Source organism: Triticum urartu, chromosome 4A, assembly GCF_056163025.1.
Source record: "Triticum urartu cultivar PI428250 chromosome 4A, HENAU_Tu73, whole genome shotgun sequence".
Taxonomy (NCBI): Eukaryota; Viridiplantae; Streptophyta; class Magnoliopsida; order Poales; family Poaceae; genus Triticum; species Triticum urartu.
This window is the reverse complement of record NC_141876.1, coordinates 22,894,557-23,038,735: the sequence shown is the minus strand read 5'-3', so window position 1 is coordinate 23,038,735 and position 144,179 is coordinate 22,894,557. Positions and strand designations below refer to the sequence as shown.

At 45.2% G+C, this 144,179-nt stretch overlaps 6 protein-coding genes, 1 long non-coding RNA gene and 5 pseudogenes across 9 annotated transcripts; 5 read left to right on the top strand and 7 right to left on the bottom strand.

Annotated features, from left to right (window-relative positions):
- Positions 1-21,037: 21,037 nt before the first annotated feature.
- Positions 21,038-26,215, bottom strand: LOC125550361 (uncharacterized). Its single transcript, XR_007301585.2, has 2 exons — positions 25,859-26,215; positions 21,038-21,440 (listed from the first exon to the last, which is right to left on the bottom strand). It is a non-coding gene; the product is annotated as an uncharacterized LOC125550361 (long non-coding RNA).
- On the top strand, positions 22,804-25,008 carry LOC125550360 (receptor-like protein 2). The gene has a single exon (XM_048713338.2). The coding sequence runs from the start codon at positions 22,816-22,818 to the stop codon at positions 24,931-24,933; it is 2,118 nt and encodes a 705-aa protein (XP_048569295.1). The 5' UTR covers positions 22,804-22,815; the 3' UTR covers positions 24,934-25,008.
- Positions 26,216-27,629: 1,414 nt separating the features above from the next.
- On the top strand, positions 27,630-28,613 carry LOC147974561 (uncharacterized). The gene has a single exon (XM_087519506.1). The coding sequence runs from the start codon at positions 27,744-27,746 to the stop codon at positions 28,350-28,352; it is 609 nt and encodes a 202-aa protein (XP_087375632.1). The 5' UTR covers positions 27,630-27,743; the 3' UTR covers positions 28,353-28,613.
- Positions 28,614-40,830: 12,217 nt separating this feature from the next.
- LOC125554551 (UDP-glycosyltransferase 91C1-like) lies at positions 40,831-41,770 on the bottom strand (annotated as a pseudogene).
- A 225-nt stretch (positions 41,771-41,995) lies between these two features.
- Positions 41,996-44,092, top strand: LOC125553436 (putative UDP-rhamnose:rhamnosyltransferase 1). Its single transcript, XM_048717220.2, has 2 exons — positions 41,996-42,697; positions 43,040-44,092. The coding sequence occupies exons 1-2, from the start codon at positions 42,209-42,211 to the stop codon at positions 43,997-43,999; spliced, it is 1,449 nt and encodes a 482-aa protein (XP_048573177.2). The 5' UTR covers positions 41,996-42,208; the 3' UTR covers positions 44,000-44,092.
- Positions 44,093-50,012: 5,920 nt separating this feature from the next.
- Positions 50,013-55,441, top strand: LOC125529314 (protein-protein interaction regulator family protein). The gene is made up of 10 exons (XM_087517579.1): positions 50,013-50,174; positions 50,279-50,386; positions 50,472-50,531; positions 50,635-50,775; positions 50,886-51,002; positions 52,530-52,601; positions 53,250-53,333; positions 53,444-53,544; positions 53,862-53,946; positions 54,890-55,441. The coding sequence occupies exons 1-10, from the start codon at positions 50,100-50,102 to the stop codon at positions 55,268-55,270; spliced, it is 1,224 nt and encodes a 407-aa protein (XP_087373705.1). The 5' UTR covers positions 50,013-50,099; the 3' UTR covers positions 55,271-55,441.
- A 3,486-nt stretch (positions 55,442-58,927) lies between these two features.
- On the bottom strand, positions 58,928-60,032 carry LOC125529313 (senescence-specific cysteine protease SAG39-like; annotated as a pseudogene).
- Positions 60,033-65,593: 5,561 nt separating this feature from the next.
- LOC147974560 (uncharacterized) lies at positions 65,594-66,455 on the top strand. The gene has a single exon (XM_087519505.1). It carries the CDS (start codon positions 65,610-65,612, stop codon positions 66,453-66,455), a length of 846 nt encoding a protein of 281 aa, XP_087375631.1. The 5' UTR covers positions 65,594-65,609.
- A 1,336-nt stretch (positions 66,456-67,791) lies between these two features.
- On the bottom strand, positions 67,792-68,911 carry LOC147974559 (senescence-specific cysteine protease SAG39-like; annotated as a pseudogene).
- Positions 68,912-71,127: 2,216 nt separating this feature from the next.
- Positions 71,128-96,927, bottom strand: LOC147974558 (senescence-specific cysteine protease SAG39-like; annotated as a pseudogene).
- A 1,986-nt stretch (positions 96,928-98,913) lies between these two features.
- On the bottom strand, positions 98,914-100,697 carry LOC125550364 (senescence-specific cysteine protease SAG39-like; annotated as a pseudogene).
- Positions 100,698-100,832: 135 nt separating this feature from the next.
- LOC125550362 (phosphatidylinositol 4-phosphate 5-kinase 1) lies at positions 100,833-107,501 on the bottom strand. Of its 3 annotated transcripts, none has more exons than XM_048713340.2 (10): positions 107,132-107,501; positions 106,353-106,443; positions 105,017-106,063; positions 104,161-104,328; positions 103,331-103,496; positions 103,029-103,139; positions 102,756-102,943; positions 101,900-101,976; positions 101,513-101,678; positions 100,833-101,260 (listed from the first exon to the last, which is right to left on the bottom strand). In XM_048713340.2, exons 2-10 carry the CDS (start codon positions 106,388-106,390, stop codon positions 101,002-101,004), a joined length of 2,220 nt encoding a protein of 739 aa, XP_048569297.1. In that variant the 5' UTR covers positions 106,391-106,443; positions 107,132-107,501; the 3' UTR covers positions 100,833-101,001. The 3 variants fall into 3 exon arrangements, with proteins under 3 accessions (XP_048569297.1, XP_048569296.1, XP_048569298.1); XM_048713339.2 differs by having other exon boundaries at positions 101,900-102,054; positions 107,132-107,498; XM_048713341.2 differs by having other exon boundaries at positions 101,900-102,054; positions 107,193-107,357.
- Between the last annotated feature and the right edge of the window lie 36,678 nt (positions 107,502-144,179).

Below are 144,179 nucleotides of genomic sequence, written 5' to 3'. Positions count from 1 at the left end.
GAGATGCCGTGATTCCACTATTGGTTCCCTTGAAGGCGGCGACCGAACCTTTACAAACAAGGTTGGGGCAATCTCCACAACTTAATCGGAGGCTCCCAACAAGACCACGAAGCTTCACCACAATGGAATATGGCTCCGAGGTGACCTCAACCGTCTAGGGTGCTCAAACACCCAAGAGTAACAAGATCCGCCAGGGATGGGTGGGGGAATCGAAAATCCCTTGGTGGAAGTGTAGATCGGGGCCTTCTCAACCACTCCCGAGCAAATCAAAAAATTTGATTGGCTAGAGAGATAGATCAGGCGGAAATGAAGCTTGGAGTATTTAATGGAGCTTGAGCAATAAATGGAGCTTGGGGGAGGAAGAGGTGGGTAAGAAGGAGGAAGGGGACTCCCTTTTATAGTGGGGGCAACAATCCCGTTGCCCCCCACCAACCAGCCCCGCACAGGGTGGTACTACCGCTGAGAGGGGGCGGTACTACCGCCAGGCGACGGTACTGCCGCGCCAACCAGCGGTACTGCCGCGGTGAGGAGACTTAGTCGGGAACGGACCCAAATGCGGTACTACCGCGGTGGTAGGGCGGTACTACCGCTCCTGGAACGGTACTACTGTTGGGTAACGTAGCAGAAAACAAAAATTTTCTGACCTACGCACCAGCCCAGGACCACTATGGAGACTGCATACAAGGTTTGATCTGTTTCGTTACCGACTCGTAGCGCAGCGGGAAGTAGAGTCGATGACGATCGGCGGTGCAGATCCCCGCAGCTAGGATTTACAACCTCCCAACCGCGAGGATGTATACCCTCATCTGCTCCTCAGACAGCCCTCCGGGAGGCGGTCGAACAGTCCCCCGGACGGTGTTGCGGACAGTCCTTCGGGAGGACCTTCAAAACTCGGACGGTCACTCGGACAGCCCTTCGGGAGGACTCACAGAACTCGGACCGTCACTTGGACAGCCCTTCGGGAGGCATTCTCGAACAGCCCCTCGGGCACTAAGATCGAAACTACGACCTCTCTACAGAGTTGCACACATACGGTGTCATCTATCCGGCAGGGCTTCGCCGTCCAGAACTAGTTCCTGCCGGAACCCAGACAGCCTTTCGGCTCTACGAAACTGTTTCGCTGGGAGGGAGAGAGAAGCCAGATCATGCATGGCACTTGTATGTGAGAAAGAGTGAGTGTAGAGGGCTGCCCCTCCACCTCTATTTATAGGAAATCCCAAGGGGTAGGGTAGTTTCACACAAAAACCCAAAATGCACATGAATGAAGTCCTTCCACAAGGACCTAGGAGTGAAACCAAGGAACAAGAGGGTCCCCAATGGGGGATACCCCATGTGGCCGGCCACACCCCCATGAGGGGCCCAAAAAATGGCTCCTATCCATCCATGTCATCCCCAAGATCTTTTGGAGCAAAGCCCCAAAAGGTGGCTTTCCATAAAGTAACCATAAAGCTGATTTTCACTATTCACGATGACATTTTTCAGCGTCCATTCGAACTGAAAATATTTATGTGGGCTTAGAACATTTCCAGTACCCACCAAAATGATTTTCAATGCGTTCCGAAACAATTCCGGTTTAGTGATTTTCATCTACGAAAAGCATCTGAAGTGGTTCCGGCAGCTCCGGAGCATATTCGGTTTTTATCCCGGAAAATTCCAGAAAGCTTCCAGAATGATTCTGGCACCCTCCAAGAATTATCAGGCATGTGCCGAAACCAATTTGACTTAATGGTATCCCCTAAAACAACTTTTCAGTTTCATCGAAACTGATCCGATGACCTCTCTCTGCGGAACCTTTTCCGCTGTCCGAAACTTTTCCGGTGTCCGAAACTTTTTTGGTGATTTTCTCTCAGACTCCTCGTCTAGTATTCAACAGATAGATGACCCTTAAGCGTGTGACCCTATAGGTTCGGTGAAGTATAGACATGACCCGGAACCCCTTCCGATCAATGATCAACATCGGAGCCGTGGACACTCATATTGACCCCTATACCCACACGAATAAATATTCGAGTGAACCTCCAATTGCAGTGAGCTATTCCTGTTGCTTCGCGATATGTCACAAACACCCAAGGTGAGATTTGTTGCATCCCCGTGGACGAACCATTTTTCCACCATGCAAGTTACCTCGTTACCGGTTTTGTTCTCTTTTCTCGTTTCCGTGTTCCGGCATCCCAGTGATCAAATCACACTGTGTCTGGCCAGACGATGATGGATACCGTAACACCGAGAGGGCCAGAGATATCTCTCCATCGTCGGAGGAGCAAATCCCAATCTTGAGCTATCAAGTTACTTGACACACTTTTCCATGAACCCGTAAGCCGCCGTAATAGCCACCCATTTACGGATGACGTTTAACAAACCCCAAAGTTCATGAAGCAAGCATGAAGAAACTCGATACTCTCATGGTCTAAGGAATCATGCAAACGTTAACCATCTCTGTGATATGCACCATTAACTTGTGACGAATGAATCTCTTAGCATAACATCAATCTGGGTCGATTCAACACAAATGTTCTCTTAACATTGTGCCCTCAAAATTGCTGGCATAGACATGCCCATGATCAGGAAAACAGAACCATCATGCAACACTTGAGCTAGTCTTAGAGGCAGACTAGGAATACTTCTTACCATTTATTATTCCACACATGCATATGAGTCTTCCTCCGAGCCTCGTGGATATTGCAGACTCAAGAATCATTGCAGTTATAGCATGGAACATAAACATAATTATGAACTCGGAGATAAATAATATCATTTATTATTGCCTCTAGGGCATATCTCCTACAGACTCCCACTTGCACTAGAGTCAATAATCTAGTTAATGCTAATGCACTTTACACCTGTGGCACACTGGTGTAAATATGCTTCGCTTGTGGTATAGCCTGATGTCCAACGGATCTGACGACTTCAGCTCCGTGTGTATCTTTGCATATCCTAGCGTTTTCACGCTTTCACAAAATTCATATTTTGTGTGGACTTGGCTTTGTATGTATCTGAATCACAGGTCGAACCTGGATTCCTCAGACTGAGTTATGGAGCAACTACCTGCAGTAGTGTCCCATTGACAAAAGCCATCTTGGAACCATACTAAGTTCATGAATGAACTATATGATTCAACATCTTGTTTGTCGCTTCTAAAGCGTCAACATACTTAGCCCTTGTTATAGAAATCGCCACAGTATATTGTTTGGAACAATTTCAAACTACCGTGCCACCATATTGTGTATCACACAAAAAACCCTTAATTTAAATCAAAAATCGCATGGAGCATTGATGAAGACTATATCGATGTAATTACTTACAACAAGCACTTTCATAATCTCTACTTGCGAGAAAACATGTCATCAGTACTACTCTAGTACTAAATGACATCTTTCACTGTTGTCCTATGATCAGTACTTTTGACCACTTTGGTATCTATACTCACAACACCTTTGGAGTATCGGACATATCTGGTTGTTTTACATACCATGGAATACATGATTAACCCAAAACACGAAGGTGTGTGAAATCTCCATCATGTATTTTACTCATCAGTGTTTTGGGACACCGAGTCTTGTAAAAACTCTATCCATGTGACTTCGGCAAGAATCACTCCTTGGTGTTTTAAATGCTAAAAGGTTTTAGCATCTTGTCAATATGTATTCATTGCCTAGCCCCATTAGGTAAATCTATCTCCATAGATCATCATGCCTAATATTGAGGCTATTTAGCCTAAGAACTTCATCAAAAAACTATTTTCAAATGAAGTCCTAATTTGTGTCAAGGAATTTATTTCCAATTAGCAATGTGTCAAGCACACAAGGTTTTTAGAAATATTATTGTGCTCCCACTTACTTTCTTGAATTACAAGCATCTTCATTACCCATTGATGAAGTCAAAACCCCCTTTTGACCATTTCATCAAAACACAAAGATTCCAACTCCATTTTGCTCTCTTCTGTCCATCGCTGGAACTCTGAAGTTTGCATACCTACTAGCATCCTTTGGATCGACAAATTACTTTGGACTGTATCACATACAAGTCCTAGGTTTCATTTCCATCAGATGGAAATCCTTTTGTTATCCATGTATCATATCTCAAGATTGAAATATGTATTAATTGCTAGTTCAACCCGAACCTACTTTAAGCATCTCTACGGTAAGACAATCTCATTGTAGTCAACTCCTTGAACTTGTTATTTCAACAAGTCGAGCTTTATGGATAAAACATTTTTATCCGTATCAGTTTTAAGTTCCATAAATATTCGTTAGACTCTAAGTCTTCCGAAAGGTGTATCAAGGTTTTAATCTTGAATCACTTATATGGAAACTAACTCGGGTTGTATTGGCATTTAGCCAATTCCGGAGTCAGGGCCCATCAACGCTTCCTTGTGTATCGTAGGTATAATGTTGTCTAACAACAATATCTCGTTTGCGCACCTGAGAGGTTTGCACGAGCCTTGCCTACGTGGTTCAGCTGCAAGTTCGACCGAAGTTCATACATTTTATTGTAGAGACTTCCGTATCAGTCGCAGTAGAAAACTCTGGAATTACTTCCAAGGTCTCTTTCCTTTGATCTGATGACGAAGATACTGTTTATCTCGTCGAGATGCACTATTCTCCCACTCACCTTTTTGAAAGAACCATTCTCTTTAAAAGCACACCGTTTCGCGGCAAAACTATTTGCCTCGGTATAGTGAGGGAGGAATATCCAACATTTTGGTATAACCTACAAAGTAGCACTTGTCTGATTTGGAATAGGTTTGTGACCTTTTACACAAGTCCCATATTCCAAATGTTAAGAAAAGATATAACATGGTTGGGCGTACCATACCATGGCTTCATTTCAACAGACCCGATGTAGCTCTTCTCAGTGTAAAAGCCGCAGTCTCTAAAGCATCACTTTAAAAGGGATAATGGCAAATTTATTTATGTCATCTTTGACCTTACCATGTCATAAATGGTTTGATTACATCTTCACAGACATTCCACTCATAGTGGTGTTCCGGAAGGTGTAAGTTATGAAACTCTTTTCACAACTCATCAGACATTCGCTAAACTTGTAACTCAAATATTCCTTTCCGCAATTGAATTGTAGAAATATAATTTTCTTGTTACAATAACTTCTACTTCATTTTTGAAAACCTTTCAAATGATTTCAAAAGATCCAGAATAACGTCTCATCAAGTAAATATCCATATATCTACTTGAGTCATTTCTGAAGATAGATAAATCCACTACTAACAACCTATATCGGACTACACACATCAAATGTATGATCACCAATAAGTTTGTTACTCGTTCCTTATGGCCTGTGAAGGTATTTCAGTCACTTCACTTTTCGGAGGAAAGTTGCAAGTGTCAGGTGATTCAAAATCAAATGACTTCAAAATCCATCATAATGGAATTTTCCATGCGGGTTTCTCCAATGTGACCAAATGCAGTGCCACACTTGTGTGGTATTCTTTTAGTCTTGCGACATTTAGCGTCAGTGTTATGGATGTATCATATTACCATCAATATTCATAACATACATCCCATCTTGGATGGAAGCATGGCCCTTCATGTTATTCATAATACTTAACAACAATTGTTGTTTTTATGAACAACTCTTTTGCAACAAACAATGTGCAATGGGCTAGAGTGTATGAAACTCGAAAATGAATTATGAAAGTAAACCTAGAGGTATTGTATTATTATCAATATTCATAACATACATCTCATTCATAATGAAAGTATGGCCCTTGTGTTATTCATAACATCGGACATAAAAAGTTCTCTTATGAACAACCTTCTTGCAAGAGGCTAGAGTTTGTAAAACTCTAAATGAATTATGAAAATAAATACAGACGGCAATACACCGATGGAAGGTATAGTAACATTTACTATGTTCCCTGTGTATACCTAAACCTCATTTCTGGCTAGTCTTTTAGGCCATAGTATTTCTTACATCGAGTTGCAACAGAATGCAATCGAGCGGGTATCTTTGTGATTTAACTCACAATACCCAAGAATCAGTGATCAACAATTTAATCATAATTCCCAAGGACTATATCTTTGACCAGCCTTCTATACATCAAAAACTTGTATGACATTCATACATGAGCTGGATATTTCAGTCTTCTTTCTATTTACCTTTATACTTCTAACAGTTTAACTTTTAGTATTTCTCCTACTCGCAAAAGAAGCACCCAACTTAAGAGTGGCGTTAGCCCCGGACTTCCTAGGCGTGTAAGTCATACTAACACCCTTTGGACACTTCCTTTCTCTTTAAGTTGTTGTTTTATTCACCTTTCATTATATGACAGGCGTTCTTCTGGATCCCTTTCCCAACAGTCAAATGCATAGTAAACACTTTTACTAATACTTGCAAACAAACATTACTTTGTTTGTATTTGAAAATAATTTTCAGTTCCATGAATATCATATAACTATCCCAACTTTCGAAGTTTGGGTTTCATGGAAGCAAACATATTTCACTTGACCGTAACAGAATTCTAGCTTTTGGATCGAAGGACGAGAGTCACATGATCCATAGCATTAGCGGGAGGATACGGAAAGCATGCGATAGGACAAAGTCCTTCTCGGCACTCTTGAGGACAATCCTCACATTACATTACCAACCGTAAAGTTTTAACCAGATATTTAACAGCTATTCAACTTTAATAGGGAGGGTGGAAACGCGAGCCATTATTCTATAACTATTAGGCAAAAACACTTTAGACAATGTTCACAATTAATTGCACTAAGAATTAAACAAGTTAATTCAACAGTGCGCTCCCACTCAAATTAATATCTCTCATAATTGATCGTGAGCGATTGAAGATCCGCATTTTAATTCAACGCCATTGGTGTAACACCACTGATGACGAAACTCTCAACCGGTAGGCCAACTTGCCAATCACATCTCTATGTGACTCTTGTTCATCTTTCGATGTGTGTGTTCCGAGCTCATGACGGTCATGCCTGAACGTCAAGACAACCAAGTGATCTCGCTGCGAGGTCTCAACTCACCCGCCTCACACTTCTCTAATCGTTCGTACCTGTGTGACACGGCGCACCCCGAAAAGATAGGTGCCGTGACGGTGCTACACTTGAGAGAACACTAACTACTTGATATTTTTGTGAGAGATCACCCTAATAAAAAGCGACTACGGCGCAATCAAGAAGGGTGCATCAAAGGGATAAACATCTCAGGCAATTCATAATTAGCATGATATGGTATAGCCCTTTCTGACGAAGAAGTCTTTCATTTCTTCGTCTTCGGCACTCGCGTCGGTGTTCACCTTCGCGAATATTGCCACCACCTTGTCGATGCACCACATGATATTGCTATCTCTATAGCTAATAAAATAATGCATTACAACAAGGTTGACACGCAGGTCATTTAAAGTGCAATCATATGGCTCCAGCCATCATGCCGAATCATGACACGCAGGTCATGTTAATCAATTTACATTATATAGCCATCTCATACATAATCAAATTATTATGAGCACTGCTATACCACATCATATGCACATGCAAACCCTCCTGCAAAACCAAGTTAGACGTCTCTAATCGGTTCATGCAAAAGATTATCTTACGTGGCTTCTAAGGTTTTGACTTAAACCGCAGCTACCAACGTTTTATCATCAAGTATGATTATTCAAGTTGCTAGATTAACATCTTGGGGTGTATGAAACACGAGATAATTAAATCTCGAGCCCCATACTAAAACTCCGTCATAGGCATGACCCCCCTGCAGATCATATCTGCAATGCCCTTTCATCAGCGAATTTCATCTTTCTTTTGACTATGGCGGAACCCGAAGAACTGATAGCACTTCCATGATCAATCAGAATCACGGATTGCCAGAACTTTGTCAAATTCCACCATGCTGTCTCGAGATTGAGCAAACGCAAATTCTAGGGAAGTGACAAGAATGTCGGGTAACAGATTTCATCTGTCACCCGCATAAATAATTTTCAGCAATAGATCTCATCTACAACCTAATTATATTATGCAATACCCATACATCTCCATGTATTCTAGATCGAAACTTGCATCTACGCATAGTACGGCTCTTGATGCCACTGTTGGGTAACGCAGCAGAAAACAAAAATTTTCCGACCTACGCACCAGCCCAGGACCACTATGGAGACTGCATACAAGGTTTGATCTGTTTTGTTACCGACTCGTAGCGCAGCGGGAAGTAGAGTCGATGACGATCGGCGGTGCAGATCCCCGCAGCTAGGATTTACAACCTCCCAACCGCGAGGATGTATACCCTTATCTGCTCCTCAGACAGCCCTCTGGGAGGCGGTCGAACAGTCCCCTGGACGGTGTTGCGGACAGCCCTTCGGGAGGACCTTCGAAACTCGGACGGTCACTCGGACAGCCCTTCGGGAGGACTCACAGAACTCGGACCGTCACTTGGACAGCCCTTCGGGAGGCATTCTCGAACAGCCCCTCGGGCACTAAGATCGAAACTACGACCTCTCTACAGAGTTGCACACATACGGTGTCATCTATCCGGCAGGGCTTCGCCGTCCAGAACTAGTTCCTGCCGGAACCCAGACAGCCTTTCGGCTCTACGAAACTGTTTCGCTGGGAGGGAGAGAGAAGCCAGATCATGCATGGCACTTGTATGTGAGAAAGAGTGAGTGTGGAGGGCTGCCCCTCCACCTCTATTTATAGGAAATCCCAAGGGGTAGGATAGTTTCACACAAAAACCCAAAATGCACATGAATGAAGTCCTTCCACAAGGACCTAGGAGTGAAACCAAGGAACAAGAGGGTCCCCAATGGGGGATACCCCATGTGGCCGGCCACACCCCCATGAGGGGCCCAAAAAATGGCTCCTATCCATCCATGTCATCCCCAAGATCTTTTGGAGCAAAGCCCCAAAAGGTGGCTTTCCATGAAGTAACCATAAAGCTGATTTCACTATTCACGACGACATTTTTCAGCGTCCATTCGAACTGAAAATATTTATGTGGGCTTAGAACATTTCCAGTACCCACCAAAATGATTTTCAACGCATTCCGAAACAATTCTGGTTTAGTGATTTTCATCTGCGAAAAGCATCTGAAGTGGTTCCGGCAGCTCCGGAGCATATTCGGTTTTTATCCCGGAAAATTCCAGAAAGCTTCCAGAATGATTCTGGCACCCTCCAAGAATTATCAGGCATGTGCCGAAACCAATTTGACTTAATGGTATCCCCTAAAACAACTTTTCAGTTTCATCGAAACTGATCCGATGACCTCTCTCTGCGGAACCTTTTCCGCTGTCCGAAACTTTTCCGGTGTCCGAAACTTTTTTGGTGATTTTCTCTCAGACTCCTCGTCTAGTATTCAACAGATAGATGACCCTTAAGCGTGTGACCCTATAGGTTCGGTGAAGTATAGACATGACCCGGAACCCCTTCCGATCAATGATCAACATCGGAGCCGTGGACACTCATATTGACCCCTATACCCACACGAATAAATATTCGAGTGAACCTCCAATTGCAGTGAGCTATTCCTGTTGCTTCGCGATACGTCACAAACACCCAAGGTGAGATTTGTTGCATCCCCGTGGACGAACCATTTGTCCACCGTGCAAGTTACCTCGTTACCGGTTTTGTTCTCTTTTCTCGTTTCCGTGTTCCGGCATCCCAGTGATCAAATCACACTGTGTCTGGCCAGACGATGATGGATACCATAACACCGAGAGGGCCCAGAGATATCTCTCCATCGTCGGAGGAGCAAATCCCAATCTTGAGCTATCAAGTTACTTGACACACTTTTCCATGAACCCGTAAGCCGCCGTAATAGCCACCCATTTACGGATGACGTTTAACAAACCCCAAAGTTCATGAAGCAAGCATGAAGAAACTCGATACTCTCATGGTCTAAGGAATCATGCAAACGTTAACCATCTCTGTGATATGCACCATTAACTTGTGACGAATGAATCTCTTAGCATAACATCAATCTGGGTCGATTCAACACAAATGTTCTCTTAACATTGTGCCCTCAAAATTGCTGGCATAGACACGCCCATGATCAGGAAAACAGAACCATCATGCAACACTTGAGCTAGTCTTAGAGGCAGACTAGGAATACTTCTTACCATTTATTATTCCACACATGCATATGAGTCTTCCTCCGAGCCTCGTGGATATTGCAAACTCGAGAATCATTGCAGTTATAGCATGGAACATAAACATAATTATGAACTCGGAGATAAATAATATCATTTATTATTGCCTCTAGGGCATATCTCCTACAACTACCGCCACTATAACCGTGACTAGTGCCGCAAAACCCGACACGAGAAAAAGTCCTCTCGAATCGAGGCGGTAGGAACCAAACTACCCAGCGGTACTACGGTAGTGGGGTCAAGGGCGGTAGTACCACTGTGGAGCGGTACTGCCGCTTGTGACCCTTTGGCCGTAGTACCGCAGGCAGTGCGGTACTACCGCTGGGGCGCGCGCGGGAGAGAAGGGATCTCTCAAATAAGCTGAGGACCAGCGGAGGTGCCAGGCCCCCAGCGGTACTACTGCTGTGGAGCCACGGCGGTACTACCGCTGCGAAGCGGTACTGCCGCTTGTGGCTTCTCAGCGGTACTACCGCTGGGTGCGCGGTACTGCCGCTTAGACCTAGACAGAACAAGGAAGAGAGGAGAGATCTCTTCAATGGACAGGAAAAGCTCGGAGGGTGAGAAGCTGATGTGTACGTGATGATTCCACCCAAGCAAAACCCCAGCGGACCCCCTCTTGATAGTACGGTGCCCTCTACGCAACTAGTCCACCTAGAAAGAAATGAAAGAGCTACACCATCTTTAAATACACTCCGAGGGGAAGAAAGCGTCTCGTGCCAGGGGAGAATCTGAGAATAATTCAACGCACAAGATTAGTCCGCAAACATGTTGTCATCAATCACCAAAACTACCTTGAGAGAGATATGCCGTAACAATGCCGGAACACAGAAACAAGAAAAGAGAACAAAACCGGTAACGAGGTAACTTGCATGGTAGACAAAGTGTTGGCCCCACAGGAATGCAATAGATCTCACCTCGGGTATTTGTGACATATCCGAAGCAACAGGAATAGCTCACAGCAACTAGAGGGTCACTCGAATATTTCATTCGTGTGGGTATAGGGGTCAATATGAGTGTCCACGGCTCCGATGTTGATCATTGATAGGAAGGGGTTCCAGGTCATGTCTATACTTCACCGAACCTATAGGGTCACACGCTTAAGGGTCATCTATCTGCTGAATACTAAACAGGGAGTCTAAGAGAAAGTCACCGGAAAAGTTTCGGAGACAACGGAAGAGTTCCGGAGAGAGAACACTGAAAGAGTTCCGGTAAAACCGAAAAGTTGTTTCGCAATATATTATTAGGTCAAAATGGTTTCGGCACTCGTCTGGAAATTCTTAGAGGGCCCCAGAATTGGTCTGGGAACTTTTGGGAATTTTTGGAGAGAAAAAACGAAAATGTTCCGGAGCTATCGTAACCGCCGTTGTTGTTTTTCGCTGATAAAAATCACCACACCGGAAATGTTTCGGATCATGCCCGGAATAATTTTAGAGGGTGCCGGAAATGTTCTAGGACCTTCCGGAATTTTTCAGAAAAAATGTTTCGCGAAAATCATCTTTTCTCAGCACGAGGGGATAAGATCCCACGAATCGGGGGTTACATGTTTGTTGGCTTTTTGTCTAGGGAGCACCCATGTTTCTAGGAGACATGTTGGTGGCTTGTTGCCCTCCCCCATGGGAGGGTGCAAGGTTGTGGCTGGCCAAGGGGGTGCCTCCATGGTGTCCCCTTGGTGCCCCACTTGAGTTACCATTTCACCCTTTATGTGGGACATGTAGCATGGGTGTTTTGATATTTGCTCCACCACCCCACCCCTTGCCTTGGCCTATAAAAGGAGGAGAAGGGGATGACATTCTCCTCATCCCCTGCTCTCATACACATGCCATGCATTATCTGGCTTCTGCTCTCCCTCCCACGAAAAGAGTTTCGTAGAGCCGTAAGGCTGTCTGGGTTCCGGCAGGAACTAGTTCTGGACGGCGAAGTCCTGCCGGATAGCTGACACAGTATGTGTGCAACCCCATAGAGAGGTCGTAGTTTCGGTCTTTTTGCCCGAGGGGCTGTTCGAGTGTCCTCCCGAAGGGCTGTCTGAGTCTCCGTTCGAGTTTCGAGGGTCCTCCCAAAGGGCTGTCCGTGACATCATCCGGGGGACTGTCCGACCGCCTCCCGAAGGGCTGTCCGGCGAGGGAGTACATCCTCGCGGTTGGGAGGTTGTAACTCCTAGCTGGGGGGATCTACACCAACGATCTCCACCGACTCTTCTTCCGTTGCGCTTCGAGTCGGTACGGAACATATCAAACCTTGCATACAGTCTCCATAGTGGTCCTGGGCGTGCTCGCTATACCGATTTTTTTTGTTTTCTGTCGCATTCCCCTACACCATGCTGCCCCGGCGGCCTTGGCCTCTGCCCGCGCGCTGCGATCGTCTGTTGCTACAGTCGGCACTGCTACTGGCCCCGGCCTGGCCGCGCTCGCTGGCGAGCACGAGGAGATGGGCGTGGAGGCAGGACGCGCACACGCCGAGAGGACGAAAGTCGAGATGGGAAGAGCGTGAGGAAGAAGATGGTATATTTAGAGAATGTTTTTTTATGGGTTGATTATACGGGTTCTGTTCGGCCGCAGCTAAAATCGACCCTTATAATTCGTTTTCCTCAGCCCGTAAAACACTTATGCGGGTCGTGTTTTTGCAGGGTCTGAGTTGCTCTAACAAGCTTACTCATGTAGTATCGGGTTGTCATATGAGCAACAACATACATGACCACAGAACACGGAAATAAAACATATGATCCGACTTTACTTATAAGATGATTTATCAAAAAATAGGTGAGCAAGGCCTAAATTTATGACTAAAATGTGTTAGTAGATCTCATGAGATAATAAAATCTTTTCAAGATAGCAATGGGTACCCGTAACACGATCCCCGATGGGTAAATACTCTATTATTAGGGCATCTCCAACGGCAACTCACAAAAAACCTCTCGCATTCGTCCGTAACACGATCCCCGATGGGTAATTACTCTATTATTAGGGCATCTCCAACGACAACTCGCAAATAACCTCTCGCATTCGTCCGCGAACCGGGGGGGTGGGGGCAAGTCTGCATACATGGATACGGGAGGTCGACATCCAACTGTAGCCGCATACATTTTAAACTATTTTTTAACAAAACAGATGAAATTCATGCAAACATGACTGGATTTCATACAAACATGACAGATTTCATACAAACACGACAGATTTAACTACATTTCAAACATTTAGGACAAAAAAAGACCCGCCCCTAAACCTATCCTACGGCGGCGACGTCCGGCGTCAAGCCCATATCGTCCTCCTTCCGCCGTATCCATGAGCACCGGTGATAAGACCGATGAAGTGAAGGTGCAGTCTTCGGCGAGGAAGAGTAGAACACGGGAGACGGACCGGCCCACATGGGACACAAGGCGCCGCCGCCTCCCGTAGCCTACTCATCCCCTCGAAGGAGTCCGCGACCTGTCCGTCGCTGGTGGACGTGAGGTGCACGATGGAAATGGTGGTGTCGGCGCTGTCTTCGTCCCACTGGGCCGGGTGATGGTTCGTCAGCAACACGTAGGAGGTGTAGTTGGCGTTGTTCTCCTCCGCGATCGCCTGAAGCTGCGCCTCCGCGGCAGCTGCTTCCTGGCGAGTGGCGAGTTGAGCGCAGACGACATCGTAGATGGCACGTTGCTCTGCCATGAAGCTGGGGTTTGCAGCGGCCATGGCCGCCACGACCTCCTCGCTCGCCGTAGATCTGGCCCCTCACCAACTGGTGCTGCACCAGGAGGAACAGGTTGTACCACTGTTCCTCATGCGCCTGCTGGAACACCGACAAAAGCGCATGTGCAGGCTGCACCTCCGCCATGGCGGCGTTGAACTACGCCTGCGCCTGCTCCATGGTGAAGCCGACGTGCACAGGAGACGCGAAAGCCGGCCGGCGGTGTCGGAGCCCGTCTCCATCGTGGCTGGCCGGCAAGCCGGCCTCGATCCACCTAGCATGGCGACTATGCCAGGCGGCGGCAATAAAGGCGGATTCTGCTATATAAAGGCGGATTCCGGTGAGGCCGGGCGTCCAGGCGCGTCAATGCGCGGCGCCAGAGTGGGTTTTTCGAGGGGCGAGCCTGCTTAATGGCAGCAGACGGACGGACAACAACATTGAACGGGCACGGTAATGTTCGTCCCGTCCCGTCCAGTCACGCGTCTCCGGCATTGAACAGGTGCAGGCACCAAAGATGCGTCGTGGGTGGCGCCCTCGACCGGCGCGCCGCTTCAATGGCAGAGGCAGTGAGAGGTCGCGTCCGCCCCGAGCCGCCTTCAATGTTGACCGGCATGCTCTACAGTGGCATGAATGCGGGCAGCTGGCACCGAGCGGGAGCGCGCGGGGAAGGGGGGTTTTGATGGACCGGGGCAGTCAGAATACGGGCTTGGGATCGGTCCGGACTCCCACAACCCCCCCCCCCCCCACGTTTTCTCCGGTTTGCGAAAGAAATCACGTCTGGACCGCTCCGCAGACCGATACAGGTTGGCGTTGGATGACTTTCATGGTCCGAACAACACGATCCGGACGGTTGCGGGAGGTTTACGGGTCTGCCTTGGAGATGCCCTTATGAGGGTACAAGTTTTGGTCACATTTGGTGTCCACGCGCAAGTAAATGGAAAAAAACCTTCCCAGAGGCAATACAAGTACAAGTATGTTCCTCCATTACCCATAGCCCTTACCCATGGGTACCCAACAGTGGAGGCCTGACATATTTACCCATCTATCATTGGCTCAAATTTGAGCTTTATCTTTGTCAGTTGTCTTGTGTGAACTATGCCATCTAGAACTACTCTTGAGAGTTATGACCTGTGAGATGTGAAAAAGTTCTGATACTTGATCGTTTGACCTTGCAACTTGTTATGATATTATGTGATGCATAAATTATGCTATTAAATTGTAGGTGTTAGTGCTATGATGTGATGGCATGCATTTGTTGTGCAATTATTTTATTGAATTGATGGGTAATAGTGTTATGATGTGACGGTATGCACTTGCATTGTGCAATTACTCTATCGAATTGATGGTGGTTAGTGTTATGATGTGACACTATGCAATTGTGTTGTGCAAACTATGCTATTGAACTGTGGGATGATATGATTTCAATTATAAGTTGTCGATTTCATATGTGCGAACTGTGAATTGCTCCTGGAGTTGGCATCAGAAGGGGGCGGGATAAGAAAACTGTGTGGAGCCATGGCACAATCGCACCTATGCTCAACACCACGCATCGGCTGGCTGGCGCCTTTAAAAGAGATATGTGTATGGCTGGAACCGTAAAGCATGATGCCAACCATCAAGTGACGATTTTTAGGGGACTGTTTGGTTGACGACTGAGATGACCATGCCAAATAAGGGCGTACCAAAATTTTGGCGAGCAAATTCGTCGTCGTTGTTTCACTCATGAATGGTGCAGTGTCTCAACTGGCATATCAAAAAATTCGCATGGCGTGAAAGCTAGGCCTCAAACGAAACACAACACCATAATATTGGTAAGGTAAGTGGGCTACCATCCAAACAGCCCGGCTTAACTTAGCGTCAGATTTATATCTTCAAACGGTGCAGGTGGCGACTGATTATCTCACGACGATGAAACATCTAAAGGAGTATCGGGAAGTGCGAAGTTTGTGTGCTCGGGCACCATGGTGCCTTTTTAAAAAAAAAAGAGTTGAAAACCATATTTAAGTTTTAAAAATCAGAAATAATTCTATGGCAACTTGTATGTATTCACTACAGATCTCTGAAATTTTGTTTTGAAAAAAAATATGCAATTTGTAAGTTGTACAACAAAAACAAATTCCGGCCTATCTGAAAATACGCCACGTGTGAAAGTAAAATGTTATGATTTTTTGCACATATGTAGTTTATACACGTGTGTGTGTTTACAAAAAGTTTTAATTTTTTTGTGCTATAAAAAATGATTTTCAAAAACGGGCACCAAGGTGCCTGTGCACCATTTACAATTAGCGGAGTGCTGGGGCACTAGAAGCATGATATGCATGATATTAAAGCAAGGAGGGCTGGTTTTCACAAATGTGTTTTGTACTCCCTCCTTCCATCTATATAGGGCCTACTTCCCTATATAGATGGAAGGAGCACATGAAATGGGAGAGGCAAACTTTGAGGCACACGGCTTGTAGACACTCCTGAGATTGCTTGTATCCCAAACATTGTCTTAGTTTGAATAAAGTTTTTCACCCTCTAGAAAAACAACCAGCTATCTTAGACACTCACGAGATTGCTTGTATCCCAAACACTATCTTAGATCTACATGCCGTAATAAAACCTACCACATGTTAACACCATAGGCTATAAAATTGTAGTCTTGCTTCGAGCCTATGCATGCTGTCACCGCACTATGCGCATTTGTTTATATTTTATTAGTTCAAAACATGATCAACCAAAGTATGATCCAAAATATGATAGAGACTAGTAAACCTAGACGAAGGGACTGCCTCCGTCCTGATTTATTAGTTATCATTGTAGTCTGGGTCAAAATTTAATCATTTTGATTAGCAAAATACTCCCTCCGTTCCTAAATATAAGTCTTTTTAGAGATTTCACTACAAACTACATACGAATGTATATAGACATATTTTAAAGTGTAGATTCACTCATTTTGCTCCGTATGTAGTCTATAATGGAATCTCTAAAAAGACTTACATTTAGAAACAGAGGAAGTATTAATGCATGTCATAAAAGAATTTTGTTGAATTCGTACTTGAATAAAGTTTGCAATGATGTTATTTTTACTACTCCCTCCATCCATATATATAGGGCCTAATGCATTTTTTGTGATTGCCATTGACATTGATAAGATTAATAGTATATGAGATACATAATATAAAAATTATATCATTAGAAGCTCCTTTCACATATGAATTTAACGGTATGTTTTGTGTAATTTACATGTCATATATTATTGCTCTAACATGTGGTCAGTGAGTTAGAAAAAACATATGATCAATGTTAGCCTCGAAAAATAAATTAGGCCTATATAGATGGATAGAGGGAGTATGTATAACTTATTTTTTATTAGTTAAAATCATGGTAAAAATATGATCCAAAATACGAAGGGGACCAGGAAATAAAAAAAGCTTGAAGAAAATAAAAAACTACTCTCTTGTCCCATAATAAAATACAGTATTACATCCAATATACTCATAATTTAAGACATTATTACATTTACTATGTGTTGCCCTGCTGACTCATATTTGATTCTCTATTTTTGTACCAGTTCAGGTTCATTTTCTGCAATTAGGAAATGTCGATAGACCTCTATCATGAGCACTACTCCTACTGTTTTGGGCAGCGCGGGCATGCATGCTTCCCAGAAAGGTCAACGAGTTGTGAACATCAAGAGCCCTGGTCAACGCATCGGTAGGCATGCCGGCCCATCTCGAGCCCGGACAGGACTGCAGTCTACAGGCATGCTCTCGTTCTTTTACTGCTTATAACATTGTTTACGAGTATAGGAGCTCGAATTTCGAGGTTCACAATCTCGCTAGGCATGCATTTTTTTTAGGGTTTAGTCGTTATGTTTGGTTAGGCCAACCCAGAGACTTGAATTTTATTCCTGTAAATGTTGGAACAGTTTGAATAAAGCCTGGCGAGAATGTTTCAAAAGAAAAGGCATGCTAGCCGGGAGAGTCGGCCCGTGCGCAGGGACCAAGGCGTGTAATTAATCCGTGATTAATTCCCGTGATTATTGCCCTGGTTGTTCAACATCCTCCATGCTGCCAACCAAAACGAGAGATTTTCTCTTTTATATTTTATTTTTCAACAAAAACGAGAGATTTCGCTCTTTTATTTTTTTTGGCAATTGAGAGAGTTCTATTTCAAACAAAGGCATTTTATTTATTTAGAATGGTAAAGCTGAGCCTAGCCCGAGTCCTCTCCCGCATCGACCCTCCTTAACATCAGATTTCGTGGCTTGATTGTTGCTGGCCGTCTGATATGCCTCCTCTCGTGCATGGGATCTGCATCACCATAGCTTGTCCGGACGCGGGCGCCGGGCATGAAGCAGCTCGGTGCCCGCTCTCTGTTCGCCGGTATGTCTCAACCGGGCAAACTGGCGACGAACATGCAGATGTTTGAGATGATTCACGACGGAGGCGAAGGCTGCTATGAGGATAGGCATGTGGATGGCTCGGGGTCCATGCAGTCGGGCACATACACCCAGCAGCCGAATTTGTACACCGTCCAGCAGGAGCAGGAGGAGGACGGCGATGGGGACCTTGCTGGTGATCCAAAGAAGGGTAGAAAAGAAAGGTTCAACATGAAGGAGGACAAGTTGTTGTGCAATTGGTGGTTGACCACTAGAATCGATCCGATCCATGGCACATAGCAAAGGGCGTTACATTTTAGGCCAACATTGTACTTGGTTCATGAGCACAAGCATTTCGAGCCCTACATTGATGAACTAATACGCAACCACGGGGTAAAGTCGCTCAACCATTGATGGTACATCATCCAATAGGCTGTGTCCTAGTATTGCAGTAATTTGAAATAACTAATCAATTGGTGGCCAAGTGGCCTGCAAATCACCGAGCAAGTAAGTTGTTATGTGTTGGTTATTTGACCGGATATGCAACTTGATGACAATGTTTTTCTTTGTAGCCTTTACGTGCGTGCAACTTGTTCTTGAAGGTGGAGAAGAACTTCATCCTGATGCATTGTTGGTTAATCTTGAGTGGGCAATCCAACAAGTGGAATTTATTCATTGCCAACATCGTCAAGACCGCCAGCATCGTCACCGAAGAAGCGGGTGATCCAACTGTCCTAACAAAAGAGTTGTCCAAGAAAGTTTTTTTAAAGGAGGATGCAAAATGAGATGTTTTCTTTTTTACCCTTTTTCTATGTTTTCAGGCAATTGAGAGATCTTTATTCAAACAAAGGTTTTTATTTTAGGACCGCAAAGCTGAGCCTGATCCATGTCCTCTCAGCATCCACGCTTCTTGACATCAGATTTTGTGACTTGATTGTTGTTGGCCGTTGATACGCCTCCTCTTGCATGTGGGATCTACAACACCACAACTTGTCCGAACGCGGGCACCGTGCATGGAGCAGCTTGGTGCCCGCTCTCTGTTCAACGGTAATGTCTCAACCGTGTGGGGCGGCGTATAACGACACAGACAAGCAAATGTTTGAGATGATCCACGACGAAGATGGAGGGTGCTACGAGGTCAGGCAGGTGGGTGACTCGGAGTCCACGTAGCCAGGCATGGAGTCAGACACGTACACCCAGCAACCAAATTCGTACACCGGCCAGTAGGAGCCGGGGGAGGATTGCGATGACGACCTTGATCCAAATGAATTTGTTGTCTATCCAAAGAAGAAGGGTAGAGGAGAAAGCTTCAATATTAGGGAGTGCGAGTTGTGTGATTCGTGGTTGGCCACTAGCATCGATCCGAGGCAAAAAGGGGTAAAGTCGTTTAACCATCGATGATACATTATCCAAAAGGCCGTGTCCAAGTATTGCGGCAATTTGAAGCAACTAATCAGTCGGTGGCCAAGTCGTGTGCAAATCACCGAGCAAGTACGTTGTTATGTGTGTTGGTCATTTGACCGGATATGCAATTTGGTCACAATGTTTGTCTTTGTAGCCTTTCCGTGCGTGCAACTTGTTTTTGAAGGTGGAGAAGAATAACTTCGTCCTCGTGCATTGTTGCTTGAAGTTGACTGGGCAACCCAAGTGGAATTTATTCATTGCCAACACCGTCAAGACCGTCGGCATCGACACCGAGGAAGAAGCGGGTGATTCAACCGACCCAACAAAAGAGCCGCTCAAGAAGATTAGAAGAGGGTTCGTGGAAAGAAGTGGGAGGAGGAGAAGGAGAAGAGAGAAGGGGTAGCGGATAAGATGACAGAGAGGTTCGAGGACATCTTGGCGAAGAAGGAGGCATGCACTGGGGGCATGTGTCAAGCACTTCGACGTCAAGGAGAAAAAAAGACGGAGAGGTTTACTTGTTGAGGGCGGTGACTGAGAAGAAACTCAAGCTCGAAAAGAAGAAAACCATGCTCGAACAGAAGAATGTTAAGATCACGGCCGCTTTAGAGGACACAGAGATGTTGGCCTTGAAGATGAAGGAATTGGATGACGATGCAAGCAGTGCCGTAGCCAGAATATGCGTACTCGTAACTACAATATTTACTGTAGCTACAGTCAACGAAGGTTTCGTTTCCACGCCCCGGGCCACGGTCAGGGTAGCCCGGGGCCTGGCTACGCCCCTGGATGCAAGGATGACCGTGCAAGCCATCTGTGTTTGGATGTCGAAGTGCAAGGCGGACGAACTGGAGCCGAGAAAGAGGCGGATGGTGAGGAGGAGCCAGCGGCAGAGTGAAGGTGGGGGCTCGGTTAGCCGATACCATAGGGCAAAAAATCCCTTTTTTCATGGACTGTCAGTCTGAGATTCTTTTGTGACCAGACATGTAAAAACCATGCATACTTGTCTCCTTTTTATTGTGATCGGACGCCATGCATTTGAATTTCAAATTGGCCGGGTCTTGTCTGACATTTAGGAGATGCGGTTGGATGGCCGACTCCCGTATCACTGTCCACGGACCGTGAATGAATACGGTGTTTGATTTGAAGTCAGCATTGGAGATGCCCTAACTGCCTATGTTTCAAAATATAAAACGTTTTGGTCAGATTTTATACTATCATAAAAAATCTCACACTTTCCATTTGCATGTAACACAAAGAATTTCTACGAATACATGGACTTCTGTTTTACTAGAGAAGATTCCTACAAGAAAGATCATGACCATGAGGTCTTTGAGTACGTCGTATCAGCATTGTCCCGAAGTCGGGCACGTTTAAGGGAGGCTCTAGTCGAAGTCAGGCATGTTTCCATCAAACGTACGCTGATACTACTATATAATGATGCTCTGCAGCAGTACGGTACTCTTTTATGGCTGCCCCAAGCAAGTAGATGCACCAGTTCAAGAACCAAAGTGATTTACATGGATTAGAGCTCCCGTATCTTGAAGAAACAACTACATAAATGGCAGCAACGAACTTAATCAACCCAGCATTTGCTACCATAGCTATCTTCTTCTTCTTCGACCACATTACATATTTTAATCTGATGGCAAAAGATTATGTGCACTTTAAGAGCATCCGGGTACCAATTCAGTACAGTTATACAGTATATTGGAGGCTAACTGAACCTAACTTAACTCCATCTTTTAAGGCGAGGCCAAGCTTAGCTTATATTGGAGGCTCATTATAGAGGAGGACTGTTGCTCTGGATAAATTAGATTGAACCCCATTCTCATCTCGAAATAGTCCTTGTCTATGCATGGCGCCTCTCCCACCACCAGCTTTGGCTCCCTGGCAAGGCATCACCTGGAATGAAAATATGATGGTCAATGAGGTTTATCCGTGGTATGGGTTGTGTAACAAGCTTACCCATGTAGTATGAAGTTGTGGACGCATGAGAACCAACATAAACAAACATAGAAAACCAACACAAAACATATGATTTGGAGCTTTACTTCTAAGATTATTTATCAAAGTAAGAGGTGAGCAAGCCCTAAATGTATGACTAAAATGTGTTAGTGGACCCCATGAACCAATAAAGCCTAACAAGATGGCAACGGGTACCTGTTACCCGATCCCCGACGGGTAATTGCTCAATTAAGGAACGAGTTTGGGCCACATTTGGTGCCCACGGGTAAGTAAATGGCAAAAAAATCCTTACCCACTGGGTAACGCAGGTACATGTACGTTCGTCCATAAGTGATTACCCATACTTGTTACCCACTGGTACCCAGTAGTGAAGGCCTGACATGTGGACCCCGTCTTTTGTTACTCAGTTTTGAGCTATATCATTGTCATTTGTCTTGCGATGAACTATGCCATCTAGGATCACTCTTGAGAGTTATGACTTGTGACTTTGTGAGATGTGAGAAAGTTTTGATACTTGATCGTTTGAACCTTGATACTTGTTATGATAATGATGTGATGCATAAATTATGCTAGTATCAAATTGATGGGTGTTTAGTGTTATGATGTGATGGCATACACTTGTTGTGCAATTATTCTATTGAATTGATGGATAATAGTGTTACGATGTGATGGTATGCACTTGTGCTGTGCAATTATTCTATCGAATTAATGGTCATTAGTGTTATGATGTGATGGTATGCAATTGTGCTATGCAACTATGCTATTGAACTGCAGGATGTTATGATTTTGGATAATAAGTTGCTGGTTTGATATGTGTGAATTGCTCCTGGAGGTTGGCATCAGAAAGGGCGGGTATACCTGCGGGGAAGAATTGTCTGTCGGGCGACGAGTATGGGTGAAATTCTTCCCCGCGGTGGGTATGGGGTAATGGGCAAGCATGTGCTTTCACGGGCATGAAAAAAAAGGCTTTACCTGGTCGGGTAATTACCCAGTGCCATCTTGAGCCTTAATGGGCATGCTCAGAAAGAACTAGATGACCATGTGTAAATGTAGGACTAAAAGGTGTTAGTGGACCTCAAGAGCCAACACAGCCTAAGAGTCGGGGACTAGTAGGTTGGTACCCAGCCTCTTGATGGCACCATCGTACCTCAGTGACAGAAGACATACTCTGATGCAACTACAGTAGCACTATCTTCTTGTTATAACGATACCACTGCAACATTGGAAACCACCACCTATCGGCTACCAGATAACCAACAATTGCACAAACAGGTTAACATGAGAAGGCTTTAAGCTTACCAGGCTACCAGCCATGCATTCTACAGCTCTGGTCGGGCTGCGGCTGTTTCTGCTGCTGCTCTCCTTGGCCTCTCCTGCCGACTCATGCACCGAGCAAGAGGAGCACTCCCTCCTCCAGTTCCTCACTGGGTTATCTCAAGATGCCGGCCTTGCCATGTCGTGGAGAAACGTCACGGACTGCTGCGAATGGGAAGGCATAACCTGCAACAGGAGCGGGGGCGTCACTGAGGTCTCGCTGGCATCTAAAGGGCTTGAAGGGCGCATCTCGCCGCACCTTGCCGGCCTCACCGGCCTGCTGCGTGTCAACCTTTCACACAACTCATTCTCCGGAGGCCTTCCGCCGGAGCTCATGTATTCCAGAAGCATCGTCGTCCTCGACGTCAGCTTTAGCAGGCTTAGTGGGGTGCTGCATGAGCCGCCGTCTTCGGTTACCACCACCCTGACTCTGCAGGTACTGAACATCTCGAGCAACCAATTCGGTGCAGAATTTCCATCCTACACATGGAAGTTGATGCGGAATTTGGTCGTCCTCAACGCAAGCAACAACAGCTTCACTGGGCACATACCACCTTCTCTCTGCCTTTCGTCATCATTGGCCATGCTTGACCTTTGTTACAACCAATTGAGTGGCGGTATTCCTGCTGCACTTGGCGATTGCTCCACACTCAAAGTGTTCAAGGTTGGGCACAACAACCTAAGTGGGACTCTCCCTGCTGAACTCTTCCATGCCACTTCCCTGGAGCACCTCTCCTTCCCCAACAATGGATTACAAGGAGAACTTGATGGCGCAAACATAGTAAAACTCAGTAATCTGGTTACTCTCGACCTCCGAGAAAACAAATTCAGTGGGAAGATCCCAGGCTCCATAGGTCAGTTGAAGAGGCTAGAGGAGCTCTATTTGGGTAACAATAACATGTCTGGGGAGCTGCCATCAACTCTGAGTAACTGCACGCGTCTCATGGTCATTGATCTGAAGATCAACAACTTCAGTGGAGATCTAGGCAGGGTCAACTTCTCCACCCTACAGAACCTAACACATTTAGATATTCTGAGAAATAACTTCAGTGGCATAGTTCCAGAAAGCATATACTCATGCAGCAATTTGATTGCACTGCGGGTGTCGTTGAACCATTTCCATGGTGAGATCTCACCAAGAATAGGGAATCTGCACCTATCTTTCCTGTCACTTGCTAGAAACCCTTTTACAAATATCACAAAAGCTTTTCATGTCTTCAATAGCTTCAGGAACATCACCACTCTGATTATTGCCGAGAACTTCGTGAATGAGATGATGCCACAAGATGAGACCCTAGATGGTTTTCGGAATCTTCAATATATCCACATGGCCGACAGCGCATTAACTGGGCACTTGCCAGTTTGGTTATCAAAGCTCAGAAACTTGAAGGTACTAAAGTTGTCCAACAATCGACTTACTGGACCAATGCCAGGCTGGATCAACTCCCTACATAGCCTGTTCTATCTGGATGTATCAAACAACAGTTTTACCGGGCAAATCCCAATCACCTTGATGGAGATCCCAATGCTCAAAGATAATACAGCAGCTTATTTGGATCCTGGCCAAGTTGAACTACCTCTCTTTTGGAGGAATATATCGCGCCAATACCATTTTCTTACAGCTTTCCCTACTCTCTTGAATCTGAGCATCAACAATTTCACAGGTGTGATTCCACCGGAGATTGGTCAACTGAAAGTGCTTTCTGAACTCGATTTCAGCTCTAACAAATTATATGGAGTGATTCCGCTGTCGGTCTGCAATCTCACGAAGTTGGAGGTGCTAGACTTGTCTAATAACCATCTGAGGGGTGTAATCCCCGCGGCACTGGAGAGACTTCACTTCCTTTCTGCATTCAACATTTCTAACAATGACCTAGAAGGGCCTGTACCAGCAGGAGGCCAGTTGAGCACATTTCCAGATTCCAGTTTTGATGGGAACCCAAAGCTGTGTGGCACTATGCTTGTTCACCGTTGTAGTTCAACCGGAGCAGATGTTGTCTACGTTATCTCTGCAAAACAGCTCAGCGTCAAGGTCATATTTTTTGTTGGCTTTGGTTTGTTTTTTGGAGTAGGCGTGCTATATGATCAGCTAGTGTTATATAGGTATTTCGGCTAAGCCGATTTCAATTGTAATTTGTTCTAATATATTCAATGGATAGAGGTAAATCAAGCAATAAATAGCCATGAGTTTTTTTTTTTTGTGTGTGTGTCTGTGCTTGAATCCACCTGTAGTTAGATCTTGTTATATATTACTTGAGTCAGCTAAACGTTATGTTGTTCGCTTCCTGAATGAGAGAAGTACACTGCATTCTTTTTCTAGCTAGCAGCCTTGATGAGAGGTAGTAGTAATTCTGTACTTTTCAGATTGGACATCACGGTTGTGCAGAATTCAAGTGGGAAGTGTCCAGGGTAATGTAATTTTCTTTTAAACAGGGTTGGACCTAGCGTAAATATAAAACTACTCCAAAGAACAAACCAAAGCCAACAAGTGAATACCTATAGGGGTTATTATCAGCTAATAATTAAATGTAGGGGTTATTATCAGTTCTACATCTGAGTAGTCATTACTTAGTTGACCATAGAGCTAAAACTTCATAGAACATTACACATATTTGGTCCAGATATGAACAACTCCATGTAAGTATTTTTTTTTTCTGTTTTGCAGCCCTACTTCATGTAACAACCTATTGTGAAAACATCTTCAGAGAAACTATACTGAAAATTCCAAAAATATATCATGGTATTTTCAAATATATCATGCCAGTCAAGCTCATGCTAGACAACAATTAAATGGATAAAACTGATAATAACCCCTACTTTAATTCAGAGCTCAATCTACACAGGGCAAACAAGTCGCAGAGCAAGCCAGTAAGCTACTTTTTCAGGGTCAGTAACCTACCCTTGACAATAGCAAGTAATTACTATATACAAATCTGCAAAAACAGCACATCAATTTGCGCTTAGCTACAATATACTGGCAGAATACAGGGGCGACTGGTACATCCACCGAAAATCTGTAAGCAAGAGCACTGACAAAATACCTCCAGAGGACATACCACCAGATCATTCACGCTCCGCCTGACCGCCGGCGATCCAGAATCCCGAGCTTGATTTCGATTCCACCGAGGGCCTGAAGATTCGCTAGGGCTCGCGCAACCGCCGTGTCGCGCGGGGCGACGGGGCCGGGGGTGCGGGAGATGAACGCGAGAAATGATATCGCGCGCGCGGGGGCGCGCTCTCTTTTGTGTGCTCTGGATGCGCGCTCGATAGCTTGAACGGCGAGAGGGCGGGGTGGCCACCGGACTGGAGGGAGGCGGCGAGGGGCGCCGGCCGGCAGCGGAGCAGCTCGACCAACCGGAATCTGTCGCATGGGCCGAAGCTGAAAGGGAGCGCCTACAATTTGGGCTTTGCTTGATCTAAATTGGAGTCTTCTTGGCCCATACAGATTGAGGTAGAAAATATCGGGACGACGCGCTGGCTGGGCCGGCCCACTGCGCACAGTAGCCAACCAGGCATTTTCTGTTCTGTTCCCTTCTTAAAAAAAAGAGGCGTTTTTTATGTTCCCCTCAGGCTGGTTGTAATGCGGAGTATCATATACTAGTATCATGCGTAGTATCATATACTATATACTAGTGTATGATATTACCTCCATAATGCATCGTATCATATATTAGTATAATGTAGTATTTTATTTATTACCATGCATGACACATACTACCTCTGTCCTGGTTTATAGGTTCTCTTCGTAGTTTGTGTCAAATTTTGACCAAAGATTTAACTAACAAAATGTTAATCAAAAACACTGCACCCATAAGTGTTTTTTTGACAAAAAACATTCTTATATTATGGGACGGAGGGAGTAACCAATATGACTATTCATTTCAGAAGATTTTTTTTTTACATTTAGTACATGTATATATGTATGTTTCAGTTCCGGCTCTTAAAATTAGTAGTACATTTTACCCATTAGAGCACACTCTTAATTTTGTAGCAAGATTTTGGAAGAGAAATAACTGTGGACTAAATGAAAAACAAGAATAGGAAACGGAATTAGCAAACAAGTTATTAAAAAAAATGGTTATGATGTTGGAGATGCGTTGCAGAAGTAGTACTCTCTCGGTTCTCTCGTGGCCGTGCGGGCTCCTGCGGTGTGGGTTCACAACCATAGTGCACAGTCCAGTCATGGCGATTACACAAATCATGGCTTGGCGTGGCGGTCGGTCCGGGAGGAGGACCGTCAACCACACGTCCACATTTCCAAGTCTGCATTGCTGTCAACCTGACAACATCCCCACGGCTTGGATTTGGTCAGTCGCCGGACAGTAACCACTAGGAGCACATCACTGATAGATATTCTACACGTCTGTACTTAAAAGTCGTATATCATCCTAGACTCCTCTCTCTATAGCTAGCTTAAAGTATCTGGACTAAGCGAATCAATCTGGACCGGCCGCCTCTAGTCAATGCTTTGCCAAAACCTATATGAAAATGAAGCACTACAGTCAAACTGTGCAATTTTTATGCAACGTCCCTTTGTGGTTCGTACGACAAAGAGAATTGGGGCCACATATGCTACAGTGCATGACTTTTTTTTTCCTCTTTTAATTTTCAGTCACTTTTGTCTGACCGCTTGGCTAGCTACTTTACTTGTCCTTTGGTGGAACAGATGGGCATGCTACAATGGTTCCTAGAGCCAACAACGACTTGACTAATTGACTCGGCAATTCGTGTCATCATCACAATACTCACGAGTACTAACGTTTTGTGGACCGTGTCTCACACGCCCGCCCCGTTGCATATAAACCAGCTTTCAACCCGTTAACCCCTCGCACACTTCAGACGCGAGTTCCACTTGCGCGCGCACCGGCGACCGGAGAGCACGAGAGCGAGCTGCAGGCGCCGATTGTTCTAGCTAGCTCTAGCTCCATGGCGGCACGGCACCGGCGCCACCACGTCGAGGCACCGAAGCCAGCATGGCTCGTGACGATCAAGGTTGCTCCGCCTGCGCTGGCGAGGGGCGACGCTGCCAAGAAGCTCGCCGCGCCCGCTCGCTCGCCGATCCTGCTGTCCCCGTCGGCATGGCAGAAGGCGCAGCTCGACAAGAAGGACGTGGCCGTCGGTGACCGTGGCGACACCGGGGTCGCGCCGGCGCCGGCGTCGCCGAGGATCGGCTGCATGGGGCAGGTCAAGGGCACACAGAGATGCTCGAGCGCACGCTGCCCGGCCTCCTCGAGGGGACCGGCGGCGTCGGGCCTCCCGTGCGGCAGCCTGGCGGGGCTGCTGCTGGGGCTATTCGGGCGGCGGTCGACGGGGAGGAAGACGCGTGCATACTCCAAGGTCCGGGACGTGGCGAGTGACACGTCGTCTTCAGGGAGCGCAAGGGGTGCCCGTGCGCCGAGCCCGCTTGAGCTCGACCCACCGCTGCCGGTGCCGGCGCCGGTGGTGAGACGGCCGGCCTTGGAAGAGAACACCCCCAGCCTTTGGGAGCGGCGGCGCGGCGGCGCAAAGGTCCTGGAGGGTCTCCAGCTAGCGTAGGATCCTTCCTGGTAGATCAGAGTTGAGTTGCCGTCGCGTCGGCTAGTGATGCCAGGGCAAATTCCTGACACTACGCTAAGTACAAGATCAGTAGATCACTATCTCCCCCGCAAAAAAAAAAGTAGATCACTATCTATTTGTATGTGTATATATACGTATAGGGATGACTTGTGACATGATTTACACAAGATCGATGTTTGTGAGCTTCACCATGCATGTGGTCTCCAGCTACGAAATCAATCAAATCGTCTTGTGCTTTTATTCTTCTTCTTTTTTGAAAAGGAGGTTGAAATGTCCTGCCTCTGCATCATTATACTATGGGACTGGCTACACCATTTTGGGTCAGTAGATTATTATTTATGGATCAGTCGAGTCGATGGACAGGCTGTGAATTGTCCAGCCGGCCTCCACAGTCAGTGTACTCAAGGTGTTTTGGGGGTTTTTTAGCACACAAATCTAGGTTTTATTGATCTATCACAATGTTTACAGGAATGATAGTTGGGTCATGAGGAGTATCCAACCATAAATACCTCCCTCCAAACCTACCTATGTTGTGAGCCTTATTACTTTTTTTCCTTAGTGCATTTCTTAGATTTCTGCCTATCTGGACTCAAGAAAAGCATACCCCTCTTCTTTGTAGTAGGTGCTGATAGAGGCTCACTAACATTCCAATCATCACCGTTCATTGATATATTCACTTTGCACTTCGGCAACCCTTTTAAAATTGTTCACGAAATTTAAATGGTATTCACAAAATTTAAAACATATTCATTTTTTAAATATTTATGTTTTCTAATTTTCAAAAAAATAAACATATCCATATTTTTAAATGTTCTCAATTTTTTTAAATAGTCATCTTAATTTCAAACAATGTTCATAAAGTTTTCAAAATGTTCATAGATTTTAAAAAATATTCATATATTTGACAGAAAAACTAGTTTTGTATTTTTCTACCATGTATTATCTACGATAGTCGTTAAGCGGCTTAAGCCGATTGCGCTATATAAGTTACTATACTAAAGCGGGAAGGCTTTGCTTTTCCTGGTTTTTTTGAATTTTTGTCGGCATCTAGTGTGCATTTTGCAGCAACGTCAACATTAGCAACAGTGATGATGAACAGTAACAAGATGTAATCCATATCAGTAAACAGTAACTAAACATTAACACGCACAGTGGCTGGACATGAGCAGTGTAAAGCGGGAAGAGTGTGGCTTTTTTTCTTTATTTTGGAAAGGTGATGTTCAATTATGTGCCTATGATGAACGGTTTAAACGAAATACATATGATCCGCTCTTACGCACTGAATATCATCATAGATTTTTTTGTTTAAGAAAATTCTCATTTTATTTTTCTTTAGGTCCGCTCTTACGCACTGGTACCCCAAGATTTTATTTTCCTCAAACAGTTTAAATGAAATAATACATATGATTTTGGAGCACAATTATAACGCCCTCGATGTGGCTATATCTCCCACGTGTCGAGGCACGATTTAGAGGCATAACCGCATTGAAAGCAATGTCGCAAGTCAGGAAATCATCACACATCCCATGTACATAAATAAGATAAAGGGGAGGTACATATTTGGCTTACACTCGTCACGTCACATCAAAATACATAAATAACATCCATCATACAAATCACTCATGGCCCGACTACGGTGCCAAAATAGAAAAGACCTCCAACATGCGACAAGGCCCTGAATCGATAACCCCAACTAGGCACCACTACTGATCATCCGGAAAAGACACGTAGTATCGCTGAGAGTCCTCGTCGAACTCCCACTTGAGCTCGTAATCGTCAACTGGAGCAGAAACACCTGGACCTGCATCTGGAGTTGTAGTATCCGTGAGCCACAGGGACTCAGCAATCTCACACCCACGCGATCAAGACTATTTAAGCTTATAGGACAGGATAAGGCAATATAAGTGGAGCTGCAGCAAGCGACTAGCATATATGGTGGCTAACTTATACGCAAATGAGAGCGAGAAGAGAGGGCGAAGCACGAGCGAGAAGCTAGAGGAACATCCTGCGCAAGCATAACTCCAACACCGTGTCCACTTCCCGGACTCCGTCGAGAAGGGGCCATCACGGTAACACACACGGTTGATTCATTTTAATTAAGTTTAGTTAAAGTTATCTACAACCGGACATTAACAAATTCCCATCTGCCCATAACCGCGGGCACGGCTTTCGAAAGATCAATCCATGCAGGGGAGTCCCAACTTAGCCCATAACAAGCTCTCACGGTCAACGAAGGAATAGACCTCCACCCAAGACACACCGATCAGACTCGGTATCTCGGTACAACAAGATGATTCGACAGGTTAAAACAAGTCCAGCAACACCGCCCGAATGTGCCGACAAATCCCGATAGGAGCTGCACATATCTCTTTCTCAGGCACACTCAGATGAGACTAGCTACGAGTAAAACCAACCCTCAAGTTTCCCCGAGGTGGCCCCGCAGGCAGCTCAGTTCAGACCAACACTCAGAGGAGCACTGGCCCGTGGGGGGCTAAAATAAAGATGACCCTCGGGTTCCGGAAACCCAAGGGAAAAGAGGCTAGGCGGCAAATGGTAAAACCAATGTTGGGCATTGCTGGAAAAGCTTTAATCAAGACGAACTATCAAGGGGTTCCCATTATAGCCCAACCGCGTAAGGGACGCAACAATCCGGGAACATAATACCGATATGACGGAAACTAGGGCGGCAAGAGTGGAACAAAACACTAGGCGAGAGGCCGAGCCTTCCACCCTTTACCAAGTATATAGATGCATTAAGATAACATAGCAATATAATGATATCCCAACAAGTAAATAAATGTTCCAACAAGGAACGGCTCCAATCTTCACCTGCAACTAGCAACGCTATAAGAAGGGGCTGAGCGAAGCGGTAACATAGCCAATCAACGGTTTGCTGGGACAATGGGAGGTTAGAGGTTCAATCATGCAATTGGGAGGCTGACAAGCAAGTGGTAGGCATCGTAGCAGTGGCAAAGCAAAAGAGCGAGCAAACTAGCATAGCAAAGATAGTAGTGATTTCGAGGGTATGATCATCTTGCCTGCACAGTTGTCAGAGTTGACTGGATCCTCAAAAGCACACTCAACGGGCTCCTCGTTAGCGAACTCGTCTCCCGGCTCTACCCAACAACACAAACAAGCAACAAGGATACAATCAACCACGTGCAAGGGCAACAATAATATGCAAAGACGGTATGATATGCGGGATGCGATGCGGGATGCAAAATGCAAGACGTTACAGAAAATGCAGGAACTTGGCCTCAACTTGGAAAACCAAGTGTGCCACTGGATAGAGGGAACGAAATCGCTTGAAAACGATATAAAGATCATAGGAATCGAAGCTACGGTTTGGAAATGGCGAGCGTTTTACGAAACGAACCGATCTGCGATTTACAGCAAATAGGCTCCTAAATGCAACGAAAAGAACATGCTACAGCCACCAAACATGAAAACAAAAGACATGGCAGTGATGTACACAAGATGGTTAACAAAACACTAGCACTGAGCCATAGGCAAATTCATCCATTAAGGGGTTCAAACAAGCATGGCAAAAACGAATATGCAAAACAGATTCCAGACTTAGTGAAATTAACACTAGCCTGAAATTTCAGATCACGAAGCCCTCTTCGGAGCAGCAAAACAACATGATAGATAACCTGAACATGACAAGTAAGAACATGACATGGAGCTACTCAACAAGCTTAACAAAACATCCAAAGTGACCTGGGGCCAAAAGGGTTCACAAAATACTCTACCGAGCTCACGAACATAGCTCGAACACAATCAGTTTTCAGACTTACTGAAAACTGAGACATGCAGAAATTATAACTCACGAAGGCATGTAAACGAGCTCGATGCACTCACTACGGTGCAAGTCATGGCAAGGCAAGCATATATCCAGAAAGAAGACACAATATGCTAGCTACACATGGCAAGAACAAAGGCATAGCATGCATGGAACACTAACGGTAGCATCGGCAAAATCGCAAACAAGTTGACGATCTGTCCAGATTAACAACGAAGCAAAAGTTGAGCTCGATTGAGTCAACCTAGAGCACTCCACATATGCAAACAAAGACATGGATGGATAGAGCATAACATAAATATCAAAACTCCCTTATTGATCATCCTCAAAAGAGGCACGGATCACTAGAAAACAAGCTGGACGTATAGCATCATGAACTAAAATATCCCAGACTTAGTGAAAATCACTAAGTCCCTGAAATCAGCAATCTCAGGTACCTCTCTTCGCAAGCTTGCACAAGACAACACACACATCCTAAAAATGCATGGGTGGCACTTCTGGAAAGAAGACAAAATGCTTAACAATTCATCCCAAAGGGGCACAGGCATATCATGCACGAATTAAACATGGCAAAAATGACAAAAGTGCATGATGAACTAACGGATCTGCAATTTAACTCACGAAGCCTCCTTCTAACAGCATTTTGGGCAACAAGATGACCTCAAATGCAAATGATGCAGTGGAATGAAATGATGTACATGTCGAGACGAAGATTTTGATATATCATATGTCCAAAACGGAGCTATGGATGCGGAGATATGAGCAGTCAAAGTAAGCATCATGAGCTAGGGTTTGGGGAAAAAGTCAACCGATGCCCAGATCCAGATCTGGATCGGCACGCTTCCCGAGGCGGCGCCGGAGTTACTGTAGCTCGCCGGAGACGCGGGGGTCGCCGGTCGGGGAGGAGGAAGAAGAAGCCGGGGCGAGGCCGGGCGGCGCCGGAGGAGGAGGCGGCGACCGCGGGCGGTGGGCGTCCGGGGCGGCGGCGGCGGCCGGCGTGCGGCGGCCCGACGAGGCGACGAGCGACGGCGGGGCGGCGGCCGGAGGAGGAGAAGAAGGGCGGCGGCGGCGGGGCTCCTCGGGCCCGGCGAGGTGGAGAGGAGGGCCCGCCTCGGGCCTGCGGGCCGGCGGCGAGGTGGTCCGCCCGCCAAGTGGCGGCGCGCGATACGCGGGGAGGCGGGGCGGACACGTCCGGCGCCGGGCGGACGCGTCCGGCGGCGGATCTGGAATCTTTTTTTTTAGGGTTTTGAACGGGGGAAGAGGAGATCCGAATGGAGGGGGTATATATAGGCATAAGTGGAGTTAGGAGAGTCCAAATGAGGTGCGGTTTTCGCCCACGCGATCGTGATCGAACGCTCTAGGACATGGAGCAGAGTTAGGTGGGTTTTGGGCCAAATTGGAGGGGTGTTAGGCTGCAACACACACGAGGCCTTTTCGGTCCCTCGGTTAACCGTTGGAGTATCAAACGAAGTCCAAATGATACGAAACTTGACAGACGGTCTACCGGTAGTAAACCAAGGCCGCATGACAAGTCTCGGTCCAATCCGGAAATGTTTAATCCCCACACATGAAAGAAAGGTAGAAATGACCACCAGAGGAGAACGAAGCGCCGGAATGCAAAACGGACAACGGGGAAAAAGCTCGAATGCATGAGATGAACATGTATGCAAATGCAATGCACGAGATGACATGATAAGAGATGCACGAAAAGAAAAACAACACACGGAGACAAAGACCCGAACCCGAGAAATAAATATAACTTAGCGCCGGAGACGGCAAGAGTTGGATACAAATATGGAAAGTAAATCTGGGGCATTACAACAGTAACCTAAATAAACTAGAAAAACAAATCTGAATAAGTCAAAACGCTATTCCCGAAACAATAATTTCGTACGCAACAGTGTTTGCGTGACTGGTGTTTACATACTCGCTGAATAAACCGAAATATATACCTATACCCACTCCGAAAAAAGAGAATATAACTTTGAATGAACAATACCCTGTGCATCTGCGTGAACAGAAAACTGAGGAAAATATATTTAAAAACCCTGAGATGTTTTTAAACAAAAGTGGTAAAGGATTGTTTCCTTTTTTTATTTTTTATATTACCCACTGTTGAAAATTTATGTGGGGTGATTACACTTGTAGGTCAGTTTACCTCAGAAATTTCTCGATCCGAGTCCTACCACTCACCGCTTATCTCACTCACTGGCCACACTTTGCGAGACATCATCGGTCGTTTTCTTCTACTAACACTATTCTTTTCGACGTCCCTTCTCTCTGCTGCCTTGTCTCCATCTCTCCCGATTCCTATTGTGTTTCGTTTCTCTGGTGGGTAAATCTGCAATATATCCCCTTCAAAAAAAATCTGCAATATATCCCATAATGTTTCTATCCTTTTCCCCAAAAAAATTCTTTTAACGTTCATGGTACGTCATCTTGCTTTGTTAGCACTCTTTGCGAGACATCATCGACCACTTTCTTCTACTAAAACAGTTCTTTCCGACGCTCCTTCTCTCTCCTGCTCCATCTCTCTCTCGATTCCTAATGTGTTCCGTTTTTCTGGTGGATAAATCTGCAATAAATCCCACAATGTTTCTATATTTTTCCCCCAAAAGGTTATTTTAACGTTCATGGTACGTCACCTTCTTGGATAAAAAAATTCCTATTGATTTGTCCTTTATCTATTTTGTAATTGCAGCACCAGAACATAGAGATTGGACTTTGTTGCCATTTAATGGGATGCCCTATTAAAAATTCTAAAGTGTCAATAAAAGATTATTTTGTATTATGTTTTTCTTTCCTTTTTTTTAGAAAAGGAGGATGACCCCCGGCCTCTGCATCTGGAAGATGCATACGGCCACTTTATTGATTATTCTCAAGGACCTTACAAAGTATTACAACAATGTGCCTGAATCCATCATCTTGGCAGCATATGCCACTACTCCTATTCAAAATGATGAAGGGGTGCTAGTTGGGCCACTACCCAAACCACTCACCTAAGCCTAACATCCAAAGCCGGAAGCCGAAACTCATTCGGAAGCCAAAACTCATTCGGAAGCCCCAGCCGAGCCACATACCGGGTCTGGGACACAATCCGGGCAGACGCACTCGTGTGTCGTCGCCGCCATCTTCCACAGGTCCGTCTTCAGATCATATTGAGGTTTCTACCTTGTCTGGCCACTCTGCCATCGACGTCACCATGACGCCGGACAGCAACCTCTTCCTGCGTGAGTCCATCTACGTGCATCGGACGTCGAGCCTCCACAGCGCCATGCCGCCGATATCCGCCGCCATCAATGTGTGAGATGAAGCACCGCTCCACCATCCCCCTAGCCAGCACTTACTCCAAAACGATGCCCCCAGGAGGGAAAGCGATAAAACGCCATCATCGTCTGATCCGGAAGACCCAGATCTAGGGTTTCCCCCGGAGCATCCCGAACCTGATGATGTTGGAAATATGCCCTAGAGGCAATAATAAATTGGTTATTATTATATTTCCTTGTTCATGATAATCGTTTATTATCCATGCTATAATTGTATTGATAGGAAACTCAGATACATGTGTGGATACATAGACAACACCATGTCCCTAGTAAGCCTCTAGTTGACTAGCTCGTTGATCAATAGATGGTTACGGTTTCCTAACCATGGACATTGGATGTCATTGATAACGGGATCACATCATTAGGATAATGATGTGATGGACAAGACCCAATCCTAAGCATAGCACTAGATCGTGTAGTTCGTATGCTAAAGCTTTTCTAATGTCAAGTATCATTTCCTTAGACCATGAGATTGTGCAACTCCCGGATACCGTAGGAGTGCTTTGGGTGTGCCAAACGTCACAACGTAACTGGGTGGCTATAAAGGTACATTACAGGTATCTCCGAAAGTGTCTGTTGGGTTGGCACGAATCGAGACTGGGATTTGTCACTCCGTGTAAACGGAGAGGTATCTCTGGGCCCACTCGGTAGGACATCATCATATGCGCAATGTGACCAAGGAGTTGATCACGGGATGATGTGTTACGGAACGAGTAAAGAGACTTGCCGGTAACGAGATTGAACTAGGTATTGGATACCGACGATCGAATCTCGGGCAAGTAACATACCGATAGACAAAGGGAATTGTATACGGGATTGATTAAGTCCTTGACATCGTGGTTCATCCGATGAGATCATCGTGGAACATGTGGGAGCCAACATGGGTATCCAGATCCCGCTGTTGGTTATTGACCGGAGAACGTCTCGGTCATGTCTGCATGTCTCCCGAACCCGTAGGGTCTACACACTTAAGGTTCGGTGACGCTAGGGTTATAGAGATATTAGTATGCGGTAACCCAAAAGTTGTTCGGAGTACCGGATGAGATCCCGGACGTCACGAGGAGTTCCGGAATGGTCCGGAGGTAAAGAATTATATATAGGAAGTGCTATTTCGGCCATCGGGACAAGTTTCGGGGTCATCGGTATTGTACCGGGACCACCGGAAGGGTCCCGGGGGTCCACCGGTGAGGCCACCTGCCCCGGGGGGCCACATGGGCTGTAGGGGGTGTGCCTTGGCCTATATGGGCCAAGGGCACCAGCCCCAAGAGGCCCATGCGCCAAGAGATGGGGAAAAGGGGAGAGTCCTAAAAGGGGAAGGCACCTCCGAGGTGCCTTGGGGAGGATGGACTCCTCCCCACCCTTGGCCGCACCCTTCCTTGGAGGAAGGGGCAAGGGCTGCGCCTCCCCCTCTCCCTTGGCCCTATATATAGTGGGGAAAAGGAGGAGCAAACCAATCTAAGGCCTGGCGCCTCCCTCTCCCTCCCGTGACACATCTTCCTCCTCCCGCAGCGCTTAGCGAAGCCCTGTTGGAATCCCGCTACTTCCACCACGCCGTCGTGCTGCTGGATCTCCATCAACCTCTCCCTCCTCCTTGCTGGATCAAGGCATGGGAGACGTCTCCGTTCCGTACGTGTGTTGAACGCGGAGGTGCCGTCCGTTCGGCGCTAGGATCATCGGTGATTTGAATCACGACGAGTACGACTCCATCAACCCCGTTCTCTTGAACGCTTCCGCTTAGCGATCTACAAGGGTATGTAGATGCACTCTCCTTCCCCTCGTTGCTAGTCTCTCCATAGATAGATCTTGGTGATACGTAGGAAAATTTTGAATTTCTGCTACGTTCCCCAACAGATGACGCAGACTGCAATGACGATGCCTCGACAAGGGAACGACATCTAAGACGCCGCCATCGTCCGCCATGACCGTAGTCGGTGCGATTTTCATCGGCAGTTGCTCCACCAGACGTGCGCCGCCGACATCGCTGGTCCCTTCAATCGGAGCAAACTCCAAAACAATGCCCTAAAGAGGGACTACGACGCAAAAGCGCCGCCATCGTTCGATCCCAAAGAGATCTAGGGTTTCCCCCGGAGTTGCCCGCGCTGTCAAGGACCAGACAAGGGTAGAATCTCACGGATCTGCCCAACTGCCGATGAGTCGCACCCACCACCGTGCCGACGGCAGACCAGCGATCAAGGCCCATGCATGGGCATAGATCCGGCCGCTCCGCCGCGAACCGATCCGGTCACTCCGCCGCCGTCCTTGGCGGCCGCGACGCACCAGATCGCGAGACCTCCTGCCACGGGGAAGCGAGGTCGCCGATGCGCCGCCATCCACAGGTTACCGCGCGGCCGATCTGCCGCCGCCTTGAACCGCCGGAGTGCGCCGCGCTGTGGTGCCCCGTCGCCGCCGCACCACACCTCGGAGCAGCCATGTCCACCCGCGAAGAACTGCTGCACGAGGAGGCAAAGGGGGCCCCGCCGCCGCCGGCACCGGCCGGGCTTCACCCGGTCGCGCCCTGTGGCGGCGGCGAGGGAAGGGACGGGAGACGGGAAGCCTGCCGGCGGGGATTTGGGGGCGCCTCCCGGTCCACGCTTTTCTTTCCTACGTACAATCGAGAGAAGAGTAATATTTTACCTATCCAATGCAAAATTTATCTCTTTTAGTGAGCATATTCTATGGATAAAGACAAAGCAAAACTTGATTTTGTATATATTCTGTGTCTAGACAATTGATCCGATCAATATGGTCCATTGTATATCTTCTTCTAACATAAACTACTTAATTATATTTTGCTTCAAAGTTGACAAGACAATAATCTTATTAGAACAAAATTGGTGAGAAGACTTACCACCTAAATTCTCATTTATTCGATCAGGAGCCCCTTATAAGTAAGAATTAAATGTTTATAACAAAAAGGTTTCATACTAAATGAGGTTCATTTTCATGGCTTTGTAAGAGAACGGTGTGTCAAAACATAAGATAGCGAAGTTGATCCATAATATAGATAGGAACAAAGAGTTACTATAATTTTGTCCAAACATTCCATAGAATATAACCAAATATAGATGAAGATATAGCATGTAAGGTGTCATTGCCACTCGACAATCCAAAGTGTGAAGCACCTAAACATTCTCTTCAGGGTCAACTGTTGAATAAGCCCTCTTAATAGTTTACGAAAAAATAAACCATTTCTTGCTTCTTTTGATAGAAATATACTAATAATAGATTAATTGCTGAAAAGGATGTACTACACGTTCAATCGGAAGAAACTACCCAAAGACCTGCACGAAACTATTCGTCGTAGAAAAGGTCACTCAACCAACCTCTTCGCTTCACTTCCTATTCCTTTTCTTTAACCAAACGAACAACAAAAATTCAAACGGGCTCTCTTACGGGCGCGGCGTGACGCTGCGCTTTTTTGGGCGCTAGTATAACCCTATGCATCATAAAATTATAGTAGTATTGTGAGCCTACACACACTATCCCCAAGTCTCTCGCGCGAATCAAGAGAGTGCGTGTGTTTTCTTCCCGCAGATGACAGATGGGCTGCTCTTAGAGTCTACAGAAAATCGACACACAACTCGCACTGACTCAGTTGCATGTCCACCCTTGCCATGCAAATTTTGTTATTTTTATTTTTATCTTCTTTTTCAAATTTTGCAAGCACATTAGTTGTTTGTGTGTATTCCCAGTGAGGGGAAATCAAATTCCGTGGGAGATCAAACCTTTTCTTTTCGTCTTTCGCAACCGCCCGCCGGAATTCTCGCAACTCACCTAGCGATCGTTCGTAACCGTGTCTACGTCTTCATCTACAAACGAGACGCTGCAAGACGTCGTGCCGAGCATGGAGTGCAACGAGAGGTGCATCGACTTGTTTGTTCAGCACTTACGATCTTGTAGGAACTAGGCAGTTGGGTAGGAATTTTTTTGAGCTATCTATATCTATATTGGGACATGGTGGAGAAAAGATTTGTTTGTTTGACGTAAGTTGAATTTTCCTTTTTGGTAGTACAAGAAGAATGAAGAGAGGCGAATCAACCTGTGGTTGAGTTGGTTAGGTGGACAGTGGTATCCCCAACCCACCAGGGTTCAAATCCTGGTGCCTACGGTGACTTCGTAAATCTCAAGATAATATGCCGGCTCAGTCTCTTGGAGGTGCTCATAGGGATAAGGTGTGCGTGTATGCGTTCATAGGGATGAGTGTATGCACGTATATATGAGCGCTTGTGTCTATACTGATGCTCAAAAAGAAGAGAGGAGCAGAACTTTGCCGCCGAGCATGTGTGTGCTCTCGCACCCAGAGTGTTAGCCTTTTAGGGTTCCATCGCCCGGTCCTTGGATCGAGAGGAGACGACGTGCAAGGTGTGCATGCAGTAGCGGAGCTAGGTTCAGCCTACGTCCCAGACAAACAGTGTAACTACAGTAAGCTACAGTGACATTTTTGCCACAGTATGCTACAGTTATCAAAGAAAAAAATCCACCACCCCTCAGGCCAAGGCCAAGGCCATGGCTGCCTGGGGCCTAGAACACCGCCTCTGTGTGCATGCATGCACCTACGTCTAGGCACGTAGAGGGCATGCATCAAGGCCGTTTCCTCGCTTGTACTCATGCATCAAACCCTAACGCTCATTTCAAATCTCAGTGGCAAGTAAACACGAGAAGCGGTCCAAAGCATGGACGAATTGCGAATAGAGCGCCAAAGATCAGATCCAAGTATTTTGCCTGGTAGCATACAAAATTACAAATTGATCTTGCTCCTGCATGCCTTGTCTTCTTCACACCTTCTTTTGCCCGCGGAACGTCGACACCACCTGCATCCAGCTTGATGCCTTGCCGCATGCCACAATGCATGCATGGAGGCTCGACGTATTTGATTCTATAAGTGAAATACGATGCAATGTGACATAATGTATGGAGGCTCGACACATTGCATCGACCATGGCAACAACAACAACAACCCAAGCTTGGGCTACCATGACAACTAACTACCCATGTCCTGCTCCTAGGTCCGCAACCAGGTGCTCGCGTTACGTGGCCTACGACTCCTTGCCTAATTGGCACGTAACAGCTTTAGGGCACGCCGAGCAGGGCCAGACGGAAGTCACTTTTCTCTGATGGCAGTGCGTTTTCTTGTTTTGGTTTGAAGTGAAAGAAGTAGAGTCACGCAGTGCGCACACGACACGACGAGCGCCTCTCTTCCATGAGCGGAAGACAAGCTCCTCTCTTTCTTCTTCTTGTACCAAAATCAACTTACACGAACAAAGTTTCAACCAACTTACAAAGGTCAGTCAGGGCCAAGATAAACATGTCCCATTATTTATAGATAATCTCAATTCTTCCTCTCCTCCATGATGAGCCGCGCGTTGGGGCCCTGGTCACCGGCGATCGGCAGAATGACCTAGGGGTGTCCGAACTTGAACCCTTCGAGGACCGATCCCCACCCACATTGCGCCAAGAACGCGCCCGCGGCGCCGTGCGCCAGAACGCTCGCCTGAGGAACGCACCGCGCCGCCACGAGCCGGTGCCCGCCCGTGCGCTCCACAAAGCCACGTGATGCTCGCGTCGTCCTCGGCGTTCTTGCTGGCGCTGCGGGCACGGTCGGGCGGCGGTGGGAACAGGCTGCGCGGGACGGCCGGCTTGCCGTAGAGCCTCGTCAGGAGCGGGAACGCGTCGGGATCCAGCCCGGGGCTGCTCTGCAGAACGATGAGCTTGGATGTCTTCAAGGTCATGAAGAAGCGGCCCATGACGAACGCCCCCGACGCGTCTTCCCTGGCGAACGTTGCCTTGGTCAGCTCAGCCTCGAACCTCGGCGCCGCGTCCATGGACTCCGACGACGAGCCAGCCAAGGCCGCGACGCCAGCCGCGCACGGGAGAAGCATGGTGCACGGCACCTTGCGGTCCTGGGCGGAAGCGGCGATCCGATGGTGCACGAAGTCGGCAACGATCCAGTCGGGCCTCCTGCCGCTGGCGCAGGCGGCGTTGAGGAAGGCCGCGAAAGGCGCGGCAAGGCCGTCGAACGCCGCTCTGTGGAGGTCGGACTTGTCGGGCGGGAGGTCGCCGGTGGACTCGGCGCCGTCCGAGAGGCCGGCGAGGTTGCGCCGGACCGGCGGGAGGCTGGCGAGGTTGCGCGGGGTGAAGATGAAGGACACGCGGTGGCCCCGCGCGGCCAGGCGCTCGGCGAGCTCGAGGCAGGGCAGCAGGTGGCCCATGGCGAGCCACGGGAAGATGACGACGTGCAGAGACGAGGGCTCGAACTCGGAGGCGGCCATGGTGAACAACGGGAGAGGTCTACGGCCACGGCCGGGAGTAACGAGGAATCGGGGGCCGGGAGCAAGGTGCACCTTATATATCGCCCTCAAGGAGCAGAAAACAATGGGAATCCGGGGCGATATGCTCTGATCGATGGAGCGAATTGACAGTTTGACAGTTACCCAATCTTTTCCCTGAAGAATAATGGTAAACGAGATGTCGTCATCTATGGTATCATCCAGTTCAGCCCAATTGGCGCCATTTGGCTCCCTAGGACATGTCAAGCTCCAGCTCCATACAAACTGTTGCGAGCCCGCCAGCTTTATGCAGTGATCCCATGGACAATGACAAAGTGTCATCCATGACGTACAATCTCGTACTATTGCGTTGAGGATGGACTCCCGCGATCGATCCAACTAGTGTATGTATATGTATATACATATAAAGAGCAATACTCCATGGAGTACAAGAAAATCCGATCTGTTCGCGTGGGTTGTGCTTCTACTATCACAATGGACGACGACGGCCACGGCTCCTCCTCCTCCTCGCCGCTGCACGTGGTGATCTGCCCGTGGCTCGCCTTCGGCCACCTGCTGCCGTGCCTCGACATCGCCGAGCGCCTGGCGTCGCGCGGCCACCGCGTGTCCTTCGTCTCCACGCCGCGCAACATCGCGCGCCTCCCGCCGGTCCGGCCCGCCGTGGCGCCGCTCGTCGACTTTGTGGCGCTGCCGCTCCCGCACGTGGACGGCCTCCCCGAGGGCGCCGAGTCGACCAACGACGTCCCGCACGACCAGTTCGAGCTCCTCCGGGAGGCCTTCGACGGCCTCGCCGCGCCCTTCTCAGAGTTCCTGCGCGCCGCGTGCGTCGACGGAGCTGGCAGCAGGCCGGACTGGCTCATCGTTGACACCTTCCACCACTGGGCCGCCGCGTCCGCCGTCCAAAATAAGGTTCTCTTCTTCCCTCTGTTGCTTCAGTTCCATGTACGTACAAGTTCAGCTCGATCGATCCATGCCGCCGATGTCATATATGCCCAAGGTCTTTTTTATTTCGGAAACAAAATAATTTCAGATCTTACCGTAATATGTAAATTATTTCGGATTTTGAGATTTCAAATTTCACTTAATTTTAACATGACTTAAACTTATTTTAAAATAAGTTTGAATCTGTCTCAAAAATTTGAGGTTAAAAATATTTTGGAACCCACTCAAATATGCGAATTTCAGAAATTTCACTGAAATTACGTTGAAATTTTTAACCCTGGTCATACCAACGTGTACTGTTTGCTATAGGTTCCATGTGTGATGCTTCTCCTGGGAGCCGCAACCGTGATCGCCGCCTGGGCCACAGGGGTGTCCGAGCACACCGCCGACGCCGTCGGAAAAGAGCGATCGGCAGCAGAAGCGCCGAGCTTCGAGACGGAGAGGAGAAAGCTAATGATCACCCAGAACGCGTCGGGGATGACGGTCGCCGAGCGCTACTTCCTGACGCTCACGAGGAGCAATCTCGTGGCCATCCGGAGCTGCGCCGAGTGGGAGCCCGAGAGCGTCGCCGCCCTCACCACGCTCGCGGGCAAGCCGGTTGTCACGCTCGGCCTCCTCCCACCGTCACCTGAGGGAGGGCGCGGTGTCAGCAAGGAGGACGCCGCCGTGCGCTGGCTCGACGCGCAACCGGCCAATAAGTCGGTGGTCTACGTCGCGCTCGGGAGCGAGGTGCCACTGCGCGCGGAGCAGGTGCACGAGCTGGCCCTCGGGCTGGAGCTCTCGGGGGCACGCTTCCTCTGGGCCCTGCGGAAGCCGTCCGGCGTGCCGGACGCCGACATCCTCCCTCCGGGGTTCGAGGAGCGCACGCGCGACCGCGGGCTCGTGGTGACCGGGTGGGTTCCTCAAATCAGCGTGCTGGCGCACGACGCCGTTGCCGCGTTCCTGACCCACTGTGGGTGGAACTCGACCATCGAAGGGCTCCTGTTCGGCCACCCGCTGATCATGCTACCCATCTCTAGCGACCAGGGGCCCAACGCGCGACTCATGGAGGGGAGGAAGGTTGGGATGCAGGTGCCGAGAAACGAGAGTGACGGATCGTTCACCCGGGAAGACGTCGCGGCGATGGTGCGGGCCGTCGCCGTGGAGGAAGACGGCAGGAGGGTCTTCACGGCCAACGCCAAGAAGATGCAGGAGATCGTAGCCGACGGCGCATGCCATGAGAGGTGCATCGACGGGCTTATTCAGCAGCTCAGATCTTACAAGGCCTGAAAGCATTTTTTTAGTTTTTCCCCATGATACATTTATGAACTTTTCTAGCTCTGTATGGGGCTTTTGCACTAATAGGTTTCATCTGAAATTTGGTCTACCGGTAACTTTTTAGCTGACTAGTTCATGCCAGATAATGGACAACCTGAGGTCATCTTTTTTGGCAAATGATGGACAACCTAAGGTTACTATATCTTACTCCCTCCGTTCCAAAATAGATGACTCAACTTTGTACTAACTTTGTATAAAGTTAAGTCATCTATTTCAGAACGAAGGGAGTAATAAGCAGCCGTTTTTTCCAAAGCGGATTTTGGAACGTGGGGCTTTGGAGCACCTTTTTTTTACCACCCAAAACAAGTACTCCCTTCATTTCAAAATAAGTGTCTCAACTTTATATTAACTTTAGTACAAAGTTATATTAAGCTTAAGATATTTATTTTGGAACGGAGGGAGTACTTAAAAGCTTTGAATTTTTTTACATAAATACGCATGCATGTGGTCTAAGTACCTTTGGAATTTTGGTCAATTATATGTTGTATTGTACGCTGCACACAAAAGAAAATATTTTGGCCCAAAAGCAATTAAAAACAAGCCCCAATTTGCATCTATTTGTCCTTTTTAATCTCTCACATGCAAGCATGTATATTGGTGAAATTTTGGCCCGTTATACTGCACTTCTATACATGCATGTACACAAAAATTAAAAAAATTCAAGCCATAAAAATCCCTTTTTTGTAGCTTCCAAAACACATGCTCCAGTACACCCGTGCTCATATGTCACTTTTGCCGGTTTTCCCCTCTACTCGTCAGCTACTAACACATATAACCATAGATAGGATCACTTTCCCTAAAAGAAAGATATAGGATAACCTTTTTGAATTTTGAAATTTCACACGAAGTATATAGTACCTAATTCTTGTCTCATACATAATCTGGAATAGCATTTTCCATGGATCAATATTCCCCATGAATCTAATATCACGCATATTTTATGTACATTGCATCAACCAAATATCCACATTGTGTACCATGAATAAATGTGTAAGAAAAATCACGGAAGAAATAATAGGTAGCAATAATAATTTACCATGGCTTCTCCAAATGGGAAAGATGCAACAGGAAAGAAAAAAATGATGCTAGACTCCCCACTGCCCATGGTGCCCCTTTCATCACCCTCTAAACATCTTGCTGAGCCTCAAAACCTTCTACAACATATTCTCACCACTTGATCAAAATGACAATCCTATCATGTCCTTCTAGGCTGACCTTCAGGCAAACTTATAGCCTGAATGTGGAGCATATTGCTAGAATTTTTAGATGCTCATCTTTTTCCTCCATACCATTGATTGCTAGATCAAAAATTTATTCTTTTGTTAGATTCGGGTATCATCAACTTGTTTCCTTCTATAAATCCAATCACATCCTTTACCTTTATAGATCGGAAGGCTCAAGACCGGTTTCATCTCCACACCTTAGTGCAAGGGAACCCTAAATTGTCACCAACAACCCCAAGGGAGGGTAGGAATGCTAAGGGCTCCCCTTAATCGCCTCGAATGCCCAACAACTTGCTCGGGAGATGAGAACAACCAAAAAAAAGGAAACAAACCTCGAGCTAAACTCTGTCTTCAAACTCCTTGCGTGCACCCTGCTCAATCCTACATAATTTGAGATGTCTCCCGAATCAGTGTTGGTCTTGCTCAATGCTATCTGGCTCACATGCCCGATTATCGACAGTTTTAGGTTGATCCAATGTCCGAACTTTTGATTTGAGAGTTGGCCTCAAAGCACAAAGGGGTCTAGATCATTCATTGTAAACATGATGTGAATAAGGTCAAGGTGGTCCTTGCTTTTGCCCAGTGTGGGCTCTTACATGTGTGTAACCGATGTTATCTTTATCTAATATATAAGCCAAATAAAAGAAAACTTCTTTCTTACTACACTAGGTTCCGCAGTGTATTGCCACATCTTTCTCATTCATGCAGATGTAACCCTGTTTGAGTCAACTCAATCATCGAGGGGCTGTTGTTCGGGCATCCGCTGATCATGATGCCCATCTCTAGCGACCAGGGGCCCAACACGCGGCTCGTGGAGGGGAGGAAGGTCGGGTGCAGGTGCCGAGAAACGGAGGCGACGGATCATTCACCCGAGAAGACGTCGCGGCGACGGCCAGGAAGATGGCGGGAGGGCCTTCGTGGCCAACGCCAAGAAGATGCAGGAGATCATGGTCGACGGCGCATGCCACGAGAGGTGCATCGACGGGTTTATTCAACAGCTCAGATCCTACAAGGCATGGAAGCATTTTTAGTTAGTTTTTTCCCACATGATTCATGTGATTTTATTCGTGTGAAATTTGGCCTAGTGGTAATTTTTCAGCTGACTGGTTCATGCGAGATCATGAATAACCTAAGGTCTTTTTTTTGCAAGCGATGGACAACCAAAGGTTACTGTATCGTAATAAGCAGCCGGTTTTTCTAAAGCGAACTTTTGGAACATGGGGGCATTGGAGCACCTTTTTTGACCACCAAACAATTCCTTAAAAGTTTTGATTTTGTTTTGATTTTTTTTACATAAATATGCATGCATGTGGTCTAAGTACCTTTGAAATTTCGGTCAATAATATGCTGTATTGTACGCTGCACACAAAAGAAAATAGTCGGCCAGATGCAATTAAAAACAAGCCCCAAACTTGCATGTATTTGTCTTTTTTTTAATCTCTCACATGCAAGCACGTATATTTGTCAAATTTTGGCCCATTATACTGCATTTCTATACGTGCATGTACACAAAAATTAGAAATTTCAAGCCATTAAAACCCCCTTTTTTGAGCTTCCCAAAAACGTGCTCCAGTACCCCCGTGCTCATATGACACATTTTGCCGGTTTTTCCCTCTACTAGTCAGCTGCTAACACATACAACCATAGATAGGACCACTTTCCCTGAAAGAAAGATATAGGATAACCTTTTTGAAATTTAAATTTCACACGAAGTATATAGTACCTAATTCTTGTCTCATACATAATCTGAAATACGTTCTTCACGAATCAATATCCCCTTGAATCTAATATCACACATGTTTTATGTACAATGCATCAACCAAATATCCACATTATGTACCATGAATAAATAAGTGTAAGAAAAATCACGGAAGAAAGAACAGGGCGCAATAATAATTTACCATGCCTTCTCCAAATGGGAAAGATGCAACAGGAAAGAAAAAAATGACGGTAGACTCCCCACTGCCCATGGCATCCCTTTCATCACCCTCTAAACATCTTGCTGGGCCTCAAAACCTTCTACAACATATTCTCACCACTTGATCAAAATGACAATCCTTTCACGTGCTTCTAGGCTGGCCTTCACGCAAATTTATAGCCTGAATGTGGAGCATATTGCTAGAATTTTTAGATCCTCACCATTTTCCTCCATATCATCGATTGCTAGATCAAACATTTATTCTTTTGTTAGATTCAGGTATCATCAACTTGTTTCCTTCTATAAATCCTAACACAATCCTTTACCTCTATAGATCGAAGGCCCAAGACCGCTTTCACCTCCACACCTTAGTGCAAGGGAACCCTAAATTGTCACCAACAACACCAAGGGCAAGTAGGAACACTAAGGGTTCCCCTTAATCACCTCGAATGCCCAACAACTTGCTTGGGAGATGAAAACAACCAAAAAAAGAAACAAAGCCGGAGCTAAACTCTGTCTTCAAACTCCCCGCGTGCACCTTGCTCAATCCTACATAAATTGAGATGTCTCCTGAATCAGTGTTGGTCTTGCTTAATGCTATCGGGCTCACATGACCCAGTTCTCAACGGTTTTGGGTTGATCCAATGTCCAAACTTTTGATTTGAGAGTTGGCCTCAAAGCATGGAGGGGTCTAGATCATTCATTGTAAAACACGATGTGAATTCGAATAAGGTCAAGGTGGTCCTTGTTTTTGTAGTGTGGGCTCTTACATGTATGTACCTGGTGTTCTTTTTATCTAATATATAAGCCAGATAAAAGTTTTACTACATTAGGTTCTACAGTGTATTGCCACATCTTTCTCATTTATGCAGATGTAACCCTGTTTGAGTCAATAGAGATTTCGGTCATTCGTGAAGAAACTAATAAACAAATTGTACGTCTCAGATAATTAGACTCAAAGTTCAAATAGTTAGTTGTATCGTTTAGAGGGGCATCACCCTAACGCTATGCGTGTTTCGCTAGAAATGGATTTTGTCGCTAATGGCGAGCCATAGAGTGATTTAGCACTAATTTAGCTTTGCTTTGTTATGGCCAAGATGCTTCAATGCTATGCCTTTGTTATAGCTGGATGCTTTGCTGCTATGTTTGGCTGGATGCCAGGCTTTGCTTTGTTGTGACTGTATGTCAAGTATCCATATATGATATTGATGCTTGATTGTATCTTTATTTTGTACGATTAAAAAAAGCTAAAAAATCGTTGCTTTGCCATAACTTTTCGTACCGTTTGACTGAGCCGCCGCACAAAAATAATTAAACACATCAGATGCGGACGTTTGGTCCATGGGTATATGTACACCCTATATGAAAAGTAGTAATTAAATAAAAAGTATATATATATATATTTTTAAGTAAACTTGACCTTTCATTGTACTTGTAAAAAGATCACGAAAAGAAAACCCCTCGTTGATTTCAGGGCAACAAAAATTTGTAGGCCAACATAGTGTGAAGAGTGTCTTGTGTATAGCAATATTTCTTTTGGCCCGAAGTCAACGATGGGCTATATTCGCGAAAATTTATATACTAGTGCGAAAGAAAATCAAGTTTATTCAAAAAGAATTTCAAAACTTTTTTGACTTTTTAAACTACTATAATATTTTTTCCATATCGGATTACACCCTGGAACCAAAGTACATTTTCCTTGAGTGTGCCTCGGGCTGGCTCCTTGCTGGCCTATGCTCGCGGCGGCAACCTAGATCTGCTGGGCATGGCGGCAGGCAACGCGTCGGCACGCTGGGACGTGTGGACTTGGTCCAGCCGATGCGTGCGTCCTCCGGCGTCGCTTGGGCCAGGCCTTGCTAGATGGCGGTTCGATCTCCCGTCGTCTGTGCGCGGTATCTCGGGCGGTAACGGTGATCCAGATCTTGTTCGGCCTAGAGATGGTGGCTGCAAACTGTGATGGTGCAACGACCTCTTGTGGCTCCACGGCGGCAGTGTACATCGAAAGATCTAGTTCATCTTTTCAGATCCCATAGTTCACTTCGGCGATGAGATGCAAACTATGGATGCCGGCTTGACGCAGAGGAATGGGTGTGCAGCGGCGCAGTAGGTGCTGTGGTGCTACCGGGGTCGTGGAAAAGTGGTGGCGACAACACATTTATGACGTCAATGGTGGTGATTCTTAAGTACCCGGTATCGAGCTCCGGGGTGAAAGCCCTGATTTGAATTCTGGCAATGGCGATGGTTATACATCGTTACCTTGTTGAAGGCATTGCTCGGATATGCTCGGACAATTTCTTCATGGTGAAAACCTAGATTCCGCGTTGACTGCTGGATCCAGTGACGACAGCGTTTCAGCGTTGCTCCCTTTCTGAAGGCGTTGCTGTTGAAGAATCACGATGTTCATATGGTGTCTTGAGACGGTTGCCGCGAATATGGTCTTTCCTATAGTTTTCTGTTCACAGAGCTGATCACTTTTTTTTTCCTCGCCGCCCATGCATAGCTTTGGTCTTATATGACTTTACTATTTGCTGGCGTGTTTTTTGTGTGGATTGGTGTTGGCTGTGTGCATTTTAGCTGTGCAGAGGCCGGATGTATGCTTATCATGTTTGTATTTTCTTGATGCTGCATTTTGAGCTAATAAAATCCATCATTTTTTGAAAATTTAGAACTTTGGTCGCACTCGCACCCAGTGTATTGATCTGAGCCGACCGCAACAACCGACCCGGCGAGGCGACCACGGCCCAACCGCGACGGAGACGGCACGCCAAAGATCCAACGGCCGAGACCACTCGCATCCACGCACCGCATCCTAGGGCATCCAAGCCCCCCGAACGACAACGCATCCGCCCGCCCCATCCTCCCTCCCTCGCGCAGCAGCCAAACCCTCCCTCCCTCCCCTTCGCCGCCGACGATGGCCGCCGCGGCGGAGAAGACGGCCGAGGAGATCCGCCGCGAGCTCCAAGAGCTGCAGCGCCAGCACCGCGAGGTCCCTCCCCCCCGCCCCTCCACCCTCTCACTTCCCCTCCGTGGCCATCGAGGCGTCTCCCCTGACCCGTTTGCTTGTCCCCGTGTTCTCCTCCCCTCCCGCAGATCAGCGAGCGCCTGCGCGACCCCCGAGGCCTCCGACGCGGCGCCCCCGCCACCGGCCCCGGCCCCGGCCCCGGAGGCCCCCGCCCGCTCCGCGGCTTCGCCAGACCCGTGCGCGCCTCTCGCTTCGCGTCTCCTTCTCGTCCCTGTCTCTGTTTCTGTGCGTGATTTTTCTCCCCGCGTGTTTCTGATGCAGGCCCCGGAGCCGGTGGACCAGCCCGAGCCCAAGCGCCGGCTTCTTTCTGCCGTGGTTAAAGTACGAGCCCTCGTTTTTATTTTTGTGTTCGTCAATCCTGTTGTGTTTTGTTGGTTTGTCAAATACCCTAACGTCTTCTCTGTGTTTGGCGTGATGCACGGAGGTGGATGGCCCTGGAACTAATGGGGATGATGTGGCGGCGGAGGGGCGTGAGGATGGACCAAATGCTGCTCAAGGTGGTGAGAGGAGGGGAGCCGGTAATGGTGGGTTCAGGAGGGATGGGAGCCAGTGGGTATCCAGGAGGGTGAGTAAGGGGAATGGGATTTTGGAGGAGATAGTGTGCGTGTGTGCTTGTGGATGGGTTCCACATGCTGTTTTCGGGAGATCGCTTATATTGGTATTATTTGGTTGCAGGAGCTTGATAATCAGCTGCCAGAGCCTCTCCCGAGGCCGGCTCCCAAGGAAGAGGATCAGAGCTTGGTGAGGAGGAACAAGAGAATGCTGGGGAAGCTTCTTGTTGGCACGCTAGAGGTAACAAGTTCATCTGACGTATAATGAGACGATCCACGTGCTTAGAAATTGTGATAATTCCTTCTTGTTTCAGTATTTCTTGATTGCTTTGGATTGGGTATTGTGTAATCGAACATGGTATATTAACCTGCCGTTCGGTAAGAATATACTAATTTAGTTGAAGTACAAACGGCAAGTGAATTTTTGAATCCTCAAGGTTTTATTTTTGTCCTGCAACTTTTGGCATCAAGCAGAAAATATTTTGCCAATTTGGCTACAGAGGGGTTCTTGCTTCTTTCATCAACTTAGCAATTCTCTCAATCAGTTTGTGGTCTTCCAACATCAAATCCTCATTTCTATTACCCCATAACCATTGGCAATTTATTAACTGGTCTGGTAAATAGATCATTCCTTGTTTTGTTTACTAGGTTGGACATGGCTCTATTTGACTGCATAGTTTATAACCAATTTCCATACTCCTTTATATTCAAATCTCTTGGAGAACATTAAATTCCTCATTCCTCAGATAGGTGTTGTGTTACGGGTGGTGCAGTTATAACTAATTTCTGTTTGATTCATACAAAGTATTCAAGTTATTAGTACTGAACACCATTAAATCTTCAATACCCTTTTAATTGATTTCCCATACTTGCTTTGTCTGGTACTCTGGTTTATATTTCCAGAATGCTGAACTTCATTGCTCTAAAATATTTTGGAATTTCCAGTACTTACAATAACATTGCCTGCTTACAGCTTTTCCTTAATCATGTGAAATTTGTTCATTGTTTTCCAAAAGGAGTTACTCCAACATTTTTTCTTCATTGCTTTACCAGCACACTCTACAGCTTCAATTTCAATGAAACTGTATTGTAAGCTTGTCATTTTGTGTTTGTTGAAAATCGCCATATGCAATTTGCTCTGCAGGAACTTTTGTATTGCACCCCCAGTTTTCAACTTCACCACCAAGTTCGTTGCACCTACTCTCAGATACACAAAAATCACGAGTGACCTTACTGAATAAAGAAAAGAAATCTGCTGAATAAACTTCTAGATCACTTGTGGGTGACAGGGCAGTCATTGAGGATTTGATGTCTTACCTATAGGTGTAGTAAAGTTTTTTAGAGGCCCGATGTGAAGCTATGTTACCTGATTTCTGCAAACACAGTGTTAATGTCATGTCACTATTGCACTAATAATAGCAAATGCTTTGTTTGCAAGCTATATGGTCAATAAGCACTAGTTTGTCTGCTGGCTAAAGTTAACAAGCATAGCTATCATACATTTAATGGAAACACAATTTCATAATTAACTATTATGAATGAACTCTTCAAGTCAAATCAGACACCAAGAGAGGTATAGACCGTGAGTAACTTGGTGCCGAGGGAGTTTGACTTGTATTATGCATGCCTCATTGTGTTGAATATGCTTCATTATGTTGAATGTGATCAGTCCAATTTAGAGGAACACAACTGTTTTTTCACAATCCATTGTGTTCACCTTTGTGAATATTTCAGTTTATCTGATTCTTCCTCATGCTTGCCAATGCAGAAATTTCAGCAGGAGAACAAAAAACTTTCCAACTCAGAGGCTTTTATGCGTAGATCAGAGGCTCAGCAGAAGGTACTTATCTATATTTATACATTTTGTTAATCATTAGCCACACAAATAATACACAGGGTGCTATGAGCTAAATAAATTGTTATTCTCTTATTTGGTTCTCATATTGAAAATTGCCTGGTGTGCCTATGGGCCAGGCCCTATATGGAAGCCTCTAGGCTGGTATTACAGTAATGGAAATTAACTCAGGTGGCTTGCAGTTGGTTTTTGAGGTCTTGACATTAACCCTTAGTCACTTCAAAGTTTTTTTTACTTAAATGTTTATTGTTACTTGTCTTGTGTCCAGATGTTTTTTCCCCTGTGTACTGTTTGCTTATTTGGTTATCTTACATGTGTGGTTGCATCATTTATTTGTCAAACATGGGGAAGGACCTGTGGGTAGAAGATCCGAATAGATATAAAATATGTAGCATGGGTGTCAGTTGCCACTCTAGCAATTCTTGAACTATTCTTAACTGAACTTAAGAGCTGAGGGAGATCAATGATCTTTTCCAACTTTGAGGAGTTCAGTATTTCTTTTCTGAGGGAACATAATTTAGTGTTTTCTCTTGGAAGTTTACATGCCTCGCAGATGATCATATTGCATTTTTTTGTATTCTCAATATTAGCTCTAAGATGTCAGGAAATACTGAAATGATCGGTTGAATGTAGGCTGATCAAAAGGCTCGTGAGGACAGTGAAAGATTGCGGCAGCAAGAACGGGAGCAAGCAGCTGAGAAGCGTAGGCGTGATATGGTAATCTCCCGCTCACTTTTCTGTGACATGCATCTGTTTTTTAATTTCACTCATTTAACTTGGTTGTGTTTGTATGCCAAATGATTTAACCCTGAGATGCTCTTATTTAGACGCTCCGTGCTCGAGTAGCTGCTAAGGCAGAAGAAAAGAGGTTGGAGCTATTGTACATTCAGTGGTCTGAGCATCACAAAAAGCTGTCCAGTTTCTTAAGGTAACTTCACTGCTTTATGTCATTTTCCATTTTTCACTTTGACTTTGATAAATGATCACTATCCCTTTTCCTTCCATTGTGCTGCTTGTTTGCATAGTTGGATTCTGCTTGCTTTTTGACGAGTCTGTTCTTATTTTGTGCATGCTGCAGGTTATTTTTATTCCTGGTCCAAAAGTATCCATATTGACAATTAAATTGAGGGAAGATGCGTTTCTGATTGTACGCAAATCTTGATGTTTGATGTCTATAGGGGTTTCCATATCCACTCATTATACTATATATGTTTGTTTCTTGTTTGATTCCATTTGTATTTGCAGGACAAAAGCTGAACCAGCTATTTATTACATGCCGGCTAAACCAATAGTTGATGATCCGGTTATTGTTGAGCAAAACAAGGAAAAGGTATTTTCTTATAAGTTAGTACTAAAAAACTTTATGATCCGAGGAATAAAAAATAAACAAACTGCATGATCTGCACATGTTTGAAGGATGATTTGCCTTTATAGTTGTCCCTTTATATCTATTCAACGTACTTGGAAGTTGAAACACCTCAGCTATGCACGGAATGAAAATGGCAGCAATAGATTCAACATCGTCTTTTGCTGCTGTGCTGTTCGTGTCTTTTAGACTATCTATCAGTCAACCACTAGAGTGCAGCCTCTGTATGCTTTGTGGTGAATACTAAGCAGATCAATGAGTTGCGAAAAATACTCTGTTATGAAATATTTATCAGAGGAGAGAAAAGTACGAACGCCTTTCTGAATTGGTGAGAGTTTCCTGTTCACTCAAGAACCTGGCAACTCACGGGAACTATGATAACTTGCTTGTGGCTGGTCTTGATAGTACAGACACGATGTTGTGGTATTTACCTTTGTATTATATTTTCTTGATAATGTTAATTACATTGCACAAAAAGATTGAGTATGAAGTCACCCATAACGGCACTGCTGCAAAATTATGCTGTAGTTCATCATCATGCCATGAATTCGAAAATTTACTGGGGAACTTTCTGGCGTGTTTAAGCTTCAGTTCATCATTTGCACATGTGAGAATTCACTTTGTTCAGGAGCAGCTTTGGGATTTCTTTTGATGTCCGAGGTGAAGGAACATGGTGGCTCATGGTGACCTTACCTATTACTTGCAAGTATTTTTTTTTGCCAAATGCAAAAAATGGATTGAGAACATCACATAAATCATAACAGTCCTATTTTCCAGCATCTGTTTGCATGTTTTCCTGGGGCCACCTTCAATCTTACACGACAAAATTATTTATATTCTTTGAAATCACCAGTTGTCTTCTGGATCGGTCAATCCAGACGAACCTAACTCCCATCAATCATTGCAGGTATTTGAAGAATGGAAATCTGTACGCAGAACGGAGCTGACCCAGTTCCAAAAGCAAGTTGAGGAGCAGTATCTGTCTAATGTTGAGAGGCAGCTGGAAAGGATTCAGAATGCCCGGAATGCTCGGAGGGGGAACGTGCCTGCTAACATGCAGGAAATGGACAAGGAGCTTGACACGCACAGGGCGGAGCATGGCCCAAAGGCTCGGCGGATCCCCGACGGTGGCAATGACGAGGATGATGATGTGGACGTGGACGACATGGCCGCGGAAGACGACCTGATGGATGAAGTGCTCGGCGTCAATGAGGCGATCAACGAGGACCCAGGCAAGCCGTCTGAGGAGGCCACTGATGTTGCGCCTGTACCCGAGCAGGCACAATAGGCAAGGTTATTTGCGAGGTAGGCACTTAGGCATTACGATTCTATATCGTTGTAGTTGCCCTCTTCTGCTGTGACTGTATTATTGTTGGGTTTTTGTCTTTGGGAATGCTGTGAGCTGTGTTTGCTGTTGAGGCCATATACATACTTTTCATTATTGTTATTGTCATTTGTATGTACTCCGCGTAAGGTAAGTGTCAACCCGTGAAAGCAGTCATCATGTGATCAACCTGTTCTTCACCTGCGCCATCAGCGTACAGGGGCTGAGCTACTGTTGATGACGTTGATCGCTGTACATTCAAGTTGTATGCTTGGTAAACCTCTTTTATTGTGCCAATGGTTCTATTCCTTTTAGCTCTGTATTCTCCTTGCTAATTCATTCGAAAATTCTAATGAGTGGCAATGACCGCTCGCTGATCTCTTGGATGGCATCCACGAGAAGGCATGGTCCTTGCACTTTCCACTGCCGTGAGTTTGTGACCGAGTGAGCGCACAAGAATGGTGAAGGAGAACTTGAGAGCACAGAAAGCAGGGAGGCAGACGACCTCAAAGAATAAACTTAGTGTAGGTTTTGACGGGGTGTTGACATTCAGAGTGAACATTAACTGAATACAAACACATGAACACATTAACAAGAACCGAGAGAACAATTTGGAAACCTTGCACCGTTTGAGTTAGGATGATACTTAATGACTCTCCCTTTAGGAAAGGTGTGATGAGAGTTAATAGCGGCACCCAAACACAGCACACAACAGTGGCCGATGTCGTGATCATTGCACTGCTAAATGTTAGCTTTAGGTGGACTCAATTAGTGAAATGTTTGTGCATCATCTAAACCAAGAACCCGATGTGTTTAGGTGGAGCCTCCACCCGTTTGGGTCTTCCTCAGTCAATGCATGTATGCCGATATGATGAATACGAACAGTCAATTGGGGTGAAACATATCTAGAAACTCAAAGGTGACATTTAAGATTAAGATCGTTATATGGTACCTATGATGGGGACGATCCTTACAAAAGAAAATCCCGCAAAGTGGCATGAATCCGATTAACCCATTAGAAAATCAGGTAAAAGTGTTGCCATTGCAACGAAGAAGAAACAATAAAGAGATCTTGTTTTCTCTCATGCCCTGTTGCCCACCTGCGTGATGAGTAGTTTATGTGCCTTTCAATCTTCCACCACCTTGTAGTATTTCTAATATGTTTGGGAAATAGCTATTAGGGCTATAGACAACTTACGGCAATTTGTGCTTTATGTTGGGGTCTATGGATATTGTTTTTAACATTGAGTTCCTAATCTTTTCACCCGGACACATACTTGGTGCGCACTGCAGCACGTGAAAGCAAAGTACTCTTGACTCTAGGTGCAACCGATTGAAGACGACCGCTCAAGCTTTGTTCAACCGATAACGGCAATAATAAAGAAACAAAACCATTCAAACTTTCCTTAGGGTGGTCACCTTACCCGCCGATTGATGTGTAAGAATTCCAACGGGTCATGGTCCATCAAAATTTCAGGAAATAGAAATACTACCCTGTGCGTTGCTGAGGGGATTGGTTCAATTATTTCAAGAATATTTGTTGTATGTAACATTAGTATTTGGATCAATAATATAAGTAAAACAAAATTATACATAAATTTACTGTATTTGATTGTTGCATAGTTGTAGGATATTTGCCAAATATAAGTAGCAGGAACTATGCATGTTACGGTGGTCTTTTCTCATGCATTGTGGCTTGTTGAGTTGACATAGCTGACACAGTGATGGTCAACTATTTAGCTATATATATGATATGGAGAGAAGTCAATAATGGAATAGCATGTGGTAGTTTAGTCACATGTTGTCAATGGACAAAGATTTGGACCAATATATAAGGAGACTTCTCATAGTATATTTACATGAGATGGCAATTGGGAGTTATACTGCATGTGCAACACACTCTTGCGTGCACATCTAATCGTGCTTATTCTACTCCGTGCTCCGCTGATCCTCTTCCTTCTGTTTGGTTATCCCGAAAACTAGGTTCACTCGGTGTCCTCCCACCATAAGTTGAGGAGGATATCCAGTGCTCCCATGTCTAAAAGTCACTCCAAATGTTCGAATATTTTGATTTTTTTAATGTTCCCAATTCATGAGTCCATGAACTATGAAAAGTTCATATTCAAACTCGAAATGCACACTGAGAACAAAAAAGACAAATTCAGCATGAATAGTGTCACAAAAAGACAATTCCAAAAATGACAATATTTACATCAATTTTCTCTTTTTTGTTTCTCAGTGTGTATTTCAAGTTTGGGTCTGTTATTTTAGAGGTCACAGCCACATGTCTTGTGAACATTCACAGAAAATTCAAATCTTTTGAAACATTTAAAGTTAACTTTTTAGACATGAGAGCTCCATATATTTTCCCCATACGTTGATGCTTTCGGTGCCAACAACTTGCATTTAGGCCATCCATTACTTGCTGTCCAGGCATAAGGGTCAGGGCCAGGGTTCCCAGGCAAGAAGTAAGAGAGGTACCGAGTGAAACCCAGGCGCTTCTCGGTGGCACTACCGACGATGCCTGCGTGATTCACGTTAGTCCGAGGGGTGCTTTCATGGTTCTGCCTCCATCGCCTTGTCCGTGCTCAGGGAAAACCATGTCCATTGCTAGACTTGGTGACAACTCGTTGCGTCATTACCATATTGGGGGCATCAATAGAGAGCTTAGGTCTCATGGTGTGGAGACGTGTTTGGGCAGGATTGGATCCCAAGACCGAGATGAAGCATCCTCGGCTCCAGCGTTTGGCCGTCTCGTTTATCTCCTAACATACACTATTTCATCAGCCACCTTGGTCCAAATAGCTCGCCTACAGGGTTGGCGCTCGGAAGAGGGCCCTCTCCAACAACAATTTTTGTGGAGGCATTGCGACAAAGTCCGATGATTTCATCCTAGAGACAGGGGTTTGCTTGTAGACTTTTTGGAGCTTCTAGTTGTGGTCCTGCTACTCTTGCACTTCTGCTCGACGGCAAGCCAACGACGTCCAGTAGTGCATTCCTTGTGTAGTGTTAGCGCTGCCCATCTTGTTTTAGCCTAGATTTCTTTGATCTGCTTTGTAAGGTTTATCTATAAAGTGGGACAGAAAATTATTTTGTGAACTCTCACATGTCCAAAATGGATGGACATGTACTAAATTAGTGTAATGTTTTCCTAGAGACTAAGTGCATCGGAAAGTCCCAAAAGTATTCTAGGTGTGTCAGCTTGGATGCTCCAACCTAGGTTTGACATGCCCACATGTCGCGTTGACTAATGCCACTTTGCCCATAAATTGTTGCCTATTATTGTGTCCTTTTATTTTTAGGGAAATACAGTTAATGCATATCTTTAATATATGCGGGATGTGTGCATTGATCAATGCAAAGATCAGGGATGCTCTCTCATTTTTGAAATAACAAATCTGGGTCCAATCAGTGAATGGATTCTAACAAGAGGGATTTTCGTGTAAACAACACCGTAGAGAATTTAAGCTCAAAGTCATTTATCTTTTTTTTATATATATTTACCAAACATTTACGACTTTACAACCGGGAAATAACGCAGTGCAATGGAAGGTACATATATATAGATAAAAATCGGTGTGTTTATGTAATATTTGTAGATATATGTGGCAATGTATTTCCCTACTCGGTTGGGTAGGAAGGTTGCATGGCCAAGCCACACATACCACTCTTGTCGGAAATATCCTTCTCCATTCTGAGGTACCCACTCTCGCCCCATGTCGTGCCCCATGAGTTTTTCAGCAGCCAAAATTTAGTTCCGTCACTCGTCATGCCATAACCAATCGCTACTATCCCATGGTCCAAATCAGTTCCGCAGGAGCCGGTCATCACCCCGCCAGAGAGGTGTTGAAATATGACATCCCCTCCCTCCATAGCTACTGATACAGGCTGGTTAGCCACGGCTTTCATAAGAGAAGATTCATTGTTGGCGGGCACATTCTCATAGCCCTTGATGGTTGCAACACTGTTGCTTGCAGTGCTAGTCTTGCACTGTCCGTCTTGTGCAGTGTATGGGTAGTTGGCCTCAGTGGTGAGGCCACCGTTCTTGATGATGAACTTCAAAGCGTCGTGCATCTCGCCCCCCGCGCACCCCTGATCCACACCATGGACATCACAGTCAACTAGCTCTTGCTCAGACAAGGAGACGAGCTTCCCTGTGCTCAACTTCACAATGCCCTCGGTTGCAGCCACGGCTGAAAAAGCCCAACAACAACCTACAAAAATATTGACGTACTTAGTGTAATTTCAGTTATCATGAGAATACGATATATACATACTACCTAAATTTACTTACCACACTGGCCTTGGTCTTTGATAGGAGTGACAACGCCCTTGGTCCTCCAATCAGCTGCCGCTGGAAGCGCATCATTGCTGACATTGTTGTACTTGAACCCGGTTGGAGCCCTAGCATCATTCCTTCTGAGGCCCTTGTTGGTCTTGATTGCTCTGAACTCGTCGTTGGTGAGGTCGGTAAACTGGTTGCACCGAGCCAGAACTTGTGATTTCCGGTGTTGAACGACTCGATAAAGGCAACGTTGGCCTTGAACACCTCGAACCGCTGCGCCTTCTCGGTGCCGTCCTTGTAAACACGGTTAAACTTCGCCATCCACTGCTCATGCTTCTCCACCATGGCCGCGTCACCAAGCTCGCGAGCTGATAGAACGGTGCTACTGCATAAGCAGATGCTGCCTAGGATGGCAAGAAGCAATGCCTTTGGGATGGCCATGATCTGCTCGACTAGTGCTTACTGGTACTACAATTAGCTTGTTGGTGCTTTGGTCTGTCAACTATGGGTGGAAGGGATGTGCTTATATAGCTGTAGTCTTGCACATGTACGTACAGCGCACACTGTGCTCTAGGATGATGTGTGAATATCGATGGACAACAGCGTGGCCGTGCAGTTAATTACCAGATAGAATAAATAACCTTGTGGTTGTACATAGTTTGTTAGCTTAATCCAACTCTGGTCCCTAGAGTCAATGGTTGTGTACAGTAAAAATTCGAGCGGAAGTCTGTTCAACTCTTGTTTAAAAAGAAGTATGTTAAAGCTAGGGACCTAGTTCGTTCTAGGTGAGCAGGTGAATACAAAACAATGAGAGAAGGAACAGCCAGCCGTGCAAGTATTTGCAGCTTCGGAAGTACTTATATTAAAATGGTCCAACAAAAGCAAAGATAAAACTGAGTTCAAAGATGCACGACGATGACATACAATAAAGAAACAACAGAGCATCGAAGCCATTCGGATTTTTCTTAGGATGGTCACCCTACACATAGTTTTTTTTTGAGCAATCCCTACCCACATATGTATGTGTGAGAATTATAGTGGGCCTTGGTCCATCAAAATTTCAGGAAATAGAAATGATACCCAGCATGCGTGGTGCGTCACTCGGAGATTGGTTTCAATTATTTCAATGGTATCGGGTTGTATGAAACATTAGTATTTGAATTAATAATATAATAATTGAAACTAAAGTGCATATAAATTTATTGTGCCCAATTATTGTATATTTGTAGTACATATAAATATAAGTAGCATGAATGGTGAAAGGTTGGTCATTTTCATGCATAGTGGCATGTTGAGTTGACATAGTTTAGTCGCACATTGTCAATGACGGAAGGTACCGAGCCAAAGAGACATGTGTGTGCCACGGTTCATATGCAAGGAGTGAGGGAGGTACCGAGCGAAAGCCCAATGCCTCTCGGCGGTGCCGCCGCCATCGCCTCCGGGTGTTGCGTCCCTCCTAGTGGTGATGTCGTGGTTTTACCTCCACCCCTTGTCCATGCTTGGGGGAAAACCATGTCCATTGCTAGACTTGATGATGGTGCCTTGCGTCGTCACCATTTTGGGGCGTCATCATAGGCTTGATACTACGTTTGGCGGTCTCGTTTATGTCCTCTCATGTGACTATCTCTTCAGCTACCTTGATCCAAACTGCTCGCCTACAGGGATAGCACTCGACAGAGGGCCCTCTCTAGCGGCATTTTTGGTGGACGTTTTGTGACAAAGTTCTATGATTTTATCCAAGAGACATGGGTTTGCTTTTCGTAGGCTTATAGGCGCTTCTCTGTCCTGCTACTTCCATGCTGCTCAACGGCAAGCCGCCAACGTCCAGTAGAGCATCACTTGTGTAGTGTTAGTTCAATCATCTTGTTTTAGCCTAGTTTTCTTTGATCGGCTTTGTAAGAGGGTTACCACAATATCTTATATCATTCTGTCAATTGAGTTTATCTATAAAGCAAGAGGAAACGCTATTTCGTGAGCTCTCGCACATGTCCAAAATGGATGGAGTGGACTCAATTTTTTTTTTGCGAAAAGGATCAGATCTATTATAAAGATTCACTGAAAGTACAAAACACCTCAAACATAATAAAAATTATATTTTGGTCCATGGACCACCGAACGACCATTGCCGCTGCCAGAACGAGCCGCTGCCGCCGCTCTCATATCAGAGCCGGACTGACCTTGTTGACGATAGCCGGGGAGTCTTCGTTCACGTGCCCCTGAGGACAAGCGCCCTGGAACCACAGTCATCGCCGTTGAATCCTTGAATCGATTTGAAGAACTTGACACCAAATATCGCCGTTCCGTACGCACAACGAGAAACCCTAACCTATCTAGTGCCACCCCTAGTTGGTTTTGGAGTATTGACGGCAAACCTAGTTGAGGGACTAATGTGTTTGTGAGAATTGTAGGATAACACAGGTAGAAGTCCCTCATTGATTCGGTTTTACTACCAGAGATGACCCCTAAAAAATGTATGAAGACATTGAAGTCAAAGATGGTATATGAAGATATTCACATTGAAGACTATGATAAGAGAAGACACGATATGAAGCCTATGGAGCTCGAAGACTTAGATCTTTCGTAGTTCTTTTTCTTTTGTGTTGAGTCATAGGAACCACCGTACTATTGACAAGAGAAGACACGATATGAAGCAATATATTCTGAGCCTGCCAAGCAACCTCAAAGTCTTCAGAATGCAGAACATCAGAATTTTACTCAGAACGTTGAAGGTGTTGAAGCAGTTTCTCGGGTGTATCCTTTGGCTGGCACTACACGTGCACCACACCCTGCATCAACTGAAGCCACTGACAGTGCCACTGCTCCAAGACCCAAGAAGCGCACTCGTGTTCTCAACGACCGAGAGCTTCTTGTGGCTCTACATCAGAAACAAGATAGGCATCATGACTGGCTGAAGCGTCAGATGAAAAGCCTCTTGGTGGATGTTAATCGCACTCGAAATCTTGCCACCAAGAATGCGTTCGTTGCCCATGAAACCTGCCGCCGCACGTGGAAAGGGCTAACGATGATACTTTCTGAAGCTGATCTTCAAGAGGATGGCTTCACTGAGAGATTCAAGTTTGACTCCACACCTCCTCAAAGGGCTGTCCTACTAGGAACTCCATCCCTTGAAGACTCTGAGTTCTCTTCCTCTGCTGCCACAGTCACTGCCAGAATTATTGAGGAAGAAGACGATGCTACTTCACCGCCATATCCTTCAGCACCTCCAAGCTCTTCTGCACCGCCAAACAACACCAACAACCCTGCTACTTCACCTACTCCTCATGGGAACGAGTAGAGGCTCTATGTCTTCAAACCTTTTTGGTCATTACTGACAAAAGGGGGAGAAGCATATGAGATTGATAGTCTTCAAGCGGGTTCATATGGGCGGGTGCCTTATATTTTGCTTCGTGCTTACAACTCTCGTTTTTTTTGCTACATTTGGTTCTTATGAGTTGTAACACTTAAACTAGATGGTCGTCTGCTACTTATTTGCCACCTTGTTTTGCGAAGATAAATTCCGCATGTGCGACGATAAATTCTGCACTTAGCTCATTCTGCAGACGTCCATTTTCCATTATGCATGTCATTATCTTCATATACTTTCACATGCATAGTGGATCGTCATCATAAGCTGAAGTGGATCTCCACAAGTACAACCTGCCATGTGCATTTGCATTCTAAAAGCAAATTAACTTATATGCACATCTTCAGGGGGAGCCCTTGCAACTTATGAAGACAATTCATTATCCTTTACAATTTCACAGATTATATTCCCCGTTGAAAACTTCAACTAGTTTGTCATCAATCACCAAAAAGGGGGAGATTGTAAGTGCATCTAGTGCCACCCCTAGTTGGTTTTGGAGTATTGACGGCAAACCTAGTTGAGGGACGAATGTGTTTGTGAGAATTGCAGGACAACACAGGTAGAAGTCCCTCATTGATTCGGTTTTACTACCAGAGATGACCCCTAAAAAATGTATGAAGACATTGAAGTCAAAGGTGGTATATGAAGATATTCACATTGAAGACTATGACAAGAGAAGACACGATATGAAGCCTATGAAGCTCGAAGACTTAGATCTTTCGTAGTTTTTTTTCTTTTGTGTTGAGTCATAGGAACCACCATACTGTTAAGTGGGGTCCAAGAGAACCAGTCAGAATGACTGAAGTGATGCCTAAACCAAAAACCTATGTCTTCGAGTGAAGACTATGAGAGCGAATCTTGTCCAGAGTCGGACAAGTCAGCTTTGCTTGTAGCCCAAGTAAAGTTGCCGTGTGAGTTTGAAATCTGACCGTTGGAACACGTGTCAGTTCCTTAGTGACTCAGGGTCATTTCGGACAAATCAGGTCGGGTTGCCAAGTGGCTATAAATAGCCCACCCCCTACAACCATAAACGGTTGGCTGCTCAGATTGAGAGTACGGCTTTTGTCGTTTGAGAGCAACCCACCTCGAAGCCTTTGAGAGAGAATTCCCTGCGAGGATAAAGCCCTAACCACCAGAGCCAGAGAGAATTGGGCATCACTTAAGTCTTCTTGTCTGTGTGATCTGAAGACTTATTACACTTGAGGACTGTGCATCCTCCAGCCGGTTAGGCGTCGCGTTCTGAGCATCCAAGAGACATTGTGGATTGCCAGTGAACGAAGTCTGTGAAGGTTTGGGAGTCTACCTTGAAGACTTACCAGAGTGATTGGGCGAGGACTATGTGACCTTAGCTCAAGGAGAATACGGTGAGGACTTGGTGTCCTGAGCTGCGTGTTCAGGACTGGGTGTCCGGGACTGTGTGTCCTAAGGTTTAAATACCTAGCCGCTCCAACCAGACGTACAGTTGTCACAGCAACTGGAACTGGTCCAACACATCATTGTCTTCAACGAGTCACTGGTTTCATCTTCACTTCACTTTACTTACTGTTACTCCTTGTGAAGTCATTGTATGTTTGCTTTATCATTTGTCTTCACTGAGTGACTGCGTGTTCTGTTTGGCTTCACAATATCTTCCTACCTGATCCTTACTACCTAGCTGCTATTAGTCTTTGTGCTTTCACTTCATTGAATACTTGACTATGGGTTGCCTAGTGTAGCCTACCTTCCGCTGCATGGTAATAGGTTTAATTTTATCGTTTGTCTTCAAAACTCCCATGTTCTGAAGACTTTCAAAAAAATCGCCTATTCACCCCCCTCTAGTCGATATAACGCACTTTCACTTGCTGCCCCACAGAGTTGGCAGGAATCTACGCCGGAGCTCCGTCTAATCCGTTCCAACGAACGAACTTGAGGAGCATCAAAGCCCGAAACACTGACTCAAAGAAGCGCCGCCATCCACCCAAACACCGCCCCCACAAGGGCTAAACTCTACCAATCTACTAGCCGGATCTGAGGCAACATAAATCCCCTCCCCGCCACCGGCAGCCGTAGCGGCAAGCGGTGTTGGGCGAATAAGCCGCGGCGATGCACCGGACGCGACCAGCACGTGTATGGGCGCGAGCTGGCCGGGTCGGGCGCGTCGGGACCGCGGGTGTGCGTCCGTGTGTGCATGGGTAGTGTTTGGGCGTGCGTGTGCATGTACATGGGACGCGTCGTAGTAGGCCTGGACTGTTGGCGAGCCGTGCGGGGAGCTCGTGCATGATCTGTTGGAGGGCCGCCGTGAGCTGTGCGTTGGAGCGCGTCGCTGCCGCGAGCGAGGCGGACAGATCGTGGGCGCGAGGGAGCTGGAGCGTGGGTGCGTGTGTGCCCGGTCGCTGACCCTGGGTATAAAAATCCGCATGGTGACGTTGTAATGTGTGCGCGGCTTGAGTTGTTGCTCGAGGAGAAAATACGAGGCCGTATGTGCGGCGGTGTATGAGCGCTGGAAACCTCCTGTGTCCACCTTTCTCCTTCTTCCCATGATCGTTTGAGCTAGAGTAAAGAGGAAGAGAGAGCTCCGGTGAGCTGTAGGCGAGAGCTAGGGCAAGGTAGACACCAACAATTGGCATCAGAGCCACGTGAAGATCAGGGTGCGCCGGCAATGTCGATCGTCCCGTATGGCAGTGGAGCGGGCGGATCGCTGCCGCAGCCGGTGCCATAGCTCACCGGCGAAAACTACACGACGTGGTCGATCAAGGTGGAGGCAAACCTTGATGCGACCGGGCTGTGGGAGGCGGTGGTGGTGCCAGAGGACGCAGCGGCGACCGTCATCGCGAAGAAGGACAAGCCCGCGTGCATACCTGCTCAGTGCGCTCGCCGAGGACCTGCTGCTGCAGGTGGCATCGAAGAAGACTGCGGCGGAGGTGTGGGCGAGCCTCAAGGCGAGGTTCATCGGGGCGGACCGAGTCCGGGCGGCACGGCTGGGCACTCTCCGAGGGGAGTTTGAGATGCTGCGCATGGCGGAGGGCGACATGATGGATGGGTTCGCCGGCAAGCTCGGCGGCATGGCGGCGCGCTACGCGGGACTCGGGTTGACGCTGGACGACGCCGCGATGGTGAAGAAGCTTCTCGATTCTGTGCCGGATCGCTTGTACGCGGCGGTGGCCGGAATCGAGCAGTTTTGCGACGTCTCCACCATGCCATTCGAGGACGCGCTCGGTCGCCTGAAGGCCTTCGACGAGCGGCTGCGATGGCGTGGACAGGCGGGCGGCGAGCGGGCGGACGGCCAACTCATGTACATGGCGGCGCAGTTGCGAGCATGGGAGCGGCAGAGGGGCGGTGCTCGAGACGACGACGACGTGCGCAGCGAGGCGTCGGGCTTCGGCAGAAACCGGCGCGGTCGTTGTTACAAATGCGGCGACCGTGGACACTTCAAGCGGGAATGCCCGCAGTTGAAGAAGGCGCCGGCGGCGGAGCGTGCGTTGCTGGTGGACGACGTCGTCGAGGAGCCCGGCCTGCTCTGAGCCGCGGCTTAGGGCACGAGTGTTGGGCGAATAAGCCGAGGCGACGAATCGGACGCGACCAGCGCGTGTATGGGCGCGAGCTGGCCGGGTCGGCCGAGTCGGGACCGCGGGTGCGCGTGTGTGGGTAGCGTTTGGGCGTGCGTGTGCATGTACACGGACACGTCGTAGTAGGCCTGGACTGTTGGCGAGCCGTGCGGGGAGCTTGTGCACGATCTGTTGGAGGGCCGCCGTGAGCTGCGCGTTGGAGCGCGTCGCTGCCGCGAGCGAGGCGGGCGGATTGTGGGCGCGAGGGAGCAGGAGCGTGGGTGCGTGTGTGCCCGGTCGTTGACCCTGGGTATAAAAATCCGCACGGTGACGTTGTAACGTGTGCGCGGCTCGAGTTGTTGCTCGAGGAGAAAATACGAGGCCATACGTACGGCGGTGTATGAGCACTGGAAACCTCCTGTGTCCACCTTTCTCCTTCTTCCCATGATCGTTTGAGCTAGAGTAAAGAGGAAGAGAGAGCTCCGGCGAGCTGTAGGCGAGAGCTAGGGCAAGGTAGACACCAACAAGCGGAGGGGAGGTGAATTCACAAGCTCACCGGTGGAGATGAAGGGGAGAAAGGCTTTCCCTAGTCACCTTGCCGGGTGGACTCAACTAGTGTAATGGTTTCCTAGAAAGTAAAATGCACAGGAAGTCCCAAAGATATTCTAGTTGTGTCATCTTGGTTCTATAAGTATGGAAATGCATCGGTGCAACCCAGGTATGACCTACCCTCGGGCGTGTTGACTAACGCCACTTTTGGCCATATTTTGAAGAAAAATACGCCCTCAAAATTTGTATCTTCTAATTTCTTTTGGTTATCAAATGTGCTTTACTGCAGCGTGTGAAAAGCATAGAATATTCTAGACTTCGGGTGCAACCGCTTGAAGGTGGTACTTCATGCTTTATTTAGCCAATATGAGTGACGGCCTGGTAATAGTGTCCTGAGTTGTACATTGTTTTTTATTCTTGTGCCTTTTATTCATGTGTAGCGGAATACTATGTAATAAATTTCTTCAATACGATGGATGTGTGCATTGATCGATGCAAAGATCAGGGGCGTCCTCCCATTTTCGAGAAAAAAATATTGTTCGAATCAATTTGTGGATTTAAACAAAATGGATTTCAGCATAAACATCACCGTAGAGCATTTAGCATTTAAGCTCGAATTCATCTATCTTCTTTATATATATTTACGAAACATTTCGTGATTGTCCAAACACGAAACAATGTAGTGTAATGAAAGGTACATACAGACAGATAAAAATACATGTATTTATGTAATATTTGTAGATATACGTGCCAATGTATTTCCCTACTTGGTGAGGTACGAAGGTTGCATGGCCAAGCCACACATATCACTCTTGTCAGAAATGTCCCTCTCCATTCTGAGGTACCCACTCTCGCCCCATGTCGTGCCCCATGAGTTTTTTAACAACCAATACTTAGTTCCGTCACTCGTCAGACCATATCAAATAGCTGCTATCCCATGGTCCAAATCAGTTCCGCAAGAGCCGGTCATTACCCCGCCAGAGTAGTGTTGAAATATGACATCACCTCCATCCACAACTACCGATACAGGCTGGTTAGCAACGGCTTTCATAAGAGAAGATTCATCGTTGGCGTGCACATCCTCGTAGCCCTTGATGGTTGCAACATTGTTGCTTGCAATGCTGGTCTTACTGTCCGTCTTGTGCCGTGTATGGGTAGTTGGCCTCGGTGGTGAGGCCACCGTTCTTGATGATGAACTTCAAGGCGCCGTCCATCTCACCACCCTCACAACCCTAATCCACACCATGGACATCACAATCAACCAGCTCTTGCTCAGACAACGAGATGAGCTTCCCCGTGCTCAACTTCACAATGCCTTCAGTTGCCACCACAGCTGAAAATGCCCAACAACAACCTGCAATAATAGGGTCATCCTTAGTGTAATTCGAGTTATCATGGGATTATCATGGTAGCGGAACATAATGTAGATATACTACCTAAATCCACTTACCACATTGGCCTTGGTCTTTGATAGGAGTGACAGCACCCTTGGTCCTCCAATCAACAGCGGTTGGAAGCGCATCGATGCTGACATTACTGTACTTGAACCCAGTTGGAGCCCTACCGCCGCTCATTTTCAATCCCTTGTTGGTCTTGGTTGCCCTGAACTCGTCATTGATGAGGTCGGTGAACTGGTTGACACCGAGCCAGAACTTACGGTTTCCGGCATTGGACGACTCGATGAAGGCAATGTTGGCTTTGAACACCTCAAACCGCTGCGCCTTCTCGGTGACGTCCTTGTAAACACGGTTGAACTCCGTCATCCACTGCTCATGCCTCTCCACCATGGCCGCGTCGCCAAGCTTGCGAGCTGACAAAACAGCACTGCTGCATAAGCAGATGCAACCTACGATGGCAAGAAGCAAAGCTTTGGGGATGGCCATGATATGTTCGATTAGTGCTACTAGTACTATTGTATGTAGCTTGGTACTTTGGCGTGTCAGCAATGGGTGGAACCGGATGTGTTTATATAGCTATGGTTGCACATGCACGTTGTGCTCTCAGAGATAATTACCAGATGGAATAAATAACCTTGTGATTGTAGATAGTACACTAGACTAATTAATTTAGCTATGGCCCCAGATAGTATGACCGCCTTGCCAATTTCCGTGACCGCCTTGAGTATTATTGCCCATATTTCGTGCCAGTTGAATAAAAAACAATGATCAAACAGAAACAGCCGGACGGGCATGGCAGGCAACTATAGGAAAAGTATTTAAAACAGTACAAACAGTGCGGAGGAGTTTGGTTAATCTAAAAGTCTGTAAAATTATTCTCTACTTAGTTCAATGATGCACGGCGATGACAGTGTAATAAAGAAACAATAGAGAGCCAAAACCATCCGACCTTTTGTGACAATGCTTGGTCACCTACCCCACGTTTGCAGTGCTCTAATTGCAAATTATCAAGCAATCTAAGAAGGCGTTCGGTTCAGAGTAGGTAATGTAAACGTATAATCAGTGTAGGGAGGATTAGCGAAATGAATAAAGTAGAAACCTGTTTGACTCCACAAATGTACCGATGATCCATAAAAGGTTCTGGTGTTTGTAGTTGATGAATCTATGAGGATGCGTCATGCCATTTAGTGCAAATTATGAAGTTTGTACAACGAAATATTCACTTGGCATTTAGACTGTAGCTTCCTTTAACATTAGTATCTGCAAAATATACTTTCATGTCCCATCTTGTTATGTAATACTTTATCCGATCCAAAATAAGTGTCGCAGTTTTGAACTAAGGTTAAACATTAAAGGGAGTAACTATATTATATATTTATGAAATACCAAGTTAAAGTATCTTGTGTACTACCCTCCGAAAGCATTTATATAAAATACTTCAATTTTTTCTATATGGTCAGAAAAGATAAGTAGCTTAACTTGATATTTGAAAAATACTTTCGGAAGATTTTTTTGGCCATGTCCCATTCATAGTAATCTACGACCACACTTTAGTTAAAATTTGGCGGTCACGGATTTAGGCCAATGCACAATGTTTTCGGAAAGCGTCACCAAGAAAATCGTTGATAGATCAAAAGATGCATCTCTACGTTTCTTAAGTTTGCACAGCTCCGTAAATAGAACATACCATCTATCTACTAAGATACTAAACTCCCTAGAAATGCACTTTTGATGCGTCGAGGCTTTACGGTCGTTGGTGGGCCCACCTATAAGGGAGTGAATGGTTGGTGTGTGTTGCATTTGGGTCTACCTTCAGGGAACGACATATGTTGATTTATGTGTTACATGTAAGAATTGCACAACCACACACATACCAACTCAGCCCACCTAGCACAACAAATACTGCCTCTACTGGATAAGAGCGAAAAAAAAAGACTTAACACAAGTTCATTTCGAAAAAACCCCTAACACCAACATAATTAAAAATCACCCTAACTCAAGTGAAACACACAATGAAGCAACATCTCGTAATAACCCGCATAAAAAAACTTAACTCTTGACAGAAGAACAGGACGACAAAGCACGTGCCACCCTCTAGTAAGTATGAAAATGCACAGGTCCAACCCAGGTTTGACTTACCCACGTGGCATGTTTACTAATGCTACCTTGGCCATATTTTGCAACAAATAGATATCCTCAATAGTGAGATTTTCTAATCTCTTTTGGTTATCATATGTGCTTGTGTGTGAAAAGCACAAGGTATTCTAGATTCCGGGTGTAACCGCTTGAAGATGGCCGATCGAGCTTTATTTAGCCGATATGGGTGACAGCCTAGTAGTAGAATCATGAGTGGTACGAATTGTTGCCTATTGTTGTCCCTTTTTAAAGTGTAGTGAAATACTATGTAATAACTTTCTGTAATAGGTTGTGTGCATTGATTGATCCAAAGATCAGGGACGATCTCTTATTTCTGTTTTTTCTTTTGTTCCAATCAATGATTTGATTCAAACAAGATGGGTATCAGCGTAAACATCACCATAGAGCATTAAGCTTGAAGTCATCTGTCTTCTTCATATATATTGACGGAACAGTCGCGATTATACAAATAAGAAACAATGCAGTGTAATGGAAGGTGCGGACATATCGATAAAAATATGTGTATTTCTGCAGTATTTGTAGATATACGTGGCAATGTATTTCCTCTACTCAGTGGGGTAGGAAGGTTGCATGGCCAAGCCACACATACCACTCTTGTCAGAAATATCCTTCTCCATTCTGAGGTACCCACTCTCGCCCCATGTCGTGCCCCATGAGTTCTTCAGCAGTCAATACCTAGTTCCGTCACTCGTCATCCCATATCCAATCGCTGCTATCCCATGGTCCAAATCAGTGCCACAGGAGCCAGTCATTACTCCGCCGGAGTAATGTTGAAACATGACATCCCCTCCGTCCACAGCTACTGACACAGGCTGGTTAGCCACGGCTTTCATAAGAGAAGATTCATCGTTGGCGGGCACTGTAAGTGCATCTAGTGCCACCCCTAGTTGGTTTTGGAGTATTGACGACAAACCTAGTTGAGGGACTAATGTGTTTGTGAGAATTGCAGGATAACACAGGTAGAAGTCCCTCATTGATTCGGTTTTCCTATCAGAGATGACCCCTAAAAATGTATGAAGACATTGAAGTCAAAGGTGGTATATGAAGATATTCACATTGAAGACCATGACAAGAGAAGACACCATATGAAGCCTATGGAGTTCGAAGACTTAGATCTTTTGTAGTTCTCTTTCTTCTGTGTTGAGTCATAGAAACCACCATACTGTTAAGTGGGGTCCAAGAGAACCAGTCAGAATGACTGAAGTGATGCTTAAACAAAACCTATGTCTTCGAGTGAAGACTTTGAGAGCGAATCTTGTCCAGAGTCGGGCAAGTCAGCTTTGCTTGAAGCCCAAGTAAAGTTGTTGTGTGAGTTTGAAATCTGACCGTTGGAACACGTGTCAGTTCCTTAGTGACCCAGGGTCATTTCGGACAAATCAGGTCGGGTTGCCAAGTGGCTATAAATAGCCCACCCCCTACAACCATAAACGGTTGGCTGCTCAGATTCAGAGTACGGCTTTTGTCGTTTGAGAGCAACCCACCTCGAAGCCTTTGAGAGAGAATTCCTTGCGAGGATAAAGCCCTAACCACCCAGAGCCAAAGAGAATTAGACATCACTTAAGTCTTCTTGTCTGTGTGATCTGAAGACTTATTACACTTGAGGACTGTGCATCCTCTAGCCGGTTAGGCGTCGCGTTCTGAGCATCCAAGAGACATTGTGGATTTCCGGTGAACGAAGTCTGTGAAGGTTTGGGAGTCTACCTTGAAGACTTACCAGAGTGATTGGGCGAGGTCTGTGTGACCTTAGCTCAAGGGGAATACGGTGAGGACTAGGTGTCCTGAGCTGCGTGTTCAGGACTGGGTGTCCGGGACTGTGTGTTCTAAGGTTTAAATACCTAGCCGCCCTAACCAGACGTACAGTTGTCACAGCAACTGGAACTGGTCCAACAAATCATTGTCTTCAGCGAGTCACTGGTTTCATCTTCCCTTCCCTTTACTTACTGTTACTCCTTGTGAAGTCATTGTATGTTCGCACTATCTTTTGTCTTCACTGAGTGACTGCGTGTTCTGTGTGGCTTCACAATATCTTCCTACCTGATCCTTACTACATTGCTGCTATTAGTCATTGTGCTTTCACTCTATTGAATACTTGACTATGGCTTGCCTAGTGTAGTCTACCTTCCGCTGCAGGGTAATATGTTTATTTCTATCGTTTGTCTTCATAACTTCCATGTTTTGAAGATTTTCATAAAAATTGCCTATTCACCCCCCCTCTAGTCGATATAACGCACTTTCAATTGGTATCAGAGCAAGGTGCTCCCTTGTTCTGTGTGATTCGGTTTAACCACCTGGAGTTTTAGCTATGTCGACTGCAGGGATAATTAAAGTCTCCGCTGTGTGTCCCGTCTTCGATGGAACTGAATATCCCTACTGGAAGAACAAGATGCGCATGCATCTTGAAGCCATTGACGTCGACCTATGGTATGTCATCAAGAACGGCGTTCCCAAGGCTGGAGAAGGTGTCACTGCTGCTGATGTCAAGAAGTTCGTTCAACTGGACTCTACTGCCAAGAATATCATCTGTGGTCATCTGACAAATGGACAGTATGGCTGTGTGAGTGCTTTGGAAACATCTAAGCTGGTCTGGGACTGGCTCTCCAAGGTCAATGAAGGCGTCTCAACCCAGAGAGATCAGAGAATCACTGTCCTTCACAACCTCTTCAACCGCTTCAAGCGAAATGACAATGAGAATGTCCAACTCACATTTGACTGACTCACTGACATCACAAATGAGCTTCAAGCCCTCGGCGCTACTGAAATAACCAAACATGAAGTCGTCAAGACACTACTGAGATCACTTGATAGTTCGTTTGACACCCTAGCCCTGATGATTCAAGAACGTCCTGATTTCAAGACACTCGATCCGTCTGACATACTTGAGAGGCTCAATACACATGAGTTTCAGCTTTATGAGAAAAGACATATCTATGGTCCAAACTATGGGCGAACTCGTGCCTTGAAGGCAAAAGCTGTCTCCTCATCTGAAGAAGAATCTGACAGCAGTTCAGATGATCCTGAAGACATTGGAAGGGAACTTGCTATGCTTGTGAAGAAGTTCCAAAAATTCACCAAGAAGAAAGGTTTCAGAAAGTCTTCCCGATCAAGCTCAAGGAATGATGAAGCTTCTGCTCACGACTACAAGAAGAAAACATGTCACAAGTGCAAGAAACCTGGCCACTTCATCTCTGAGTGTCCACAGTGGGACAATGAGAACAAAAAGAAGAAGAAGAGCAAGGAATATGACTCTGACGACAAGAAGAAGAAGAAATACTCAAAGTCTTCTTCCAAGTCTTCCTCAAAGTCTTCATCACACAAGAAGAGCTCATCTGGCAAGGCACGTGCGTTTGTTGGCAAGGAAATGGATTCAGAGGAGGAGTTCGCTTCTGAGGAGGCGGAGGTGGAGTCTGAGGAGGAGTCCAATTCAGGCGTCGCGAGTCTGGCTACAACATACGTTGCCAAGTCCATCTTCAACACTGAAGACAATGACTTCATCACCGACACCGATGCAAATGACAAGGACTACTCCGGTTCTACCTACTGCTTCATGGCACGCGGTGCCAAGGTAAACACACGCACTACTCACTATCAAACATCTAGTGACGATGACTCTGATTGTGGTTCAAAACCCAGCTACAAAACACTTGCTAAAATTGCAACTGAACAACAGAAAGCTATAGAACATATTCAAAAACTGTTAGACAGAAGCGATGATCTGTTAGGTGCTGAAATGACTCGATCTGAATCCTTAATTGAAGACATAAAAAATCTTCACGTTAAGTATGTGGAACTTGAAAGTCGTCATGAAACTCTCTCAACAACTCATGAAAAGCTTTCCTATGATTATCTTCAAAGGAAGTAAGATCTTGAGAAATTGAGAGCGGCTCATGAAGATCTTCAAAAGGAAAACGAGTCACTTCGCGCCAAACAGATCAGTTCTGCTCAGGAAGGATTTGAACCACCATGTCTTAAATGCATTGAGCGTGATAATGCTACTTCTGTTGCTAAATGTTCTACTTCTACTACTGTTGCAATATCTTCAACTGTTGATGTGGTAACTAACCCCTCTGCTGAGGATACCACTGCTATTGCTGATGAGAATGCTAGGTTGAAGACATTGCTTGAAACAGGGATGTACAAAAGTCTTAAAGGGCATCAGGCACTATGTGATGTCCTCAAAAAGCAGATTCTGAACCGAAACCCGAGGAAAGAGGGTGTTGGGTTCGTAAGGAAAATGAATGCTGATGGCTCTTACTGGAAACCTGAGCAGTACCCCAAAACCACGTGGGTTGCTGCAAAGGAACCTTCAGCAGATCCATCCAATCTATCTGGCTTCACTTGTGCTAACCCCATTATCATTGATGAATCCCTCGATGCAAACTATAAATTGTTTAAGAATCAGAATGGTGAAGTGTTTGCCAGGTACATTGGTACTAACTGCAGGAATGGACCGCCTATGAAGAAGATCTGGGTTCCGAAAAGGTGTCTGGAGAATCTTCCTGTGAATGTCATCATGACACCTCACATGAAGAAGACAAACCTTAGACCAAAGGCTTCATACGGTCCAAATGTTGGGGAACGTAGTAATTTAAAAAAAATTCCTACGCACACGCAAGATCATGTGATGCATAGCAACGAGAGGGGGAGTATGATCTACATACCTAGTAGATCGACAACGGAAGCATTTGGTTGATGTAGTCGTACGTCTTCACGATCCGACCGATCAAGCACCGAAACTACGGCACCTCCGAGTTCTAGCACACGTTCAGCTCGATGACGATCCCCGGACTCCGATCCAGCAAAGTGTCGGGGAAGAGTTCCGTCAGCACGACGGCGTGGTGACGATCTTGACGTACTACTGCTGTAGGGCTTCGCCTAAGCACCGCTACAATATTATCGAGGACTATGGTGGCTGGGGGCGCCGCACACGGCTAAGGAATAGATCACGTGGATCAACCTGTGTCTCTAGGGTGCCTCTGCCTCAGTATATAAAGGACCAAAGGGGGGAGGCTGGCCGGCCACATAGGGCGCGCCAGGAGAGTCCTACTCCCTCTGGGAGTAGGATTCCCCCCCCCCCCAATCCTAGTTGGAATAGGACTTGTGGAGGGGGGAAAAGAGAGAGAGCGGTCGGCCCCCTCTCCTTGTCCAATTCGGACCAAGGGAGGGGAGGGGCGCGCGGCCCATGTAGGGCTGCCTCTTCTCTTTTCCACTAAGGCCCATCATGGCCCATTTAGCTCCCGGGGGGTTCCGGTAACCTCCCGGTACTCCGGTAAAATCCCGATTTCACCCGGAACACTTCCGGTATCCAAACATAGGCTTCCAATATATCAATCTTTATGTCTCAACCATTTCGAGACTCCTCGTCATGTCCGTGATCACATCCGGGACTCCGAACAACCTTCAGTACATCAAAATGCATAAACTCATAATATAACAGTCATCGTAACCTTAAGCGTGCGGACCCTACGGGTTTGAGAACAATGCAGACATGACCGAGACATGTCTCCGGTCAATAACCAATAGCGGGACCTGGATGCCCATATTGGCTCCTACATATTCTACGAAGATCTTTATCGGTCAGACCGCATAACAACATACGTTGTTCCCTTTGTCATCGGAATGTTACTTGCCCGAGATTCGATCGTCGGTATTCCAATACCTAGTTCAATCTCGTTACCGGCAAGTCTCTTTACTCGTTCTGTAATACATCATCCCGCAACTAACTCATTTAGTTGCAATGCTTGCAAGGCTTAAGTGATGTGCATTACCGAGAGGGCCCAGAGATACCTCTCCGACAATCGGAGTGACAAAACCTAATCTCGAAATACGCCAACCCAACATGTACCTTTGGAGACACCTGTAGTACTCCTTTATAATCACCCAGTTACGTTGTGACGTTTGGTAGTACCCAAAGTGTTCCTCCGGTAAACGGGAGTTGCATAATCTCATAGTTATAGGAACATGTATAAGTCATGAAGAAAGCAATGGCAACATACTAAACGATCGGGTGCTAAGCTAATGGAATGGGTCATGTCAATCAGATCATTCTCTCAATGATGTGATCCCGTTAATCAAATAACAACTCATTGTTCATGGTTAGAAAACATAACCATCTTTGATTAACGAGCTAGTCAAGTAGAGGCATACTAGTGACACTTTGTTTGTCTATGTATTCACACATGTATTATGTTTCCGGTTAATACAATTCTAGCATGAATAATAAACATTTATCATGATTATAAGGAAATAAATAATAACTTTATTATTGCCTCTAGGGCATATTTCCTTCACCAAAGGCTTCATACAGACAGAGGACTCACCTAAGTCGCACTAACGCAAATGTTTTGCAGGGAAACCATACTCAGGCATATGAATATGAGAGCGGTTCATCAAACGCCATGTTCATAAGACCAAGAACTATTCTGCTTATTCTTATGAGTACTATTGTCCGCCTGCAAGACTGTTTGCTAGGGCTCCAAAGCCAAAGTTCTCAGATGCTGCACTTAGACTTATTTCTTCTAAGCCACCCTTGAAGATGTGGGTGGCTAAGAAAGCTTAACTCTCTTTTGCAGGGAAAGGTCCCCAGCAGAAAACCAAAATCGTCTGACGCTATTGCTGGGGACCTTAAACATCTTGTAGGGCGCAAGATCAAATTCCCGAATGGTCTTACTATGTACTTCGTTCCTGAATCGCTTGCTACTCTCCCTATTAGTCCTAATCTGGATCTAAGCTTTCGTAACCCACTGGTTCGTCAAATGTTTTTGCTTCACAATGCTCTTCGTGAAGCCTATCCCCCTAACTGCACTGTAGGGTACGACACCAGCGTCTTCAGAATGGATTATTGATAGTGGGTGTACAAATCACATGACTGACAAAAGAAGCCTTCTTATGGACTCAACCTTATGTCCATCCGACAAGAGCCACATCACACTTGCCGACACTGGTAAAAGTAAGGTATTGGGTCTAGGTAGAGTTGCAATCTCAAGGGATCAACACATGGATAAAGTCATGCTTGTTGAATCCCTTGGCTTCAACTTAATGTCTGTCTCAATGCTTTGCGATTTAAACATGATCGTAATATTTGGAAAATATCGTTGCCTTGTTCTAATGGAATCTGACAAGTCTCTAGTATTTGAAGGGTATCGAAAAGATGATTTGTACGTGGTAGATTTCTCAGTAGGACCACAGCTTGCCGTATGTCTTCTAGCAAAAGCTTCAGAATGCTGGCTCTGGCATCGGAGGCTTGGGCATGCTGGCATGAGGAACCTCCACACCCTGGCAAAGAAGAAGCATGTCATAGGCATCAAGGACGTCAAGTTCAAGAAAGATCACTTATGCGGTGCCTGTGAGGCAGGAAAGATGACGAGGGCCAAACATCCCTCGAAGACAATCATGACCACTACTCGACCCTTCGAACTGCTTCACATGGATCTTTTCGGTCCCACTCATTACTCAACTCTTACTACTACTGCTTGTCTCTATGGCTTTGTCATTGTTGATGATTATTCTAGATATACTTGGGTGCACATAATCCTTTACAAGACTGAAGTGCAGGATGTCTTCAGACGCTTCGCCAATCGAGCAATGAACAACTATGGCGCCAAGATAAAGCATATCAGAAGTGACAATGGCACTGAATTCAAGAACACTAGCCTTGATACATATCTTGATACCTTGGGCATCACACATGAATTCTCAGCCCCGTACACGCCACAGTAGAATGGGGTCGTCGAACGCAAGAACAGAACACTCATTGAGATGGCCAGAACGATGCTAGATGAATACAAGACTCCAAGAAAATTCTAGCCTGAAGCCATTGATACTGCATGCCATACAATCAATCGTGTTTATCTTCACAAGCTTCTGAACAAGACATCTTATGAGCTCCTTACTGGCAAGAAGCCAAATGTCAGTTACTTCAGAGTATTTGGCGCCAGGTGCTGGATCAAGGACCCACATCACACCTTAAAGTTTGCACCAAAAGCACATGAGGATTTTATGCTCGGATATGGAAAGGATTCGCACTCCTACAGAGTCTTCAATCTCTTTCATTACAAAGTGGTTGAAACAGTGGATGTGCGGTTCGATGAGACCAACGGTTCACAAAGAGAGCAACTGCCAAATGTGCTAGATGAAGTTCCATCCAGTGAATCAATCAAGCTAATGGAAACTGGAGAAATTATACCTTCTGAAGCTCATCCTGAAGAAGAACTTATCATCTCAGCACCTGATCAACATGAAGACAATGCTCAGTCTGAAGACATTCCTTCTCACAACGACAATGATCAGCAAGAGCAAAATCTTCGCCCTGTACATCCTCGCGTTGCCAATGAAGTGCAGATTGAAAGAATAATTGATAGCATCAATGCACCCGGTCCACTCACTCGTTTAAGGGCAACTCAGCTAGCAAATTTCTGTGAGCACTTCGCATTCGTCTCAATAACAGAACCCAAGAAAGTTGAAGAAGCCTTCATGGAACCTGAATGGATTCAAGCTATGCAAGACGAGCTTCAACAGTTTGAGCTGAATAATGTATGGGAACTGGTCAAGCGTCCCGATCCTAGGAAGCACAACATAATAGGCACCAAATGGATATACCGCAACAAGCAAGATGAGCATGGTCAAGTTGTCAGAAACAAAGCTCGTCTCGTTGCTCAAGGATATACTCAAGTGGAAGGCATTGACTTCGATGAAACATTTGCTCCTGTGGCTAGACTTGAAGCCATACGCATACTGCTGGCCTATGCAAATCATCACAACATACTTCTTTATCAAATGGATGTGAAGAGCGCCTTCCTCAATGGCAAGATTGAAGAAGAAGTGTATGTTGCACAACCTCCTGGCTTTGAAGATCCAAAACATCCTAACATGGTATACAAGCTCAACAAGGCATTGTATGGCCTCAAACAAGCCCCTCGGGCCTGGTATGACACACTCAAATACTTCCTGAATAGCAAAGGCTTCATACCTGGTTCTCTCGACCCCACTCTCTTCACGAAGACATATGATGGTGAACTGTTTGTGTGCCAAATATATGTGGATGACATTATCTTTGGCTGCACCAATCAGAAGTACAGTGAAGAGTTTGGATATATGATGCAAGAGCAATATCAAATGTCTATGATGGGAGAGCTGAAGTTCTTTCTCGGTCTTCAAATACAACAGCAACGCAACGGCTGTTGGGGAACATAGTAATTTCAAAAAATTTCCTACGCACACGCAAGATCATGGTGATGCATAGCAACGAGAGAGGAGAGTGTGATCTACGTACCCTTGTAGATCGACAACGGAAGCGTTTGGTTGATGTAGTTGTATGTCTCCACGGCCCGACCGATCAAGCACCGAAACTACGGCACCTCCGAGTTCTAGCACACGTTCAGCTCGATGACGATCCCCGGACTCCGATCCAGCAAAGTGTCGGGGAAGAGTTTCGTCAGCACGACGGCGTGGTGACGATCTTGATGTACTACCGTCGCAGGGCTTCGCCTAAGCACCGCTACAATATGATCGAGGTGGAATATGGTGGAGGGGGGCATCGCACATGGCTAAGGAACGATCACGAAGATCAACTTGTGTTCATGGGGTGCCCCTTGCCTCAGTATATAAAGGATGGAGGAGGAGGAGGCCGGCCAAGGCAATTGGTGCGGCCAGGATGTGGAGTCCTCCTAGGACTCCAAGTCCTAGTAGGAGTCCACCAAGAGGGGAGGAAGGGAGAAGGAAGTAGAGGAGAAGGAAAGGTGGCCGACCCCCTTTTCCCTAGTCCAATTCGGACCAGAGGGGAGGGGGGGCGCAGCAGCCCCTTGGCCCTTTCTCCTCTTCCCACTAAAGCCCATCAAGGCCCATTGCTTCTCCCGTAACTACCCGGTACTTCGAAAAATACCCGAATCACTCGGAACCTTTCCGATGTCCGAATATAGTCGTCCAATATATCGATCTTTACGTCTCGACCATTTCGAGACTCCTCGTCATGTTCCCGATCTCATCCGGGACTCCGAACTCCTTCGGTACATCAAAACTCATAGACTCATAATATAACTGTCATCGAAACCTTAAGCGTGCGGACCCTACGGGTTCGAGAACAATGTAGACATGACCGAGACACGTCTCCGGTCAATAACCAATAGCGGAACCTGGATGCTCATATTGGCTCCTACATATTCTACGAAGATCTTTATCGGTCAGACCGCATAACAACATACGTTGTTCCCTTTGTCATCGGTATGTTACTTGCCCGAGATTCGATCGTCGGTATCTCAATACCTAGTTCAATCTCGTTACCGGCAAGTCTCTTTACTCGTTTCGTAATACATCATCTCGCAACTAACTCATTAGTTGCAATGCTTGCAAGGCTTATGTGATGTGCATTACTGAGTGGGCCCAGAGATACCTCTCCGATAATCGGAGTGACAAATCCTAATCTTGAAATACGCCAACCCAACATGTACCTTTGGAGACACCTGTAGAGCACCTTTATAATCACCCATTTACGTTGTGACGTTTGGTAGCACACAAAGTGTTGCTCCAGCAAATGGGAGTTGCATAATCTCATAGTCATAGGAACATGTATAAGTCATGAAGAAAGCAATAGCAACATACTAAACGATCGGGTGCTAACCTAATGGAATGGGTCATGTCAATCAGATCATTCAACTAATGATGTGATCCCGTTAATCAAATAACAACTCTTTGTCCATGGTTAGGAAACATAACCATCTTTGATTAATGAGCTAGTCAAGTAGAGGCATACTAGTGACACTCTGTTTGTCTATGTATTCACACATGTATTATGTTTCCGGTTAATACAATTCTAGCATGAATAATAAACATTTATCATGATATAAGGAAATAAATAATAACTTTATTATTGCCTCTAGGGCATATTTCCTTCAGTCTCCCACTTGCACTAGAGTCAATAATCTAGTTCACATCGCCATGTGATTTAATAGCAATAGTTCTCATCACCATGTGATTAACACCCATAGTCCACATCGATATGTGACCAACACCCAAAGGGTTTACTAGAGTCAGTAATCTAGTTCACATCGCTATGTGATTAACACCCAAAGAGTACTAAGGTGTGATCATGTTTTGCTTGTGAGATAATTTTAGTCACCGGGTCTGTTATATTCAGATCCGTAAGTATTTTGCAAATATTTATGTCAACAATGCTCTGCACGGAGCTACTCTAGCTAATTGCTCCCACTTTCAATATGTATCTAGATTGAGACTTAGATTCATCCAGATTAGTGTCAAAACTTGCATCGGCGTAACCCTTTACGACGAACCTTTTTTCACTTCCATAATCGAGAAACATATCCTTATTCCACTAAGGATAATTTTGACCACTGTCCAGTGATCTACTCTTAGATCACTATTGTACTCCCTTGCCAAACTCAGTGGTAGGGTATACAATAGATCTGGTACACAGCATGACATACTTTATAGAACCTATGACCAAGGCATAGGGAATGATATTCATTCTCTTTCTATCTTCTGCCGTGGTCGGGCTTTGAGTCTTACTCAATTTCGCACCTTGTAACATAGGCAAGAAACTCTTTCTTTGTCTGTTCCATTTCGAACTACTTCAAAATCTTGTCAAGGTATGTATTTATTGAAAAACCTTATCAAGCGTCTTGATCTATCTCTATAGATCTTGATGCTCAATATGTAAGCAACTTCACCGAGGTCTTTCTTTGAAAAACTCCTTTCAAACACTCCTTTATGCTTTGCAGAATAATTCTACATTATTTCCGATCAACAATATGTCATTCACATATACTTATCAGAAATGCTGTAGTGCTCCCACTCACTTTCTTGTAAATACAGGCTTCACCGCAAGTCTGTATAAAACTATATGCTTTGATCAACTTATCAAAGCATATATTCCAACTCCGAGATGCTTACACCAGTCCATAGATGGATCGCTGGAGTTTGCATATTTTGTTAACACCTTTAGGATTGACAAAAACTTCTGGTTGCATCATATACAATTCTTCTTTAAGAAATCCATTAAGGATTGCAGTTTTGTTATCCATTTTCCAGATTTCATAAAATGCGGCAATTGCTAACATGATTCGGACAGATTTAAGCATAGATACGAGTGAGAAACTCTCATCGTAGTCAACACCTTGAACTTGTCGAAAACCTTTTGCGACAATTCTAGCTTTGTAGATAGTAACACTACTATCAGTGTCCGTCTTCCTCTTGAAGATCCATTTATTCTCAATGGCTTGCCGATCATCGGGCAAATCCATCAAAGTCCATACTTTGTTCTCATACATGGATCATATCTCAGATTTTATGGCCTCAAACCATTTCGTGGAATCTGGGCTCATCATCGCTTCCTCATAGTTCGCAAGTTTGTCATGGTCTAGTTACATGACTTCCAGAACAGGATTACTATACCACTCTGGTGCGGATCTCACTCTGGTTTACCTACGAGATTCGGTAGTAACTTGATCTGAAGTTTCATGATCAATATCATTAGCTTCCTCACTAATTAGTGTAGATGTCATAGAAACAGATTTCCGTGATGAACTATTTTCCAATAAGGGAGCAGGTACAGTTACCTCATCAAGTTCTACTTTCCTCCCACTCACTTCTTTCTAGAGAAACTCCTTCTCTAGAAAGTTTCCGAATTTAGCAACAAAAGTCTTGCCTTCGGATCTGTGATAGAAGGTGTATCCAATAGTTTCCTTTGGATATCCTATGAAGATTCACTTCTCCGATTTGGGTTCAAGCTTATCATATTGAAACTTTTTCACATAAGCATCGCAGTCCCAAACTTTAAGAAACGACAGCTTAGGTTTCTTGCCAAACCATAGTTCATATGGTGTCATCTCAACGGATTTAGATGGTGCCCTATTTAACGTGAATGCAGCTGTCTCTAATGCATAACCCCAAAACGACAGTGGTAGATTGGTAAGAGACATCATAGATTGTACTATATTCAATAAAGTACGGTTATGACGTTCGGACACACCATTACACTGTGGTGTTCCAGGTGGCGTGAGTAGTGAAACTATTTCACATTGTTTTTAACTGAAGGCCAAACTCGTAACTCAAATATTTGTCTCCGCGATCAGATCGTGGAAACCTTATCTTCTTGTCACGATGATTTTCCACTTCACTCTGAAATTCTTTGAACTGTTCAAATGTTTCAGACTTCTATTTCATTAAGTAGATATACCCATATCTGCTCAAATCATCTGTGAAGCTCAGAAAATAACGATACTTGCTGTGAGCCTTAACACTCCTCGGACCACATACATCAGTATGTATTATTTCCAATAAGTCAGTTGCTCGCTCCGGAGAACGGAGTCTTAGTCATCTTGCCCATGAGGCATGGTTCGCAAGCATCAAGTGATTCATAATCAAGTGATTCCAAAATCCCATCAGCATGGAGTTTCTTCATGCGCTTTACACCAATATGACCTAAATGGCAGTGCTACAAATAAGTTGCACTATCATTATTAACTTTGCATCTTTTGGTTTCAATATTATGATTATGTGTATCACTACGATCGAGATCCAACGAACTATTTTCATTGGGTGTGTAACCATATAAGGTTTTATTCATGTAAACAGAACAACAATTTATTCTCTTACTTAAATGAATAACCGTATTACAATAAACATGATCAAATCATATTCATGCTCAACGCAAACACCAAATAACACTTATTCAGGTTCAACACTAATCCCGAAAGTATAGGGAGTGTACGATGATGATCATTTCAATCTTGGAACCACGTCCAACACACATCGTCACTTCATCCTTAACTAGTCTCTGTTTATTCTGCAACTCCCGTTTCGAGTTACTAATCTTAGCAACTGAACTAGTATCAAATACTGAGGGGTTGCTATAAACACTAGTAAAGTACACATCAATAACATGTATATCAAATATACTTATGTTCACTTTGCCATCCTTCTTATCTGCCAATCACTTGGGGTAGTTCCGCTTCCAGTGACCAGTCCCTTTGCAGTAGAAACACTTAGTCTCAGGCTTAGGACCAGACTTGGGCTTCTTCACTTGAGCAGCAACTTGCTTGCTGTTCTTCTTGAAGTTCCCCTTCTTCCCTCTGCCCTTTTCTTGAAACTAATGGTCATGTCTACCATCAACACTTGATGTTTTTCTCGATTTCTACCTTCGTCAATTTCTGCATTACGAAGAGCTTGGGAATCGTTTCCGTTATCCCATGCATATCATAGTTCATCACGAAGTTCTACTAACTTGGTGATGGTGACTAGAGAATTCTGTCAATCACTATCTTATCTGGAAGATTAACTCCCACTTGATTCAAGCGATTGTAGTACTCAGACAATCTGGGCACATGCTCACTAGTTGAGCGATTCTCCTCCATCTTTTAGCTATATAACTTGTTGGAGACTTCATATCTCTCAACTCGGGTATTTGCTTGAAATATTAACTTCAACTCCTGGAACATCTCATATGCTCCATGATGTTCAAAACGTCTTTGAAGTCCCGATTCTAAGCCATTAAGCATGGTGCACTAAACTATCAAGTAGTCATCATATTGAGCTAGCCAAACGTTCATAACGTCTGCATCTACTCCTGCAATAGGTCCGTCACCTAGCGGTGCATCAAGGACATAATTCTTCTGTGCAGCAATGAGGATAAACCTCAGATCACGGATCCAATCCGCATCATTGCTACTAACATCTTTCAACACAATTTTCTCTAGGAACAAATCAAAATAAACACAGGGAAGCAACAACGCGAGCTATTGATCTACAACATAATTTGCAAAATACTACCAGGACTAAGTTCATGATAAATTTAAGTTCAATTAATCATATTACTTAAGAACTACCACTTAGATAGACATCCCTCTAATCCTCTAAGTGATTACGTGATCCAAATCAACTAAACCATGTCCGATCATCACGTGAGATGGAGTAGTTTCATTGGTGAACATCACTATGTTGATCATATCTACTATATGATTCACGCTCGACCTTTCGGTCTCCGTGTTCCGAGGCCATATCTGTATATGCTTGGCTCGTCAAGTATAACCTGAGTATTCCGCGTGTGCAACTGTTTTGCACCCGTTGTATTTGAACGTATAGCCTATCACACCCGATCATCACGTGGTGTCTCAGCACGAAGAACTTTTTCAATGGTGCATACTCAGGGAGAACACTTCTTGATAATTAGTGAGAGATCATCTTATAATGCTACCGTCAATCAAAGCAAGATAAGATGCATAAAAGATAAACATCACATGCAATCAATATAAGTGATATGATATGGCCATCATCATCTTGTGCTTGTGATCTCCATCTTCGAAGCACCGTCATGATCACCATCGTCACCGGCGCGACACCTTGATCTCCATCATAGCATCGTTGTCGTCTCGCCAATCTTATGCTTCCACGACTATCGCTACTGCTTAGTGATAAAGTAAAGCATTACAGCGCGATTGCATTGCATACAATAAAGCGACAACCATATGGCTCCTGCCAGTTGCCGATAACTCGGTTACAAAACATGATCATCTCATACAATAAAATTTAGCATCATGTCTTGACCATATCACATCACAACATGCCCTGCAAAAACAAGTTAGACGTCCTCTACTTTGTTGTTGCAAGTTTTACGTGGCTGCTACGGGCTTAAGCAAGAACCAATCTTACCTACGCATCAAAACCACAACGATAGTTTGTCAAGTTGGTGTTGTTTTAACCTTCGCAAGGACCGGGCGTAGCCACACTCGGTTCAACTAAAGTTGGAGAAACTGTCACCCGCAAGCCACCTATGTGCAAAGCACGTCGGGAGAACCGGTCTCGCGTAAGCGTACGCGTAATGTCGGTCCGGGCCGCTTCGTCCAACAATACCGCCGAACCAAAGTATGACATGCTGCTAAGCAGTATGACTTATATCGCCCACAACTCACTTGTGTTCTACTCGTGCATATAACATCAACATATAAAACCTAGGCTCGGATGCCACTGTTGGGGAACGTAGTAATTTCAAAAAATTTCCTACACACACGCAAGATCATGGTGATGCATAGCAACGAGAGAGGAGAGTGTGATCTACGTACCCTTGTAGATCGACAATGAAAGCATTTGGTTGATGTAGTTGTACGTCTCCACGGCCCGACCGATCAAGCACCGAAACTACGGCACCTCCGAGTTCTAGCACACGTTCAGCTCGATGACGATCCCCGGACTCCGATCCAGCAAAGTGTCGGGGAAGAGTTCCGTCAGCACGACGGCGTGGTGACGATCTTGATGTACTACCGTCGCAGGGCTTCACCTAAGCACCGCTACAATATGACCGAGGTGGAATATGGTGGAGGGGGGCACCGCACACGGCTAAGGAACGATCACGAAGATCAACTTGTGTTCATGGGGTGCCCCTTGCCTCAGTATATAAAGGATGGAGGAGGAGGAGGCCGGCCAAGGCAATTGGTGCGGCCAGGATGTGGAGTCCTGCTAGGACTCCAAGTCCTAGTAGGAGTCCACCAAGAGGGGAGGAAGGGAGAAGGAAGTAGAGGAGAAGGAAAGGTGGCCGACCCCCTTTTCCCTAGTCCAATTCGGACCAGAGGGGAGGGGGGCGCAGCAGCCCCTTGGCCCTTTCTCCTCTTCCCACTAAAGCCCATCAAGGCCCATTGCTTCTCCCGTAACTACCCGGTACTCCGAAAAATACCCGAATCACTCAGAACCTTTCCGATGTCCGAATATAGTCGTCCAATATATCGATCTTTACGTCTCGACCATTTCGAGACTCCTCGTCATGTACCCGATCTCATCCGGGACTCCGAACTCCTTCGGTACATCAAAACTCATAGACTCATAATATAACTGTCATCGAAACCTTAAGCGTGCGGACCCTACGTGTTTGAGAACAATGTAGACATGACCAAGATACGTCTCCGGTCAATAACCAATAGCGGAACTTGGATGCTCATATTGGCTCCTACATATTCTACGAAGATCTTTATCGGTCAGACCGCATAACAACATACGTTGTTCCCTTTGTCATCGGTATGTTACTTGCCCGAGATTCGATCGTCGGTATCTCAATACCTAGTTCAATCTCATTACCGGCAAGTCTCTTTACTCATTTCATAATACATCATCTCGCAACTAACTCATTAGTTGCAATGCTTGCAAGGCTTATGTGATGTGCATTACCGAGTGGGCCCAGAGATACCTCTCCGACAATCGGAGTGACAAATCCTAATCTCGAAATACGCCAACCCAACATGTACCTTTGGAGACACCTGTAGAGCACCTTTATAATCACCCATTTACGTTGTGACGTTTGGTAGCACACAAAGTGTTCCTCCGGCAAACGGGAGTTGCATAATCTCATAGTCATAGGAACATGTATAAGTCATGAAGAAAGCAATAGCAACATACTAAACGATCGGGTGCTAAGCTAATGGAATGGGTCATGTCAATCAGATCATTCAACTAATGATGTGATCCCGTTAATCAAATAAAAACTCTTTGTCCATGGTTAGGAAACATAACCATCTTTGATTAACGAGCTAGTCAAGTAGAGGCATACTAGTGACACTCTGTTTGTCTATGTATTTACACATGTATTATGTTTCTGGTTAATACAATTCTAGCATGAATAATAAACATTTATCATGATATAAGGAAATAAATAAAAACTTTATTATTGCCTCTAGGGCATATTTCCTTCAACGGCATCTTCATATCTCAAGAGAAGTATCTCAAAGATTGCCTGAAGAAGTTCGGCATGCAAGACTGCAAGGGCTTCACGACGCCAATGCCAGCCAAGCATCATCTGGGTCCTGACGACAATGGTAAAGAGTTCGATCAAAAGGTATACCGCTCCATGATTGGTTCTTTACTTTATCTATGTGCATCTAGGCCAGATATTATGCTTAGTGTTTGCATGTGTGCTCGATTTCAAGCGGCACCAAAGGAGTCGTATCACTTAGCTGTGAAGCGAATTCTTCGATATTTGGCTCACACCCCAACTCTGGGATTATGGTATCCAAAGGGCTCAGAGTTTGATCTGGTTGGATTCTCAGATGCTGATTATGCTGGTGACAAAGTTGATCGCAAGTCTACATCAGGCACATGTCACTTTCTGGGACGATCACTTGTATGTTGGTCTTCAAAGAAGCAGAACTATGTATCTCTCTCCACTGCTGAATCTGAATACATTGCTGCGGGATCTTGCTGCGCTCAGCTTCTGTTGATGAAGCAAACGCTCAAAGACTATGGCATTCATCTAAAGCAAGTGCCACTCTACTGCGACAACGAAAGCGCCATCAAGATTGCCAACAACCCAGTTCAGCACTCGAAGACAAAGCACATTGAAATTCATCATCACTTTCTCAGAGATCATGTTGTGAAGGAAGATATTGATATCATACACGTCAACACTGAAGAGCAATTGGCAGATATTTTCACCAAGCCCTTGGATGAGAAGAGATTTTGCAAGTTACGGTGTGAGCTAAATATCCTGGAATCATCAAATGTCCTGTGATCAGGCACACATCCTAACCCTTATGCATATTGATGACTTAGATGTGCAACACACGAAGTAAAGTATATCTTCAATCAATGAAGACATACATTCTAAGTGTGAATACATTAATGTGGAATTTGACTTCGGAGCGCCACGATAATTGTGCGCCGTGTCTGGGTCTAATACTTCCTATACGGTGGGTAACGCCACCACCAAATGTTCTATTTTGAAGTGTTTCACTCATGGCGTTACCTTGCTATGTCTTCACATTTGGTTTGGCTTCAATCTCAACATGTCTTCATGATTATCTTCACTATGTTGATTATATATATATATATATATATATATATATATATATACTAGTGTTCTGTCCTCTACAGCATTCACTTATAGCTATGTCTTCTTGTTGAATCTTTTGAACTAAGTGAATGTGATCGGACCCTAACCTCTCTATGCTATCTATCTCAAACTCTATCTCTCCAAATCATATGCATTCTATTGAAACTGTCGAATGTCTTCTCCGCGTCCTTGTCAGCAGAAGATACAAAGACAAACCTTAAGTCCACCTTCAATGCTCATTCCTCCACATGAAACCCGGAGAAGTAGGAATGACCACCCGACAATCCAGGCGTGCATGGGACGTGGAACAAACCCCAAAATTCTACATGATGGCCACGTGTTCCTCAGATGCGAATCGCCAGGGGCACCTGTGTAATAACGCAGTGCCGCCCCTGTACATATAAATACACACTTCACGGCGGTCATTATCTCTTCTTCCACTCTCGCACGAACCCTAGCGCCACCGCTAGCCCTCGACGACGCCGGCGACGAAGCGCTTCGCTGCCGCAACCTCTCCGACGCCGTCTTCACGCCGACCGCGGACATCGTCCTCTCCGCCGTCGCCGTAGGTGTCCTCCGTCGCCAAGTTAGGGCACGGAAGATCAAACTGCTCGGCCTCATCTTCCACTCCGTCTAGCAGTTCTTAGTGTGGTAAATAAAACTTCCTTTTTACGGCACCGTTGATCCTATGGCTTTGTCACTTTCTACCACAAGCAGTTTCTATTCACACAAGTTAGATCTCTCTCATACTGCATCTCATAACATGCCTAGTATATTCACTTATGCTTCACAAAGTAGTTAGATTCCTCACTTGTACTGATCTTTGGATTCGTATAAATCTGGAACCAACTCCTTATCTATGAGTGAATGTCTTCGCATGATGAGGTCAATATCTTCTAAACTGATTTATATTCAAAATCTTCTGAGAATGCATATGACCTCTTCCCCTTCCCTCGCACCTTAATGCTGTCACAGGTACATGTCCGTGGGAGAATCCCTTGGTTCTCATAGTCTGCATTCATTTGCAGAATTCTTACAGCATCATATAAATTCTTCCGAAGCAAGTTCCTGTTTGTCCAGCAAGCGAAAATCTTTGAAGCCTTTGAACGTGTTGAAGCCTTTCAGTTTAAAGTTCATGGCTTCAGAGAAATCAGCAAGGAAGGGTGGCAGAAAGCGTCGTGGAGAAACATCTAGAGATCTGCCAGATGACCTCTCAGAACTGTACAAGACAGATCCTGAAGAGGATTACAATCAGCGCAAGACCCGAATCCAATGGATTCGAAGATATTGGGCAGAACAATGGTTCAAATACCGATTTGTAACCCAGGAATATGCCGAGAAAAATGCCATCAAGAGACCGTGGGGAGACATCCTATACAAGAATCTTCAACCCAGGTCCAGAGATGAAGCCATTGAACAAGGCTTCTATCCCTGCATGGTCCGTGGGCCACAGCCTGTTGATGCACATCATCACTACTATGGTGTCGTGACGACATTCTGTTCAAGCGCAACTTTCAGTTTGCCCAGAACTCAGCGAAGCAAAACAAGAAGACTTTGGGACTAGATTTCAACCCTGGTCCCTCAGCTCCAAGGGCTGATGGCACACGAGATGCAGAACCCAATGTCATCGGTCCTTTCTACAACCTTGAAGGCCTCATCACCCATATCTTGGTTCAAGGGACTGCAGTGAATGAGCCTGCAGCTGACGCTGAATCAGATGAAGCGCCTACAGCGCCGAAGCCAAAGAAGTTGAAGAAGCATAAAGCTTCAAAGCCTGCCCCTTCACCAAAAATCTCACGGGCGAAGCCACTGGCAACTGCACCTCCTGAAGACAGTGTGCAGTCCGAAGATTTTTCACGCATCTCCAAGCCCCAGAAGGTCAAGATGCCTCTGCCACACACCGGCCAAGAGCTAACAGCTGCTGCCATTCTGCGCAATGATGCCATTGATCTGTCAAGTGATGAAGATCTTGCAGATGACGCTCTTGAGCAACTCATCAAGAGCAAAGAAGAAGCAGAAATCTTCAATGATCTACCTCTCTTTGATGTAACAATCATCCACAACTTCATTGATGAATGGTTTGACACGCCAAACATCAGCTTCGACGATCTCCAACTACCCATCGACCTCAGTGTCGCCTTCCATGGCGCCATTGCTTCAGAGTTAGCTATCGCCCAGAGCATTGTTGAACTAAAGCAGAAGATTGACTTTGAGAAATCTCAGTTCAAGAAGCATATGGCCAAGCTCAGCATGCAAGAGGTGAAGAACTTCAAGATTATGCTGCATGAGCTCAAGGAAGCCTTTCTCAAGAAACGTGCAGAAGCTCAAGGTTCTCGTGAGCGCATGAAGGTTCTGACTGACAAATGTGTGCAGGCCTACAATGAGGCTAAGAAGCGCAAGGCCCTTGGGCGTCCTGGCATCGACCCCAGGATGGCAGCAAAGAAGATGAAGAAGCCCGCTACAGCTGAACCTGACGCACCAAGGCAGGAAGCAGATCCCATTGTCTTCCCAACTAGAATGAATGGCTCGAAGCCAAAAAGCCGATCAACCGCTTCAGAGCTCAAGAAGACGAGGACTGCTGAGGCTGAAGCCAGGAAGAGGAAACATCCTGAAGCCTCTCCTATTGCCCCCTCCAAGAAGAAGAGGAAGACCAAGAAAGATCGGGCTGCTCCCACAGAGCCTTTGATAGTTGAACCCATTTCCATGGTTCGTCCTGACGCTGAACGCCAACTGGCAATCCATGAGCCTGTTTTCACAGAGGCTCATGAAGCTGAAGACTTTCCAGCAGCTGATCCCATCGCTGCTGAAGACATTGGTCAACATGACCATGTAGAAGATGGTGCAGTCCTTCCTCAGCTCGAGAACAGCGAACTCATCAGCATTGGTCGTCCTCTGACGCCAATCGCTCAGGATGCTTCATGGGCTGATCGCCCACAAGAGGAAGAAGACTTTGAGGCCCAGCCAACTCCAACTACACAGGCGTCGCCTGCGTTGCGCAGGCTTCGCAAAGGACCTAGGCCTCCAGTCTCTGCGTTTGAAGCTGAAACTGCTGAAGACATTCCGGCTGCATCAGCCGATGAAGAAGAAGTCCCACAAGCTGCTACTCCCCTATCCCACCAAGAAGCGGTTCTCGAGGAGAACGTGATTGTGACCGACCCTCCAGCTCGTCAAGTGGAGGTTGAAAATCTTGAGGCTGCCACCACCACCACCAATGAAGCCACTGACGCTGTCATGGCTGAAGCTAATGTGGAGCCCTCCCCAACGGAAGAAGAAGTCAGCATAGCCACTGATCCCGCCACTTCTGTTCCTGAGTCTGCTGCTGGTCCCCAGTTCGACTATCATGTTGAGCACATGCCTCAGGTACAGAAGCCAATCCCAAGATTGCCAAGGTTCCCAGGTCCTGCATCAGCACCTGGCTCCTTCAATATCAATGGCTTCAGAGCAGACAACACATTCTTCAACAGCTCCAGGAACCCCTACTCCAGGGAAAGAATATCATCTGATCGGTTCTGGAGTTATCCGCAGCGAAGTTATTAGTCCTGCGTTCTTTACAACCAAGGTCGCATCTTCCCACACAAGCGCCTTGACATTGAAGCAATAGCTGGTCTGCCCTGTCTGGAAGAAGCTCTGGATTGCTTCAAAGAAGTTGGATTGCTGCTGTTCGTTACTGACCAAGAGCATTGGAATGAAGAGTTGCTGCTCCAATTCTATGCCACACTTCACATCCGCGGGTATAGCAGAGATCCGAAGACTTGGGTCCTGGAGTGGATGACAGGAAACGTTCATCATGAAGCCAAAGCCTTTGACATCATTGAGCTCACTGGTTTGCCCACTCCTGGCGATCTCTACGAGCATGGCTGTCAGCTTCATAGTGAAGCTATTGAGAGCATCTTTCAGAAGACTGAACCTAATATGAGTCAGATGCTCAGTATGATGAAGCCATTGCCCCAAGATGCTGCTTATCCCACGGAGTTCTTCGTTGAAGACCTTGAGTATCTGCCAAGAACCATTTATCACATCATAAGGCGAACTCTCTGGCCAATCAAAGGACATTCTCCCCATGCCAAGCTGGAAGGTGCAATGAAGACTTTGGTCTTCTAGATTCTTCATGGAAAATGCTTCAATACACAGGATTTCTTCATTCGCCAACTTGCTGCATCTGGCTCTGATCTGTTTGGTTTGAAGTTCTATGCCCCTTGGGTGATGCAGCTGATCAAATTTCACTCCGCTATCTCATATCAGCCCTCGGCCCGCAACCATCGGATCTTTTTGCCTGATGTGGATATGTCTATTGAAGCCATCTATCCTGAGCCTGCCAAGGAACCTCTCAGTCTTCAGAATGCAGAGCATCAAAGTTTCACTCAGAATGTTGAAGGCGTGGAAGCCGTAACTCGTGTGTATCCTTTGGCTGGCACTACACGTGCACCGCATCCTGCTCTCACTGAAGCCACTGACAGTACAACTGCTCCACGACCCAAGAAGCGCACTCGTGTTCTCAACGACCGAGAGCTTCTTGTGGCTCTTCATCAGAAACAGGATAGGCATCATGACTGGCTGAAGCGTCAGATGCAAAGCCTCTTGGTGGATGTTAATCGCATTCGCAATCTTGCCACCAAGAATGCTTTTGTTGACCATGAAACCTCTCGCCGTACATGGAAAGGGCTAACACTGATGTGTTCTGAAGATGATCTTCAAGAGGATGGCTTCACTGAGCGATTCAAGTTTGACTCCACACCTCCTCGAAGGGCAGTGCTGCGACGAACTCCATCCCTTGAAGACTCTGAGTTCTCTTCCTCTGCTGCATCTGTGAATGCCAGAGTGATCGAGGATGAAGACGATGCTACTTCACCGCCACCTCCCTCAGCACGCTTCGACTCTGCTCCAAGCTCTTCAGCACCGCCAAACAACACCAACGACCCTGCTGCTTCACCTACTCCTCATGGGAACGAGTAGATGCTCTATGTCTTCAAACCTTTTTGGTCCTTACTGATAAAAGGGGGAGAAGCATATGAGGTTGATAGTCTTCAAGCGGGTCCATATGGGCGGGTGCTTTATATTTTGCTTCGTGCTTACAACTCTCGTTTTGCTACATTTGGTTCTTTGAGTTGTAACACTTAAACTCGATGGTCGTCTGCTACTTATCTGCCACCTTGTGTTGCGATGATAAATTCCGCACTTAGATCATTCTGCAGACGTCTATTTTCCATTATGCATGTCATTATCTTCATATACTTTCACATGCATAGTGGATTGTCATCATAAGTTGAAGTGGATCTCCACAAGTACAACCTGCCATGTGCATTTGCATTCCAAAAGCAAATTACTTATATGCACATCTTCAGGGGGAGCCCTTGCAACTTATGAAGACAATTACTTATCCTTTACAATTTCACAGAATATATTCCCCGTTGAAAACTTCAACTAGTTTGCCATCAATCACCAAAAAGGGGGAGATTGTAAGTGCATCTAGTTCCACCCCTAGTTGGTTTTGGAGTATTGACGACAAACCTAGTTGAGAGACTAATGTGTTTGTGAGAATTGCAGGATAACACAGGTAGAAGTCCCTCATTGATTCGGTTTTCCTACCAGAGATGACCCCTAAAAATGTATGAAGACATTGAAGTCAAAGGTGGTATATGAAGATATTCACATTGAAGACTATGACAAGAGAAGACACCACATGAAGCCTATGGAGCTCGAAGACTTAGATCTTTCGTAGTTCTCTTTCTTCTGTGTGAGTTTGAAATCTGACCGTTGGAACACGTGTCAGTTCCTTAGTGACCCAGGGTCATTTCGGACAAATCAGGTCGGGTTGCCAAGTGGCTATAAATAGCCCACCCCCTACAACCATAAACGGTTGGCTGCTCAGATTCAGAGTACGGCTTTTGTCGTTTGAGAGCAACCCACCTCGAAGCCTTTGAGAGAGAATTCCTTGCGAGGATAAATCCCTAACCACCCAGAGTCAAAGAGAATTAGGCATCACTTAAGTCTTCTTGTCTGTGTGATCTGAAGACTTATTACACTTGAGGACTGTGCATCCTCCAGCTGGTTAGGCGTCGCATTCTGAGCATCCAAGAGACATTGTGGATTGCTGGTGAACGAAGTCTGTGAAGGTTTGGGAGTCTACCTTGAAGACTTACCAGAGTGATTGGGCGAGGTCTGTGTGACCTTAGCTCAAGGGGAATACGGTGAGGACTGGGTGTCCTGAGCTGCGTGTTTAGGACTGGGTGTCCGGGACTGTGTGTCCTAAGGTTTAAATACCTAGCCGCCCTAACCAGACGTACAGTTGTCACAACAACTGGAACTGGTCCAACAAATCATTGTCTTCAGCGAGTCACTGGTTTCATCTTCCCTTCCCTTTACTTACTGTTACTCCTTGTGAAGTCATTGTATGTTTGCACTATCTTTTGTCTTCACTGAGTGACTGCGTGTTCTGTGTGGCTTCACAATATCTTCCTACCTGATCCTTACTACATTGCTGCTATTAGTCATTGTGCTTTCACTCTATTGAATACTTGACTATGGCTTTCCTAGTGTAGTCTACCTTCCGCTGCAGGGTAATAGGTTTATTTCTATCGTTTATCTTCATAACTTCCACGTTTTGAAGACTTTCATAAAAATCGCCTATTCACCCCCCCTCTAGTCGATATAACGCACTTTCAGGCACATCCTCGTAGCCCTTGATGGTTGCAACATTGTTGCTTGCAATGCTAGTCTTGCATTGTCCATCTTGTGTCGTGTAGGGGTAGTTGGCCTCAGTGGTGAGGCCACCATTCTTGATGATGAACTTGAAGGCGTCATCCATCTCACCACCATCACAACCCTGATCAACACCATGAACGTCACAGTCAACTAGCTCTTATTCCGACAGAGAGACAAGCTTCCCGGTGCTCAACTTCACAATGCCTTCGGTTGCGGCTACAGCTGAAGAGGCCCAACAACAGCCTGCAATGATAGTGTTATCCTTAGTGTGATTTCAGTTATCATGATAGAATGATATATATACTTTGGTCAAACTTTGGAAAGTTTGATTTAATACAAACCTAATATGCGAACCAAAAATAAACGAGGATACTACCGAAATCTAATTACCACATTGGCCCTGGTCTTTGATAGGTGTGACGGCACCCTTGGTTCTCCAATCAACAGCGGTTGGAAGTGCATCGGTGCTGACATTGTTGTACTTGAACCCGGTTGGAGCCCGGCTACCGCTCCTCTTGAGGCCCTTGTTGGTCTTGGTTGCCTTGAACTCATCATTGGTGAGGTCAATAAACTGGTTGACACCGAGCCAGAACTTGTGGTTGCCGGCGTTGAACGACTCGATGAAGGCAACATTGGTCTTGAACACCTCGAACCGCCACACCTTCTCAGTGTTGTCCTTGTAAACATGGTTGAACTTCGCCATCCACTGCTCATGCCTCTTCACCATGGCCGCGTCGCCGAGCTCGCGAGCTGACAGAACTGTACTACTGCATAAGCAGATGCAGCCTAGAATGGCAAGAAGAAAATCCTTGGGGATGGCCATGATGTGCTCGATTAGTGCTTAGTTGCTGGTGGTTTGGTCTGTCGAGAATGTGTGGAATGCAATGTGTTTATATAGCTGCAGTCCTGCACATGTACGTAGAAGGCACGGTGTGCTCTCGAATGATAGTGTGAAGATGAATAACAACGTAGCAGTGAAGTTAATTAGCAGATGGAATAAATAATCTTGTGATTGTGGATACGAGTAGTACTTTTAACTTAATTCAGCTCTGGCCCCTGGAGTCAACGGTGGCGTCGAGTATTATAGTACTACCCCTAGTTCCTCCCTGGTGAAAAATTAAAAACGAGAAAAATAAACTGCCGGGCGGGGCAGGGCAATATTGCAGCTACGAAAGTATAAATTTTAGAACAGTCCAGACACAGCGGAGGAGTTTGGCTGATCTGAAAGTCAATAAATTATTCTCTAGTACTCCTGTCAATCTATATGATTTAGTAAAATGTTATACTAAATCGGGGAGTACTTAATTTAGTTTGACCTAAAGTCCATAAAATTATTCTCTAGTACTTAGTTAGTTCAAAGATGCATGACGATAACAACAATAAAGAAACAATGAAGCAAAGAAACCATTCGACCTTCTTGGACCGTTATATATTGCATGTAAGAATTGCACAGCCAGACACAGAACAACTCAGCCCACCTCGTACAACAGATATTGCCTCTACTGTATAAGAGCGTAGACAACAAAAAAATAACAACAACATAATTAAAAACCGGTCTAACTCAGGTTAAACACACAATGAAGCAACCGCTCGTAATAACCTCCATAAAAAACCTAAACTCTTGACCGAAGAACAGGATGACAAAGCGCGCGTCAGCCTGTAGTAAGTATGAAAATGCACAGGTCCAACCCAGGTTTGACCTACCTAGCGTGTTGATTAATGCTACCTCGGCCATATTTTGTAAAAAAATAGACACCCTGGAACCAAAAAGACAATTGACCATTTGATCATCGCGTGTCCGTTTAGTGTGGCTTGTTGGCTGAAAGTTGGAATTTCATGGAGTCTGAATCAAACGCGGATTGAGGCCATCCAAGCTGTTAAACAGAGCTTCTTCGGAGACTTACTTTTTGAGATTGTGGGTATTGTTGCCTGGAATATTTGGAAAGAGCGAAACAACTTCATTTTCAGGCACATCAATCCTACTTTGGCCGCTTGGAGAGAGAGGACCAAGTCAGATCTTCTCTTGGCTAAAATATAGAGTGGACAAAGCTTTTTGGGACTACATTACTCTGTTAGCTCGTTCTTTGTAATTTTATAATCCCTCCTTGATCTCCTTACAAATCTTAAACACTTAGGTTTTTCTTTCTGCTAGTACTTCTTTAGTTTCTTCCTTCCTTGAGGACTCCCATCAATACCTTGTACTATCATGTAAAGTCACCCTATATTTAATATAGCACGGTAGGAGCCTCTCCTACGGTTTCAAGATCAAAAATAAAGAAAGAAAAAGAAATAGACACCCTCAAAAGTGAGATTTTCGAATTTCTTTTGGTTATTATATGTGCTTTACTGCAGCGTGTGAAAAGCACAAGGTATTCAGATTTTGGATGGAGCCGCTTGAAGATGGTAGTTCGAGCTTTATTTAGCAGATATGAGTGACGGCCTAGTAGTGGAATCATGAGTGGTACGAATTGTTGTGTATTGTTGTACCTTTTTAGTGTAGTGAAATACTATGTATTAACATTCTGTAGTAAGATGGTTGTGCACATTCATCGATCCAAAGATCAGGAACATTCTCTCATTCTAGAAAAAAATGTTCCAATTAATGATTGGATTCAAACAAGATGGGTTTCAGCGTAAACATCCTCATAGAGTATTAAGCTTGAAGTCATCCGTCTTCTTTATATATATTGACAGAACATTCACGACTTTACAAACAACAACCAAGGTAGTGTAATGGAAGGTGCATACATATAGACAAAAGTATGTATATTTCAGCAGTATTTGTAGCTATATGTGGCAATGTACTTCCTCTACTCGGTGGGGTAGGAAGGTTGCATGGCCAAGCCACACATACCACTCTTGTCAGAAATATCCTTCTCCATTCTGAGGTACCCACTCTCGCCCCATGTCGTGCCCCATGAGTTTTTCAGTAGCCAATACTTAGTTCCGTCACTTGTCATGCCATATCCAATAGCTGCTATGCCATGGTCCAAATCAGTCCCACATGAGCCGGTCATTACCCCGCCGGAGTAATGTTGAAATATGGCATCCCCTCCGTCCACAGCTACTGACACAGGCTGGTTAGCCACGGCTTTCATAAGAGAAGATTCGTCGTTGGCGGGCACATCCTCGTAGCCCTTGGTGGTTGCAACACTGTTGCTTGCAATGCTTGTCTTGCATTGTCCGTCTTGTGCCGTGTAGGGGTAGTTGGCCTCGGTGGTGAGGCCGCCATTCTTGATGATGAACTTGAAGGCATCGTCCATCTCACCACCCTCACAACCCTGATCAACACCATGAACGTCACAGTCAACTAGCTCTTATTCCGACAGAGAGACTAGCTTCCCGGAGCTCAACTTCACAATGGCTTCGGTTGCGGCTACAGCTGAAAAGGCCCAGCAGCAGCCTGCAATAATAGTGTTGTCCTTAGTGTGATTTCAGTTATCATGGGAACATGATATATAAACTTGGCCAAACTTCAGAAAGTTTGACTTAAGACAAACCTAATATGCGAACCAAAAATAAACAAAGGGAGTACTACAAAAATTTGCTTACCACATTGGCCTTGGTCTTTGATAGGAGTAACGGCACCCTTGGTTCTCCAATCAACAGCGGCTGGAAGTGCATCGGTGCTGACATTGTTGTACTTGAACCCGGTTGGAGCCTGGCTACCGCTCCTCTTGAGGCCCTTGTTGGTCTTGGTTGCCTTGAACTCATCATTGGTGAGGTCGGTAAACTGGTTGACACCGAGCCAGAACTTGTGGTTTCCGGCGTTGAACGACTCGATGAAGGCAACGTTGGCCTTGAACACCTCATACCGATGTGCCTTCTCGGTGCCGTCCTTGTAAAGGCGGTTGAACTTCGCCATCCACTGCTCATGCCTCTCCACCATGGTCGCGTCGTTGAGCTCGCGAGCTGACATAACAGCACTGCTGCATAAGCAGATGCAGCCTACGATGGCAAGAAGCAAAGTCTTGGGAATGGCCATGATCTGCTCGATTGGTGCTTGATTACTGGTGGTTTGGTCTGTCCACAATGTGTGGAATGGGATGTGTTTATATAGCTGTAGTGGTGCACGTGTACGTAGAAGACACGGCGTGCCCTCGGATGATAGTGTGAAGATGAATAACAGCGTAGCGGTGAAGTTAATTAACAGATGGAATAAACAATCTTGTGAAGAACAGCGTAGTACTTTTAGCTTAATTCAGCTCTGGCCCCTAGAGTCAGTGGTGGCGTAGAGTATTATACTACCCCTAGTTCGTGTCTGGTGAATAATAAACAATGAGAAAAATAAACTGCCGGGCAGGGCAGGGCAGTATTGCAACTACAAAAGTATATATTTTAGAACAGTTCAGACAGAGTGGAGGAATTTGGCTGATCTGAAAGTCAATAAAATTATTCTTTAGTACTCCCTCTGATCTATATTAATTGTCGTTGATAAAAGTTATATTAAATTAGGGAGTACTTAACTTAGTTTGATCTGAAAGTCCATAAAATTATTCTCTAGTACTAGTACTTAGTTAGTTCAAAGATGCACGACGATAACAACAATAAAAAAACAAATAAAGCAAGGAAACCATTGGGCCTTTTCTGATCATGCCCTCACCCACGAGTCACAGACTCACAGTTAGTTCAAAGAAGCAGCGGAGATTGCCGGGGAGACGAACACAGCTGACGGGAAAGGCTCCACGGAGGCGCATTTCATAGCCACTTTCTGGCACGTGACATACAGAAGGGGAAATAATCACCAGTATAATAACTTTTGTGGAGCTGCACAAGAACTATATGTTTGCCTATCGAGTATTTCCAGTGAAGAATATGTTCATTCTTTACAACAAAAACAACAACCAGAAAACAAAAATACCCATTACTGCTATGTACCGTTCATGTCCTCTCTATTTTAGTCTTGCTCAGGGAAAACCCTCTCCAAGAAACTAACGAATCGTTTCGAATACAAGTTCGGATCAACAGATGATATCGAAAGGGGGTCGAACTTGAGCGATTTGACCGCATGCTCTACCCTCTTGGACGTGTTGTACTCCTGCAGTATGTCTATGATGCCGAGGTAGAGCACAACGTCGTACTCCTCGACCGCGTCCGTGCTTTCCAGCAATTTCCGAGCTCGGGCCGGCATGTTCACCCCTAGCTGCACACGGAACCTGAATATAGACGTCACAGGAATCAGAAACACGACTTGTCTTGGTTATTGTAAGTTTTTTAACCATGCAGGACTTTTAACTTTCAGAAAAATACAACTCAAAAAAGTAACTTTCAAAAAAATAAGAGCATAAAACGGAAGTATAACCTTTTTCGTTAACACTTGAATTCACGGACTCGGGACAGTGCAGCAACATATGTCCAAGTATTGGGTAAAATTGTAGAATATTTTAGATGAAGTTAAGAAGATCTACCTGCCGGTGTCTGGCAGAACAAGATCGACTTCTTCGTAACCACCTTCTGATGCTCTAACCATGCTCCCTCTGATGTGGGAACCGCCTACGGTCGTACCTGGCTCGTGAGCAACTAGAAGAAATCCCTTTGAGGAGTTCGCATCCTCACAATGCAGTGGCACGTTACCTGATTAAGGTAAAAAAAAAAGACAAACTATCACTCTTAGGCAATAGAAGGAAGCCAAAAGCTGAAGGTAGGGAATTGATACCAATCCAATGAGACTAAGAAACAAAACAGAGTGTACAAGCGTGCAATCTGTTTCAACTTCCGATTTAAGGAAAGTTCACCATTTTAGAGGAACATAAATACTACTCATCTGTACTTGAGGTAGGGTACTGGGTACATACAATCCATTGCAGACGTAATTCCACTGCTTTCGAGTGTATTCTGATGTGACGTGGCAGTCTTCAAGTGATTGGGGGCTCTGAAATGGATTCCCAATAGCATGCTATAGTCAATAATCGATTGGGATTCCAGGAACATACTATCAAGAGCTATCTGCCTGAAAATCGGTTGACAAAAGTAGTTAGCAGTTTGCACTTATCATCAAATTGTCAATTGTTGAATCATATGTTTATTAATGTTCAACGCTTCATGTCCTAAAAGGAGATTTCAAGGTTTCATAAGCAACGATGGTTTCCTATTTTTGAAACTGGTTCCAGAAAAAACAATACAGCAGAAATGGTGCAGTAATATGTCAAGCTCAACTACAGAGATTCCATACACCCAATCTACCATGAATTTTATGCATGCACTGAGCAACACCTCGATTAAATAAATAATTACTCTTGGAAACATGTAGTATGATTCTTTTAATCGGCGGCAACACAAGGGTTCCTTGCTAGTACTTGCACACATAATGTTTTCTCTTTTTAATATCCCTCATCCATCCAAACAATACAAAAATAAAGATCAAAGACCTACCATGTGCGTGCGTCTTATATTGAGAAAAAAATAGTTTTTCATAAAATAGTAGTAAACAATCGGTAGATACAGAGATTCAGGGGCTGATGTAGCAATTTAATTCATATCATTTAGGAGTACTTTCTTTGGTATGTACAGGGACCCATTGGAACAAATTTCTAAAATGTGAAGTCGTAAAATATAAGGGTTGTGAACTCTTAAAGCTACCACCACAGCCAAAACAAGAAAATAAACTATAGAAATATGGAAAATATACAGATCAACGAAGGAACAGCCTACCTGAAAAGCGCTTGCCTCCACGATTTATCAACATGAAATGCATGTGCTAGGTCAAGATCCTTTAATGTTGTGTTCTCATTAATTTTTTGCTTTTTTGTTGACCGGCCCTGTGTAGATCCCTTCAAGTCGTACTTACGGTGAATTCGCAGCTCAGTGCAGAACATATTACCCATCACAACAAAACGGACCTGCAATAGCACCATAGATGGCAATAACTATGGCAAATGCATATGAGCTGAACTACAATAGTGCACCAAAAATATGACCATGTACCTTTTTTCCAGCTTTTAGCGTAATCCTGTGCACGCCAAAAAATTTCGTAATGAGAGTATTATCATAAGCTTTGACATGATTGTAATATTTTGGAAGCATCTTCAACAGTATCTGCAGGACGTATTACATCAAACCAATCTGCAGTAGGCATATCTTATCACTCAACAAGGGAGACAGTTTTTTTTCGGCGGTAAAGCTCACTTTTACCGTTTATTCATATTTTAATTACTGCAAGAAACAGAATTCCTGGTTGCAAATGTAAACAGGGAAAACATACTCATAAAAAATCTTAAGGACCATACCTTCAGTTCACTTTTTCTCAATGTTTTTATAACAAATCGTTCGTCCTGGGAAAGATAGAAAATACTGCCACTTTTCCCAGGTGAAGAAAGCTCCTTTAGACTATCACCCCCACATATGGACATCATGTAATCTGCGGCATCAATATGAAACATTTCCCGAAGATTCCTAGCAAACATAGGTTTGTCACTTAGAAAATGATTCATAGGTTTGTTACTTAGAAAATGATTATCTTTGGAGAAAATCAAAGAAAGCAGAAGACACTATCAAGGTTCAGGGTTGATGGAATTTTTTCTTCAGTCTGTGTCATCCGGCATTGTTTCAACAAATATGATACATGCACTATTACAGTTTATACTCTGAATAAACAAAAACAGTTGGATTATGAAACAGTTAGAAATGTGCAAACTATTATTCGTGGCACACACTTCAGCATGAGTGGCGGTCTTTATGCTGTGTCTCCTTCCGACCAGCCACAGTACTTCATGAACATTTTATAAGAAAACTTTATGAATGTTGTGACCATGAGTTTCTCGCTTGTTTCTGGAACGGCGGCAACTTATTTGTTTGAGATTTAGTACTATTTTTTGTGCTTATAGAAACAGGGTGTCTAACCCTTCTGCTTCTTCTTAGTTCAGATGATGAATTATACATTCAAATTAATTCCTTCATCATTTTCTACGTGTTAGGGAATGGTGAACCAGGGAGAAGCACACAAATATTTAACTGTGGATGAGTGAGACATAGATTTAAAATCCAATCAGAGGAAATAATAAGAGTGCACTAGTAATTATAAATTAATGTACACTTTGCAAATTGGAAAGAGACGTACCGGAAGACCATAGGACAATAATCTTTCCAAAAGAAATTGACAGAGCAGTGTGGAGGGGTATACTGCGAGCCTTCACAAGGGAAGTACATTATTATCCGGGCCCTAGGTCCAAAATCATTTGAACGAACTTCACGTAAAGGTACAGGGGTGATTTTACCCACGGTATACCTGAAAATCATTGTTGTCTGGTCAATCAGTAGCTAATGGAACATCACTAAACGAAATGATGATTTGACTAATGGAACATCTGATAGCAAAAATAACTCGAATAAACAACAAAGCAGTGGAATTAAAGAGATGGTTTGATGGGTATAGGCATATAGTACTTAATAGATGTGGTGTTGGAACACATGCCAAGAAAATGTGACAGTGACAAGCATTTGTGAACGATTGTTTTATTACCAAAATGGAAAATGCTCGTGTATGGAATACTATAAGTTACATTAGTTTATTATACATTTTCCTCAAAGATAAAATATTCCTTTATACAACATGGACCATATTGATTATCTGGAGCCAGTATTGACCTCTTTCCTCAAAAGAAGAAACTACTTTTTTGTACTCAAATAAGAAAAACTATGACTACTTGTTAATCTTTTGCACTGAACTGACTACTGAATGCTGATCTTTCAGGCAGTAATACTGCGCTTGAATTAATAAGTGTTTGTTACTCTGGTGCCTGAGATCTACAAGTACTCATTCCTACTTACATAGCTTACTTCATTTAAACAGGGTGTGCCAGCCTTAAACATATATACGCACTATGCAAAAAAGAAAAACATAAGGTAGATTCCTGTGGCTAAGTTCAGATGACACAGAAACTTGCAGCGACAGATTGATGCTAGTCAGCGCTCACCTGATGCCGAGTTGCAAATTAAGCATTAGAAAATAGCTCCTGTGGCCCTTGTAAATAGTCTCCATTGGCCCTCTTTCTTGTTTTTGCCAGGTATTTTCCTGTGTTTCACCGCTGTCCAACATTCCAGAATGTTTGCCTTTTGGCTGTTCGGAGATAAGCACTCCTTGTATATATTCCCGTTCGTAGACCAAATCCTTATGAACATCACTGTTTTGTAAATGCTCCTTACTTGACAAGGATTTATTGGGTGGATCTTGTGGTAAGTGATTTCCAGAATCATCAACAAAAATTGGTGTTGTGCCATTTGAAATGCGCCTGGGACGATGAAAAAACCTACGTAGCCCCCATTTGTTGCACAGGTTTTGCAATAGAAACAACAGTCCAACTTTGACCTTTTCATTACTAGAACTTGAAGCACTTGTACCATCATTATCTGTTGCACACTCAGAAACTTCAAGGTTACAAGGTATTTTACTTCCTGGTTGATAAAATATGCCATGGCCATCCTTGACTCCCCTGTCCCATGTACCAATGTAACATGCTCCTGATGCGTATTTGCAGTAGCCTTTGCCATGAGCCAGCCCACTGAGCCAATTACAGTCAAGAGTATCACCATTTATCCACTGCATTACGCCTCGGCCGTTCATGCTACCTGATTTCCAGCTTCCAATGTAGATGTTGCCAGCAGCCCATGTGTATTTACCATATCCATCCGGTAAACCCTCGTTCCACAAACCTTCATAACTGTCAGAGTTGGAGTAAACCATTGTCCCCATTCCCTGCTTTTTGTTCATCCTCCAGGAACCTTTGTAAACCGAGCCGTCGACCCCCTTGAAAGTGCCTGTTCCGTCGATGAAACCTCCGCGGAAGTCGCCTTCATAGGATGCGCCTGAAGGCCACTGGATCATTCCTCTCCCCGTCATTTTGCTTTTATCCCACTCGCCGTCATAAAGGGACCCATCCGTCCACATATACTTCCCCATTCCATGAGGCACTAACCCATCGAAGTTGCCCACATAGACGTCTCCATTTGGAAGGGTATCCCCCCTAATCAGAAGAAAAGAATAGCCGCAAAAATAAAAATCAGAAGAAAAGAATCAGGCTAAAAGCAACAATCCATTACATGTATTCAAATTTCTATACCAAGTAGTTCCTGAAAATGAATTGTATAAATAAATCTAGTAATAATAATTCAATTAATGGTGTATCGTGCAGCTGCAAACCAGGCTCTCATTTTAATGCGGGTTTCAGTATTCAGGGAAAGCACTGAAGAAACACTTGCTATTTGTACCAAAACAGTAAGGCAGGCCAATATTAGAAATGTGAGTTAGCACACCTCTGGGCGTTCCCGTTGCTTGTCTCTGCGCCGGCCATGTCAAGGTCCACAGGAATCGCTGAGAAGCCACACAAATATCGCTCTAGATGGCCTGAAACAAAGCAGAGGAAGCTGTCAAGCAATGGGCGCTTTGTCTTTGTTGGGAGAAGCATGTGTACTAGTACTGCACTAGTCAAAGAAATACAGTAGTAGTAGTAACACAGAAGAAGAATTGTATTACTAGCTAGTACTCTAGTAATAGTCAAACCAATACAGCAGTAACACAGAAGAAGAATTCTACTGCTACTGGTGCCCCGGCGCAAACATTCTAATAGGCGCGCGGCAGACACGTCACATCACTTGGGCATCTATCATCGAATCGTCGGTAAAACAAATAGTAAAGCAGAGCGTCAAACATGTTTGACAACGGTTATGCTACCTACAAGCAAGAAAGGCTATAAAAAAGTTACAGTTATCTGTGGACGAGAAAGGAGCCTCGGATCACAAAAGGCCCCTTTGCAGCAACCAGGCAGCCAGTCAAATTCGCGGCAAAACTGAGAAACGCCGCCGCAAAGTAATAAGTAGAGTCACTACTGACTGTATCACCGTCGCCAAATTAAAGCAGGAGAAGTCGGAACCAGTTGAATTCAAGCTAGAAATTCAAGCTAGAACTGGCAGCCCTCGCAGCACCGCTTCTCGCCAAGCCGCTGACCCGAAGCTCCCCCAATCCCAAGCAATTCACGGAGCGAACCAACAGCAACAGGCCTGGGAACCAGAGCAAGCACGAACAGAGCCCGTACCTCAGCTGGCCGGAAGCAGCCGAAAGGAGAAGGAGGAGGAGGAGGAGCTCATGAAGCTCGCCTGTAGCACGCCGCCGGCCGGGGAGACCGCGCGCCCATCCGATTCCGATCCGCCTCCTGGAGAGCCAGCCAACGGGATCACGATCGCAGCGAGAACGGGGCGAGGGGCAGGCAGGGGGAAAGGGAGGGGTACCAGAGTCCAGAGGGCAGAAAGGAGAAGGGGACAGGGGTGGGGCCCGGGATCAGCACCCCACGTTGCGGGTGCGCGGGGGAGCTGGCGCCGACCAATCCCGCCCCGCCCCACCCCACCCCGCCCAGATTTTTTCTCCCCCTGTTCCCCCCTCACCTCACCTCACCTGGCCCCCGCGACGCGATCGACCACGCGATAGGACTACGACTAGTAGGCCGGGAACGAGCATCGTATTCCGCCATCGATAATTGGTGGGCCTTTCGGCGGCGACAATATTTTTCGCGCTGCTCGGGCGCGAGCGGACCGGGGGGCGCTGCCGCGTGTCCCGCGTTCGGGCGCCGCGGCATGGCCGGGGTCTATCCTGATTGATGACCTGTGGACGGCGGCGTGCCCGATGGGGACGGGGAATCCGGACCTCATCCCCGTCGCGTCCACGTCCTCGACCGACCGACGCCTATGTTTGGAATTCGGATTTTTCTTTTCCCTGCTTGTGCCAGGATATTTTTAGGCCCCGTTTGTTCTAGATTCTCTTGGATTTTAATCACCCGTGGTGGATTCGCTTCTGTGGCAAAGCTGGTTCGCAAACCCAAGTATATTTTAAGGTGCTTCAGAAAATTACGTTAAAAATGGCCCAAATTCAGATTCAGCTTCACTGGCGAAGCTGATTTTAAATATTTGTTTGTTTCAGATTCTTGTGAAGCTGAATCTGGTCCCAAAATCCGAAACAAACAGGGCCTTACTACGGGTCCGTTGGTCGTTCGAGTGTGCGCCATGCTACAAGTTTTTTTCTTCCTTTTTTTGAGCAAACGTCATGCTACAAGTGAGCGTTCGCTTCACGCCTTATTATCCTGCGGGTGGACCGCCTGCCATGAGACGTAAGCTATGTCAAAAATAAGAAACGGTGAACTATCCTGCAGGTAAAAGGGTCGGGCCGGCCTTCGGCCCGCCATGGAACAAGGTGATTGCAAAAGCCATGCCTTAAGGCTGGAGACGGCACGTTCCTTTTAATTGCGGGCCGGGGGGCCTTAAGGCCACACATGGTACATGGAGTGCGGTCCAAGTTGGTGTTTTTAGCACCATTTATAGGGTTGTCATGACCTTTTTAGCATGACACTTGAAATTTGGAGGGGTAAAATGATGGTGGATCCTCTTTCATGTGCTGGCTGCTCGATAGCAACCAAACATGCATCCTCATGGCAGTGGCGAATATAGGACACGAATGGAGGGTAGGCTCAACTTCAAATATGCTAATTTTTTTGAAGGTAGTGCAGCGTGATGCAATAAGATGGCTGGAAGATGCTATTTTCTGGGCTAGGCCTAACTAAGTGCGCTTGGTAGTGATTTTTTTGGCGATTTTTGAGGACAGGCTTGAGCTTGTTCAAGCCTGTTGAGTAGAAATCGCCACTGCTCCTGGGCATTGCTATGTGAATTTGGGCTGGCTCAAGTAGCACGGGCTTCTCTCTTCCAATATTTTTGGTTTTCTTTTGGGCCTTTTGTTTTTCCCTTTTTTATTTTCCCTTTTTTATTTTTATTTTTCTTTGTTCTTTTTCTATTTTCGCAAACCTTTTTTTAAACCATGAACATTTTTTGTTCATCGAATTCAAATAATGTTCATAAAATTCAAAATATTTTCATCAATTTGAAAAAATGGTCGTCTAAACCAATTTATTTTCATAAAATTAGAAAAATTCATCATATTCTAAATTGTTCATGAATTTTTTAAAAGGTGATCATATTAAAAAATGTTCATCGAATTCAAAATATTTTTATTGAATTAAAAAACATCAAATTAAGAAAATGTCATCATATTCTAAATTGATCGTGAATTTGAAAAAAAAAATCATCATATTCCAAAATGTCCATCCAATTCAAATTATTTTCATAAAACTAAAAGAATCATCAAACTAAGAAGTTTTAATATCATCAAACTAAAAAGTGTTAATCATATTCTAAATTGTTCATGAATTTAAAAAAATCATCATATTCAAAATTGTTCATCCAATTCAACTTATTTTTATTCAATAAATTTTTTTCATCAAATTAAAAAATTCATCATATTCTAAAATGTTCATGAATTTCAAAAAACATCCAATTGAAAATACGTGTAAATTCTCATCCAACACCACATGAAATTCATGTATTCCCTTGTACCGACGACACAGCGGCACAGAAAGGTAGGGGCGTGACGGGGACATCAATTTCTTCAGAGACACCAGGGCAACCAAGCTAGGGGCAGGGGCGGGGGAGGCGGATCGGATTGTTTAGACCAAAAAGGCCAGCGAGCGGGCTTCTGCTTCATGAAATCATCGACTATTATGATGTGCCTATTAGATGGATATTTGTTGGGCCCTGAAGTGTAAGGGTTTGTAGCAAGGAGGAAATTCTCGAAAATCAGTCGCATCAAGCGTTTTAGAGGAGAAGACAACGTCTGGTACAACTGTACGCGCTCGTACCAGCGGTCGTACCACACGACGTCTCCTCCCCTCGTCAACTATTTCAACCCCATCTGATCAGATCTTGAGAGGATGGACAGAGAGACCGGAACCACATTCCAAACCATGAATCCTCACCTTCGCGCGGGGGGGGGGGGGGCAGAAGGGCACCACCATGTCATCAAATCGATCTTCATCGTCATCCACAACCTTATCATCAACATCTTCATTCATCCCTTTGTAATACCCTAATGTGGATTCATATGTGTGTTAAATTAATCATTCATCCGATGTTTTCATGAACACCTTTCTGATGCTTGTTCTCTCCATGTGTAAGTAAACCCCTAGGCCTCGTGGATATGGAGAAACCCTAGTATGTGCATCAGTTGAACTCCAATAAGATATATAATGCTCCTCGTATGTTTGTGTTCCTATCTTTGTGGTGCTATGTGAAGTCGACCACATAGCATCTGCCTATGTAGACATGAAGGATATTACTGTCTTAGTGATGTAGGGAAGCGAAGGTGTTGTTGTTGTAACAAAAGCTATCTCCCTCCTTACATAACTTAGATACTAGAACAAAGGACACCGCCCTAATTGTGTCCACGGGGACCCTTAATCATTGTTGCTCTAACCCAACAGGAAAGGAACAATGTGGGTGTGTGTTACAGATTTGTGACAATATGCACATATTTGTACTCCGCTTGACCCAGAAACAGAAACATATAAAAGTGGATATGTGATATGAACCTACAATTATACATCACACAATTAAGCGACACACATACTAGTGATGAATCCGGATTCCTTGAGAATGCCTTAGTTCTATGATAACCCATTGACGTGGTTGCGCTCCGCCTCACCCTTTGTTCTGATAGCGTTATCATCATCGCTCATGAGTGTTGGGGAACGTAGTAATTTCAAAAATTTCCTACGCACACGCAAGATCATGGTGATGCATAGCAACGAGAGGGGAGAGTGTTGTCTACGTACCCTCGTAGACCGTTCGCGGAAGCGTTATATCAACGCGGTTGGTGTAGTCGTACGTCTTCACGATCCAACCGATCCAAGTACCGAAAGCACGGCACCTCCGAGTTCTGGACACGTTCGGCTCGGTGACGTCATCGCCTTCTCGATCCAGCAAGAGGGACGAAGTAGTAGATGAGTTCCGGCAGCACGACGGCGTGGTGACGTGTTGGTGAAGAACAATCTCCGCAGGGCTTCGCCTAAGCACTACGAAAACTAGGACGGAGGATAAACTAGAGGGGACGGGGTTGCCGGCACACGGCTTGGTGTTTCTTGATGTGTCTTTGGTGCTAGCCCTGCCCCTCTACTTATATGTTGAGCCCTGGGGTCGAAACTTGGAGCAAAAGCCTCCTCAAAGTCGGTTTTGCCCGAAAGGCAAGAGTCCCACTCGGACTCCAGGACCAAACGCCACAATCCTTGGCGTCTGGCCCAGACGCCATGGGCCTCGGCGTCTGGCCCAGGGCCAGACGCCAGGGTCTCCGGCGTTTGGCCCCCTGGCCTCCGCAAAACTCCTTTTGCACCGACTTATAGCCCCATGGGCCTGACCCCTTGGCCAAACCATTTCATCCAATATATGAATCTTTACCTCCGGACCATTCCGGAGCTCCTCGTCATGTCCGTAATCTCATCCGGGACTCCAAACAACATTTGATCACCAACATACATAACTCATATAGTACTATATCATCAATGAACGTTAAGCGTGCGGACCCTACAGGTTCGAGAACTATGTAGACATGACCGAGACACCTCTCTGGTCAATAACCAATAGCGGGACCTGGATGTCCATATTGGCTCCTACATATTCTACGAAGATCTTTATCGGTCAGACCGCATAACAATATACGTTGTTCCCTTTATCCTCGGTATGTTACTTGCCCGAGATTCGATCGTCGGTATCTCAATACCTAGTTCAATCTCGTTACCGGCAAGTATCTTTACTCGTTCTGTAATACATCATCCTGCAACTAACTCATTAGTTGCAATGCTTGCAAGGCTTATAGTGATGTGCATTACCGAGTGGGCCCAGAGATACCTCTCCGACAATCGGAGTGACAAATCCTAATCTCGAAATACGCCAACCCAACAAGTACCTTTGGAGACACCTGTAGAGCACCTTTATAATCACCCAGTTACGTTGTGACGTTTGGTGGCACACAAAGTGTTCCTCCGGTAAACGGGAGTTGCATAATCTCATAGTCATAGGAACATGTATAAGTCATGAAGAAAGCAATAGCAACAAACTAAACGATCAAGTGCTAAGCTAACGGAATGGGTCAAGTCAATCACATCATTCTCCTAATGATGTGATCTCGTTAATCAAATGACAACTCATGTCTATGGTTAGGAAACATAACCATCTTTGATCAACGAGCTAGTCAAGTAGAGGCATACTAGTGACACTCTGTTTGTCTATGTATTCACACATGTATTATGTTTCTGATTAATACAATTCTAGCATGAATAATAAACATTTATCATGATATAAGGAAATAAATAATAACTTTATTATTGCCTCTAGGGCATATTTCCTTCAGTCTCCCACTTGCACTAGAGTCAATAATCTAGTTCACATCGCCATGTGATTTAATACCAATAGTTCACATCACCATGTGATTAACACCCATAGTTCACATCGACATGTGACCAACACCCAAAGGGTTTACTAGAGTCAATAATCTAGTTCACATCGCTATGTGATTAACACACAAAGAGTACTAAGGTGTGATCATGTTTTGCTTGTGAGAGAAGTTTAGTCAACGGGCCTGCCACATTCAGATCCGTAAGTATTTTGCAAATTTCTATGTCAACAATGCTCTGCACGGAGCTACTCTAGCTAATTGCTCCCACTTTCAATATGTATCCAGATTGAGATTTAGAGTCATCTGGATCAGTGTCAAAATTTGCATCGACGTAACCCTTTACGACGAACCTTTTTGTCACCTCCATAATCGAGAAACATATCCTTATTCCACTAAGGATAATTTTGACCGCTGTCTAGTGATCTACTCCAAGATCACTATTGTACTCCCTTGCCAAAAATAGTGTAGGGTATACAATAGATTTGGTACACAACATGGCATACTTTATAGAACCTATGGCCAAGGCATAGGGAATGACTTTCATTCTCTTTCTATCTTCTACCGCGATCGGGCTTTGAGTCTTACTCAATTTCACACCTCGTAACATGGGCAAGAACTCTTTCTTTGACTGTTCCATTTTGAACTACTTCAAAAACTTGTCAAGGTATGTACTCATTGAAAAACTTATCAAGCGTCTTGATCTATCTCTATAGATCTTGATGCTCATTATGTAAGCAGCTTCACCAAGGTATTTCTTTGAAAAACTCCTTTCAAACACTCCTTTATGCTTTGCAGAATAATTCTACATTATTTCCGATCAACAATACGTCATTCACATATACTTATCAGAAATGTTGTAGTGCTCCCACTCACTTTCTTGTAAATACAGGCTTCACCGCAAGTCTGTATAAAACTATATACTTGGATCAACTTATCAAAGCGTATATTCCAACTCCGAGATGCTTGCACCAGTCCATAGATGGATTGCTGGAGCTTGCATATTTTGTTAGCACCTTTATGATTGACAAAACCTTCTAGTTGCATCATATACAACTCTTCTTTAATAAATCCATTAAGGAATGCAGTATTGTTTATCCATTTGCCAGATTTTATAAAATGCGGTAATTGCTAACATGATTCGGACAGACTTAAGCATAGATACGAGTGAGAAACTCTTACCGTAGTCAACACCTTGAACTTGTCGAAAACCTTTTGCAACTATTCTAGCTTTGTAGATAGTAACACTACTATCAGTGTCTGTCTTCCTCTTGAAGATCCATTTATTTTCTATGGCTTGCTGATCATCGGGCAAGTCAACCAAAGTCCACACTTTGTTCTCATACATGGATCCCATCTCAGATTTTATGGCCTCAAGCCATTTCGCAGAATCTGGGCTCATCATCGCTTCCTCATAGTTCGTAGGTTCGTCATGGTCATGACCTCCAGAACAGGATTACCGTACCACTCTGGTACGGATCTCACTCTGGTTGACCTACGAGGTTTGATAGTAACTTGATCTGAAGTTACATGATCATCATCATTAGCTTCCTCATTAATTGGTGTAGTAGTCACAGGAACAGATTTCTGTGATGAACTACTTTCTAATAAGGGAGCAGGTACAGTTACCTCATCAAGTTCTACTTTCCTCCCACTCACTTCTTTCAAGAGAAACTCCTTCTCTAGAAAGGATCTATTCTCAGCAACAAATTTGCCTTTGGATCTATGATAGAAGGTGTACCCAACAATTTCGTTTGGGTATCCTATGAAGATGCACTTTTCCAATTTGGGTTCAAGCTTATCAGTTTGAAACTTCTTCACATAAGCATCGCCGCCCCAAACTTTAAGAAACGACAACTTTGGTTTCTTGCCAAACCACAGTTCATAAGGCGTTGTCTCAACAGATTTCGATGGTGCCCTATTTAACGTGAATGTAGCTGTCTCTAATGCATAACCCCAAAACGATAGTGGTAAATCGGTAAGAGACATCATAGATTGCACTATATCAAATAAAGTACACCATTACGCTGTGGTGTTCCAGGTGGCATGAGTTTGTGAAACTATTCCACACTGTTTTAATTGAAGACCAAACTCGTAACTCAAATATTCACCTCTGCGATCAGATCGTAGAAACTTTATTTTCTTGTTACGATGATTTTCCACTTCACTCTGAAATTCTTTGAACTTTTCAAATGTTTCAGACTTATGTTTCTTTAAGTAGATATACCCATATCTGCTCAAATCATCTGTGAAGGTCAGAAGATAATGATACCCACCGCGAGCCTCAACACTCATCGGACCTCATACATCAGTATGTATTATATCCAATAAGTCAGTTGCTCGCTCCATTGTTCTAGAGAACGGAGTCTTAGTCATGTTTGCCCATGAGGCATGGTTCGCAAGCATCAACTGATTCATAATCAAGTAATTCCAAAAGCCCATCAGCATGGATTTTCTTCATGCGCTTTACACCAATATGACCTAAACGGCAGTGCCACAAATAAGTTGCACCATCATTATTAACTTTGCATCTTTTGGCTTCAATATTATGAATATGTGTATCACTACGATCGAGATTCAACAAACCATTTTCATTGGGTGTATAACCATAGAAGGTTTTATTCATGTAAACAGAATAACAATTATTCTTAACTTAAATGAATAACCGTATTGCAATAAACATGATCAAATCATATTCATGCTCAACGCAAACACCGAATAACACTTATTTAGGTTCAACACTAATCCCGAAAGTACAGGGAGTGTGCAATGATGATCATATCATTCTTGGAACTACTTCCAACACACATCGTCACTTCACCCTTAACTAGTCTCTGTTCATTCTGCAACTCTTGTTTCAAGTTACTACTCTTAGCAACTGAACTAGTATCAAATGTCGAGGGGTTGCTATAAACACTAGTAAAGTACACATCAATAACATGTATATCCAATATACCTTTGTTCACCTCGCCATCCTTCTTATCCGCCAAATACTTGGGGCAGTTCCGCTTCTAGTGACCAGTCCCTTTGCAGTAGAAGCACTCGGTCTCAGGCTTAGGTCCAGACTTGGGCTTCTTCACTTGAGAGCAGCAACTTGCTTATCGTTCTTCTTGAAGTTCCCTTTCTTCCCTTTGCCCTTTTTGAAACTAGTGGTCTTTGTCAACCATCAACACTTGATGCTTTTCTTGATTTCTACCCGTCGATTTCAGCATCACGAAGAGCTTGGGAATTACTTTTGTCATCCCTTGCATATTATAGTTCATCACTAAGTTCTAGTAACTCGATGATAGTGACTAGAGAACTTTGTCAATTACTCTCTTATCTGGAAGATTAACTCCCACGTGATTCAAGCAATTGTAGTACTCAGACAATCTGAGCACATGCTCACTGGTTGAGCTATTCTCCTCCATCTTGTAGGCGAAGTACTGTCAGAGGTCTCATACCTCTCGACACGGGCATGAGTATGAAATACCAATTTCAACTCTTGGAACATCTTATATGCTCCATGGCGTTCAAAACATCTTTGAATCCCCGATTCTAAGCCGTTAAGCATGGTGCACTAAACTATCAAGTAGTCATCATATTGAGCTAGCCAAACGTTCATAACATCTGCATCTGCTCCTGCAATAGGTTTGTCACCTAGCGGTGCATCAAGGATATAATTCTTCTGTGCAGCAATGAGGATAAACCTCAGATCACGGATCCAATCCGCATCATTGCTACTAACATCTTTCAACTTAGTTTTCTCTAGGAACATATCAAAAATAAAACAGGGGAGCTAAACGCGAGCTATTGATCTACAACATAGATATGCTAATACTACCAGGACTAAGTTCATGATAAATTTAAGTTCAATTAATCATATTACTTAAGAACTCCCACTTAGATAGATATCCCTCTAATCCTCTAAGTGATCACGTGATCCATATGAACTAAACCATGTCCGATCATCACGTGAGATGGAGTAGTTTCAATAGTGAACATCACTATGTTGATCATATCTACTATATGATTCACGCCCGACCTTTCGGTCTCCGTGTTCCGAGGCCATATCTGTTATATGCTAGGCTCGTCAAGTTTAACCTGAGTATTCCGCGTGTGCAACTGTTTTGCACCCGTTGTATTTGAACGTAGAGCCTATCACACCCGATCATCACGTGGTGTCTCAGCACGAAGAACTTTTGCAACGGTGCATACTCAGGGAGAACACTTATACTTTGATAATTTAGTGAGGGATCATCTTATAATGCTACCGTCAATCAAAGCAAGATAAGATGCATAAAAGATAAACATCACATGCAATCAATATAAGTGATATGATATGGCCATCATCATCTTGTGCTTGTGATCTCCATCTCCAAAACACCGTCATGATCACCATCGTCACCGGCGCGACACCTTGATCTCCATCGTAGCATCGTTGTCGTCTTGCCAATCTTATGCTTCCATGACTATCGCTACTGCTTAGTGATAAAGTAAAGCATTACAGGGCGATTGCATTGCATACAATAAAGCGACAACCATATGGCTCCTGCCAGTTGCCGATAACTCGGTTACAAAACATGATCATCTCATACAATAAAATATAGCATCATGCCTTGACCATATCACATCACAAAATGCCCTGCAAAAACAAGTTAGACATCCTCTAATTTGTTGTTGCAAGTTTTACGTGGCTCCTACGGGCTTAGCAAGAACCGTTCTTACCTACGCATCAAAACCACAACGATAGTTTGTCAAGTTGGTGCTGTTTTAACCTTCGCATGGACCGGGCGTAGCCACACTCGGTTCAACTAAAGTTGGAGAAACTGACACCCGCCAGCCACCTGTGTGCAAAGCACGTCGGTAGAACCAGTCTCGCGTAAGCGTACGCGTAATGTCGGTCTGGGCCGCTTCATCCAACAATACCGCCGAACCAAAGTATGACATGCTGGTAAACAGTATGACTTATATCGCCCACAACTCACTTGTGTTCTACTCATGCATATGACATCTACGCATAAAACCAGGCTCGGATGCTACTGTTGGGAATGTAGTAATTTCAAAAATTTCCTACGCACACGCAAGATCATGGTGATGCATAGCAACGAGAGGGGAGAGTGTTGTTTACGTACCCTCGTAGACCGTTCGCGGAAGTGTTATATCAACGCGGTTGATGTAGTCGTATGTCTTCACGATCCGACCGATCCAAGTAACGAAAGCACGGCACCTCCGAGTTCTGGACACGTTTGGCTCGGTGACGTCCTCGCCTTCTTGATCCAGCAAGAGGGGCGAAGTAGTAGATGAGTTTCGGCAGCATGACGGCGTGGTGACGGTGTTGGTGAAGAACAATCTCCGCAGGGCTTCGCCTAAGCACTACGAAAACTAGGACGGAGGATAAACTAGAGGGGACGGGGTTGCCGCCACACGGCTTGGTGTGTCTTGATGTGTCTTTGGTGCTAGCCCTACCCCTCTATTTATATGTTGAGCCCTGGGGTCGAAACTTGGAGCAAAAGCCTCCTCAAAGTCGGTTTTGCCCGAAAGGCAAGAGTCCCACTCGGACTCCAGGACCAAACGCCACAATCCTTGGCGTCTGGCCCAGACGGGGCCACACGCCAGGGTCTCCGGCGTTTGGCCCCCTGGCCTCCGCAAAACTCCTTTTGCACCGACTTATAGCCCCATGGGCCTGACCCCTTGGCCAAACCGTATCATCCAATATATGAATCTTTACCTCAAGACCATTCCGGAGCTCCTCGTCATGTCTGTGATATCATCCGGAACTCCGGACAACATTCGGTCACCAACATACATAACTCATATAGTACTATATCATCAACGAACGTTAAGCGTGCGGACCCTACGGGTTCGAGAACTATGTAGACATGACCGAGACACCTCTCTGGTCAATAACCAATAGCGGGACCTGGATGTCCATATTGGCTCCTACATATTCTACGAAGATCTTTATCGGTCAGACCGCATAACAACATACGTTGTTCCCTTTGTCATCGGTATGTTACTTGCCCGAGATTCGATCGTCGGTATCTCAATACCTAGTTCAATCTCGTTACCGGCAAGTATCTTTACTCGTTCTGTAATACATCATCCTGCAACTAACTCATTAGTTGCAATGCTTGCAAGGCTTATAGTGATGTGCATTAGCGAGTGGGCCCAGAGATACCTCTCCGACAATCGGAGTGACAAATCCTAATCTCGAAATACGCCAACCCAACAAGTACCTTTGGAGACACCTGTAGAGCACCTTTATAATCACCCAGTTACGTTGTGACGTTTGGTGGCACACAAAGTGTTCCTCCGGTAAACGGGAGTTGCATAATCTCATAGTCATAGGAACATGTATAAGTCATGAAGAAAGCAATATCAACAAACTAAACGATCAAGTGCTAAGCTAACGGAATGGGTCAAGTCAATCACATCATTCTCCTAATGATGTGATCTCGTTAATCAAATGACAACTCATGTCTATGGTTAGGAAACATAACCATCTTTGATCAACGAGCTAGTCAAGTAGAGGCATACTAGTGACACTCTGTTTGTCTATGTATTCACACATGTATTACGTTTCTGGTTAATACAATTCTAGCATGAATAATAAACATTTATCATGATATAAGGAAATAAATAATAACTTTATTATTGCCTCTAGGGCATATTTCCTTCAATGAGCTCCTCCTCAGCCACCTCCTCCACCGCCATAATGGTTTCATCGCTTTGGAGCTCCTTGGTGGCTACTACCTCTTGAGCACTGCGTTGGATTTTCCCGAAGAGGAGAGGATGATGCAGCAAAGTAGTGTAAGTATTTCCCTTAGTTTTTGAGAACCAAGGTATCAATCCAGTAGGAGGCTATGCGTGAGTCCCTCGTACCTACACAAAAACAATAGCTCAACGCAACCAACGCGCTTAGGGGTTGTCAATCCCTTCACGATCACTTACGAAAGTGAGATCTGATAGAGATGATAGATAATATTTTTTAGTATTTTTGGTATAGAGATGCAAAGTAAAAAGTAAAAGCAAAGTAAAAGCAAAGCAATAATAAAGTGATGGAGATTGATATGATGAGAAAGAGACCCGGGGGCCATAGGTTTCACTAGTGGCTTCTCTCAAGAGCATAAGTATTCTATGGTGGGTGAACAAATTACTGTTGATCAATTGACAGAATTGAGCATAGTTATGAGAATATCTAGGTATGATCATGTATATAGGCATCACGTCCGAGACAAGTAGACCGACTCCTGCCTGCATCTACTACTATTACTCCACTCATCGACCGCTATCCATCATGCATCTAGAGTATTAAGTTAAAAATGAAGTAACGCCTTAAGCAAGATGACATGATGTAGAGGGATAGTTTCATGCAATATGGTAAAAAAAAACCATCTTGTTATCCTCGATGGCAACAATACAATACGTGCCTTGCTGCCCCTTCTGTCACTGGGAAAGGACACCGCAAGATCGAACCCAAAGCTAAGCACTTCTCCCATGGCAAGAACAACCAATCTAGTAGGCCAAACCAAACTGATAATTCGAAGAGACTTGCAAAGATAACCAATCATACATAAAACAATTCAGAGAAGATTCAAATATTATTCATAGATAGACTTGATCATAAACCCACAATTCATCGGTCTCAACAAACACACCGCAAAAAGAAGATTACATCGAATAGATCTCCATGAGAGAGGGGGAGAACATTGTATTGAGATCCAAAAAGAGAGAAGAAGCCATCTAGCTACTAACTATGGACCCGTAGGTCTGAAGTAAACTACTCACACTTCATCGGAGGGGCTTGGATGATGATGTAGAAGCCATCCGTGATCGATGCCCCCTCCGGCGGAGCTCCGGAACAGGCCCCAAGATGGGATCTCGTGGATACAGAAAGTTACGACGGCGGAATTAGGTTTTTGGCTCTGTCCCCGATCGTTTGGGGGTACGTGGATATATATGGGAGGAAGAAGTACGTCGGTGGAGCTTCGAGGGGCCCACGAGGCAGGGGGCGCGCCCTAGGGGGGGCGACCTCCACTTCTTTACGGAGGGTCCAAGTCTCCTGGATCTTATCTGATGAGAAAATCACGTTTCCGAAGGTTTCATTCCGTTTGGACTCCGTTTGATATTCTGTTTCTCCGAAACACCGAAATAGGCAAAAAAATAGCAATTCTAGACTGGGCCTCCGGTTAATAGGTTAGTCCCAAAAATAATATAAAAGTGAAAAATAAAGCCCAATATAGTCCAAAACAGTAGATAATATAGCATGGAGCAATCAAAAATTATAGATACGTTGGAGACGTATCAGTGGCAGGGCCGCAGGGGCCGGCGCCATGCCCTCTTCGGTGCAGCGCGTGATGGACGGCGCAGAGGCAAGCCACCATCGCCCATATGTGCCCATGGCTAGGGGTCAAACACGGTATGATCACGTACTTCCTTAAAAGTCGAGCTTTCAGCCCCTCCGCATAGGTGAGGCGGAAGATCACAACCGCGCGGATGCGATGGGCAGGGACGGGCAGAAATGCGCCATGAGGGTTGTCGCGAGGGCTAGAGCAAGCGATGGACAAGCTTTGAGGGCGTGTGAGGAGAGGACGCGCTGAAGGTGAGTGTTGTGGCTAATGCAAGGGTAGGTGCAATAGTTATAGCATGCTAGTATGTCTAGCGATGCGTCGTGGGAGATGCAACGGTCACCAGAATTTAATGCATGAGACTACATGCGCCGACATGGCGGCCGAACAAGCACTGGCGGAGCTACGTTAGGGCCAAACCAGGCCGTGGCCCGCCCATGCTTTCTGTAAAAATACAATTCTGTAGGTAGGCCCAGCCCACGTACTGCAACACAGGTCCATAGCACCAGCCCAGCTGTAGCCCAGGTTCAATCTGGCCCGCCCATAATTCTGCTTGTAGCTCCGCCACTGCGAACAAGTGATGCAAAAATTTATGGTTGTTTGTCCTATCATGTCATTGATGGGGCCCACAGTGAAAGCTACTGTCACACGAGCCTCCCCCTCACTCCAGTCGTCATGACAAGTGGTGGACTTCGTAGAGAGAAAAATGAGTCAAAGCAAACGAAAACGAGTCATGACCTAATAGAGACGGTGCACAGGGGCATGTAGCTAATATTTTCGCAAGCAGCAGTGGCACAGACCGAATTCGTGAAGCTTTAGTGGCAGCCATCGAATATCCGAGTTCACCACTGGCATGGACCAAATTTCCCCGTGTTTTACTGGGTGGGTGGGGGGTAGCAACTATTGTGTGGTTACATGCGAAGTGCTTGGTGTTACAAGGTTGAGTAGAAAATAACTACTTTTCATCAGTCATTAGTATTAAAGTTACCATGATTAGGTATCCCTTTTAGCGGACTCATAATCAAGTATACTCCTAACCTACAAGTGGCCTGTTCCCGCAAAAGAAAATTTTACTTCCAAGTGGCTTCTACCACCTTCGCACCAGTTAAGCCTTTGACGCCGACGTAAATAAAAAATAAATAAATACTTAAGAACTAAGTGGGGCGCTTGCCATTACAAAAAGGATTTGGGCGTCTGAGGTGGCCGACTATCGCGTTCGCGTGGCTTGGAACAGAGAAAACACCATGATTATCACGGGGGGAAAGGGAGACAAAAATAACAGTAGCCGGTAGCTGTCATCAGTGTCATGTGTCTGCCTGCCTGCATTGGCTAGTGATCGCTACTATTAGCACTGCCGTAGTGATTACGCGTCAAGGTCCTAACTTTCCAGGTCAAACTTGATGTGCCCTGAAAAGTGAACGCTAATCACCTGCTCTCCCGGAGCTATCTGCCGCGTTGCATGTGCAGACCCTCCTCCCCCCCTCACTCCCGTGACAAGAGCTAAAAAGAAAGAAAATATCAGGCGGGCGGACGCCCAAACCTTTTCCATGTGCCACGGCGTCTCCGTCAACTCTCAGACCATACGTAATCGTTCAGACGTAATTTGTCATTCAATAAAGTACTCTCTTCATTTTTATTTACTTTGCATATTAGATTTAACTGAAGTCAAAAATTTGACTATGTGTGTACAAAACATACAGTAACAAATATATATGATGTGAAAATATATGCAATGATGAATCAAATGATGTATATTTGGTGGTGTATATGTTAATATATTTTTCTACAAACTTGTTGAAAGTATATATAAAGTTTGACTTCAAACAAACCTAATATGCGGAGTAAATAAAAACGGAGGAAGTATCTTATTGGTCCGCTGGCGTGTCCGTTTGTCCGGATTCTCACAAATCAGAAGCAAACTAGGGAGAAGGCTTTGCAGGAGTCTGAATCACCGTCACGTATGACTCCACCACCCCCCGGCCACTCAAATCATCCTCTCGATGCATTTTCCTTCCACTCCGCCACTGCCCTCCCCCCCTTACTGTGCATCTGCACCCTCCTTGCCCGCCGCCACCGATGTACCTCTCCGGCTGCCGCTCGGGCATCCTCAGACGTTTGCAGTCCCACCTACACTCCTGCTCACCTTGGACGCCACCGTCCACCCAGGACCAATCCGCAACTAGTTACTCTTCACTGGCTGCCACTGCCATCCATGATGGTCACCACGCCCGAAGGTCGTATATGTGAACTTTGTAGGCATGAGGCAAGGGGACTTGATCACTCCGCAAACACATGCATGCTTCCTTTCATGAGCAAAAGAACTTCGTGTCCTACGGCTTATACGTGATCCATAACCGCAATGCGAAGTCGCTAGTGCATTGGTGGTACATCATCTTCGGCACCCTCATGAGGTGCAGTTTGATTGCACGAGTGGAGACAATGTGGCCATCGGGCTCTTCAACCATGGAGATCGTAAGTTTTGCCTTTTGTTGCTCTACATGTTGGTCAATTCATTGATTCACTCAATGTTTCAACTTGATTATCATCACGTGTATAGCCCAAACGGGCTGCCATGCTGTACCACAGGACCGAGGTAGGCCATGTTGGATGAAGCTCAAGGGGCATAGTGCATGGGACGACATATGACAATTCTGTCTTGAGTATCGTTGAGTTTGGAATCGATGATTTCAAAATACTCATCCAGTTATTTTGTATGTAATATTTACATTTGAACTATTGTTGTATTCGGAATATTTGCATGATATTTATAACTGAATTGTGCTATTCTTATAATTATTTTGAGTGTTGCGGACTTAAAAAGAAACAAGGACGGACATTTAGGGGACAGGGTTGGATGGACAGCTCCCGTAGCCGTGTCCACGGACGGTTCCGGACTAGTCAGCAGACAAATAAGGTGTTTGTTTTGGGGGTCAATGCTGGAGATGCCCTCGGGACCAAGCAGTCCGAACATTTTTTAGACTTCCAAGAGGGTAGAGGTCCACCAGTGGACGATCAGCGCCAGCTGACCCGCATTGTGGCTGGCCAACTCCCTTTGGAGCTAAGCACGGAGGAGGAGGCGAAGGTGGAAGAGGATGACAGCCCATGGCGCTAGTGAAGGTCTAGGAAGAGGAGCAACCAACAGAGGAGGATGCGCAGGCCGTGGAGGAGGAGGAGGCGATGGTCGTTGACGCCGTAGTCGATGAGGCAGACGGCCTCTTCTCCATGTCGGAGCAGAGGAGTAGTTCTGCCTCGCAGTACTATAGGAGCACCGCATCGCGGTGACACAACTAGCGGCGGGGCGCACAAATATCGCAGCCGTGGCGGTGCCCTTCCAAACCAGAGGAGCAGAGGAGTAGTTCTGAGCAGAGGAGTTAGTTCTGCCTCGCAGTGGTGTAGGAGCACCGCATCGCGGTGACACAACTAGCGGCGGGGCGCACAAATATCGTAGCTGTCGGATCACGGGTTTCGGCAAAACCCTTAAGATTCGAACACTGGGGTGCGCGCGAAGATTTTCCCTCTACCGATCCACGTCCTAACTCAGCTAAGATCTTACGAACTAACTCGACGAACTCGCAACACAAAGGACACGAGATTTATACTGGTTCGGGCCACCGTTGTGGTGTAATACCCTACTCCAGTGTGTGGTAGTGGATTGCCTCTTGGGCTGAGGATGAACAGTACAAGGGGAAGAACAGCCTCCTGAGGAGAGGTGTTCTTGTGCTCGGTGAACTTGTGGTTGTTCTGGTCTCTCTCAATCTGACCCCCCTAGCTATGGTGGTGGCTAGTCCTATTTATAGAGGCCCTGGTCCTCTCCCCAAATATTGAGCGGGAAGGGAGCCAACAATGGCCAATTTGAAAAGGGCAGCTAGTACATCTGATCTTGACAAAAGTGGTCTTCGTCTGCAAAAGGCTCTGGTGGTGACACCGCCTTGGGCTCCATGGTGACCTCCATCTTACTATCCTGCTGGTCTTGGTCTTGTTGCACCCATATGGAAACCTTTGCTTGATGCCTCAGTACTCCGCGCATGTGCTTGCCCCCTTAGCACCAAAGAGGAAACAAGGACGCTGCGCGCGCTGGCGTCCGCCTGGCGCCCGCTGATAACCCACAAGTATAGGGGATCAATTGTAGCCTCTTTTGATAAGTAAGAGTGTCGAACCCAACGAGGAGCTAAAGGTAGAACAAATATTCCCTCAAGTTCTATCGACCACCGATACAACTCTACGCACGCTTGATGTTCGCTTTACCTAGAACAAGTATAAAACTAGAAGTAATTTGTAGGTGTTGTTGGATAGGTTTGCAAGAATATAAAGAGCACATAAATAAAAACTAGGGGCTGTTTAGATAAAGAAGCAATAAAGTTAGTATAGCGAGTGTGGAAAAGTGGTGATAGGAGTTGCGAAATTGTCCCTAAGCAATTGACTACTTTACTAGACCGATAGTAAGTTTTATGTGGGAGAGGCCACTGCTAACATGTCATGCCTGACTTGGAATTCTATGCACTTATGATTGGAACTATTAGCAAGCATCCGCAACTACTAATGTTCATTAAGGTAAAACCCAACCATAGCATTAAGATATAATGATCCCCCTTCAATCCCGTATGCATCAATTTCTATGCTAGGCTGAAGTTTCTGTCACTCTTGCCCTCCAATACATAGTCCTATCAACATACAACTAACCCTATGGTGTGATCCACGCGCGCACTCATATGATGGGCACCAAAGGACAGCAACTTAACCACAAGCAAATTAAATCAATCATAGAAATTCATCAACCACCGATAGGACAACGAAAATCTACTCAGACATCATAGGATGGCAACACATCATTGGATAATAATATGAAGCATAAAGCACCATGTTCAAGTAGAGGGTACAGTGGGTTGCGGGAGAGTGGACCACTGTAGATAGATGGGGGAAGGTGATGGATACGTTGGTGAAGATGATGGAGGTGTTGGTGTAGATCGCCGTCACACGATGATGGCCCCGACGGCGTTCTGGCGCCACCGGGAGAGAGGGGGAGAGAGCCCCCCTCCTTCTTCTTCTTCCTTGACCTTCTCCCTAGATGGGAGAAGGGTTTCCCCTCTAGTCCATGGCCTCCATGGCGGCGGAGGGGCGAGAGCCCCTTCGAGATTGGATCTGTCTCTCTGTCTCTCTCTGTTTCTGCGTTCTGGGATTCTGCCCTTTCACCGTTTCTTATATATCCGGAGATCTGTAACTCCGATTGGATTGAAACCTTCGCCCCGATTCCCCCCCCCCGAAAATTAGCTTTCTTGCGGCCGAAGAAGAGCAGTAACCACCTTACGGGGGCCATGAGGGTCGGGGGCGTGCCCCCCTGCCTCATGGCTCCCCCGGACACCGTCTCGCGTTGATTTTCTTCCCATATTTCACATATATTCCAAAAATATTCTCCATCCGTTTTTATCCCGTTTGGACTCCGTTTGATATGGATTTTCTGCGAAAGAAAAAACATGCGACAAACAAGAACTGACACTGGGCACTGGATCAATATGTTAGTCCCTAAAAATAGTATAAAAAGTTGCCAAAAGTATATAAAAGTTGTAGAATATTGGCATGGAACAATCAAAATTATAGATACGACGGAGACGTATCAGCATCCCCAAGTTTAATTCCTGCTCGTCCTTGAGTAGGTAAATGATAAAAAAGATAATTTTTGATGTGGAATGCTACCTAGCATAATCTTGATCACATAATCTAATCATGGCATGAATATTAAGACACGAGTGATTCAAATCAATAGTCTATCATTTGACATTAAGACAATAATACTTCAAGCATACTAACCAAGCAATTATGTCTTATCAAAATAACATGGCCAAAGAAAGCTCATCCCTACAAAATCATATAGTCTGGCTATGCTCCATCTTCACCACACAAAGCATTCAAATCATGCACAACCCCGATGACAAGCTGAGCAATTGGTTCATACTTTTTAACGTGCTTCAGCCTTTTCAACCCTCACGCAATACATGAGCGCAAGCCATGGACATAGCACTATGGGTGGAATAGAATATGATGATGGAGGTTGTGTGGAGAAGACAAAAAAGGAGAAAGTCTCACATCGACACGGCTAATCAACAGGCTATGGAGATGCCCATCAATTGATGTCAATGTGAGTAGTAGGGATTGCCATGCAACAGATGCACTAAGAGCTATAAGTGTATGAAAGCTCAAACTGAAACTAAGTGGGTGTGCATCCAACTTGTTTGCTCATGAAGACCTCGGGCATTTGAGGAATCCCATCATCGGAATATACAAGCCAAGTTCTATAATGAAAATTCCCACTAGTATATGAAAGTGATAACTCAAGAGACTCTCTATATGAAGAACATGGTGCTACTCTGAAGCACAAGTGTGGTAAAAGGATAGTAGGATTGTCCCTTCTCTCTTTTTCTCTCATTTTTTGGGGACCTCCTCTCTTTTTTTGGCCTTTCTCTTTTTTTTATTTCTCTCTCTCTTTTTTTCTTTATTTTTTTCGTCCGGAGTCTCATCCCGACTTGTGGGGGAATCATAGTCTCCATCATCCTTTCCTCACTGGGACAATGCTCTAATAATGATGATCATCACACTTTTATTTACTTACAACTCAATATTACAACTCGATATCTAGAACAAAGATATGACTCTATATGAATGCCTCTGGCAGTGTACCGGGATGTGCAATGATCTAGCGTAGCAATGACATCAAAAAAACGGACAAGCCATGAAAACATCATGCTAGCTATCTTACGATCATGCAAAGCAATATGACAATAAATGCTCAAGTCATGTATATGATGATGATGGAAGTTGCATGTCAATATATCTCGGAATGGTTATGGAAATGCCATGATAGGTAGGTATGGTGGCTGTTTTGAGGAAGATATAAGGAGGCTTATGTGTGATAGAGTGTATCATATCACGGGGTTTGGATGCACCGGCGAAGTTTGCACCAACTCTTGAGGTGAGAAAGGGCAATGCACGGTACCGAAGAGGCTAGCAATGATGGAAGGGTGAGAGTGCGTATAATCCATGGACTCACATTAGTCATAAAGAACTCATATACTTATTGCAAAAGTTTATTAGCCCTCGAAGCAAAGTACTACTACGCATGCCCCTAGGGGGATAGATTGGTAGGAAAAGACCATCGCCCGTCCCCGGTCGTCACTCATAAAGAAGACAATCAATAAATACCTCATGCTCCAACTTCATTACATAACGGTTCACCATACGTGCATGCTACGAGACTTGCAAACCTCAACACAAGTATTTCTCAATTTCACAATTACTCAACTAGCACGACTCTAATATCACCACCTTTATATCGCAAAACTATTGCAAGGAATCAAACATATCATATTGAGTGATCTACAAGTTTTATGTAGGATTTTATGACTAACCATGTGAATAACCAGTTCCTGTCATCTCTCTAAATAGATATAAGTGAAGCAAGAGAGTTTAATTCTTTCTACAAAATATATGCCCACGCTCTAACAAATATAAGTGAAGCAAAAGAGCATTCTACAAATGGCGGTTTTCTATGTGAAGAGAAATAGGCAATCCAAACTTCAAATGATATAAGTGAAGCACATGAAGCATTCTATAAAGCCATACTCAAAGGATATAATGAAGTGCAATGAGCATTCTATAAATCAACCAAGGACTATCTCATACCAGCATGGTGCATAAAAGAATAGTGAAAACTAAATGCAAAAGACGCTCCAAGATTGCACATATCGCATGAACAAAACGAATCCGAAAACACACCGATACTTGTTGAAGAAAGATGGGATGCCTTCCGGGGCATCCCCAAGCTTAGATGCTTGAGTCTCCTTGAATATTTACTTGGTATGCCTCAGGCATCCCCAAGCTTGATCTCTTGCCTCTCTTCCTTCTTCTCACATCGAGACCTCCTCAATCTTCCAACACTTCATCCACACAAAACTCAACAGAAAACTCGGTAAGATCCATTAGCATAATAAAGCAAATCGCTACTCTAAGTACTGTTGTAAACCAATTCATATTTTGTTTTTGCATTGTAGCTACTGTAATATAACTTTTCCATGGCTTAATCCACTGATAAATTGATAGTTTCATCAAAACAAGCAAACTATGCATCAAAAACAGAATCTGTCTAAAACAGAACAGTCTGTAATAATCTGAACATTCACCATACCTATGGTACTCCAAAAATTATACCAAAATTAGGAAAAATAAAAAATTTGTATATAAAGACAGTGCAAAAAGTTTCAGAATTGTTTGACGTTCCAGTAAAAAATGTAAAATCGCGCACTACAGCCAAAGTTTCTGTCCTGCACCGTACAAACCAACGAGCATCTAAAACATCCTAAAGGCAAACCTTGGCACATTATTTTTATTTTTAAACCTTATAAAAGAACACAACAGAAATAAATGACTCTCTAAGACTTCCGGGTTGTCTCCCTGGCAGCACTTTCTTTAAAACCATTAAGCTAGGCATATAGTGCTCAAGTAATGGATCCACCCGGATCCCAAGGTATATCAAAGCCAATTTGAATTAGCAATGATTTGGCATTTAGTAGTGAGCACAAAGCAACATATATCAAGTAATGACGAAGTCTAACTCTCTTCATATGCATCGGCATGTCATACAAGAACAATTCAGGCACATCAAGTAAATGCCAATACATAGCATAAGCGGTTTCTTGCAATTTTATCATGTTGGAAACATAAAGAGGCGGAGATATAGTTCCTCTCTCATAATAATTGCAAGTAGGAGCAGCAAGAACATGCATATTATATCTATCAAAATCATCATGTCTAATAGTAAAACGCAACCTATCAATATAATCCTTAATAAGGGTAAACTTCTCCGATATAGTGTAGTTGGGAGAATTCAAAAAGATAATAGGACTATCATGCGTGGGTGCAATAGCAGCAATTTCATGTTTAACATAAGGAACTATATCAAGTTCATATCCATAAGCATAATTCATATTGGCATCTTGGCCACAAGCATAGCAAGCATCATCAAAAAGGGATATTTCAAAAGAATCAACGTGATCATAACAATCATCATAGTATTCATCCTTCCGTAAGCACGAAGGGAAATTAAACAATGTATGAGTTGAAGAGTTACTCTCATTAGAAGGTGGGCACGGGTGATCAATCCACTCTTCCTCCTTTTGTTCTTCGTTCTCCTCATCATCTTTTTCATCCAATGAGCTCACAGTTTCATCAATTCCTTCTTCCATAGACTCCTGCAAAATATTAGTCTCTTCTTGGACAGCGGAGGAGTCCTCAATATATGGTTTAATATAAGGATTAGAAGCATAATTATCATAGCAATATTTAAGTATGGCCAAATTTTCAGATTTGTACAAAGTAGTATCACACTCTTCAATAAAAGAAGCAATTTCACAAGTACCCCTAAAAGCAACAAATTCTTCAATTTGTTGAACATCATAGTAACTATAAACAACCTTAGTATACGAAGATACGATTCCATTATCACTAAACCCACATTGGTAAGGAAGGTGTTTCTTAGGGTCTTTAGAACAACAAGTACAATCATATATTTCACATAAATTCCAAGCATAACACTGCAACGATGAATTTGATCCAGTAAAAGTTTCCCTTTTTGAGATAAACGGCGTCGCACATAACAAGCATGCTCATCTAAAGATTTGCCATCAACTAAGCTAGTTGGGGTTTCAGCACGAGCACATAGGGATCGAAGATGATCCAGGTAAAAAGCTTCAAGAGTGTGATAGATTTTGAGTGGTTCTTCAACCATTGCTGTAGCAGGTACAACTAATTTTTTTTGGTATTTTGCGTTTCCTACCCATAAGTAAAGATAGAAAACAACTTAGAACAGCAAATAAAAATTACTTAGTGATAAAGCAAACAAGCACACACGAGAATATTCACCCCATGCTATGGCTCCTCGGCAACAGCGCCAGAAAAACGTCTTGATAACCCACAAGTATAGGGGATCAATTGTAGCCTCTTTCGATAAGTAAGAGTGTCGAACCCAACGAGGAGCTAAAGGTAGAACAAATATTCCCTCAAGTTCTATCGACCATCAATACAACTCTACGCACGCTTGACGTTCGCTTTACCTAGAACAAGTATAAAACTAGAAGTACTTTGTAGGTGTTGTTGGATAGGTTTGCAAGAATATAAAGAGCACGTAAATAAAAACTAGGGGCTGTTTAGATAAATAAGCAATAAAGTTAGTATAGAGAGTGTGGAAAAGTGGTGATAGGAGTTGCGAAATTGTCCCTAAGCAATTGACTACTTTACTAGACCGATAGCAAGTTTTATGTGGGAGATGCCACTGCTAGCATGTCATCCCTGACTTCGAATTCTATGCACTTATGATTGGAACTATTAGCAAGCATCCGCAACTACTAACACTCATTAAGGTAAAACCCAACCATAGCGTTAAGATATAATGACCCCCCTTCAATCCCGTATGCATCAATTTATATGCTAGGCTGAAGTTTCTGTCACTCTTGCCCTCCAATACATAGTCCTATCAACATACAACTAACCCTATGGTGTGATCCACGTGTGCACTCATATGATGGGCACCAAAGGACAACAACATAACCACAAGAAAATTAAATCAATCATAGCAATTCATCAACCACCGATAGGACAACGAAAATCTACTCAGACATCATAGGATGACAACACATCATTGGATAATAATATGAAGCATAAAGCACCATGTTCAAGTAGAGGGTACAGCGGGTTATGGTAGAGTGGACCATTATAAATAGATGGCGGAAGGTGATGGATATGTTGGTGAAGATGACGGAGGTGTTGGTGTAGATCGCCGTCACACGATGATGGCCCCGGCGGCGTTCCGGCGCCTCCAGGAGAGAGGGGGAGAGAGCCCCCTCCTTTTTCTTCTTCCTTGACCTTCTCCCTAGATGGGAGAAGGGTTTCCCCTCTGGTCGATGGCCTCCATGGCGGCGGAGGGGCAAGAGCCCCTCCGAGATTGGATCTGTCTCTCTGTCTCTCTCTTTTTCTGCGTTCTGGGATCCTGCCCTTTCACCGTTTTTTATATATCCGGAGATCCATAACTCCGATTGGATTGAAACCTTCGCCCCAATTTTTTTTTTCCAAAAATTAGCTTTCTTGCGGCCGAAGAAGAGCAGTAACCGCCTTACGGGGGGCCCATGAGGGCCAGGGGCGCGCCAGGGGGTGGGGCGCGCCCCCTGCCTCGTGGCTCCCTCGGACACCGTCTTGAGTTGATTTTCGTCCCATATTTCACATATATTCCAAAAAATATTCTTCGTCTGTTTTTATCCCGTTTGGACTCCGTTTGTTATGGATTTTCTGCGAAACAAAAAACATGCAACAAACAGGAACCGTCATTGGGCACTGGATCAATATGTTAGTCTCAAAAATAGTATAAAAAGTTGCCAAAAGTATATAAAAATTGTAGAATATTGGCATGGAACAATAAAAAATTATAGATACGACGGAGACGTATCACCCGCCTGGTCTCGATCGTCATGGCTCACGTCACGAGAACCTCGTGAGGTTTGCCTTGCCTTGATCTCTCCGCCCCTCGCGAGCCTGCCTGGCGAGGCCGCTCCTGAGGAGGTCTTGCACCGTCCGCCCCGCGAGGCTTGGCCCCTCACGAAGGTCTTGAATGCCTTGTTGATGAAGATGGGTCGTACAGGCCTGCTAGCAAAGCCACGTCGTGGGCCGCAGACAGGCAAGTCTGGGGACCCCCGTTCCCAGAACACCGACAGTAGCCCCCGGGCCCAAGGTGCGCTCGGGCTTGGCTTCGGGGTGAAGCCAAAGGTCAAGTGCGGAGCTTCGCGGGCCCTAATAGCATGCGTCCTTGGTCAACGTGTGGCGGTTGATTGGTCATGGGCATCTCTGCTTCCCCACGCTGCGTCAGCAACTTCCCAACTTGACAAGTCCCTGCGACATGCAAGGAAAACCATCATTACCTGTAATCGTGGGGGTGCTGGTTGGTCTTCTCCTGGTATAAATGGGAGGGGAGCGGTGCCCCCGTCGCCCATCTTTCCTCTGCCTCTCCCTCTTCTTCTCCTTCCTAGATCCACTCCTTGCTTGTGCAGACATGGCGCTGATCCAGAGATTCTCGGCCGCCGAGAAGGGCAAGGCTCCCCTCACTAAGCCCGAGCTGCTCCCGCCGAAGAATAGGAGGTCCCATCACCGCGAGATGGTAGTGAGGCCGGTGGTGTCGCGGCCTTGGTACGAAAGGCCGCCGCCTGGGTACCCGCTGCCCTTGTATACTTGCGCTGATGATTCTAGAGGGAGGAGCGGTGAGCGGCTCCGCCCGTGCCAGGGCTGTGGTCGCCGTGCCACAGAGGCACACGCCGTCGCCCCAGGGGTCCACGCGACGGACTCCTCGCGCGAGTTCGTGATATGGGCGGTGCTGCCCCCGAGCACCTGGATTTGCCTTCCACAGTTCTTCTCATCCAAGATGCTGTCGAGGGGCCTTCGCGAGCTTTGGCTGCAGCACGCCGACTGCGACGCCCCAACGACTGGAGCGGAGATTGGAGCCGTTGCCTCCGGGAAGATATTCATGACCCGAGGCTGGGGCGAGATTGCCCGAGTCTGTCACGCGGAGGGCGCCCTCGCGATCCACTTCGAGTACGATGGAGCCTCCGTGCTGTTCTTCAAGGTCTTCGACGAGGGAGGCCGTCGCCTGGAGTGCTGCCCTGAAGGAGGTCGCCAGGACGGCTCTGCGGTGATCGTTGGGCCTGCCGCAGGCTTCACCAGCAGCTCCTCCAGCGACAACAGCGACTCCTGGTGGTCTAGCGACTCTCCCGAGCTTGTGGAGTCTCCGGAGATGAGCGACGACAGCTACGTGCCCCCAAGCTCTCGCCGAGCCCAGAGCAGGGCTGCGGCGTCCAGCCGCCGTCGCCGCTGATCTGGATGGGGTTGGCGCCGGCCTCACGTGGCCCACTGTTGATGATGGTGTTGGCGACATCTGGCGCATGTAGATAGAACTCCTAGGAGTTCCTTCCCTTTTGTTCCCTGCGAGGAATCAAGAAATGAACCCCGTGGGGGCGTGTAAAGCGTCTGTAATGCCTTTTGTCAACATAGCCCTCATTATGAAGATTTGTGTGCGCATATCCTGTCGAGGCTCGGCCTCCCCTTTTCAATCCTGAGGCAGCTTGGTGCTCTACGCTAACATGTCCTGGTCCCCAGGCAGGCTGCAGCCGTCGCTGGTATGCCAGGTCGCGTGCCGTGGTCAAGGCCAGGAGGTGAGCGGCCCGAGGTCCAGTCAGAGCTCCTGAGGCACGATGCTCAAGAGGTCCCCTTTAGTGTGCAAGCAACTGTCTTAGGATGGGAAAGGAAGAAAACATCGCCGCAGCAGGGCAACGAAGGGAGTGAGCGAGGGTCTCGTGCCGTAGAGACTGGTGGATCCGGAGCGAGAAGTTATCTTGTCTGTCCGGGGTCGGCTCCTCGAGTCATGCCGGACTCGTGCGTCGGCCACTATAGGGTAGCTTGGTCAGGCCCGTGCGGGCCTCCCCCTCCCCTCCATGTTCTTCTTGGTGCTCTGCGTCCTCAGGTCCCGGCCCTCGAGCAAGCTCAGCCGCCGCTGGTATGCCAGGTCACATGCCATGGTCAAGGCCAGGGGTGACGGCTGGAGAGCCAGTAAGAGCTCCTGAGGCGCAATGCTCAGGAGCCCCCCTTTTAACGCGCAAGCGAATCGCATGAGAGAAGCGGGAGAGTCTGCGGTACCGCCTGTTGTGGCCCTCGGGAAGTTCCTGAAGGAAATATGCCCTAGAGGCAATAATAAAGTTATTATTTATTTCCTTATATATCATGATAAAAGTTTATTATTCATGCTAGAATTGTATTAACCGGAAACATAATACATGTGTGAATACATAGACAAACAGAGTGTCACTAGTATGCCTCTACTAGACTAGCTTGTTAATCAAAAATGGTTATGTTTCCTAACCATGGACAAAGAGTTGTCATTTGATTAACAGGATCACATCATTAGTTGAATGATCTGATTGACATGACCCATTCCATTAGCTTAGCACCCGATCGTTTAGTATGTTGCTATTGCTTTCTTCATGACTTATACATGTTCCTATGACTATGAGATTATGCAACTCCCGTTTGCCGGAGGAACACTTTGTGTGCTACCAAACGTCACAACATAACTGGATGATTATAAAGGAGCTCTACACGTGTCTCCAAAGGTACATGTTGGGTTGGCGTATTTCGAGATTAGGATTTGTCACTCCGATTGTCGGAGAGGTATCTCTGGGCCCTCTTGGTAATGCACATCACATAAGCCTTGCAAGCATTGCGACTAATGAGTTAGTTGCGGGATGATGGATTACGGAACAAGTAAAGAGACTTGCCGGTAACGAGATTGAACTAGGTATAGAATACCGACGATCGAATCTCGGGCAAGTAACATACCGATGACAAAGGGAACAACGTATGTTGTTATGCGGTCTGACCGATAAAAGATCTTCGTAGAATATGTAGGAGCCAATATGAACATCCAGGTTCCGCTATTGGTTATTAACCGGAGACGTGTCTCGGTCATGTCTACATTGTTCTCGAACCCGTAGGGTCCGCACGCTTAAAGTTACGATGACAGTTATATTATGAGTTTATGCATTTTGATGTACTGAAGTTTGTTCGGAGTCCCGGATATGATCACGGACATGACGAGGAGTCTCGAAATGATCGAGACATAAAGATTGATATATTGGAAGCCTATATTTGGATATCAGAAGTGTTCCGGGTGAAATCGGGATTTTACTGGAGTACCGGGAGGTTACCGGAACCCCCCGGGAGGTATATGGGCCTTAGTGGGCCTTAGTGGAAGAAGAGTAGAGGCGGCCAGGGCTGGGCCGCGCGCCCCTCCACCCCTAGTCCGAATAGGACAAGGAGAGAGGGGGCCGACGCCCCCCTCCTTCTCTCTCTCTCTTTTCCCACCTCACGAATTCTATTCCAACTAGGAAAGGGGGGGAGTCCTACTCCTGGAGGGAGTAGGACTCCTCCTGGCGCGCCCTATGATGGCCGGCCGGCCTCCCCCTCTTGAACCTTTATATACGGAGGCAGGGGCACCCCATAGAGACACAAGTTGATCCACGTGATCATATTCTTAGCCGTGTGCGGTGCCCCCTTCCATCATAGTCCTCGATAATATTGTAGCGGTGCTTAGGCGAAGCCCTGCGACGGTAGTACATCAAGATCGTCACCACGCCGTCGTGCTGACCGAACTCTTCCCCGACACTTTGCTGGATCGGAGTCCGGGGATCATCATCGAGCTGAACGTGTGCTAGAACTCGGAGGTGCCGTAGTTTCGGTGCTTGATCGGTCAGGCCGTGGAGACGTACGACTACATCAACCAAACGCTTCCGTTGTCGATCTACAAGGGTACGTAGATCATACTCTCCCCTCTCGTTGCTATGCATCACCATGATCTTGCGTGTGCGTAGGAATTTTTTTGAAATTACTACGTTCCCCAACAGTGGCATCCGAGCCTAGGTTTTATATGTTGATGTTATATGCACGAGTAGAACACAAGTGAGTTGTGGGCGATATAAGTCATACTGCTTACCAGCATGTCATACTTTGGTTCGGCGGTATTGTTGGACGAAGCGGCCCGGACCGACATTACGCGTACGCTTACGCGAGACCGGTTCTCCCGACGTGCTTTGCACATAGGTGGCTTGCGGGTGACAGTTTCTCCAACTTTAGTTGAACCGAGTGTGGCTACGCCCGGTCCTTGCGAAGGTTAAAATAGCACCAACTTGACAAACTATCGTTGTGGTTTTGATGCGTAGGTAAGATTGGTTCTTGCTTAAGCCCGTAGCAGCCACGTAGAACTTGCAACAACAAAGTAGAGGACGTCTAACTTGTTTTTGCAGGGCATGTTGTGATGTGATATGGTCAAGACATGATGCTAAATTTTATTGTATGAGATGATCATGTTTTGTAACCGAGTTATCGGCAACTGGCAGGAGCCATATGGTTGTCGCTTTATTGTATGCAATGCAATCGCCCTGTAATGCTTTACTTTATCACTAAGCGGTAGCGATAGTTGTAGAAGCATAAGATTGGAGAGACGACAACGATGCTACGATGGAGATCAAGGTGTCGTGCCGGTGACGATGGTGATCACGACGGTGCTTTGAGGATGGAGATCACAAGCACAAGATGATGATGGCCATATCATATCACTTATATTGATTGCATGTGATGTTTATCTTTTATGCATCTTATCTTGCTTTGATTGACGGTAGCATTATAAGATGATCTCTCACTAAATTTCAAGATAAAAGTGTTCTCCCTGAGTATGCACCGTTGCCAAAGTTCGTCGTGCCCAGACACCACGTGATGATCGGGTGTGATAAGCTCTACGTCCATCTACAACGGGTGCAAGCCAGTTTTGCACATGCAGAATACTCAGGTTAAACTTGACGAGCCTAGCATATAACAGATATGGCCTCGGAACACTGAGATCGAAAGATCGAGCGTGAATCATATAGTAGATATGATCAACATAGCGATGTTCACCATTGAAAACTACTCCATTTCACGTGATGATCGGTTATGGTTTAGTTGATTTGGATCACGTGATCACTTAGATGATTAGAGGGATGTCTATCTAAGTGGGAGTTCTTGAGTAATATGATTAATTGAACTTAAATTTATCATGAACTTAGTCCCTGATAGTATCTTGCTTGTTTATGTTAATTGTAGATAAATGGCCCGTGCTGTTGTTCCGTTAAATTTTAATGCGTTCCTTGAGAAAGCAAAGTTGAAAGATGATGGTAGCAATTACACGGACTGGGTCCGTAACTTGAGGATTATCCTCATTGCTGCACAGAAGAATTACGTCCTGGAAGCACCGCTTGGTGCCAGGCCTGCTGCTGGAGCAACACCAGATGTTATGAACGTCTGGCAGAGCAAAGCTGATGACTACTCGATAGTTCAGTGTGCCATGCTTTACGGCTTAGAATCGGGACTTCAACGACGTTTTGAACGTCATGGAGCATATGAGATGTTCCAGGAGTTGAAGTTAATATTTCAAGCAAATGCCTGGATTGAGAGATATGAAGTCTCCAATAAGTTCTATAGCTGCAAGATGGAGGAGAACAGTTCTGTCAGTGAGCATATACTCAAAATGTCTGGGTATAATAATCACTTGATTCAGATGGGAGTTAATCTTCCAGATGATTGCGTCATTGACAGAATTCTCCAATCACTGCCACCAAGCTACAAGAGCTTTGTGATGAACTATAATATGCAAGGGATGAATAAGACTATTCCCGAGCTCTTCGCAATGCTGAAAGCTGTGGAGGTAGAAATCAAGAAGGAGCATCAAGTGTTGATGGTCAACAAGACCACTAGTTTCAAGAAAAAGGGCAAAGGGAAGAAGAAGGGGAACTTCAAGAAGAAAAGCAAGCAAGTTGTTGATCAGGAGAAGAAACCCAAGTCTGGACCTAAGCCTGAAACTGAGTGCTTCTACTGCAAGCAGACTGGTCACTGGAAGCGGAACTGCCCAAGTATTTGGCGGATAAGAAGGATGGCAAGGTGAACAAAGGTATATGTGATATACATGTTATTGATGTGTACCTTACTAGAGCTCGCAGTAGCACCTGGGTATTTGATACTGGTTCTGTTGCTAATATTTGCAACTCGAAACAGGGACTACGGAATAAGCGAACACTGGCAAAGGATGAGATGACGATGCGCGTGGGAAATGGTTCTAAAGTCGATGTGATTGCGGTCGGCACACTACCTCTACATCTACCTTTGGGATTAATATTAGACCTAAATAATTGTTATTTGGTGCCAGTGTTGAGCATGAACATTATATCTGAATCTTGTTTAATGCGAGACGGTTATTCATTTAAATCAGAGAATAATGGTTGTTCTATTTATATGAGTAATATCTTTTATGGTCATGCACCCTTGAAGAGTGGTCTATTCTTATTGAATCTCGATAGTAGTAACACACATATTCATAATGTTGAAGCCAAAAGATGCAGAGTTGATAGTGATAGTGCAACTTATTTGTGGCACTGCCGTTTAGGTCATATCGGTGTAAAGCGCATGAAGAAACTCCATACCGATGGACTTTTGGAACCTCTTGATTATGAATCACTTGGTACCTGCGAACCATGCCTCATGGGCAAGATGACTAAAACACCGTTCTCCGGTACAATGGAGAGAGCAACAGATTTGTTGGAAATCATACATACAGATGTATGTGGTCTGATGAATGTTGAGGCTCGTGGCGGATATTGTTATTTTCTCACCTTCACAGATGACTTAAGCAGACATGGGTATATCTACTTAATGAAACATAAGTCTGAAACGTTTGAAAAGTTCAAAGAATTTCAGAGTGAAGTTGAAAATCATCGTAACAAGAAAATAAAGTTTCTACGATCTGATCGTGGAGGAGAATATTTGAGTTACGAGTTTGGTGTACATTTGAAACAATGTGGAATAGTTTCGCAACTCACGCCACCCAGAACACCTCGGCGTAATGGTGTGTCCGAACGTCGTAATCGTACTTTACTTGATATGGTGCGATCTATGATGTCTCTTACAAATTTACCGCTATCATTTTGGGGTTATGCTTTAGAGACGGCCGCATTCACGTTAAATAGGGCACCATCAAAATCCGCTGAGACGAAACCTTATGAACTATGGTTTGGCAAGAAACCAAAGTTGTCGTTTCTTAAAGTTTGGGGCTGCGATGCTTATGTGAAAAAGCTTCAACCTGATAAGCTCGAACCCAAATCGGAGAAATGTGTCTTCATAGGATACCCAAAGGAGACTGTTGGGTACACCTTCTATCACAGATCCGAAGGCAAGACATTCGTTGCTAAGAATGGATCCTTTCTAGAGAAGGAGTTTCTCTCGAAAGAAGTGAGTGGGAGGAAAGTAGAACTTGATGAGGTAACTGTACCTGCTCCCTTATTGGAAAGTGGTACATCACAGAAACCTGTTTCTGTGACACCTACACCAATTAGTGAGGAAGCTAATGATAATGATCATGAAACTTCAGAACAAGATACTACTGAACCTCGTAGATCAACCAGAGTAAGATCCGCGCCAGAGTGGTACGGTAATCCTGTTCTGGAAGTCATGCTACTAGATCATGATGAACCTACGAACTATGAAGAAGCGATGGTGAGCCCTGATTCCGAAAAATGGCTTGAAGCCATGAAATCTGAGATGGGATCCATGTATGAGAACAAAGTATGGACTTTGGTTGACTTGCCCGATGATCGGCAAGCAATTGAGAATAAATGGATCTTCAAGAAGAAGACTGACGCTGACGGTAATATTACTGTCTACAAAGCTCGACTTGTCGCAAAAGGTTTTCGACAAGTTCAAGGGGTTGACTACGATGAGACCTTCTCACCCATAGCGATGCTTAAGTCTGTCCGAATCATGTTAGCAATTGCCGCATTTTATGATTATGAAATTTGGCAGATGGATGTCAAAACTGCATTCCTGAATGGATTTCTGGAAGAAGAGTTGTATATGATGCAACCGGAAGGTTTTGTCGATCCAAAGGGAGCTAACAAAGTGTGCAAGCTCCAGCGATCCATTTATGGACTGGTGCAAGCCTCTCGGAGTTGGAATAAACGCTTTGATAGTGTGATCAAAGCATTTGGTTTTATGCAGACCTTTGGAGAAGCCTGTATTTACAAGAAAGTGAGTGGGAGCTCTCTAGCATTTCTGATATTATATGTGGATGACATATTGCTGATTGGAAATGATATAGAATTTCTGGATAGCATAAAGGGATACTTGAATAAGAGTTTTTCAATGAAAGACCTCGGTGAAGCTTCTTACATATTAGGCATAAAGATCTATAGAGATAGATCAAGACGCTTAATTGGACTTTCACAAAGCACATACCTTGACAAGATTTTGAAAAAGTTCAAAATGGATCAAGCAAAGAAAGGGTTCTTGCCTGTGTTACAAGGTGTGAAGTTGAGTCAGACTCAATGCCCGACCACTGCAGAAGATAGAGAGAAAATGAAAGATGTTCTGTATGCTTCAGCCATAGGCTCTATCATGTATGCAATGCTGTGTACCAGACCTGATGTGTGCCTTGCTATAAGTCTAGCAGGGAGGTACCAAAGTAATCCAGGAGTGGATCACTGGACAGCGGTCAAGAACATCCTGAAGTACCTGAAAAGGACTAAGGATATGTTTCTCGTATATGGAGGTGACAAAGAGCTCATCATAAACGGTTATGTTGATGCAAGCTTTGACACTGATCCGGACGATTCTAAATCGCAAACCGGATACGTGTTTACATTAAACGGTGGAGCTGTCAGTTGGTGCAGTTCTAAACAGAGCGTCGTGGCGGGATCTATGTGTGAAGCGGAATACATAGTTGCTTCGGAAGCAGCAAATGAAGGAGTCTGGATGAAGGAGTTCATATCCGATCTAGGCGTCATACCTAGTGCATCAGGTCCAATGAAAATCTTTTGTGACAATACTGGTGCAATTGCCTTGGCAAAGGAATCCAGATTTCACAAGAGAACCAAGCACATCAAGAGACGCTTCAATTCCATCCGGGATCTAGTCCAGGTGGGAGACATAGAGATTTGCAAGATACATACGGATCTGAATGTAGCAGACCCGTTGACTAAGCCTCTTCCACGAGCAAAACATGATCAGCACCAAGGCTCCATGGGTGTTAGAATCATTACTGTGTAATCTAGATTATTGACTCTAGTGCAAGTGGGAGACTGAAGGAAATATGCCCTAGAGGCTATAATAAAGTTATTATTTATTTCCTTATATATCATGATAAAAGTTTATTATTCATGCTAGAATTGTATTAACCGGAAACATAATACATGTGTGAATACATAGACAAACAGAGTGTCACTAGTATGCCTCTACTAGACTAGCTTGTTAATCAAAGATGGTTATGTTTCCTAACCATGGACAAAGAGTTGTCATTTGATTAACAGGATCACATCATTAGTTGAATGATCTAATTGACATGACCCATTCCATTAGCTTAGCACCCGATCGTTTAGTATGTTGCTATTGCTTTCTTCATGACTTATACATGTTCCTATGACTATGAGATTATGCAACTCCCGTTTGCCGGAGGAACACTTTGTGTGCTACCAAACGTCACAACGTAACTGGGTGATTATAAAGGAGCTCTACAGGTGTCTCCAAAGGTACATGTTGGGTTGGCGTATTTCGAGATTAGGATTTGTCACTCCGATTGTCGGAGAGGTATCTCTGGGCCCTCTTGGTAATGCACATCACATAAGCCTTGCAAGCATTGTGACTAATGAGTTAGTTGCGGGATGATGGATTACGGAACAAGTAAAGAGACTTGCCGGTAACGAGATTGAACTAGGTATAGGATACCGATGATCGAATCTCGGGCAAGTAACATACCGATGACAAAGGGAACAACGTATGTTGTTATGCGGTCTTACCGATAAAAGATCTTCGTAGAATATGTAGGAGCCAATATGAACATCCAGGTTCCGCTATTGGTTATTAACCGGAGACGTGTCTCGGTCATGTCTACATTGTTCTCGAACCCGTAGGGTCCGCACGCTTAAAGTTATGATGACAGTTATATTATGAGTTTATGCATTTTGATGTACCGAAGTTTGTTCGGAGTCCCGGATATGATCACGGACATGACGAGGAGTCTCGAAATGATCGAGACATAAAGATTGATATATTGGAAGCCTATATTTGGATATCGGAAGTGTTCCGGGTGAAATCGGGATTTTACTGGAGTACCGGGAGGTTACCGGAACCCCCCGGGAGGTATATGGGCCTTAGTGGGCCTTAGTGGAAGAAGAGTAGAGGCGGCCAGGGCTGGGCTGCGCGCCCCTCCACCCCTAGTCCGAATAGGACAAGGAGAGAGGGGGCCGACGCCCCCCTCCTTCTCTCTCTCTCTTTTCCCACCTCACGAATCCTATTCCAACTAGGAAGGGGGGGGGAGTCCTACTCCTGGAGGGAGTAGGACTCCTCCTGGCGCGCCCTATGATGGCCGGCCGGCCTCCCCCTCTTGAACCTTTATATACGGAGGCAGGGGCACCCCATAGAGACACAAGTTGATCCACGTGATCATATTCTTAGCCGTGTGCGGTGCCCCCTTCCACCATAGTCCTCGATAATATTGTAGCGGTGCTTAGGCGAAGCCCTGCGACGGTAGTACATCAAGATCGTCACCACGCCGTCGTGCTGACGGAACTCTTCCCCGACACTTTGCTGGATCGGAGTCCGGGGATCGTCATCGAGCTGAACGTGTGCTAGAACTCGGAGGTGCCGTAGTTTCGGTGCTTGATCGGTCGGGCCGTGGAGACGTACGACTACATCAACCAAACGCTTCTGTTGTCGATCTACAAGGGTACGTAGATCATACTCTCCCCTCTCGTTGCTATGCATCACCATGATCTTGCATGGGCGTAGGAAATTTTTTGAAATTACTACGTTCCCCAACAGTTCCTGCAAGTTAGCGCAAGGAAGGGCACCGGTCGCCGTGGTGATTGCTGATTCGCTTCTGGTGTGTGAGAGGGGACTCCCTACTGCGGAGATCCCCCGGGGCGTGTACAGCCCCACCCTGACACGTGGCTTGCACGGCAGGGCTAGACTGGGTATGTATGGGCACTCGCGAGCCAGCGCGGGACCCAAGAGGCCCTACCTCAAGGCAGGTTGCGCCTGGTCTTGGTTCTTGTTCGCTGTGTTGGTCCTGCGAGGTGGTCAGGCAACCTGCGCCGAACGAATCTCCTGAGGTTATCGCATGAGAAAGATAAGAAACAATGGCCCCAGGAGGTGACGTGAACGGGGCCAGCCCGCCAGACAGAGCTCAGCCGCTGGATTTATCGATGCTGTAGGGACAGGCCCGAGGACAGACGCCGTGCTTAACTTACTCACGCGAAGGGTCCTGAAGAAAGACGACCGGCACATGGCTCCCGCGATGGGCGACAATCAAGTAGGTGATAGTCATAGATAGATTAAGCATGAAAGGCAACTGATACGTCTCCAACGTATCTATAATTTTTGATTGCTCCATGCTATATTACCTACTGTTTTGGACTATATTGGGCTTTACTTTCCACTTTTATATTATTTTTGGGACTAACCTATTAACCGGAAGCCCAGCCCAGAATTGCTGTTTTTTTGCCTATTTTAGTGTTTCGGAGAAACAGAATATCAAACGGAGTCCAAACGGAATGAAACCTTCGGGAACGTGATTTTCTCACAGAATCTCAATACAATGTTCTCCCCCTCTCTCGTGGAGATCTATTCAATGTAATCTTCTTTTTGTGGTGTGTTTGTTGAGACCGATGAATTGTGGGTTTATGATCAAGTCTATATATGAATAATATTTGAATCTTCTCTGAATTCTTTTATGTATGATTGGTTATCTTTGCAAGTCTCTTCGAATTATCAGTTTGGTTTGGCCTACTAGATTGGTTATTATTGCCATGGGAGAAGTGCTTAGCTTTGGGTTCG

Coding starts and splice junctions, on each gene's coding strand:
- LOC125550360 (XM_048713338.2), top strand. CDS start 22,816: ATGCATTCTACAGCTCTGGTCGGGCTGCGGCTGTTTCTGCTGCTGCTC.
- LOC147974561 (XM_087519506.1), top strand. CDS start 27,744: ATGGCGGCACGGCACCGGCGCCACCACGTCGAGGCACCGAAGCCAGCA.
- LOC125553436 (XM_048717220.2), top strand. CDS start 42,209: ATGGAGTACAAGAAAATCCGATCTGTTCGCGTGGGTTGTGCTTCTACT. Junction 42,698..43,039: donor CGTCCGCCGTCCAAAATAAG/GTTCTCTTCTTC, acceptor TGTTTGCTATAG/GTTCCATGTGTGATGCTTCT.
- LOC125529314 (XM_087517579.1), top strand. CDS start 50,100: ATGGCCGCCGCGGCGGAGAAGACGGCCGAGGAGATCCGCCGCGAGCTC. Junction 50,776..50,885: donor GCCAGTGGGTATCCAGGAGG/GTGAGTAAGGGG, acceptor ATTTGGTTGCAG/GAGCTTGATAATCAGCTGCC. Junction 52,602..53,249: donor GATCAGAGGCTCAGCAGAAG/GTACTTATCTAT, acceptor GGTTGAATGTAG/GCTGATCAAAAGGCTCGTGA.
- LOC147974560 (XM_087519505.1), top strand. CDS start 65,610: ATGGCAGTGGAGCGGGCGGATCGCTGCCGCAGCCGGTGCCATAGCTCA.
- LOC125550362 (XM_048713339.2), bottom strand. CDS start 106,390: ATGGCCGGCGCAGAGACAAGCAACGGGAACGCCCAGAG. Junction 103,497..104,160: donor TATTGTCCTATGGTCTTCCG/GTACGTCTCTTT, acceptor TATGTTTGCTAG/GAATCTTCGGGAAATGTTTC. Junction 101,261..101,512: donor GTTCTGCCAGACACCGGCAG/GTAGATCTTCTT, acceptor GTCTATATTCAG/GTTCCGTGTGCAGCTAGGGG.